The sequence below is a fragment of the Anolis sagrei genome, chromosome 12 (genome assembly GCF_037176765.1).
Source record: "Anolis sagrei isolate rAnoSag1 chromosome 12, rAnoSag1.mat, whole genome shotgun sequence".
Lineage (NCBI taxonomy): Eukaryota > Metazoa > Chordata > Lepidosauria > Squamata > Dactyloidae > Anolis > Anolis sagrei.
Genome location: NC_090032.1, coordinates 17103736 through 17222832, shown reverse-complemented (window position 1 = coordinate 17222832; position 119097 = coordinate 17103736). Strand labels below are relative to the sequence as shown.

Here is a 119097-nt window from a genome sequence, read left to right as displayed (position 1 = left end):
TAGAGCTTTGGAAAGCTTCTGTTCTACCATCTCAAAGCTCCCTGCGTGAGCGGTGATGGCACGATCATCAGCATAGATGAAACTCTCTGTCCCTCTCTGGCACTAATATTAGTGCTTTTATTGTTGTTTTGGTCCCTTTCCCTTCAAAGTCCATGATGTATTCTTATTCTTAGTTATTAATATGTATTAAAATATATTTATTGCTAATCGTTTTTATATGTATTATTATTCTTATTATTATTGCTTATCATGGGGTGCAGAGTGCTCTTTCATTGCAGGTGAACTATAAATCCCAGTACCTACAACTGACAAATGTCAAAACCAATTCCACCCCGAACCTACCAGTATTCAAATTTGGGCATATTGGGTATGCGTGCCGAATTTGGTGTAGCTCCATCGTTGTTTGCGTTCACAGTGCTCTCTGGGTGTAGGTGAACTATAATTCCTATAAATCAAGGTGAATTTCTCCCAAAGCCTTCTTGCATTTTTTGTTGGTCATGGGGGATCTGTGTTCTAAGTGAGATCCAGAGCCATGGTTGGTAGGGTCTAGAGTGCTCTTGGATTGCAGGTGAACTATAAATCCCTGTAGCTACGTCAAGGTGAAAAACCCCCAAACCTCTCCCGGATCTTCCTTTGGTTATGGGGGATCTGTGTTCTAAGTGAGATCCAGAGCCATGGTTGGTAGGGTCTAGAGTGCTCTTGGATTGCAGGTGAACTATAAATCCCTGTAGCTACGTCAAGGTGAAAAAACCCCAAACCTCTCCCGTATCTTCCTTTGGTTATGGGGGATCTGTGTTCTAAGTGAGATCCAGAGCCATGGTTGGTAGGGTCTAGAGTGCTCTTGGATTGCAGGTGAACTATAAATCCCTGTAGCTACATCAAGGTGAAAAACTCCCAAACCTCTCCCGTATCTTCCTTTGGTTATGGGGGATCTGTGTTCTAAGTGGGGTCCAGAGCCATGGTTGGTAGGGTCTAGAGTGCTCTTGGATTGCAGGTGAACTATAAATCCCTGTAGCTACATCAAGGTGAAAAAACCCCAAAACCTCTCCAGTATCTACTTTGGTTATGGGGGTTCTGTGTGCCAAATGTGGTCCAGGTCCATCGTCAGTGGGGATCACAGTGCTCTGACTAGATGCAGGGTGAACTACAACTTCCATCATGTGAACTCAATCCCCCAAACTCCTCCAGTATGTTTAATTGTTGATGAGTTCAGCTCTGTTTGTTGATAAGAGTAAGAAAGACCTAAGGGAGAGGCAGTGGGCGGGGTCATGCAAATTCCACACCAATGTAGAGAATCAGAAACACTGGGATGTCTGTGGTGGAGGAAGCACTGTGGAGTAGAAGTGAACACCCCAGCTACATACACACATACATATTTACATATTTTCACTTTTATTATGTGTATATAAATAAATAATCTAATACAGTATTACTATCTCATTTGCACCCATTTTTGATATATCATAGATCACATATTACTTAAAGATATATTTTTGTAAATAAGTTAACAGGAGAAGGAGAAAATATTAAACCTTGATATTTAAGTAAAGGGGAAAAGTACAGCACGAGAGATGGGCAAACTCTGGAATATCTCCCCACTTGGCCTAAAGTGGAGCAAAGTTGGTTTAAAGCCAAAAAGTTGGGATATTAAGCAGAAAACATGGTACATCATAATGTCCATACATCAATATTTTGGCCCTAAGTGTGGTAAATGAAGTGTAGAATCTCCACAACTCCATAGAGAATTATACTATGTAACCCAATGTTTGTTTCTGGCACAATTGCAAACCATGCCAACAAAGAGAAAAAGTAGGACAAGTGCAAAGAAGCCAGAATGGATGTCCAAAGAACTTCTAACTGTGCTAAGACACAAAAGAGACATGCACAAGAAGTGGAAAAAGGGAGAAGTCACCAAAGAAGAATTCAAACAAATAGCCAACACCTGTAGGGAAAAGGTCCGCAAGGCTAAAGCACAAAACGAGCTCAGGCTTGCCAGGGACATTAAAAACAATAAAAAGGGCTTCTTTTCTTATGTCAGTAGAAAAAAGGAAGCACAAGGAGGCGATTGGGCCTCTTCGAGGAGAAGATGGGGCAATGCTGACAGGGAAAAGGCAGAACTACTTAATGCCTTCTTTGCCTCGGTCTTCTCACAAAAGGAAAGTCAAGGTCAAGCCAGTCACTTCAAGGATACTCTCCATCCATCTTGTCCTTGACCAGCCCCTCTTCCTTTTTCCTTCGATCCCTGACTGCCATCACCACCCCCAGCTCCTTCAAGGTCAAGCCAGTCACTTCAAGGATACTCTCCATCCATCTTGTCCTTGGCCAGCCCCTCTTCCTTTTTCCTTCCATCCCTGACTGCCATGGCCACCCCCAGCTCCTTCAAGGTCAATCCAGTCACTTCAAGGATACTCTCCATCCATCTTGTCCTTGGTCATCCCTTCTTCCTTTTTCCTTCCATCCCTGACTGCCATGGCCACCCCCAGCTCCTTCAAGGTCAATCCAGGCACTTCAAGGATACTCTCCATCCATGTTGTCCTTGGTCATCCCCTCTTCCTTTTTCCTTCCATCCCTGACTGCCATGGCCACCCCCAGCTCCTTCAAGGTCAAGCTAGTCACTTCAAGGATACTCTTAATCCATCTTGTCCTTGGTCAGCCCCTCTTCCTTTTTCCTTCCATCCCTGACTGCCATGGCCACCCCCAGCTCCTTCAAGGTCAATCCAGTCACTTCAAGGATACTCTCCATCCATCTTGCCCTTGGCCAGCCCCTCTTCCTTTTTCCTTCCATCCCTGACTGCCATGGCCACCCCCAGCTCCTTCAAGGTCAAGCCAGTCACTTCAAGGATACTCTCCATCCATCTTGTCCTTGGTCAGCCCCTCTTCCTTTTTCCTTCCATCCCTGACTGCCATGGCCACCCCCAGCTCCTTCAAGGTCAATCCAGTCCCTTCAAGGATGCTCTCCATCCATCATGTCCTTGGTCAGCCCCTCTTCCTTTTTCCTTCCATCCCTGTCTGCCATGGCCACCCCCAGCTCCTTCAAGGTCAAGCCAGTCCCTTCAAGGGTGCTCTCCATCCATCTTGCCCTTGGTCGGCCCCTCTTCCTTTTTCCTTCCATTTCCCCCAGCATCATTGTCTTCTCTAAGCTTTCCTATCTTCTCATAATGTGACCAAAGGACTTCATCTTGGCCTCTACCATCCTTCCCTCCAATGAGAAGTCAAGCTTTATTTCCTGAAGGATGGACTGGTTGGATCTTCTGGCGGTCCAAGGTCAAATTAACTACTCCCCAATTAAATAGGAAATGACATTTCCAAACCAGGAACAGACATTGTTCCAAATTTTGTTGCATAGTGTTATGTGGTAATGGATTCCCATTAAAAAAAAGTCAGAAGAGCATGGCCCTAGCACCAATTATTATCGTTATTATTATTATTATTATTATTCTACAGATTAAACCCAAAAGCTATAAAGAGAGTTATGTTGTCGAAGGCTTTCGTGGCCACAATCATTGGGCTGCTGTGAGTTTTTCAGGCTGCCACATCTATGGCAGCCATGTTCCAGAAGCATTCTCTTCTGACGTTTCACCCACATCTATGGCAGCCATCCTCAGAGGTTGTGAGGTCTGTTGGAAACTAAACAAGTTGGGGTTTATTCCCCAACGTGGTGGTTGTGAGAGTGGTCCAGCATTTCTGTGTTCTCAAATAGTATGCTGCATCCAGGTTGGTTCATCAGGTGCTCTGCTATGGCTGACTTCTCTGATTGAATTAGTTTGCAGTGCCTTTCATGTTCCTTGAATCGTGTCTGGGTAATTCTTCTGCCTTTGGTGGTCCCTATCTAGACTTGTCCACAGCTGCATAGTATATGGTAGACTCCCACAGAGGTGTGAGGATCCCTCTTGTCCTTTCCTGAACACAGCTAACACCTTCCAACAAAGGATTCCCCCAGGCAGGATGCAGCAAGGCTTTGAAGCTGTAAGGCTATTCAATGCTGATCAAGCTGGCCAATGGCAGTATCAAACAGACAAGACAAACCTTAAAAACTGGCATAGACACCGAGAACTGGGAAGCCCTGGCCCTTGGTCACTCTAACTGGAGGTCAGTTGTGACCAGCAGTGCTGCAGAATTCAAAAAGGCACGAAAAAGGCGAAAGGGAGAAACGTGCCAAAAGGAAGGTGCACCAAGCCAACCCTGACCAGGACTGCCTTCCACCCTGAAACCAATGACCACACTGTGGGAGAACATGTGGGTCAAGAATAGGGCTCAACAGCCACTTATGGATACTGCACTTGGAGGATCATCATCCTCGGGCTACGAGAGATCGCCTAACTGAACTAATAAACAGATATTAGTAGATTAATAACAGATATTATTCCGCAGATCTATAAACCCCACTTGCCTAGTTTCCAACAGACCTCACAACCTCTGAGGATGCCTGCCATAGATGTGGGCGAAACGTCAGGAGAGAATGCTTCTGGAACATGGCCAGACAGTCCGGAAAACTCACAGCAACCTAGTGATTCCGGTGATGAAGGCCTTCGACAACACATATAAAGAGAATTTCTGAGGCCACTTATATGTCTGAAGGGGTGATCAGACGTCCATATCTTCATGGAAGCTCTGATTGTCTTTGTGCGGAGTCTGTGAGTCAATAGAAGGTTGACACAACAGAACACGGTTGCCTGGACAGAAAGATAAGAGATGATTGGACTCTCGTTTTCAAGTGGATACCATGTTGGATAGTGGGTTGTGAAAGGAGATGTCCACAACACTGCTGTGGGTCATCGCTCTGAAGTGTAAACATCCGAACCATGCTTGGACCAAGCCAGCTGAAGGGACGACGTCTCCAAGATGCCTCAGAGCTGTTTGCTGAGCTTGCGGACCTGTCTTTCCCGCGCCTCGAAGGCGATCTTGGCGTCCATGAGTTCGTTCAGGGCCTTACGTACGGCCTCCATTTCCTCTTCCGCCAGCGCATAATTCTGGGCCAGCTCTCGGTTCTCCCGCTGCAGCTCCCCCAGGATCAGCTGGACCTCCTCGTTCTGCCGCCGGCAGCGATTCTTGAGCTGTTCCGCCTCCACCAGGAGCGTCTCCACCGTCTTGACCATAGTCTCCATCTGGTCCCGGGACATGGCTGAAAAAACACGTCAACTATTAGCTAGGACAAGACCAAGAACCATCTAGCCTAGACCTGGGCCAGGTTTGGTGGCCCTCCAGTAGGCTCTTGACCATAGTCTCCATCTGGTCCCAGGACATGGCTGCAAAAGCACGTCAATTATTAAGCTAGGATAAGACCAAGAACCATCTAGCCCAGACCTGGGCCAACCTTGGCCCTCCGGTAGGCTCTTGACCATAGTCTTCATCTGGTCCCGGGACATGTCTGCAAAAGCACGTCAACTATTAGCTAGGACAAGACCAAGAACCATCTAGGCCATACCTGGGCCAACTTTGGCCCTCCAGTAGGCTCTTGACCATAGTCTCCATCTGGTCCCGGGACATGGCTGCAAAAGCATGTCAACTATTAAGCTAGGGCAAGACCAAGAACCGTCTAGCCTAGACCTGGGCCAACTTTGGCCCTCCAGTAGGCTCTTGACCATAGTCTCCATCTGGTCCTGGGACATGGCTGCAAAAGCACATCAATTATTAAGCTAGGACAAGACCAAGAACCATCTAGCCTAGACCTGGGCCAGCTTTGGTGGCCCTCCAGTAGGCTCTTGACCATAGTCTCCATCTGGTCCCGGGACATGGCTGAAAAAGCACATCAACTATTAGCTAGGACAAGATCAAGAACCATCTAGCCTAGACCTGGGCCAGCTTTGGTGGCCCTCCAGTAGGCTCTTGACCATAGTCTCCATCTGGTCCCAGGACATGGCTGCAAAAGCACGTTAACTATTAGCTAGGACAAGATCAAGAACCATCTAGCCCAGACCTGGGCCAACTTTGGCCCTCCAGTAGGCTCTTAGGAATTGAAGTCCAAAACACCTGGAGGGCCAAAGTTGGCTCATGCCTGGTAAGTTGTTTTGTTCTAGAAGTCCCATCAGTGGAGGGTGATGAGAGATGTCAATAATAATAATAATAATAATAATAATAATAATAATAATAATAGACGAGATCTCTCAGGATACATCTACACCAGCATTTCTCAACCTGGAGTTCAGGACCCCTTAGGGGTTGCGAGGAGAGTCACCAAAGACCATCAGAAAACACTTAGGAACACAGTCTTAGGCACTCTCTGGAGGTAGGTGAACTACATCTCCCATAAATCACTATCAATTCCTCCCAAATCCCTCTAGTATTTTCTGTTGGTCATGGGGGTTCTGTGTGGGAAGTTTGGCCCAGTTCTATCATTGGTAGGGTTCAAGGGGCTCTTTGATTGTAGGCGAACTATAAATCCCAGCAACTACAAATCCCAAATCTCAAGGTCTATTTTCCCCAACCACCACCAGTATTCACATTTGGGCATATTGAGTATTCGTGCCACGTTTTGTCCTGATCTATCATTGTTTGAGTCCATAGTGCTCTCTGGACGTAGGGGAACTACAACTCCAAAACTCTCTCACCAAACCCTTTATAGTATTTTCTGTTCCTCATGGGAGTTCTGTGTGCCAAGATTGGTTCAATTCCATTGTTGGTGGAGTTCAGAATGCTCTTTGATTGTAGATGAACTATAAATCTCAGCAACTACAACTCCCAAATGACAAAATCTGCCCCAATCTCACCAGTATTCAAATTTGAGCGTACCGGGTATTTGTGCTTTTCCAGTGAATGATAATACATCCTGCGTATCAGATATTTACATGACGATGGATCTGGACCAAACTATACACAAATACTCAATATGCCCAAATATGAACTCTGGTAGAGTTTGGGGGAAATAGAATCTTGACATTTGGGAGTTGTAGTTGCCGGGATTTATAGTTCACCTACAACCACAGAGCATTCTGAACCCCAGTAATGATAGAATTGGGCCAAACCTCCACGTGGGCCACAGCAACGCGTGGCAGGGGACGGCTAGTAAACAATAATTTTAGATAGTGATACAGGACATTTTCCTATAGTGTCGGTGCATCACCAAGCGACAACTCCCACAGCGTTGAGCCATGATGGTTCAAAGTTGTGTCAAACTGCATCCATTCTGCAGTGTGACTACAATCTCTGCTCTGAATAGCCAGGAACTCAGGCAAAAGGGAGACTTTCCATAAATCTGTGGACCTGATCCTTTCAACCAGATCTCCTGAGCATTGAACCCAGGACCTGACATGCAAAATAGGAGCTGTGACTCATCTCTGATACGTCAACAATGTCCTTTGCATTGAAACGCCACCTAAAGCCAAAGTAAACCTTTGAAGACCTTTTAAGAAGTGGGATTATACAATCGACGCAGAAATCTCTCGCGTCCAAATGGGCCATTGCGTTCTACCTACCATACAATCCACCAAACTTGAAGGTGGTTACACAGAAGGGACATTTATATCTCTGAAGTCACCTTGGAGCCACCCCAATTCCTTGTCTCTCCGTAAAAAGCCACCCACTCACCAGCAGGGCTGCAGGCAGGCCAGAGGTAACTGTAGGATGGGAAAAGTCCTTCCAGCTTTCCTGCGTTTGGGCAAAGACGAAGGGTCCGGGGTCCACCGTCCACGGTGTCAGCTCAAGACCCTCGGCGTGGGGTTCCTCGCTTCTTTCTTCTCTTGACGCTTGTGGACCTCAAGGCACAAGAGACACAAGAGAGCTCAGCAGGAGGATTAATGCAAGCTAAATCCAGCCACTCATCAGAGGGGGATTTACTGCCGGGCAAGCCGTAGCCTGAACTTTCACATCCAGGTGAGAGGAATGCCACTCAGGGAGTCTTTAGCCAAAATGCTTGGGGACAGAAGAACTTCAGGATTTGGACTACAGGCCACCCCCAACATCCGACTTACATACGTCTCATGGTTACAAATGAAGTCGAACATGACCCCCCCCCCCCAAGAGATAGTGGTCCACGCTCTTGTCACATCCCGAATAGACTACTGCAACGCGCTCTACGTGGGGTTGCCCTTGAAGACTGTTCGGAAACTTCAATTAGTCCAACGAGCGGCAGCCAGATTACTCACCGGAGCGACATACAGGGAGTATACCAGCCCCCTGTTATGTCAGCTCCACTGGCTGCCGGTTCAGTTCTGAGCACAATTCAAGGTGCTGGTTTTGACCTACAAAACCCTTTACAGTTCCGGTCCAGTGTATCTGTCCGAACGTATCTCCCTCTACGTCCCACCCCAAAATCTAAGATCATCTGGGGAGGCCCTGCTCTCGACCCCACTGCTCTCCCAAGTGAGGCTGGTGGGGACGAGGAGCAGGGCTTTCTCAGTGGTGGCCCCTCACCTGTGGAACTCACTCCCAGGGGAAATCAGGGCATCATCATCCCTCCTCTCCTTCAGGAGGAGGGTGAAGACGTGGTTATGGGACCAGGCCTTTGGGCAATCTGGCAATTAAATAAGACAATCAGGCGAATAAGACCAACAGGATTGATGAAGTGGAACGGAAAACTAGAACTATGAGTTATGAACTATGAGAACTATGAACTATGAGTTATGAACTCATAACTTATGAACTATGAGAACTATGAACTATGAGTTATGAACTATGAGAACTATGAACTATGAGTTATGAGAACTATGAGCTGACCATGTAAGAGAGGAATTGGGTTTGTATTGGTTTTATTGATTTTATTGATTTTATTGATATAATACATGAACTAGTGTGATGTAATTGTGTAATTTTTGTGTCTTGATTGTTTTGTACTGCTGGCATCGAATTGTGCCTTGCTTCTGTAAGCCGCCCTGAGTCCCCCAAATAAATAAATAATAAATAGTAACTTATAGTTTTGCTAAGGGCAAGGACACCAGACTGGATAATAAGGGTTAAGCCTTGGTCAATTTGCCAAGACACTAACAACAACAAGGACCCTTCCCATGTTGGATAGTGTGCATCATTTAATCAAGGCTTTATGCCCCATTTTCATATGTTTATAGCAGAAGGTGATATCGAGCCCGGTAGAAGAGACTCCTAGGACCGCACCAAAGAGAGTCCCTTGTCCTTGGCGAGCCGTCAGAAGAAGCCTGATTCCAGCAATTTTATTGATATTAATAATTCAAATGAGACTCTTGCCAAGGCAAAGAAGTGGCACCGAGGTTTATTAGCGATTCAGCTGAAGCGGATGCAATTGCAGTGATCATTCACATGCAAGCATGCCATATACATCGATCAGAGGCATATTTATAGCAAAATACAGGTTTGAAAGTTTCAAAACTCCCTCCCTCTTTGGCTCCTTAGCAAATCAGGGAGAGGGAGGCAGTGTTGCAATCCAGAGCAGGGAACGAGGCCCTAAGATAACGATCCACCACGCTTGACTGTGAAAAAACAATCCTTTTTTATTGAAGAAAAATGGTTGCAAAATAAAGGAAAAATGCAAGTCAAAAGCCACAGCAAAATCAGCAAACATGAATTTAAATGAACAAGAACAAAACCCAAAGCCACACTGTAAAATACTGGAACCTGTTTAGTGATTCACTAACCGTACTTGATATCCTAGAAATCTTTCAAAACTATGGCCAGGGAACCGGGAGAACTGCCAAGGTCTTCATCAATTCTGAAACGATGCCTGAACTGAGAAAGTCAGCCCAGCGGAAGGCATTTCAAGCCAAAGAATTGGTTCCGTGAACCGCCCCTCTGCTTTGAAGCCATTGTTTGTAATTCTCTTAATCGGGAAGACCGACGCAAGCTGAGTGATTTACTTCTGTCTTGCCAGATCTGGCCCCTTCTATTCTCATTAGAGTTACCAGGTGCAAAAGGGAGTGAAAGTTCATGGCTTCCCTCTGAAACATTTTCATGAACACTGGTACGTTCATTTCCCAAATCTACAGAAGTTTTTTCCTCACTAATTTCAGGAGCATTGGCATTTTCCAAATCTACAGAAGCTTCTTCCTCACTAATTTCAGGAGCATTGGCATCAAGAGGTACATTTCCATTAGCATTAGGAAGTACATTTTCATTAGCATCAGTAAATATATTTTCATTAGCATCAGGAGGAACAAACAGAGAATCAGGTTCAAGTTCAAACTCAGGCTGAACCCCAACACGCAGGACGGAAGAGGGGCATTGTGTCCAGAGACGATGAAACCAGTTTTTTTTGTTCTTGTGATGGATCAGTGATTAGGGATAATCATTTGATTCAGGTTTTCCCCTTCCAGGATCAGATAAGATGTGTTGGTTTTGATGGGTTTTTGGATGAAACAAACAGAGCCGGGCAAGAAGAGCCCTGGGGCCAGTCTCGCCCCTTTGTGATTAAATTAAAATGTGACCAGAGAAATTCCCTGTTTACCAGGCCAACTCAGAAAAATAAACAAAGAATTTTCAGTGCTATTGTCCATGCAAATGTCTGTGATAAGGTTGGTTTCGAGGGAACAACAGCCCCCCTCGGGCACTGAGTGGTTTTTCCTTGTTGCCTTTTTTTGGGGCAAAGGACAAGGGTAAAGGGGGCAAAAGATATTTCATAGCAAGATACATACATTCAAATCATAAGAATTTCATAGCAACAAAACCCCATCTTTGTCCCACATCCCAAGTATATTTAATAAGATGTTTAATTGTCATGAAGAAGCCTGAAGTCCAATGTTTTAAAAGGACTTTGAGGAAAGTTCATGAGGGAGATAGTATGTACTGAAGTCCAAGACATGCAGGCAGGGAGTCCATGATCATTGGGAAGGCTGGCAGATGAAACCCCAGCTGTGCTGCAACTGGTTCACACTTTGGTCCTTGGGAAACTACAACTCTCACGAAGGGCAGAAGTCCCAAGATCCAGCCGTTTCCCAAAAGCCTCGTGGGGTCCTTGTTGTTGTCAGTGCCTTGGCAATGTGACCAAGACTTAACCCCCTACTGTGCAGTCTGGTGCCCTTGCCCTTTGCAGGGCTACAAGTCACAATCCCCCATTCTGGGGGGGGGGGGGTTGCTCGGCTTTAAAGGTAACCAATTTATTACTGAAAATCATGCCACAGAAGTATTTGACTTTTTCCATCTGAGACACACCTGGGCTCCTGATGGTCCCCCAGCTCACAAACTCATGGATATATTTCCCTTTATGGGCCTTCCTATGAATAATATGAACTATGGACACTAGGGAAGGGTAGTTGGGTTTACTCTCTGTATTATGATTTCTATATTTTCATATTTTCTCCTGTGTATGTAACCTTTATTTTATTTATTTATTTATTTATTTATTGACCATATTTATATACCACCCCTCTCAACGCGGAGGCAACTCGAGGCGGTTTACAGTCGGCAGTTAATGCCCCAAAACAACATAAATACAGTTAAAAACATTACATATAATATAAACCATATAAAAGCAATAAAACAATAAAGAAGTGATCAGGCTTCAGAGAACTGGCAGCCATTTCCTTCCTGGCTATTTCCAGTCAGCGCTCTCTTCACTCTCTGAGGTGAATCATAGAATCACAGAGTTGGAAGAGACCTCGTGGGCCAAGAAGCAGGAAAATCGCCTTCAAAGCATACCCATCAGATGGCCATTCAGCCTCTGTTTAAAAGCCTCCATAGAAGGAGCCTCCACCGCACTTCAGGGTACACAAGTCCTCAGCATCTCATCACTATTTACAAAACCTCTTGGAGTCCAAAGACATTTGACAATGTCAAATGATTTATGTATTTTTGAATGTATTATTTTAAATGAGAATATACTATTTTCCAGTAAACCCAAGGAGGGGTGTGAGGATTTGTACAAAAGCACTATGATGTCAGGGTTTGACTGGAGAAGTCAGCAGCTGATTGGTTGAACATGCCAGGAGCCAGGGTTCTGATTGGCTACTGTCTCTGGCTTGCTGCTGAGACAAACGGTTTTAACTGCCACTGAACATTAGGAAGAACTTCCTGACTGTGAGAGCTGTTCATTAGTGGAACTCTCTACCCCGAAGTATTGTGTCCAATTCTGGGCACCACAATTCAAGAGAGATATTGACAAGCTGGAATGTGTCCAGAGGAGGGCGACTAAAATGATCAAGGGTCTGGAGAACAAGCCCTATGAGGAGCGGCTTAGGGAACTGGGCATGTTTAGCCTGAAGAAGAGAAGGCTGAGAGGAGATATGATAGCCATGTATAAATATGTGAGAGGAAGCCACAGGGAGGAGGGAGCAAGCTTGTTTTCTGCTTCCTTGGAGACTAGGACGCAATGGAACAATGGCTTCAAACTACAAGAGAGGAGATTCCATCTGAACATTAGGAAGAACTTCCTGACTGTGAGAGCCGTTCAGCAGTGGAACTCTCTGCCCCGGAGTGTGGTGGAGGCTCCTTCTTTGGAAGCTTTTAAGCAGAGGCTGGATGGCCATTTGTCAGGGGTGATTTGAATGCAATATTCCTGCTTCTTGGCAGGGGGTTGGACTGGATGGCCCATGAGGTCTCTTCCAACTCTTTGATTCTATGATTCTATGATTCTATGAAGTGTGGTGGAGGCTCCTTCTATGGAGGCTTTTAAACAGAGGCTGAATGGGTGTGCTTTGAAGGCGATTTTCCTGCTTCTTGGCAAGGGGTTGGACTGGATGGCCCACGAGGTCTCTTCCAACTCTGTGATTCTATTATTCACCTCAGAGAGTGAAGAGAGCGCTGACTGGAAACAGCCAGGAAGGAAATGGCTGCCAATTCTCTGAAGCCTGATCACTTCTAAGCCATGAAGCATATTTTAAAGACTATTTAAAAGGACTGTTTATTCCCTCTGTCCTCTGTAAGAAATAAGAGACTGCTGTATATATTGTTGCTCTGTTTGACCTTTTCAACTAAAGTAAAGGTACTGCTACTCGTTACACAAATCTGAGTAACACATTATTATACTGTAGGCTTGGGCGATCCAGTTCGTTAATTTCGTTATTGATTCGTATTTAAATTAGCTTACGATCCAATATCGAACCATGCAGGAATAGTGTGAGGAGTAATTAAGAATCGAAACAATTTTTTCCAATTTTCGTAATTATTTCGTAATTATTTCGTAATTATTTTCATATGTCTGGTGCATTGTATTGTATATTATATTATATTATATTATATTATTATATATTATATTACTATATTATTATTATATTATAATTGTATATTATAATATAATATATATATAATATATTATAATATAATATATTATAATATAATATAATAATATATAATATAATATATAATAATAATATAATATAATATATAATAATATAATATAATAATAGTATAATACAATATACAACAATATAATAATATAATATAATATAATATAATATAATATAATATAATATAATATAATATAATATAATATAATATAATATAAGATCGTTGTTGTTTGTTTTATCACAGAGGGAGAGGGAAGCTTCAGAAGTTCCCCCTGTCCCATTTGGAGGTTTTTTTAGCATATTGCGCAATCGTGTCCGCCATTAACTGATCGATTCGTAATTTACGAAATTTCGGAATTTTCGAAATTTTCGAAATTTTGAAATCTTAAATTTCGGAAGTCCTCAGAATTTCGAAACGCTAGCGCACCCTAGAAACAAAACGAGTTTAGAACCAATTTTTTTCTTGATCACCCACGCCTATTATACTGCAGGGTATATTTTGGTTCGGAAACTGTGGTAAAGCTTCTGTTTATTTACATTTACAACCTCCAACACAATTGCACTGTGTTTCCTGGGGATTTCTGTTCATTTCTTTCATCTACACTCCCCCCCCCCCCCCCCCACCTCGCGCCTTTTTATCTGCCGCATCCTTTGGTAATCTTCCTAGTCTAACTTGGTTGCTGGCGTCTTCATAATCTCTTGATCCCTGGTCATAAAAAGAGAAGGCAGAGAGAGCGCTTTGTGAGCTGGGGAAGGACCTCTCTGGTCATTTCCTCCCTTCTTTGGCCAATCAGGCATGGGCCAACTTGGGCCCTCCAGGTGTTTTGAACTGCAACTCCCACAATTCTTAACAGCCAGTAGGTTGCTCCTTGTGCTGTTGCGCGCTGGGCCTATGACAATGTCTGTTTATAGGATGTGCTTTCTGTATACCCAACGGGATGCCAGGGTGCCTCAGCTAAAGGGTCCCATAGGTTTCCCAACACAAAGTTCTGTAGAGGCTCAAAATGGGTTCAACAAAGTTCTTTATTAAGGCTTAAATCTTCGAACAAATGAATGAAATGCTTTATAATCTTGCTTAAACTAGTAGCTTTCTCGATCTGCCAACAAGGGACAGGCAACTGCTTGATAAACTGTTCCTTTCCTCTTTAGGGAAACCTTCTGACCCCTCCTTGGGCAATCTTTCTTAACCCTGCTTGCGTGAGGCCCCAACTCCCGGCTCCAAGCTGCGTTATGGATAGCCCGAGTGGTCCCTTACCAGGCAATGGTTGCTGTAGATCTGCCAAGCTGGTGTCCTTTAGTTTCTCCATGAAGGCTGTAGGAACTATTTCTTTTGCCCCAGCAAAGGCTGGCTGTATTCCTCCAGCAAAGCTGCAGAGGTTTTCCTTTCCCCCCCAGCAAAAGCTATGGAACCTTTCCTATTTTTTGCCAGCAAAGCTGTAGAGGTGAAGCTTTTTGCAGGCGGGGCAGAGAAAAGCCCACACGTCCTGCTGTAAGGCTCCAAACTGTGAGACTGAACTAAAAGTCCCCTTTTCCCTCCAAACCTGGGGAAAGGGGTGGATGTAAAGGCTCTAATGTTGATTTATAGGTTGTTGGCCCTATGGTTGCAACCTGGGGAAAGCTACCCAATTGCAAAATGCATGGCCCAGATGAAATTCAAACAAACTAAGAGTGCAAGAAAAAGAATCAAATCTCCTGGCACAGCCATGCCGGCACACTCTTTTATATACAGTGGTATAGTAAAATTGTTGGAAATTCCATAACCTGTTGGAATTAACTGCACCATAACCTTACTGAAAAGGTAAAAACGATGTCACATCCGTTAATATTTTAACTATTTATAATTATTGGTTTTGATATGGATTCTATTGTGTTATCGTAGGCATCAAATATGTGCCATCTGGAAGTTGCTCTGAGCCCCCCCCCCCCCCCAGGGGGTTGAGAAGGGCGGTGTAGAAGTCAACTCTTTGTGTGCTGTCACGCCCTAGGCCAGTGTTTCTCAACCTGGGGGTCGGGACCCCTGGGGGGGTCGCGAGGGGGTCTCAGAGGGGTCGCCAAAGACCATCAGAAGACACAGTATTTTCTATTGGTCATGGAGATTCTGTGTATGAAGTTTAGCCCAATTCTCCCGTTGGAGTTCAGAAAGCTCTTTGATTGTAGCTGAACTATAAATCCCAGCAACTACAACTCCCAAATGTCAAGGTCTATTATCTCTAACCTCCTCCAGTATTCACATATGGGCATGTTGAGTATTCGTGCCAAGTTTGGTTCAGATCCATCATTGTTTAAATCCACAGTGCTCTCTGGATGTAGGTGAACTACAACTCCCAAACTCAAGGTCAATGCCTATCCAACCCTTCCAGTATTTACTCACAGGAGTTCTGTGTGCCAAGACTGGTTCAATTCAGTCATTGGTGGAGTTCAGAATGCTCATTGATTGTTTGTGAACTATAAATCTCAGCACCTACAACTCCCAAATGACAGCATCAATCTCCCCTTCAACTCCACTAGAATTCAAATTTGGGCATATCAGGCATTTGTGCCGAATTTGGTCCAGTGAATGAAAATACATCCTGCATATCATGACAATTCATAGCAAAATTACAGTTGTGATGTAGCAAGAAAAATAATGTTATGGTTGGGGGTCACCACAACATGAGAGAACTGTATTAAGGGGTCATGGCATTAGGAAGGTTGAGAAACACTGCAGGCCTATAGCAGTTGGCTTTTGAACAGGACGCCCAGCGGGAAGCCGGGGTGCCTCGAGTGAGAGGCCCTAAGGATTTTCCTATACAGAGTCTTTAGAAGCCTGAAAGGTTTAACAAAGTCCTTTATTATTGCTTAAGTCTTCAACAAACAATCAAATACTTCTTAGATCTTCAACACATTAAACAAATGCTTCAAGGCTTTGAATCAACTGTTGGCTTACTTAATCTTGTCCACAAAGGACAGGCAACTATCTTCGTGAACTGTTTCTTTTCTTTAAGAGCAGTGGTTCTCAACCTTCCGAATGCCGCGACCCCTTAATACAGTTCCTCATGTTGTGGTGACCCCCAACCATAACCCTAACATTATGAATCGCCATGTAAATAATGATCTTCAGGATGTATTTTCATTCACTGGAGCAAATTTGGCACAAATACCCAGTATGCCCAAATTTGAATACTGGTGGGGTTGGCGGGGGGATTGATTTTGCCATTTGGGAGTTGTAGTTGCTGGGATTTATAGTTAACATGTAAACAAAGAGCATTCTGAACCCCACCAACAATGGAATTGAACCAAAGTTGGCACAGAGAACTCCCATGACCAACAGAAAATACTGGAAGGGTTTGGTGGGCATTGACCTTGAGTTTGGGAGTGGTAGTTCGCCTACATCCAGAGAGCACTGTGGGCTCAAACAATGATCGATCTGGATCAGACTTGGCACAGATACCCAATATGCCCAAATGTGAACACTGACGGGGTTTGGGGAAAATAGACTTTGACATTTGGGAGTTGTAGTTGCTGGGATTTATAGTTAACATGTAAACAAAGAGCATTCTGAACACCACCAACAATGGAATTGAACCAAAGTTCGCACAGAAAACTCCCATGACCAACAGAAAATACTGGAAGGGTTTGGTTGGCATTGACCTTGAGTTTGGGAGTTGTAGTTCGCCTACATCCAGAGAGCACTGTGGGCTCAAACAATGATCAATCTGGATCAAACTTGGCACGGATACCCAATATGCCCAAACATGAACACTGACGGGGTTTGGGGAAAATAGACTTTGACATTTGGGAGTTGTAGTTGCTGGGATTTATAGTTCACCTACAACCAAGGAGCGTTCTGAACCCCACCAATGATAGAATTGGGCCAAACTTCCCACACAGAACCCCTATGACCAACAGAAAATACTGTGTTTTCTGATGGTCTTTGGCGACCCCTCTGACACCCCATCGCAACCCCCCCAGGGGTCCCGACCCCCAGGTTGAGAAACACTGTTTAAGAGCAAAACCCTTTTTAACCCCTCCTTGGGCAATCTACTTTCTAAACTTTGCTGGTGTGGGCTCTACTCCTGGATCCAAACTGCTTCTTGGTTCCAGAGTAGACCTACCAGTCAAGGCTTTGTAGATTCTCCAGTTGGAGTCCTTTGGAACTATTTTCCCCAGAATTTCCCCCGGATGCTGTGAGAAACAAAGCTTCTCTACAGGTGGAGCTAATCCACGTCCTGTAGCTAAGCTTTCCAATGCAAGACTGACCTAAAATGGCTCCCTCTCCTCCCAGAGCCCTGGGGAAAGGGGCGGAACCAAAACTTAACAATGATTGATGGGTCATTGGCCCTATAATTGCAAACCAAGGGAAGCCACCTTATTGCAAAATGCATGGAACCTTGGAATGCATGCAAACACTCAAAGAAAGAAAAGGAAGTTGGAGCTTTTGTTACAGCCGTACCAGCACACTTTGAAGAAGTGATATTCACAAGCACTCATGTAATGGCACACATGTAACTCAGCTGTTAAACTGAAGAACCATGTCTTTAAACTGCCAAGGATAAAGACATGCCACTACAAATATATATATATTGGGTTAGCAGAGGAGGATTGTTTCTTTGAAGTAGAATATGCAGTTGCAATTGCCCCAAAGATATACACTCCCTTGAAACCTATTACAGTAGTTAAAATATGCACTCAGAGATAAAGACGAAGTCGTCTTTGAAAAATAACATATCTTGTTTACTTGTAAACAACTATTAAATCACCATACAGGCACATTTCTTATTCGAGTTCAGTACAGTCAAGCTGGCAAACCAGAATGTACATGCACTATAGATTAACAATTATACACATTTGCAAACAGTTAGTGAAGGCTTAGAAGGTTGCTATTTCCAACAAAAATGGGGTCCCTGGTATAAATAGCAAAACAACAACTGGCACCACATGTCTAAGTAAGTTCTGAAGAGAGTTTTATTGGCTCCAAGCACGGCGTGGGTGGATGGCTTCTGTCATGAAATCTGATTTAATTTTTTTTGGTTTGGTGTTCTGAAAACAATTCTGGCAAATAAAGGACACTAGGCAGTCAAAACACCCCCAGAGCTGGTTGCGATCCGTCCCCACAAAACTATTCGTAACGATGCTTGCGCCTCTTGGCCGCGGAGCGGATCATGGCGGCCGCTACACCCATCATGCCAATTGTCCCCACCGCAATGGCCTCCGTGACCTGTGGGAAGAAGAGGGAGAAAAGCATCATCAAAGCACTACCAGCAGATGGCCATGGTTTACAAGCCTCCAAGGAAGAAGCTTCCACCTTTTGGAAAATGCTAATTTCCGTAATTTTTTGGAGATTTTAGGATCTTTGGAAAGGGATGACCTTGTTAGAAGTCACAACCTTTTGAAAAAAAAAATGATGCCATAACCTCTTGGTAAAAAGCATGACCTGTTAGACCAGCGGTTCTCAACCTGGGGGTCGCGGCCCCCCGAGGGGTCGCCTGGCCATTTCAGAGGGGTCGCGAGGTTGCCTTCTTTGGCCCCGCCCCCTCCAACTCGCGAAATAGCGGCCAGGCACCAGGACCACCCTCTTCTCGCCTCCTTCAAGGCCTCCGCTGCTGGTGGAAGCCTCCAAAAGGGTGAGAGGAACGTGGGGCAGAAGGAGCAGCGAGGCTTGCACTCACCCTTCTCCTCTGGGCTCTTCCTCCTCCTCCTCTTCGTTTGGGGACCTCCAAACGGAGAGGAGGAGGGGGAAGACCCTGGAAGAGAGCTGTAGTTTTATAGTTTATTGAGGGAAAAAAAATCCAAGTCAAAATAAAGAATAAGCATTGCAAAGTTCCAAAGAGTAAGGTTAAAAGCAGAATATAGTTTCAAAGATCTTCAGGTAAAAACAAGAAACACAATCCTATTGGCAAAGTTCAAACCAGAGTCCCAGGTACAAGCAATGAAACAATTGCCCCATGAATCACAATGCAAGACATCCCAAGCGTACTGCTTTCCAGGCTAAGGTTATTCCATGAAGCTTTCAGGCTAGTAAGCTACGTTGAACTGACGCTTTCTCAGGGTTTGCAATAGGCATAAATACCTTTCTAACATGAAAACATTAGGCTCTCATCATCATAAAAGCATTGCGATGACCTTTTACTGAGCTGGTTTCTCGACTGCTGATCCGGAGATCAAGACAACCTTGCCGGGTCAAGTCACTATCTACACTTTCGGTATCAGTGTGGGAAGGCACCTGCTCACTATTTCCTTTGTTAAAATTTCTTTCTGTTGGGAATGGCTGTGTTGACACTGCACTGTCTGTGGGAGCCTCAGAAGCAGGCCCAGAGATTTGAGGCACAGAGAAAGAGCCAGGAAGCTGAATCCCATCATCATCCTCATCATCAGAAAATAGCTCAGCCACAACATCTCTAAGCATACAGTTTCTACGTTGAAGTCTAAACTGTACTGATCTCAAATGGAATCTGAGTCCTGAACAAGCCCAGTTCTGATCACATAGTCTGCAGCCCCTCCCACAACAAAGAGATTAAAGAAAACTGCAAACCAATACACACATATACAATACAGTAAGCAATGTGAATTATCTACATAGCAAATAACTAGTGGAAGCTTGAGAAGTTTGCTATTTCCAACACCACCAGACTCTGAGGCAGAGAGTTCCACTGTTGAACAGCTCTGACAGTCAGAAAGTTCAGGTGGAATCTCCTTTTCTGCCTCCATCCAATGCTAGATTTTCACGTCCTCACCTGGTCACTCATGGCGACTCCGTACCGCAGGTCCATCACAAAGTGTTCACAGTTATGGCTGGTCAGGTTGTATGGCATCTCCTGCCCCACCAGCTCCTCTGCCCGCTGGAGGATCTTGGTGAGGGGCAACTGGGGGTGCGTGTAGTCATGTTTGTTGTTCACCCGGTACTGGTCCTTCCGCACCACCGTCTCCAGCCAGTCTTTCTTGACGTACGCCCGGTCAGACAAAACCGCCAGGACACTGGCTGCACCATTCGCTAGGCGGTCACCTTGGGGCAGGAAACAAGGATTGGGGATCAACCTTCAGTGGATACCCATTTTCCCCAGGATAGTTACTCTTCCAGGAGCAAATTTCCATTCTGAGGAGTGGATTTCTCTCACTGAAGTCAAACATGACCCCCCCATAAGAGATGGTAACTTATAGTTTTGCTAAGGGCAAGGACACCAGAATCGCACCTGGGCTCCTGATGGTCCCCCATCTCACCACAAAGGGACTCTCTTTCCCCCTCAGGGATATATTTCCCTTTATGGACCTTCCTATGAATAATATGGACACTGGGGGAAGATAGTTGGGTTTACTCTCTGTATTATGATTTCTATATTTTCATATTTGGTCCTGTATTTCTATATTTCCCTTCATGAAACTGACCTTGCCCTGACCCTTTTGCCCCCTTCCCATTTCCTTGAGAAAAATGTATAAGAAAGTTGTCCTGCCTCTGGTAATGTAATTAGTGATTGTGAAAATCCTTATCTTGGAACATTTCTTGCATGGAAAATAACAAAGGAATATCTTTCTTGACTTCGGAGTCGGCCCATCAAGAGGATAATCATTTGGCAGACTTTTTAATCATATAACAATGGGGGGAAAGATGAGCTTCGGAAAGTCCTTTTTCCTCCCAACCCGTTTTCTTTCAACCCTTTTCCATTAAAGACATTCACCCAAGATCTCCCCCTTTGTGCCTCTGCCTGACCGCAAGAGGAAATCTCGGATTAAGTGGTATCAATGCTTCTCTCAGATCAACTATGACACAATAGACAGGTTTCTCCTGAAGGCCATTTAGGACTCACTGAGCCACAGGGACATTTCCTGAGTTCCATAATCCATTCAAGAATGCATTGTATTCCCTTGTCCCACCTCCCTCCCTCCTGATTCGTTGATGCGCCAAGGCAGCAGAAGCCCTGTGATTGGCCCAAGCGTTCGAGGGGCAGACAAGCCTCCTCCCAGTTGTTGAGACACCAGCCAATCACCTTCAAGCCAGGTCCGGGGACGGGGGCAGGGGTGGGAGATTCAAACCCCACACTCTGTTTTTTCTATAAAAAGGGCATTTATTTCTGTACATGTATGCTTAGCTTGGCGAATGATTGCCGCTTTGCATCCTTTTCAGCTGAATCGCTAATAAATCATCTCGGTAGCGCTTTCTTCAACTTTGGTGAGATTCTTTTTGGGAACTTAGGGAAAATAAATTGCTTAAAATTAGGCTTCTCTTTGCTCACCAATGTAGCGATCCCTCTTTGGTGGGGCTGCAGGGTCTCTCCTCCTGGGGTAGATTGTTCTAAAGTTCCTATCGACTTCATCACTTCCTGTGATCTCACCTCTGTTTTTAACTATGAGTCATTTGTTTGTAACTCGGGGTCTGCCTGTACCGTATATCACAGGCATGGGCAAACTTGGGCCCTCCAGGGGTTTTGGACTACAACTCCCACAATTCCTAATAGACTCAGGCCCATTCCTTTCCCCTCCTCTACACATGCGCGCACACACACACACACCTCTATGGCAACTTACATTCGGGGGCTAAGTGGACCACTTTGCCCTCTCCAACATAGATAGCCCAGTGCTGATAACAGGAGCGGAAGATCTCAATCAAGTCCCCGGGTTTTATTTCGTCCTGAGAAAAACAGAGGGGAGAGTATCCTTATTCTTCTAAATAGATCCTTTCCCCCCCAAAATCTCCAGTAAGCTTCAGATTTTGAAAAAGAAATGTTTATTCATCTCCTACCCACCACAATTTGGACAACAAGACCTATCACCCACAACAGTACAGAGGTTTGGATTCATATAGAAGTTTTCAGACCCAACCCAGCTGTCCAGACTCCCCACAAAGTTGTTGTTGTTGTTGTTGTTGTTATTATTATTATTATTATTATTATTATTAAACTTTATTTGTACCCCGCTAGCATCTCCCGAAGGACTCAATGCGGCTTACAAAGGCCAAGGCCTCAATAATACAACAGCATAACAATACAAAACCTAAAGCAAATTTAAAACAATTAAAACAATATTAAACAACAAGCAATAAACAATACACCAAGACACAATAAAACTGGGCCGGGCCAGAGTAATGGGTACAGAATTAAAAGTGCTGATGTGACAGGTGATATGTAAGGATTATAGGGCAAGTGCAGTGTGTGATGTGCAGCAATCTTAATTCTAATAAAGTGCTTCTGGGACTTGTTATTGGAGTTTTCCTATTCTGGAAAGGCACATCGGAACAGCCAGGTCTTCAAGTTCTTTCTAAAGACTGCCAATGTAAGGGCCTGTCTAAGATCTTTGGGGAGGGTGTTCCAGAGTCAGGGGGCCACCACAGAAAAGGCCCTGTCTTGCGTCCCCACCAAGTGCGCCTGCGATGCAAGCGGAATCACGAGCAGGGCCTCTCCGGATGAACGAAGTGAGCGCGTGGGTTCATAAATGGAGATGCGGTCACGCAGGTAGGGTGGTCCCAAACCGTTCAGGGCTTTGTAGGTAAGCACCTGCACCTTAAATTGGGCTCGGAAAATAAACGGCAGCCAGTGGAGCTCCTTGAACAGGAGGGTTAACCTCTCTCTGTAAGGGGCCCCAGTTAACATCCTGGCCGCTGCCCGTTGGACCAGTTGGAATTTCCGAGCCGTTTTCAAGGGCAGCGCCACATAGAGCGCATTACAGTAGTCCAATCTAGAGGTGACCAAGGCATGGACCACCCCGGCCAGATCAGCCTTTGCGAGGTACGGTCGCAGCTGGCGCACGAGTCTCAATTGTGCGAAAGTCCTCCCAGACACCGCCAACGCCTGAACCTCAAGCGTAAGTGATGAATCCAAGAGGACTCCCATACTGCAGACCTGTGGCTTCAGGGGGAGTGTAATCCCGTCCAGCACAGGTTGCCACCCTATACCCCGGTCAGGTTTACGATCGACCAGGAGGACCTCTGTCTTGTCGGGATTGATCTTCAGCTTGTTCCTCCTCATCCAGATAGACACAGCGGCCAGGCACTCATCCAGCACTGGAGGGGCCTCCTTGGAGTTGGGTGGAAAGGAGTAGTAGAGTTGTGTGTCATCTGCATAGAGATGGCACCTAACTCCAAAACTCCGGATGACCTCTCCCGCCGACGCCTGAGTCTCAAGCGTAAGCGATGAATCCAAGAGGACTCCCAAACTGCGGACCTGTGACTTCAGGGGGAGTGTAACTCCGTCCAACACAGGTTGCCACCCTATACCTCGATCCGGTTTACGATCGACCAGGAGGACCTCTGTCTTGTCGGGATTGATCTTCAGCTTATTCCTCCTCATCCAGATAAACACAGCGGCCAGGCACTCGTCCTGCACCCGAGAGGCCTCCTTGGAATTAGGTGGAAAAGAGTAGTAGAGTTGTGCGTCATCTGCGTAGAGATGGCACCCAACTCCAAAACTCCGGATGACCTCTCCCAGCGGTTTCATGTAGATGTTAAAGAGCATGGGAGACAAGATAGAGCCTTGCGGGACCCCACGGTCAAAGGCCAGGGGTCCGAGCAGGCGTCTCCCAGCTTCACCATCTGGGATCGACCCTCCAGGAAGGACCGGAGGCATGACAGAACCGTGCCCCCGAGACCCATCCCAGAGAGTCAACCCAGAAGGATACCATGATCGATGGTATCGAAAGCCGCTGAGATGTCCAAGAGAACCAACAGAGATCTTGATTGAACCAATTGAGATCTTGATTGAAAAACGATTGCAAAATATGCTGCAGGGTGTCCCACAAAAACAAAAACAAAACTTTCCCCATGTTTTTTATGATTGAATCAATTAGGAAATGGTATTTATAACCCAGGAAGAAAAACCGTGTTACAGTCTCCTTGACTCTAACCACTACAATTGCACTGTCAGAGACACAAACCTTCCACCTGCCTTTGAATGTGACTTTCACGGCAGCTTTGCCTACCTGCTCATTCATTTCAGGTCCATAACGTAGCTCCATAACAAAATGTTCACTGTTCTGACTGGTCAAACTATAGGGCATCTCTTTGCCCACCAGTTCCTCTGACTGCCAAAGGATCTTGGCCAGAGGGAGAGGCTGGTGCGTCTCATCATGTTTATTGTTCACTCGGTACCGGTCTTTCCGCACAACGTCTTCCAGCCAGTCCTTCCTGACATAAGCCTGATCGGATAAGATTGCCAAGGTGTCGGGGTTTCCATCTCCAAGATGCTCACCTTGGAAAGAGAGAAAGGAAGGATGAGAACAGAGCCATCCACACTACTGATAGAATAGGAACCCAGATGGGGAAAGTGTCCAGAATTCCAGTTTGCAAGATCTACTCTGAGGTTTTGTTTTGGAAGAGCTCAAAGACCAAAATGGAAAACAGGTGCAAAGCAATGTCTTGGACATTGTTTCTCAACCTGGGGGTCGTAAGGGTTTCAGAGGGGTGAAGGCTTTCATACAGGGACAATTCCATCCTAGATTTTATATGTCTCCTCCACCACAGACACCTCAGTGTTTATAACTCTCTCCATTGGTGTGGAATTTTCATGACCCCGCTCACTGCCTCTCCCTTCACCCTTTTTCTTTTCTATGGCACACAGCAAACAGGAATTGATCAGCAATTGAACCTACTAGAGAGGTTTGGGGAGAATTCACCATGATTTATAGGAGTTGTGGGTACTGGGATGTATGTGGGTTCTAACCATGCTAATCTAGGGGATTCTGGGAGCCTTAGTGCAAGCAGCAACTTTTCCAAAGTAAGCACCAATGTATACATAGCCAAAATGGCACCACTTCCCCAAAGTAAAAGGTACTGGTACAATATAAGGTTTAAAATACCTCCAAGATGGGGCACATAGGGAGCAACCAAGAGTATGTTACTGCACTTACAATCAGTTGCCAAGTGGACAACCTTTCGATCCCCAATATACATTGCCCAGTGTTGACAAGAAGAACGGAAGATCTCAATGAGGTCTCCAGGTTTCAATTCATCCTACGAAAAACAAGAGTTTGATTATCACCACCCCAAACTTGACTGATAGCCAGCATCACCATACTATGCACTCCTGGGAGTTATAGCTTCCCATGGTCCACACCCTTCTCTGGGGGCATCACAGAGGAAGGGAGGGAAGGAGAGCGCATCACTGCTCTCTTGCTTCTGGAATAGAAGACACAGAAGAGCTAACATTTCAAAGAGAGTAGGAGTTTTCCCCCACAAAGAATATGGGGGAGGGATGGTGGTCGGTGCCTAGCGATTAAAGTGTGATGGCAAATCTACCGAAAGAATGCTGAGTACTGACGTCGAGCATGCACACCCCCCCCCTAACAAGGGATGGTGACTTATAGTTCTGCAAAGGACAAAGGTACCAGACTACACAACAAGGGTTAAGTCTTGGTCACATTGCCAAGGCATTGACAACAACAAGGACCCCACGAGGCTTTTGGGAAATGGCTGGATCTTGGGACTTCTGCCCTTCGTGAGAGTTGTAGTTTCCCAAGGACCAAAGTGTGAATCAGTTGCAGCTAACTGGTCTAATCATTCAACATTTGCATGGACAATAACAAGTTGGGATTTCCTCTGCCTGCTCTCTGAGTTTATCTGGCGCGCAAGGAAGTTTCTTTGGACACTTTGACTGAATTACAAAGGGAGAAGGATGACCCCCGGGGGTCCCCTCGCCCCAGCTCTGTTTGTTTCCTCCACAAGGCTCATCAAGGACACTCCTTATCAGATCGGGGACAGGAAAACCTTTCTTAATCCCATCACCTCCCATTCTGAACTTTGCCTATAAAAATGCTTGTAAAACTTTATGTTGGCATGCCTGTGGTGGAACTATCCCTACAATGCATCCGATCTCAGCTGAATCGCTCATTAAACCTCGATGCCCCTTCTTCGCTTTGGCAAGAGTCTCCTTTCAATTATTAATATTAAATAAAATTTCTGGAATCAGGCTTCTCTGAAGGCTTGCCAAGGTAGCGTTCCCTCTTTGGTGGGAACTAAGGGTCATCTCTCCTTGGAGTTGACCCCCCTAAAGTCTAGTTCGACTTCAGTACCACTGAGTATTACTGATACATTTAACAGTGTGATAAAGATAGGGAAATCATCCATTTCATTTCGAAACTGAGTCAGACTGAGCTCTACTCTACCAAACACTTCCCTGCTTCAGTGCCCCATCTACCCTGCCATGCAAAATCTAGGTTATCTGCTTTGGACTGGAATATACAGCAACATAGACCCAATCTGGATCTACACTGCGATATAATCCAGATGATATCAAAATAGAGAAGACACATTGGCCTTTGGCTACTTACCCGCTCAGCAGGGTTCTTCACCCTGATGAAGAAGGAGGAGTGGTTCTGCTCCTCGTCGTTCATCTTTACTAGGCTCAGCGTGTTGTTCTCAGTGTCGACTTCCTATGGGCATCGCTGCAAGAGGAGGCAATGAACAGGTTGGGACTCTATGACAGTGTTTCTCAATCTTGCTAATGCCACGACCCCTTAATACCGTTCCTCATGTTGTGGTGACCCCCAACCATAAAATTATTTTAGTTACTACTTTAATAACTGTAATACTGTTATGAATCGTGATGTAAGTATCTGATATGCAGGATGTATTTTCATTCTCTGGACTAAATTTATTTATTTATTATTTATTATTTATTTATTTATTTATTAGATGCACTTATTGACCGCCATTCTCAGCCCTTACGGGCGACTCATGGCGGTGTACAGTACACATAAAAAGACAGTTACAGAGGCCAGTATCAACAACATATGACTATACAACAAATACAAACTACATAAAAATCCGCTTCGTCTCTTAGTAGAATCATAGCCAGTCTCATTTTCCTTATACCATTCCAGTTCTCATTACCGTAATGTTGTTGCTTAGCACTTAATTAAATGCCCTCTCGAACAGCCAGGTCTTAAGGCTTTTTCGAAAGGACATGAGGGAGGGCGCCTGTCTGATGTGTGCCGGGAGAGTGTTCCACAGCCGGGGGGCCACCACCGAGAAGGCCCTCTCCCTCGTCCCCGCCAGCCATGCCTGTGATGCAGGCGGGATCGAGAGAAGGGCCTCCCCAGACGATCTCAAGGTCCTCGTGGGCTCGTAGGCCAAGATGCGGTCAGAAAGGTATTTTGGGCCGGAACCGTTTAGGGCTTTGTAGGCCAAGACCAGCACCTTGAATTGGGTCCGGTAGCAAATCGGCAGCCAGTGAAGCTGGGACAACAAGGGCGTTGTGTGCTCCCTGCTACCCGCTCCAGTTAGTAACATGGCTGCCGCACGCTGGACCAGCTGAAGCTTCCGGGCCGTCTTCAAGGGCAGCCCCACGTAGAGAGCGTTGCAGTAATCCAGGCGGGATGTGACAAGAGCGTGTACCACCGTGGCCAAGTCAGACTTCCCGAGATACGGGCGCAGCTGGCGCACGAGCCTAAGCTGTGCAAATGCTCCCCTGGTCACCGCTGAAACCTGGGGATCCAGGCTCAACGATGAGTCCAGGGTCACACCCAAGCTGCGAACCTGCGCCTTCAAGGGGAGTGCGACCCCGTCCAGCACAGGCTGTAACCCTATATCCCGTTCGGCCTTGCGACTGACCAGGAGTACCTCTGTCTTGTCTGGATTTAGTTTCAGTTTGTTCGCCCTCATCCAGACCGTTACAGCGGCCAGGCACCGGTTCAGGACCTCGACAGCCTCCTTAGTAGCAGGTGGGAAGGAGTGACACAAATACCCAATACGCTCAAATTTGAATAATGGTAGGGTGGGGTGGGTGGTTGATTTTGTCATTTGGAAGTTGTAGTTGCTGGGATTAATGGTTCACCGGCAATCAAAGAGCATTCTGAACTCCACCAACAATGGAATTGAACCAATCTTGGCACACAGAACTCCCAAATACCAACAGAAAATACTGGAAGGGTTTGGTGTGCATTGATCTTGAGTTTTGGAGTTGTAGTTCTCCTATATCCAGAGAAGGTACTAAAGGCAGCCATGGAGGCAAGGTGACCAGGAGGTGTCTTCAGACAACAGACTCCTCAGCTTGGAAATGGAACAAGAGCACATCCCCATGGCCTGAGTTGAGCACTGCCTTCAGAAGCAGGAGGTGAAAAAGGGAAACGTTTACTTTTGTTCTGTGTATTTGTGTGTCATTGTCATTTCCCTGTATTAAAGGCTTTGACCATTTGCCTATCTGTGTTTGTTGTAATCCACTCGGAGTCCCCTTGGGAGATAAATAAAATATAAATATATTATTATTATTATTATTATTATTATTATTACTGTTCAACAGTGGGACTCACTGCCTCAGAGTCCAGTGAGTGCTCCTTCTTTGGAGGCTTTGAAGCAGAGGCTGGATGGCCTTCTGTCAGGGGTGCTTTTCCTGCATGGCAGAAAGGGGTCAGACTAGATGACCTTTGGAGGAATGCCCTTGAATTGTGAACACAGGCCGTCTCTGTAGATGTTCTAAAGTTTTATTTGGTTAACTAAAATCTGCATAAAATCATATGTGTAGTACAATTGGGATAGTCAACCAGGACCAATGAACAACGGAGCCCTGTTTTCCCAACCACAAAACTCACAGTTGTGAGTAATATATTTTATTTATATTCCGCTCTATATCCCCAAAAGGACTCAGAATGGATTACACTACACATATACATATGGCAAACATTCAGTGCCGTTGTACAATTAACAACAAAGGCAGACAGTACGTAAATACTTTTCCACCTCTTTTCCATCTCTGCTCTGTGCGTAATATATATATGCTCTGTGCGTAATGAGTACCTTAAAAAACAAAGAACCAATTAACGCAATCACTGTGTAAGCACTGTGGACCTAAACAATGATGGATCTGGACCAAACTTGGCACGAATACTCAATATGCCCAAATATGAACACAGATGGAGTTTGGGGGAAATAGACCTTGACACTTGGGAGTTGTAGTTAACGCAATTAACGCAATATATATATTCTCTGTGCGTAATGAGTACCTTAAAAACCAAAAAACCAATTAACGCAATCACACCAAATTTGGCAACAAAATGTCTCACAACACAAGGAGTGACCATCACTCAAAAAATTATGATTTTGTCATTTGGGAGTTGTAGTCGCTGGGATTTATAGTTCACCTATAATCGAAGAGCATTTTGAACTCCACCAATGATGGAATTGAACCAAACTTGGCACACAGGACTCCCCTGACCAATAGAAAACACTACAAGGGTTTGATGGGCATTGACCTTGAGTTTTGGAGTTGTAGTTCACCTACATCCAGAGAGCACTGTGGACTTAAACAATGATGGATCTGGACCAAACTTGGCACGAATACTCAATATGCTCAAATATGAACACAGATGGAGTTTGGGGGAAATAGACCTTGACATTTGAGATATATATATATATATATATATATATTATTACCCCTAATAATATATATATATATATATATATATATATATATATATATATATATATGAGGCTTGGGCAATCCAAGGTTCTAAATGGTTCTAAAGTACTTACAAAACTAAAGTTCTGGTGGTGAAAATTTCAGAACTCTAACAAAACTTTCAAAATTTAATTATTATTTCATTATTGGTGATTTTAATGACAGAACCAATTAGGAACTGCCATTTATTATGAAATTTTGAGAGTTTTGTTAGAGTTCTGAAATTTTCACCACCAGAACTTTAGTTTTGTAAGTGCTTTAGAACCATTTAGAACCATGGATTGCCCAAGCCTAATACACACACACAGACACATATATATATATTAGGGGGCCCCCGGTGTCGCGTGGGTTAAAGCACTGAGCTGCTGAACTTGTTGACCAAAAGGTCGCAGGTTCGATTCCAGGGAGCGGCGTGAGCTTCTGCTGTCAGCCCTAGCTTCTGCCAACCTAGCAGTTCGAAAACATGCAAATGTGAGTAGATCAATAGGTACCGCTCTGGCGGGAAAGTAACGGCGCTCCATGCGGTCATGCTGGCCGCATGACCTTGGAGGTGTCTACGGACAACGCTGGCTTTTTGGCTTAGAAATGGAAATGAGCACCACACCCCAGAGTCAGACATGACTGGACTTAATGCCAGGGGACAACCTTTACCTTTACCTATAGATTATTATGTTTGTTTATACCCTAACGAAAGGTAGGTCCATCTCTGGCCATTCCTGGGAACCAAATCTGGCCGGATCCAGCCCCACTAATAAGCACAGGTGGGATATCTTTGGATCAAGTAGAGAAACCCAAGGGCAATCCCGGCTTCCAACCGCACTCCCAGCCCCTCCGTACCTGCAGTGGCCTGTCGCTTTTTTCCTATGGCAAATGAATTAACCTCCCATTTTCTACCTGGTGCTTGGAGTGACTTCATAGGGAAAGTGCTACCTCACCTGTTACCGAGTAACAGGTGGAAAGAGATGGGGAGGCCGGTGCAAGGATGGCTGTCACTGGCTCCATCAAGGATGATCCAAGTCGCTCTGCTCTATGTCCTCAACCTGTGCTTGATGTCCCTCAACCTGTTCCCATCTGCAGCGATGGAGCGTAGGCATTGTACCGTATGAAACAGGTAACACTATGTAACACAATTTTTCCTCCTGTGTTATAAACAAATTCAAGTCTCCAGAGCCGGATCAACTCCATCCACGAATATCGAAGGAACTACCTGAAGTCATTTCGGAACTAATCTTCCAGAGTTCTTGGAGAACAGGACAAATCCCAGCAGATTGGAGGAGGACAAAGGAGGCGATAGGGGCTCTTCGAGGAGAAGATGGGGCAATTCTGACAAGGGGATGATAGGGAAAAGGCAGAACTACTTAATACCTTCTTTGCCTCGGTCTTCTCACAAAAAGAAAGTCATCTTCAACCTCAGCAAGATGGAGTAGATGAGGGATTAGAGGACATCCAAAACCAAATTGGGAAACAAGTCGTCCAGGAATACCAGTTCAAGTCCCCAGGGCCAGATACACCCAAGAGTATTGAAGGAACGAGCGGAAGTCATTTCTGAACCATTGGCAATCATCTTTGAGAGTTCTTGGAGAACGGGAGAAGTTCCAGCAGATTGGAGGAGGGCCAATGTGGTCCCAATCTTCAAGAAGGGAAAAAAGGACGACCCAAACAACTACCGTCCGGTCAGCCTCACGTCGATACCGGGCAAGATTCTGGAAAAGATTGTTAAGGAAGTGGTCTGCAAACACTTAGAAACAAATGTGGTCATCGCTAATAGTCAACACGGATTTATCAAAAAGATACCATGCCAAACTAATCCAATCTCTTTTTTTGATAGAGGAACAAGCTGGGTAGTTGCAGGGAATGTCATGGATGGAGCATATCTGGGTTTCAGGAAGGCCTTCCTTCGACAAGGTCCCTGTGCTGTCATGCGCTGGGCCTGTGAAAAGGTCTGTAGTCAGGACGTGCTCTGTATGCCCAATGAGACGCCGGGGATGCCTCAGATTAGAAGCCCTATAGATTTCATAGAATCATAGAATCATAGAATCAAAGAATCAAAGAGTTGGAAGAGACCTCATGGGCCATCCAGTCTAACCCCATTCTGCCAAGAAGCAGGAATATTGAATTCAAATCACCCCTGACAAATGGCCATCCAGCCTCTGCTTAAAGGCTTCCAAAGAAGGAGCCTCCACCACACTCCGGGGCAGAGAGTTCCACTGCTGAACGGCTCTCACAGTCAGGAAGTTCTTCCTGATGTTCAGATGGAATCTCCTCTCTTGTAGTTTGAAGCCATTGTTCCGCGCCCTAGTCTCCAAGGAAGCAGAAAACAAGCTTGCTCCCTCCTCCCTGTGGCTTCCTCTCACATATTTATACATGGCTCCTCATATCTCCTCTCAGCCTTCTTCAGGCTAAACATGCCCAGCTCCTTAAGCCGCTCCTCATAGGGCTTGTTCTCCAGACCCTTGATCATTTTAGTCGCCCTCCTCTGGACACATTCCAGCTTGTCAATATCCCTCTTGAATTGTGGTGCCCAGAATTGGACACAATATTCCAGGTGTGGTCTAACCAAAGCAGAATAGAGGGGTAGCATGACTTCCCTAGATCTAGACACTATGCTCCTATTGATGCAGGCCAAAATCCCATTGGCTTTTTTTGCCGCCACATCACATTCCTGGCTCATGTTTAACTCCAAGATCTTTTTCACACGTACTGCTCTTGAGCCAGGCATTGTCCCCCATTTTGTATCTTTGCATTTCGTTTTTCCTGCCAAAGTGGAGTATCTTGCATTTGTCCCCGTTGAACTTCATTTTGTTAGTTTTGGCCCATCTCTCTAATCTGTCAAGATCGTTTCGAATCCTGCTCCTGTCCTCTGGAGTCTTGGTTCTTCCTCCCAATTTGGTGTCGTCTGCAAACTTAATGATCCTGCCTTCTAGCCCTTCATCTAAGTCATTAATAAAGATGTTGAACAGGACCGGGCCCAGGACGGAACCCTGCGGCACTCCACTCGTCACTTCTTTCCAAGATGAAGAGGAAGTATTGTGTCTTCATTGTGTCTGCTTGTGACCCCCATGTTGTCCCAGTCAGCTTTCTATTGATATTATTTCTAGCACCCACTTTTTGCTTCTATGAAGTCAGAGCACAGTACACAAATGATCAGCCACTGACAGAAGAGACAGAGAGTGTGCTGTCAGACGCTGGGCCTGTAATAATTGTCTTTTGAACAGGACGTGCACTTTGTGCCCAGCGGGAAGCCAGGGTGCCTTGATAGAGAGGCCCTAAGGATTTTCCATTGGAAGAGTCTTTAGAGGCTTGAAGGGTTTAACAAAGTCCTTTATTACTGAACAAATTAAACAAATACTTCTTCAATCTTCAAATACAATCATACAAATGACTGGTGGCTTTCTTTATCTTGTCCACAAGTAGAGGCGGCCCTAGGTAATTTTCAACGGTAAGCAAACAGTATTTTGGCGCCCCCCCCCCCCCAACCAATCATTGATATATATTTTCTGTTTGTCGTGGGAGTTCTGTGTGCCATATTTGGTTCAATTCCATCATTTGTGGAGTTCAGAATGCTCTTTGATTGTAGGTGAACTATACATCCCAGTAACTACACTTGCCGCACTTGGTCCCTTGCCTGGCCCGCTTTGGGTCCGGAGGCGTGCACCAAAAGTCACCTCTTCTCCTGACTTTCTTCTCAGTCATTGGGACCAAGAGAGAGAGAGAGAGAGAGGTGGAGATGCCCAACTTTCCCGAAGGTAGGCGCAAAAACAAAGGAGGGAGCAGAGGTGGGAGATTCCTCCAACCGGAGGGGCTCTCTCTCTCTCTCTCTTGGTCCCAATGGCTGAAGAGAAAGTCAGGAGAAGAGGCGACTTTTGGTGCATACACTGGGGTCTTCAGACATGCCTCCAGACCCGAAGCGGGCCAGGTGCGGCAGCTCCGCCCCTTGGCCCACCCGCGGATTGGGGAGAGGAGAGGAGGTGAGTGGAGCGTCGGGGATTGGGAAAGGGGAAAGGGTCATAGGGAAGGGATCGAACATGGAGAACAATTGAGCGCCGGCTCTGCTCGCGCACCCGGTGGCCGGGTGGAGCAGGAACGAGAAGGGCTAGGCGAGGCTCAAGGGCCCGGCCCCTTTGGGAAGAGGATTGCCCGGCAGCAAGGCAAGAAAGCCGAGGCTCCCCCCGGACTGCTAGGGGCGCTCCTCAAGTGGCAGTCGAGGGGCATTTACAGAGGCGCCTCTGCGCCCCTGGCAAAAAAAAAGTGTTCTGCGACCGCTTACTTCGCGTAATGGACAAGCCGCCCCTGTCCACAAGGGACAGGCAACTGGCTTTGGGAACTGTTTCTTTTCTTTTGAAAGGAAAACCCTTTTTTAACCTCTCCCAGACAATCTACTATCTAGGCTTTGCTGATGTGGGTCCTACTACCGGTTCCAAACTACTACTTGGGTCCCGAGTAGACCTACCAGTCAAGGCTTTGTAGATTCTCCAGCTGGAGTTCTTTGGGTCTGTAAAACTGTTTCCCCCAAATGCTGTAAGGCTGAGAGGCTGTAAGCTCCCAGCCAGAGCTTTGGGACTATTAATGACGTCGAGCATGCCCCCCCCCCAACAAGGGATGGTGACTTATAGTTCTGCAAAGGACAAAGGCACCAGACTGTGCAATAGAGGTTAAGTCTTGGTCACATTGCCAAGGCACTGACAACAACAAGGACCCCATGAGGCTTTTGGGAAACGGCTGGATCTTGGGACTTCTGCCCTTTGTGAGAGTTGTAGTTTCCCAAGGACCAAAGTGTGAATCAGTTGCAGAACAGCTGGGGTTTCATCTGCCAGCCTTCCCAATGATCATGGACTCTCTGCCTGCATGTCTTGGACTTCAGTACATACTATCTCCCTCATGAACTTTCCTCAAGGACCTTTTAAAACATTGCACTTCAGGCTTCTTCATGAAAATTAATCCTCTTATTAAATATACTTGGGATGTGGGACAAAGATGGGGTTTTGTTGCCATGAAATGCTTATGATTTGAATGTATGTATCTTGCTATGAAATATCTTTTGCCCCCTTTACCCTTGCCCTTTGCCCCAAAAAGGCGACCAGGAAAAACCACTCAGTGCCCGAGGGGGCTGTTGTTCCCTCGAAACCAACCTTATCACAGACATTTGCATGGACAATAGCAACTGGAAATTCTTTCTTTATTTTTCTGAGTTGGCCTGGTAAACAGGGAATTTCTCTGGTCACATTTTAATTTAATTACAAAGGAATTGCTGGAATCAGGCTTCTCTGACGGCTCGCCAAGGTCATGGATCCTCTTTGGTGCGGTCCTAGGGGTCTCTCTTACTGGAGAGACCCTCCTAAAGTCCGTATTGACTTCAAGAACAATAAATATGAATATATAACAAAAATTAATTAAAACTTTTTTTATTAACGAAGTGGGAGGACAGTAAGTAAGAACAGCAAGCAGTAGAATGTTAAGTAAAGCTTGGCTCAAAGAGGTGCAAAAGAACATGATGTCTCCAGACACGTGATAATAACTCTTTCAGAAGTAAATTTCCCTTCTGATTTCTCTCGCTTCCTTTTGTCGCAGCCCTAGTCTTAACTAGGAGTCGTTTGTAAATTGGATGTGTGTAACCTGGGGACAGCTTGTATTTCAGTTCTCCAAACTATACCCAAAAAACCCGAAATGTGTATATTTTGCAGCCAGGTATTATGTGACAAGTTGTTGGAGGTACAAAATAAGTGTTTTCATCTGTAATCTCTACTTCAGTGCTTTTCCCACCTCTGGCAGGGTCACAAAACAAAGACCCAGTATGACATTGCATTGTTAATTGCTCACATTGGAAATATAGGAAAGAGTTCGAGTCAGAGAAGGCTTCTGAAAATGGGGGAAACCCCAGTCTGAGATGGGAATCTAACACAACTATTTCTTTGTTTGATTCTTGGGCGACAACATACTGCCTATCAGGCCTGCCAAAACAACCATCGCCCCGACACCGACCAGTCCAACGGTGCCAACAATCACAGCATCTCTCACCTAGAAAAAAAACAAGAAAGGTGACGTTAATGGGCCAAAACTAACAAAATGAAGTTCAACAGTGACAAATGCAAGATACTCCACTTTGGCAGGAAAAACGAAATGCAAAGATACAGAATGGGGGACAATGCCTGGCTCGAGAGCAGTACGTGTGAAAAGATCTTGGAGTCCTCGTGGACAACAAGTTAAACATGAGCCAACAATGTGATGTGGCAGCAAAAAAAAGCCAATGGGATTTTGGCCTGTATCAAGAGGAGTCGAGTGTCTAGATCCAGGGAAGTAATGCTACCCCTCTAGAACACACCTGAATATTGTGTCCAATTCAGGGCACCACAATTCAAGAGAGATATTGACAAGCTGGAGTGTGTCCAGAGGAGGGCGACTAAAATGATCAAGGGTCTGGAGAACAAGCCCTATGAGGAGCGGCTTAAGGAGCTGGACATGTTTAGCCTGAAGAAGAGAAGGCTGAGAGGAGACATGATAGCCATGTATAAATCTGTGAGAGGAAGCCACAGGGAGGAGGGAGCAAGCTTGTTTTCTGCTTCCCTGGAGACTAGGACGCAATGGAGCAATGGCTCCAAAGTACAAGAAAGGAGATTCCATCTGAACATGAGGAAGAACTTCCTGACTGTGAGAGCCGTTCAGCAGTGGAACTCTCTGCCCCGGAGTGTGGTGGAGGCTCCTTCTTTGGAAGCTTTTAAGCAGAGGCTGGATGGCCATCTGTCAGGGGTGATTTGAATGCAATATTCCTGCTTCTTGGCAGAATGGGGTTGGACTGGATGGCCCATGAGGTCTCTTCCAACTCTTTGATTCTATGATTCTATGATTAATCACAAAAACATTATGTTTGGGGCAGTATGGACAAGAGATGATGGCATTTGCAGTACCTTCGACCAATTCAGCTCTGACATCCAGAGCATGGTGAAAGCGCGAGGCGGGCAAGGGGGCTTTGTGTGAGGCCAGATCCCACGCCGAGGACCTCGCCCGCCTCGAACCCTCGCCGGATGGTGAAAGCGCGAGGCGGTTGAAGGGGCTTTGTGCCAGGCCAGGCCTCGCGCCGAGGACCCCTCACCTGCCTCGCACCCTCGCTGGATGGTGAAAGCGCAAGGCAGGCGAGGGGGCTTTGCGCCAGGCCTCGCGCCGAGGACCCCTCGCCCGCCTCGCACCCTCGCCGGATGGTAGAAGCGCGAGGCGAGCGAAGGGGTTTTGTGCCAGGCCAGGCCTCACGCCGAGGACCCCTCGCCCGCCTCGAACCCTCGCTTGATGGTGAAAGCGCGAAGCGGGCAAGGGGGCTTTGCGTGAGGCTAGATCTCACGCCGAGGACCCCTCGACCGCCTCGAACCCTCGCTGGATGGTGAAAGCGCGAGGCGGGCAAGGGGGCTTTGCGTGTGGCAAGATCTCACGCCGAGGACCCCTCGCCCGCCTCGAACCCTCTCCGGATGGTGAAAGCGCGAGGCGGGCAAGGGGGCTTTGCGTGAGGCCAGATCTCACGCCGAGCACCCCTCGCCCGCCTCGAACCCTCGCCGGATGGTGAATGCACGAGGCGGGTGAAGGGGCTTTGTGCCAGGCCAGGCCTCCCACCGAGGACCCCTCACCTGCCTCGCGCCCTCGCTGGATGGTGAAAGCGTGAGGCAGACGAGGGGGCTTTGCGCCAGGCCTCGTACCGAGGACCCCTCGCCCGCCTCGCACCCTCGCCAGATGGTGAGAGTGCGCGGCAGGCGAGGCAGGCTTTGCACAAAGGAGCCCTCACCTGGCCCACGCCCTTGGCCTTGCGACCCCTCCTAAAAGGCCAGGCGACCCCCCTGGGGGTCGCAACCCCCAGGTTGAGAACCGCTGAGCTAGAGTAATTTGCAATAACTGAAATGCTGTAAATCGGTGGTTCTCAACTTCTGGGTCCCCAGATGTTTTGGCCTTCATAACAACAAAGTATTCCATAACAACGGCATCTCCAAGCGTGAGGTTTTCCCATCTCACCTGGTCGCTCCTAGCCGTGCCATAGCGGAGCCTAGTGACAAAGTGTTCGCAGTTATTGCTGGTCACACTATAGTGCATTTCCTTTCCCAAGAGCGCTTCCGCCTCCTGGACAATTTTGTTGGCGGGAAGCGGGTTGCATTTCTCATCGTATTTGTTGTTGATGCAATAGTTGTCGCCCCGAATGATGTCCCTGAGCCGTTCCTTCTTCACCATGGCTTTTTCCGTCATGACAGACAGGAGGCTGTTTGTGCTGGCTTCTTTGAAGTCGCCTTGGAAAGACAGGAAAGCACATGCATAGGCAAGATAAGCTTTTGTACTACAACTCCCAGCAGCAGAGGCGGCCCTAGCTAGTTTTCAAAGGTAAGCAAACAATATTTTGGTGCCCCCCCCCCCCCCCAACCAATCATTGATATATATTTTCTGTTCGTCGTGGGAGTTCTGTGTGCCATATTTGGTTCAATTCCATCATTGGTGGAGTTCAGAATGCTCCTTGATTGTAGGTGAACTATACATCCCAGTAACTACACTTGCCGCACTTGCTCCCTTGCCTGGCCCGCTTTGGGTCCAGAGGTGTGCCTGAAGACCCCAGTGTGTGCACCAAAAGTCACCTCTTCTCCTGACTTTCTCCTCAGCTATTGGGACCGAGAGAGAAGAGAGAGAGAGAGGTGGAGATGCCCACCTTTCCTGAAGGAAGGCGCAAAAACAAAGGAGGGAGCGGAGGTGGGAGATACCTCCAACCAGAGGGGCTCTCTCTCTCTCTCTCTCTCTCTGTCTCTTGGTCCGAATGGCTGAAGAGAAAGTCAGGAGAAGAGGCGACTTTTGGTGCGCACGCTGGGGTCTTCAGACACGCCTCCGGATCCGAAGCGGGTCAGACGCGGCGGCTCCGCCCCTTGGTCCACCCGCGGATTGGGGAGAGGAGAGGAGGTGGGTGGAGTGCCGGGGGATCGGGAAAGGGAGACGGTCATGGGGAAGGGATTGAACACGGAGAACGATCGAGCGCCAGCTCTGCTCGCACACCCGGTGGTCAGGTGGAGCAGGAATGAGAGGGGCTAGGCGAGGCTCAAGGGCCCGGCCCCTTTGGGAAGAGGGTCGCCCGGCAGCAAGGCAAGAAAGCCGAGGCTCCCCCTGGACTGCTAGGGCTGTTTTGAGTTCTCGGGGCGCTCCTCAAGTGGCGGTCGAGGGGCATTTACAGAGGCGCCTCTGCGCCCCTGGCAAAAAAAGTGTTCTGCGACCGCTTACTTTGCGTAATGGACGAGCCGCCCCTGCCCAGCAGTCACATGAGTTGAAAGAAGCTCAGACTAGCATACCGAGGGATGCTTCTCTGTCCTACTCAAGGTATGTTAGCTATAAGGATGGGGAAGTCAGGCAATCTTGCTTCTTCTCTGCATCCCAATTTTGTGGGAGTTGTGTGCCAAATCCTTTGCACCTCAAATATGAAGAAATCTGCAATCTGTATTTTTAAAAAATGATGTGAAATTGAATATTCACATATCTTCACAAAAGAAATGTCATGCTGTTATGTTTGCTGGCAAAATGGCCCTACCTAAAAGAATCCCATACCTTACGTGACTGTGGAGCAGAACAGACAACTCTGCATCTGTATGCTTGTCCATTGTGCCCTGCCTCATGTACAGAGGAGGAATTGCTGGCGTGTGACGGCGCGTCAGGCCCCACCTGTATGTGAATGTACAGTTGAATTGTTTGGCTATCTACTGCTTTCTATCAAGGTTGTTTACATCTGTTGAATTGCCTTCCTTGCTTAATTGTTGGCTCCTCCCCTTCCTGGGCAAGAGGGCAGAGCTTTCTTTTCATTCTACCATCAGACAGCTTTATAGACGGACGGGAAAAAGATTTGGCTCTAAAGCAGGGGTCCTCAAACTTTTTAAACCAGGGGGCAGTTTACTGTCCCTCAGGCCGATGGAGGGCCGGACTATAGTTTTTTAAAAAAAAAATCAATAAAAAAATTCCTTTGTACATTGCACATATCTTATTTTGCTGTGTGGAAAGGGCCCTTAGAGGGGGTTCTTTCTAGCCCTCTTTAGGCAGTAATTCCAGGAGCAGAGAATGGGAAATCTTCCTATTTCTAGTCTGAACAAAATCTAAAATGATAACTGTAAATAAAGAACAACACTCAAACACAGGGGAGCTCCAGACAAGAAACAATCAGGGCCAGCTAACCACCTCTCAACAAAGGATTCTCCCTAAAAACTGTCAGGCTAGGAAATGGCAATCAAGGTGGCCAATTGAAACATTCATACCTACCTCCAACAGATAAGAGTTCTTTCTCCCACCGTGGATCTTCCACAATTTTCCTGGTTAAAGGTTTTCCTCTGACATGAAGTCCAGTCGTGTCTGGCTCTGGGGTGTGGTGCTCATCTGCATTTCTAAGTCGAAGAGCCGGCGTTGTCCGTAGACACCTCCAAGGTCATGTGGCCAGCATGACTGCATGGAGCGCCGGGGGCAGCCTCCCTTGGCTGGCTCACGCTGTCCATCGGGCCTGACGGATAGCGTGAGCCAGCCAAGGGGGAAGCAGCCCTGCGCGGCCTACTTGCGAGTAAAGCACCTCGCGAGGTGCGTTACGCAATAGTAGACCACGCGGAGCAGCTGCCCTTGGTTGGCTCACGCTGTCCATCGAGCCTGATGGATAGCATGAGCCAGCCAAGGGGAAAGCAGCCCTGCACGGCCTACTTGCGAGTAAAGCACCTCGCGTGGTGCGTTACGCAATAGTAGACCACACGGAGCAGCTACCCTTGGCTGGCTCACGCTGCCCATCAGGCCCGACGGATAGCGTGAGCCTACCAAGGGGGAAGCAGCCCTGCGCGGCCTACTTGCGAGTAAAGCACCTTGCAAGGTGTTTACGCGCTAGTAGACCACGCTGAGCAGCTGCCCTTGGTTGGCTCACACTGTCCATCGAGCCTGACGGATAGCGTGAGCCAGCCAACTGAGGGGCACTGTGTGGGGGGGCACTCCTCCTCTGCGGGCCGGGTAAGAGCCCTTGGTGGGCCGGAAGTGGCCCGCGGGCCGTAGTTTGGGGACCCCTGCTCTAAAGCCCTTGTTTAAGCTATCTCTCATCACCAATTCTCAGGTTTTTACCCTTGAGATTCACACTTCATGCCCAGATCTTCCTGGACGGCGTTGAGGAGTCTCAAGCGCCTTCAAACCAGTCCTTTGGCACCAGAGGAAGACTTTGTGCCTTCAAATATAGGCCATTTGGACCGGGGTTGTGGATTGCTCAGGCATTCACAGCCATTGAGAAAAGAGGGAACTTGGAAAGCTTCTCAGCTGCAAAACTCCTTGGACCCAAGACTTCAGAGACCGTAACATATATTTTCTTTATCCCTGTTGAAACATCAAGTTTATGCCTAAGAAAGATAACTCGCTGTGAACAATGAAGACCATTTCGAGTTATCTGTTGTGTCTTGGTCCTTGGGAGTTCCAGTTTCCTAAAGGAGGGCAAGAAGCAATTCCCTGGGGAGAGATGTCACGTCCATGTTTCTTTCACTAAGATCTATAGACCCCAGGCGCGACGGCACATGGAGGCTACAGACAATGCCATTGCTGTTGCCCATTTTTGGTCAAAAGATATTTAGCTTCCTGCACGCCTTCAATTTTTATCAGTTTTCTACTAATTTATGCAATGATTTTGATATGAAATAGTCATCATCATCATTATCATCATCATCATCATCATTTTTGCAGGTGTGTCCTCAACCAATTCCAAGTCATTTGAATGGTGATCATTGCAGCAGAGAGTAATGCCGTGTTATATGTCCTGAGCAAGACGTTCAGATAAGCTCTGATTCCCCGTCGGTTGCCATGGCAACTACCACAGGGAGCTTGAGCGCATCACAAGGACCGGCATCAGCTGTTTGGACCCAAATGTAATAAGATGTGGCTGCTCAGCTTCCAAAATTACTTAAACATGTGTATTGATTCAATAGTGTAGGGGTAGATTTATCTCAATTCCCGTGGTTGTTTTGCTTGCTTGTTTGCATGCTGCAAGTCGATGCTGGTTGCTTCTGGAGTGAGAGAGTCAGCCGTCTACGAAGACGCTGCCCAGGGGACACCTGGATGTCTTGCAATCCTCCGAGTAGGCTTCTCTCGTGTCCCCTGGAGCTGATGAACAACTGCACTGCATCCTGTCAGATCCCCAAAATCTGGAGGAAAGCAAGAGTCATCCCTGTTCTATAGAGTCCCTGGTGGCGCAGTGAGTTAAACCCCTGTGCCGGCAGGACTGAAGACCGACAGGTCATAGGTTCAAATCCAGGGAGAGCGTGGATGGGCTCTGTGCTGGTATGTCCAACTGTGCAGGAGCTCCAACTTTATTTTCTTTCTATTAAGTGTTTGCATGCAAGGATTCTGCAAAAAGGTGGCGTCCTTTGGTTTGCAGTCATAGGGCAAGCCACTTGTCTATCATTGTTAAGTTTGGATCCGCCCCTTCTCCTAGGGAGATGGGAAGGGAAGAGGGAGCCATTTTTAGTTAGTCTTAGTGAGGAAAGCTAAGTTAGAGGACGTGGACAAGCTTCGCCTGCACAAAAGCTTCATTTCGTAAGACCATCCAGGGAAACTGAAGTCCAGGAAATTCCAGGGACATTCTGGAGGGAAAACAGCTTTACAGACCCAGAGAACTCCAGCTGGAGAATCTGCAAGCCTTTACTGGTAGGGTGAAGGTGACGGGGTGGAGGAGCTGACCATTGCTCCATTGCCATGGACCGATCACCATCTGATCAGGTTTAGACTCACCGCACCTCCTAACCTCCGCAGGGGTGGTGGACCCAATAGAATGGTCCGCCCCAGGAGGCTTATGGAGCCAAACGGCTTCCTGACGGCTCTTGGGGAATTTTCCACCTTCTTGGCTGGCGACTCTGTCGATGTCTTGGTCTCTCGGTGGGACAGGGAGATGGCCAGGGCAATCGACACAATCGCTCCGGAACGCCGCCTCTCGAGTAACCGAGCTAAACCTGATCCTTGGTTTACCGAGGAGCTGGCAGCGATGAAGCGAAAGAAGAGGAGGCTAGAGTGCGTGTGGCGTCAGAACCCCACCAATCCAGCCCAAACACATCTGAATACCTTTCTAAGGGCCTACGGTGTGGCAATAGCGGCGGCACAGAAAACATTTCTTGTTGCCAACATTGCATCTGCGAAGAACCGTCCAGCTGAGCTTTTCCGAGTTGTCAGGGGTCTGTTAAATCCGCCGAAAAGCGAGGTCCCTGATAACACGGTAGCTCGCTGTGAAGCATTTGCTCGATTCTTCGCGGATAAAATTGCACGGATTCGGTCGGGTTTTGACGCCATATTAATGGCAGTCTCTGGGGATGTAACGAGAGCATCTGCTTGTCCGGTTTTGTTGGATTCATTTCAATTGGTTCAGCTTGAGGATGTGGACAGGATCCTTGGAGAGGTGCGACCTACCACATGCATCCTAGACCCCTGCCCATCCTGGCTGATAAAGGAAGCCAGAGGGGGTTTGGCAGAGTGGGTGAAGGTGGTGGTTAACGCCTCCTTACAGGAAGGAAAATTTCCAGCGAGCTTAAAACAAGCTATCATAAAACCGCTGTTGAAGAAACCATCACTGGATCCCACTCAATTAGACAACTATCGGCCAGTTTCCAATCTCCCCTATTTGGGCAAAGTCATGGAACGTATGGTGGCAACACAGCTCCAGGGATTTCTCTCCCCGGGGAGATTAGATCAGCAACATCCCTCCTTTCCTTCAGAAAGAAATTAAAAACATGGATGTGGGACCAGGCGTTTGGGCAATCTGGCAGATGAATAAGGGACTGTGACGATGGATAGGAACTGGACAATGGTGGAACGAAATATGAACTCTGAGTTGGCTATTGATTGTGTGATATATTGTTGTTTTAATTGTTTTAATTGTTGACCATTTAATTGCTGGTTTTATATGTTATTGTGTTTGTGCAGGCACCAAGACGTGCCTTTTTGTAAGCCGCCCTGAGTCCCCCCTCGGGAGCTGAGAAGGGCGGGGTAGAAGTATACGAAATAATAAAATAAATACTTGGTGCTCAAGACGCAGTTTGAATCCAGTAGTAGGACCCACATCAGTAAGGATTAGATTATAGTCAGCCTGGAAGAGGTTAAGAAAGGGTTTTCCTCTAAAGGAACAGTTAATGAAGACAGTTGCCTGTCCCTCGTGGACAAGATTAAGGAAGACACCAGTTAATTCAAAGCCTTGAAGCATTTGTTTGACCCACTGAAGATTTGAGAAATATCTGTTGGAAGGACTTTGTTACATCATTAAAAACTCTAAAGACTATCTCTACAGGAAAATCCTTAAAGGCCTCTTTCGAGGCACCCCTGGCTTCCCGCTGGGCACAAGGTGCACATCCTATTTCAAAAGTCAATTATTACAGGCCCAGCGCGTGACAGAACAGGCTCCCTCTATCAGCTCCAGCTCCTCTTTTGGGGACATGAGAGAAGCCTCCCACAAGGATAATAAAGCATCAAAACATCCAGACGTCCCCTGGGCAACGTCTTTGCACACCAGAAGCGACTTGTAGTTTCTCACGACCAAAATCCCCGTTCTTAACTAGGAGTCGTATGTCTGTAACTCAGGAACGGCTTATATATGTCTGATAACAATGGGTTAAACCTTTGTGCTGCTTAACTGCTATCTTGAAGGTTGGCAGTTCAAATCCGTGGGTCTGGGTGAGCTCCCACTGTTAGCCCCAGCTCCTGCCAGCCTAATAGTTCGAAAACATGCAAATGTGGCGGGAAGGAAAACAGGTGCTCCAAGCAATCATGCCAACCACACGACTAAGAAGTGTCTATGGACAACGTAGGCTCCTTGGCTTGGAAGTGGAGATGCTCCCCCAGAGTCAGAGTTGAGTACTGCCTCCAAAAGCCGGAGATGAAAGGGGAAGCCCTTGCCTTTGTCTGTTAAGTTCTGTCTCGTTGTATCAAGGCATTGAATGTTTGCCTGTGTTTGTGTTTGTATACATGCTGTACTCCACTCTGAGTCCCCTCGGGGAGATAGGACGGAATATTAATAAAGTATTATTATTATTATTATTATTATTATTATTACCTGAGGAAGCCAAGTGGATCACGTAACCAGATCCCACATAGACAGCCCAGTGTTGGTATCCCAAACGGGAAATTTCAATCAGGTCCCCGGGCTTGGGCACAACCTATGGAGACAGAATCAAACAAAAATCCAGAAGGGACATATGAGGATAAGAGAATCAAGGAGTGGGAATCAGGGTGGACTGGGATATCGGCAAAGGGCCAAGTGCATCTGTCTTCAAAGATATTATTATTATTGTTATTGTTGTTGTTGTTGTTGATGATGATGTTGATTTATACCCCACATGCTGCCATAAACAACCCAAAAGGCAACTGGATGAGGCATCCTCATTTCTGTTCATCCCAAAAGGCAGCCATGATCACATATCATAGCCCTCCAGAGTATTTATGTTTTGTTTACATGCTATATGATATTAACTTTTCAAAATGTTTTCATGCAGGAAGCAAAATTTATGTACTTGGAAGCCTCAGGAGGCACAGGTGTCATTCTCTCAGCCCCATTTACAAATAACACTGTTCAACGGAGAAAAAGTTTCGGGCCTGAAAATAGCTGTTCTTTTATGATTTTGGGGTGCTGAAAACGAAAATGACATTTAAAAATGTATATTGGCTCTAGTTTTTATGATATAAGCAATCACGTGATCACGTATGGTTGAAAAAATGCATGTTGCGACTTACACTATGGAAGATTCTAGAATATTCTAGAAAGTTTGAAGACGTAGTATGAGTGCCGTGTGCAAAAGCCAGAAAGCCCTATATAAGGCCAGACTTTTGAACGGTGAGGGTCAGTCAGTTGAAGACTGAGACAGTCTCGTTAAACATCATTTTACATTGTTCTTTTGACTGTAGTGATGCCTCGCACGTGAGTAAATAAAGCACTATGGAAAAAAGAGATCAAGGCCAATGGACTCCGTCAATGCTGTCAGACTCCTGCTGGAGCATTGGAAGAGGGAATCCTTTCCTTGAATACAAAAGAAAAGTCAAGAGAAGCAAACAGGATATAAACTAAAGTCACGATTAAAGCCACATTTACACTTTCAGACTTTTCAATTGCATTAGGCTTACGAATAGAGTTTCTTGCTGCACAAACATAAACAATAGACTAATTCAATAAATATTTCTCATGTATAAACAATTGGCAATATAATTTGACTAAAATTTAGTAAATATTCATGGTTTATATACATGCAGTAAGGTTAGGCACATTATCAGAATATTAATGAATTACCTATTGTGGAGGAAATTGAAATAGCTGTTGCATAAAAACCAGAGCCAATTAACACATTTAATTATTATATTTGAATTCAGCATGTTAAATTTATTAAGAAACGGCACATTTGGTTTCCGAAACTGAGAAAAACTGAAAATTTGTAGAAGCGGCCGCGATTAAAGCTAATAACCGCTGACCGGAAGGTTAACAGTTTGAAGCCGTGAGTTGGGATGAGCTCCTGACTGTCAGTCCTAGCTCCTGCTAACCTAGCAGTTCGAAAGCATGCAATGCAAGATGTAGCTTGTTTTGGAAACAAGGTTTGGGGATAAATCTTTAGTGGAGGCACTTTTCCTCCATGATAACTATTACAGGTGTGGATTTCCTTTCTGAGAGGTAGATTTCTCTTTCTTCCTGTTGTCTCCGCCCCGTTCTTAACTAGGAGTCGTTTGTGAGTCGGATGTTTGTAGCTCAGGGACGGCCTGTGTCTGCCTGTAAGCTTTCTGAGGCTCTGTCAATGAACCTGGAGGTTACAGGAGGTCAAGCTGAAGCAGCCTAATCTGGGAAGCTATATTTATCTCCAAAAGCGCTTTAGAATCCAGTCTGGAGAAGTTCTCCGTCAGCTGTGGGTCGATCCAGCAATACAATAGCAAAAAAAATGGCACAGAAACAAAAGCAGGAGTGTCACAGAAATCCTTACCCAGTGCCCTGACCTGTTGTCCATGCAGTAGACTTCAGACATGTTGGAAACCTTTGCCACCGGACCTTCCGCCTTTCCCAAAGCAGAGCAGCCAATGCAATGGCTGGTGACTTTGACAGCTCTGGGCAGCTGCTGTGCAAACACTGCAAATCGCCTTTGCGCGACAGGAAGCCCAGTTTAGTTGTGCTGAAATGGATTGGGAGGGAGGAATCCGGGAATTTCCAAAGCCCATAAATAGACGGCGGGAGGGCAGGAAGGGGGGAAAGGAGCACTGTATTTGTTTGCCAATGAACATGGTCCCTTAGACATGCAAAGCCCAAATGGAATGTTTGCTGAATCGGTCCAGATTGCAAAGTGCAAAAATGCACACATAGAAATGTAGAAACTGCCTTCAAACCAGAATGGACTTTCGTCCGGATTATATACTCCTAACATCACCAAAAGTGATGTTAAAAAAAAAAAAGACAACGAGCCAAATAAAAATGTCATGGCAAACAAAAGCCGCGTTGAATTGATGCCGAAACAATGCACTGCATTGCGGCTGTTGTGGGATCGGATGCAATTTTGCACGGAGCATTCTCTTCTGTCATTTCAGAATTTAAAAAATTACAATATTCTAACACTATGTGATACGTATATCACTTTTCACTTATACGTATTTTATACTTTTACATCCAGATCCTACAAATTCTGGGTTGCATTATACATCCAAGGCTTAAGTCCCGGATTGGCCCCTTCTCACTTGACACATGCCGCAATAACCCCCAACCCTGAGTTCCCAAAGAATAACACAGAGAAAAAAACTCTGAGCATCCCAGTATGTTTTATTCATAGATATATTTATGTTATTTATAAAACACCTGTTAAAAGAGAGGCTAGAAAAAAGGATATTTACAGGAAAAGGCATCATCCTTGTAGTTTGGTAACTGGAAGGCCCCAATGGGCCTTTTAAAAATATCTTGTTTTTAGCATTATCTGCTATTGTGGTGGCTTTTTATTGCCACGTAAGAAAAATGGCGGCTAGTGTGATGGCGCGAGTGGCGCCACCTATAAGTATAACTGTTAGTTGCAAGATTTGAACTGTTGTATCATGCTTAATCCTGCCTTTTTACCCTGCCTATGTATAGTTGGATTGATTGGTTATTTATAGCTGTCAATCAATGTTGTTTGCACCAGTTGAATTGCTTTCTCAGCTCAATTGTTTGGCTCCACCTCTTCCTGGAGGAGGGGAGTGCTTCCCTTTTTCATTCCACCATCAGATTTTCTACTTCCCTTTTTCATTCCACCATCAGATTTTCTACCAGATGGACGTGAGTAAGAGACTTGACTCTAAAAGCCCCTGATTAAGTTACGTCTCAGCACCAATTCTGAGGTTCTTACCCTTGAGACATATGCTTCATGTTCAGATCAACCTGAACGACATAAGGAAGTCTCAAGCGCCTTCAAACCAGTTCTTTTGACACCAGAGGAAGACTTTGTGTCTTCAAACATAGACCATTTGGACTGGGGTTGTGGATTGCTCCGGCATTTGCAGCCATTGAGAAAGAGGGACCTGGAAAAGCTTCTCAGCTGCAAAACGCCTTGGACCCAAGACAACCAGAGACTGTAATGCATACTTTCCTTTACCCCTTTGAAACTTCCAGCTTATTGCTTTAAAGAGATAACTCTTTGTGAACAATAAAACCTATTTTGAGTTATCTATAGTGTTTGGGTCTTTGAGAGTTCCAGTTTCCTTAAAGGAGGGCAAGACGCAATCCCCTGGGGAAAGACGTCACGTCCATGCCTCTTTCACTAAGAGTTATAGCCCCCAGGTGCGACGGCACATCTAGAAGTACCTGGAATGTTTCCCTTCTGCTTTGAAGTAAAGGTTGTCCCCTGATATTAAATCTAGTTGTGTCCGACTCTGAGGTGGTGGTGCTCATCCACATTTCTAAGTCGAAGAGCCGGCATTGTCCGCAGACACCTCAAAGGTCATGTGGCCGGCATGACTGCATGGAGTGCCGTTACCTTCCCACCGAAGCGGTACCTATTGATCTACTCACACTTGCATCTTTTTGAAGTGCTAGGTTGGCAGAAGCTGGGAGTAACAGCGAGAGCTCACCCCGGATTCAAACTGCCGCCCTTTTGGTCAGCAAGTTCAGCAGCTCAGCACTTTAATCTGTGGCGCCACTGGGAGCTCTGAATGAGTGGTTGCCAAACTCAAAAAAGGGAGGGAAGGAAGACGGAGGGAAGGAAAGAAGGAAAAATAGAAGGAAGAAAAGAGAGACAGCAGAAGAGAAAGAAAAAGGGGGAAGGAAGGAAAGAGAGAGAGAAGGAAGAAGAGAAGGAAAGATGGGAAGGAAGGAAGGAAAGAGGGAGTGAAGGAAGGAGGGAAAGAAGGAGAGAAAGAGGGAAGGTTGGCCACAGCAACGCATGGCGGGTACAGCTAGTCGAATAATAATAATACATTAATAAAATATAATAATATAATAATAATGCTTTTTATTTGTTTTATTTTTTCCTGAATTTTTTGTCATCATTTTATAGAGAGGTGGAGTTTAGAATGGTTCAAATAATAATAATAATAATAATAATAATCATCATCATCATCATCATCATCATCAGGTTAACCGCCAGCTGCAGTAAATCTTGCCAGTCAAAAGGTTGGCAGTTCGGAGCCCAGGTCAGGGTGAGCTCCTGGCTTTTAACCCAGCTTTTGCCTGCTTAGCAGTTCAAAAGCAAAAATGTGAGTAGATTAATAGATACTGCTTTTTTTAAAGCGGGAAGGTATTTTAAAGGCACCCGGAAAAAATGCTGGCGGTTCATCAAAAAGGAAGGCGCCCCCAGTGGTGGCAGGACTGAAGACTGACAGGTCGCAGGTTCCAATCTGGGGAGAGCGTGGGTGAGCTCCTTCTGTCAGCTCCAGCTCCCCATGCGGGGACATGAGAGAAGCCTCCCACATGAGAGAAGCCTCCCACAAGGATGGTAAAACATCAAAACATCCGGGCGTCCCCTGGGCAACGTCCTTGCAAATAGCCAATTCTCTCACACCAGAAGCGACTTGCAGTTCCTCAAGTCGCTTCTGACACACACAAAAAAAAACAGAGGGAGTTTCCGAACAAAGCTGTTTAGTAGGGAGATGGAACGACAGCACCCCCTGTGGCTGGAACTGAGCACAAGCCTCCAAGATTCCAAAGATGGCAAAAAGCCTATATATACCTCTGTTCTATGTACAATTGTCTGTCTTCTCTGTATAAATGGCATTGAATGTTTGCTGCATATGTATATTCTGTGATCCACTCTGAGACCTCTTAGGGGTGAGGGGGGATATAAATACTGTATTTAAATAGATACATAAATAAATACATATCCCCCCCCCCAAATGAAGTGCAGCTGTATTTGAATCAGATTAGCCGTATTTACCATGTACAGTAGAGTCCCGCTTATCCGACATGAACAGGCTGGCAGGACATCAGCTAAAAGAAAATGTTGGATAATACGGAGTCTCCTGTTACCTGTCCGACGCAGCTCTAGACACAGCAAACCTGTAAAGACGAAGCTTTCTGCAGGCGGAACTGATTCACGTCCTGTATGAAAGGCTTCTTTGTGTGAACTGAACTAGAGGTCCCCTTTTCCCCTCCTTAAACTAGAAAAAGGGGCAGAACTAAGGAACATAATGATAATTGATGGGTCAATGGCCCTATGATTGCAAACCAAGGGAAGCCACCTTATTGCAAAATGCATGGAACTTTGGAATACATGCAAACACTCAATAGAAAGGAAAAGAAGTTGGAGCTCCTGGTACAGCTGTACCAGCACACTACCAGCTGTTAGGAAATGTGGGAGTTGAAATCCAAAACACTTGGAGGGCTGAAGTTTGTCCATGCTTGGTCCATATTGCCATATAATCCAGTTCAAAGCAGATAATCTGGATTTAACATGGCTGTGTAGATGAGGCCCCAGGCAACTCTTGGTCGTACCTTTCGATGTGAAAAATGTAAACGGACTGAAATGTGCAGGGACTGTATTTTGAATTCACATCTGACCGGAACATCGTTTCAATACAGAAAGCTTCAAAAACATACACATTGAGGGGGGAAAAATTGACATTGCAAGCAAAAGCTTCTAGGAATGTCAGAGAAGGAGGGAAGGAAGCGGGAGAGGGAAGGAAGGACTGAAAGGAGGGGAAGAGGTGTAAATAGCAAGGAAGGAAGGAAGGAAGGAAGGAAGGAAGGAAGGAAAGAAGAAAAGTGGGAAGGGGAAGGGAAGGTGTAGGAAGGAAGGAAGGAAGGAGAAGTTGAGAAGGTATATGAAAGAAGAAAGGAAAGAAAGAAAGAAGAAAGGGAGAGGAGGATGGGAAAGAACGGAGAAAGGAAGGAAGGAAGGAAGGAAGGAAGGAAGGAAGGAAAGGTGTATGAAGGAAGGAAGGAGAAGTTGAGAAGGTATATGAAACAAGAAAGGAAGGACAGAAAGAAGAAAGGGAGAGAAGGAGGATGGGAAAGAAGGGGGAAAGGAAGGAAGGAAGGAAGGAAGACGAAAGGAGGGTAGGGAAGGTGTATGAAGGAAGTAAGGAAGGAGAAGTTGAGAAGGTATATGAAAGAAGAAAGGAAAGAAAGAAAGAAGAAAGGGAGAGGAGGATGGGAAAGAATGGAGAAAGGAAGGAAGGAAGGAAGGAAGGAAGGAAGGAAGGAAGGAAGGGTGTATGAAGGAAGGAAGGAGAAGTTGAGAAGGTATATGAAAGAAGAAAGAAAGGAAAGAAAGAATACAGAGAGAGAAGGAGGATGGGAAAGAAGGGAGAAAGGAAGGAAGGAGGAAAGGAAAGAAGAAGGGGAAGGGAAGGTGTCAAAAGGAAGGAAGGAAGAATGGAAAGGGAATTTGGGAAGTGGAAGAGAGGGGAAAAAGCGAAGGAAGAAGAGAAAGGGAGGGAAGAAAAGAAAGAAAGGAAAGGAAGTGTGGAAGTGAAGAGCGAAGGACGGAAGGAAAGAGATAGAGAGGGAAGAAAGGAGAGAAAGAGGAAGGAAAATAAAAAGGGAGGAGGAAGGAAAGAGGAAGAGAAGGAAGGAGGAGAGAAGGAAAGAAAAAAGGGAAGGGAGGAAAGACGGAGCAAAGGAAGAAGAGAGAGAAGGAGAGAAAGTGGGAGGGAAGGAAAGAAATAAAGAGAAGGAAGGATGGGAGCAAACAGCTAAGGAAGGAAGTAAACAGGTAGAGAAGGAAGAAAGGAAAGAACAAAAGGAAATGAAGGAAGGAGTGAAAGTAGGAGAGAACGAGGGAGAGAAGGTTGGCCACAGGAAAAATCTCAGCTATGAATCAGGAAGGCGGCTCAGATCTGACCTTGGCCACCTTCAGGTTCTTCTCCCAGCTTCCGTCCCTTAATCTATAGCGATCTTGGTAAACAATCTTGGTACTAGTGAGACCTAGTTCACGGGGAACGAGCCGCTCTCCCATCCACTTCATGGAGACTTTGACCAAATCAACAAGGGAAATAGTTCACCCTCAAACTAGAGAGCTAGTGGTCAGTAAATAAGAAGCTTTGGATCGTGGCCCCAAATAGAAGCCAAGTCATATCTCCAAAACAAAAGAAAAAAACTCAGAGGAGTCCAATTTCTCGGAGTCTCTGTTATTGGTTCTGTTGGTTCTTCTTCTTCTTCGCCATGGCTACACCAAGGAGTCCCAGGGCAGCAAACCCTAGACCTGCGACACCAACTCCTACCAGGGCATCCCGGACCTGTAACAGGAAGAAAGGAACAAAAACAGATGCACATGAAGGGATTTCTTTTGCATCTTTATGTAGGAACTTATCTGGTCACCATCGTCGTGATCTCCTTTCCTGGTGTTTGGGAGTCACTCTGGACCGTGCTCTGACCTACAAGAAGCACTGCCTGAACATCAAGCAAAAAGTGGGTGCTAGAAACAATATCATAGGAAAGCTGGCACAACCTGGGGATCACAACCAGACACAGTGAAGACATCTGCCCTTGTGCTATGCTACTCTGCTGTTGAGTATGCATGCCCAGTGGAACACATCTCACCACGCTAAAACAGTGGATGTGGCTTTTAATGAGACCTCTCTTTATCTCTTTTCCTGAAACCTTCTCCCTGCCCTTTCAATTTAACATTCCAGCTTTTTGATGAGGGCATTTTGGCCACCAGGGGAGCTGTCGCTTCGCCGTCCATTTGTGACACTGATGAAGTACTTCCTCATTCTTTGCATGCTTGCTGGAGATTTTTATGGCATTGTAAATTAGTTAAATCAGCCTCCCCGCATACGCGGTACCTAAATTTCCTAGTTGACAGCTGCAACTGTCTTTCGGGCTGCAAAGGTCGACAGCAAGCTACACAAATTGGTCGGAAGCTCACTCCAATGCGGGCTGGCTTCGAACTCATGACCTTTTGGTCAGTAGTGACCTTAATGCAGCTGACTCCCAGCAAGCTTTGGATAGCATAGAGAAGGGTTAACACCCCTGTGATGTTTGTATGCTGTTTGTGTCTCTGTTCAGAAGATTTCACCTCACTTTCTGTCCCTGTGATAATTGATTTTGAAAAATGCAGTTTGTTGTGTAAACAATGACTGGGGATAAAGCTTCATTGGAGACCCCTTTTCCCCATGGTAATAACTCTTTCAGGGGTGCCTTTCCTTTCCGAGGGGTAGATTTCTCTCACTCTCTGTTGTCTCAGCTCTGTTCTTAACTATGAGCCCTCTGTAAGTCGGGTGTTTGTAACTTGGGGATGGCTTGTACATATAATCCATACCACTTACTTGGTCACTCCTGGCCACCCCGTAGCGCAGCTCGTTGACAAAGTGCTCGCAGTTTTCGCTGGTGACTTTGTACTCGAGCTCCTGGCCGACCCTCTCCTCGGCCCTCTGGACGATCTTGTTGGCCGGCAGCGGGTCGTACTTGCCGTCGTGCTTGTTGTTGACCCGGTATTGGTTGTTCCCAACCACATCCCGCAGCAGCTCCTTCTTCACCCAGGCCTTATCAGTGAGGGTGGACATCAGGCTGGCACAACCCGCTCCAGCATATTCACCTTCGGGGGAGAGAAGAAGAAGAGAGCATGAGACAACAAGACTGACCAACACAGAGTGGGACACAAATGCCCTGGGAAGGGGAAACACAATATAAACAATTGCTGGGAGAGGCTGTGCTGTCATGCGTTGGGCCTATAGCAATTGGCTTTTGAACAGGACGTGCTCTTTGTGCCCAGCGGGAAGCCAGGGTGCCTCGAGTGAGAGGCCCTAAGGATTTTCCTATACAGAGTCTTTAAAAGCTTGAACGTCAAAAAAACCAAGATTATGGCAACAAGAATGATTGACAACTGGAAAATAGAGGGAGAAAATGTGGAGGCCGTGACAGACTTTGTATTTCTAGGTGCAAAGATGACTGCAGATGCAGACTGTGGCCAGGAAATCAGGAGATGCTTCCTTCTTGGGAGGAGAGCAATGTCCAGTCTCGATAAAATAGTAAAGAGTAGAGACATCAGACTGGCAACAAAGATCCATTGCCTAGTCAAAGCCATGGTATTCCCTGTAGTCACCTACGGATGTGAGAGCTGGACCTTAGGGAAGGCTGAGCGAAGGAAGAGAGATGCTTTTGAGCTGTGGTGTTGGAGGAAAGTGCTGAGAGTGCCTTGGACTGCGAGAAGATCCAACCAGTCCATCCTCCAGGAAATAAAGCCCGGCTGCTCACTGGAGGGAAGGATACTTGAGACAAAGTTGAAGTCCTTTGGCCACATCATGAGGAGACAGCAAAGCCTAGAGAAGACAATGATGCTGGGGAAAGTGGAAGGCAAAAGGAAGAGGGGCCGACCAAGGGCAAGATGGATGGATGGCATCCTTGAAGTAACTGGACTGACCTTGAGGGAGCTGGGGGTGGTAACGGCTAACAGGGAGCTCTGGCGTGGGCTGGTCCATGAGGTCACGAAGAGTTGGAGACGACTGAACGAATGAACAACAACAACAAAAAGCTTGAAAAGTTGAACAAAGTCCTTTATTATTGCTTAGGTCTTCAACAAAACAATCAAATGCTTCTCAGATCTTCAACAAGTCAAACAAATGCTTCAAGGCTTTGAATCCACTGGTGGCTTTCTTAATCTTGTCCACAAGGGACTGGCAACTGGCTTCGTGAACTTTCTTTTCTTTAAGAGGAAAACCCTTTTTTACCCCTCTTTGGGCGATCTACTTTCTAAACTTTGCTGGTGTGGGCTCTACTCCCGGCTCCAAACTGCTTCTTGGGTCCCGAGTAGACCTACCAGTCAAGGCTTTGTAGATTCTCCAGCTGGAGTCCTTTGGAACTGTTTCCCCCCTGGAATTTCATAAGAAACAAAGCTTCTCTACAGGTGGAGCTGATTCACGTCCCGTAGCTAAGATTTCAACCGTAAGACTGAGCTAAAATGGCTCCCTCTCCTCCCAGAGCCCTAAGGAAAGGGGCGGAACCAGGCCCGTAGCGAGGGGGGGGGGTTAGGGGTTCAACCCCCCCCCCCCCGAAATGTTTCAGATATTTTTTAAAAACCTGGTTTACTCATGAATTTTAACTAGTTAACCCAATCCCCATGCTAAGTCTTAGAGATGCAAAAAATCAAGAGTCCCTCCAGAACTGCAAGCACTATCTCAAGCAAATATTAGCAATTTATTCACACTGTCATTACTTGCAGCAATAGCCAATGTAGTTGTTCTGGTACAGCTCTACCAGGAGCTCCGACTTTATTTGCTTTGTATTAAATGTTTGCTTGCAGTCCTAGGTTTCAGGGATTCTGCAGATAGGTGGCTTCTTTGGTTGCAGTCATAGGGCAAGTCACCTGTCCATCATTGTTAAGTTTTGGTCCCGCCCCTTGCTCAGGGCAATTGGGAAGGGAAGGGAGCCTAGCTTATGTATAGGATATGTGCAAGCTTCCCCTGTACAAAAGCTTCAACCCTTAAGACCTTCCGGGGGAGAAAGGTCTTAAGAGTCTCCAAAGAATTTCTAGGAAAACAGCCCTAAAGACCAAAGAAATCCAGTTGGAGAACATCTACTGCCTTGCTGGTAGGTCCACTCGGCGTTTGAGATGCAGTTCGACCTGGTAGCGGAGCCCACATCAGTAAGGGTTAGATTACAGTCAACCTGGGAGAAGTTAAAACGGGGATTTTTCTTTAAAGAAGAAGTTATTGAAGACAGTTGCCTGTCCTTCGTGGGCAAGATTAGGAATTCACCAGTTGCCTAAAAGCTTGGAATCATTTGCTTAACTTTACTGAAGACAAGAGAAGTTTCTGTTTGATTGTTCATTAATAAAAGACTTTGTTGTACTTCTCAAGCCATCTAAAGCAGCGGTTCTCAACCTTCCTAATGCCGCAACCCCTTAGTACAGTTCTTCATGTTGTGGTGACCCCCAACCATAACTTTATTTTCGTTGCTACTTCATAACTGTAATTTGGCTCCTGTTATGAATTGTAATGTAAATATCTGATATGCAGGATGTATTTTCAGTCACTGGACCAAATTTGGCACAAATACCCGATACGCCCAAAATTTGAATACTAGTGGAGTTGGGGGTGATTGATTTTGTCATTTGGTAATGCTGGAGTTGCTGGGATTTGTAGTTCACCTTAAATCAAAGAGCCTTCTGAACTCCACCAATGATGAAATTGAATCAAACTTGGCACACAGAATTCCCATGACCAAGAGAAAATGCTGGGAAGGTCTGGTGGACATTGACCTTGAGTTTTTGGAGTTGTAGTTCACTTACATCCAGAGAACACTGTGGACTCAAGCAATGATGGATCTGGATCAAACTTGGCAAAAATACTCAATATGCCCAAATGTGAACACTGGTAGAGTTTGGAGAAAATAGAACTTGCCATTTGGGAGTTGTAGTTGCTGGGATTTATAGTTCACCCACAATGAAATAGCATTCTGAACCCCACCAACGATAGAATTGGGCCAAACTTTCCACACAGAACCCCCATGACCAACAGAAAATACTATGTTTTCTGGTGGTCTTTGGCGACCCCTCTGACACCCCCTTGCGACCCCCACAGGGGTCCCGACCCCCAGGTTGAGAAACGCTGATCTAAAGACTGTTTGTGGTGGAAACCTCTGAGAACTTCTCTTTAGGCCCCCTGGCTTCCTGCTGGGCAAAGGTTGCACATCCTGTTCTAAAGACAATTATTTACAGGCCCAGCACGCAACAGAATAGTAGTGAAGCAACCAAGTTGGGGGGGGGGATGTTGAATGCTCTCATTAAGGAGGCCAGACTTGGTGGAGGTGGTTGACAGGGGTGGAGCTGCAGGCTATTGAAGGCTGTTCTGCCTCCTGCTGTGCTCTTTGCTTCAGTGTGAGCTAGGAGGCAGGTTTCAACCCCCCCTGCGAAATTTTCAACCCCCCCCCCCCCCAAAATTTCAACCCCTCCCGAATTTTTTTTCTGGCTACAGCCCTGCCTAAGATCATCAGAAATATATGTTTTGTGATGGTCTTTGGTGACCCCTCTAGCACCCACGTACGACCCACCCCCCAGGTTGAGAAATGCTTTCCTCCCCCCCCCAAAAAAATTTTTTGCTGTTTAGATAGGAATTGTAGAGGCTTCTTACTTGGCGGGGCCAAATGAACCACATAGCCGTTTCCCACGTAGATGGCCCAGTGCTGGTACCCGAAGCGGAAAACCTCAATCAAGTCTCCAGGCTTAAGATCCGCCTGCAAAAGAGAGAAAACACAAGAGCATTTTCCATCTGCGTCCTTTGACTATGCAAACAGGAAAGGAAAGAAATAACACTCCAGGCCTGCACACTGTAACATCATACACAACTCTCAAAAACAAAACTGAAAGGTAGCAAACCCAGGGAGAAGGCAGACCATGGATTTCCTGAAGATCTACAACAGGGGTCCTCAAACTGTTGGAGGGCCCGATTATAATTTGAAAAAAAAAACATGAATGAATTCCTATGCACACTGCACATATATTATACACAACTAGCCGTCCCCTGCCGCTCGTTGCTGTGACCCAGTCTGGTGATCTGGAAAATAATGAGAAAGTGTTGGTTTCTAATATATGTAATTTCTTTCTGCTTGTGGGTAAACAGTATTTCTTGTTTCTTTGTCAGTGTTGACGTGGAGATTGTCTGATTTGCCTACTCTGGAACATGCAACATATTATTGTCCTTCTTTAGGGGTCCCTTTCAAATCTATGATACTATATCTCTGTGTGTGTGAATCATATCTATGGCTGGATGGCTCTTTGTCAGGAGGGCTTTGATGATGTTTTCTTGCCCTAGTGAAGGGAGTTGAACTAGGTGGCCTTAAGTATTTTCTGTTGGTCATGGGGGTTCTGTGTAGGAAGTTTGCCCCAATTCCGTCATTGGTGGGGTTCAAGGGGATCTTTGATTGTAGGTGAACTATAAATCCCAGTAACTACAACTCCCAAATGTCAATGTCTATTTCCCCCAAACTCAATCTGTGTTCATATTTGGGCAGATGGAATATCCGTACCAAGTTTGGTCCAGATCCATCATTGTTTGAGTCCAGTGCTCTCTAGATGTAGGTGAACTACAACTCCCAAACTCATGGTCAGTGCCCACCAAACCCTTCTAGTGTTTTCTGTTGGTCAGGGGAGTCCTGTGTGCCAAGTTTGGTTCAATTCCATAGTTGGTAGAGTTTAGAATGCTCTTTGATTGTAGGTGAACTATAAATCCCAGCAACTACAACTCCCAAATGACAAAATCATAATGTTTTGAGTGATGGTCACTCCTTGTGTTGTGAGATTTTTTTTTTATTTTTTTTTTTGCGCATATGGTGTGATTTTGTTCATTGGTTCTTTTTTCTTTAGGGTACTCATTATGCACAGAGCATTTATATATATATATACAATATAATACAATAATTAAAATGAAGAACAATGTTAACAAATATAAACTTATTAGTATTTCAATGGGAAGTGTGGGCCTGCTTTTGGCTGATGAGATAGGATTGTTGTTGTTGCTGTTGTTGTTGTTGTGTGCTTTCAAGTTGTTTCAGACTTAGGTTGACCCTGAGCGAGGGCCGGGTAAATGACCTTGGAGGGCCGTATCTGGCCCGCGGGCCGTAGTTTGAGGATCCCTGATCTACAATAACAACAGCCTTTGAAAAGAAAGAGCAGATTGTTTCTGGAACGGGGGGCAGTGAGCTGGAATCCTTTTGTTTCCAATTCTGCGTATAATCCTTTAAAAAAACAACAAATCTGTCTTGTGTTCATGCCTGTGTGGTTTGGCTTATTATTGTAACCATTGCTAAGTACTGCTGTTGTGTTTCGGAGAACCGGTTAATTCATTTAATAACCAAAAACACTGATAGTCAACATGGAAATGGTGAATGTATCAATGTATTGTCGAAGGCTTTCATGGCTGGAATCACTAGGTTCTTGTGGGTTTTTTTCAGGCTATAGAGCCATGTTCTAGAGGCATTTCTCCTGACGTTTCGCCTGCATCTATGGCTCCAGGCAATATGTGGAGGTTGTTCTCACCACAATTATCCTCACAATAACCCTCCAAGGTAGGTTAGACTGGCCAGTGGTCACACAATGCATTCTTTTCCAGAACGACCAGTTCCACTGTATTGTCGAAGGCTTTCATGGACAGAATCACTGGGTTGTTGTAGGTTTTTTCGGGCTATATGGCCATGTTCTAGAGGCATTTTCTCCTGACGTTTCGCCTGCATCTGTGGCAAGCATCCTCAGAGGTAGTGAGGTCTGTTGGAATTAGGACAATGGGTTTATATATCTGTGGAATGGCTGGGGTGGGGCAAGGAGCTCTTCCCTGCTGCAGTTAGGTGTGAATGTTTAGCTGATCACCTTCATTAGCATTTGAAGGCCTGCCTGAGCCTGGGAAAATCTGTTGCTGGGAGGTGTTAATCTGTGCCTGGTTTTTTCCTCTCTGTTGTTTAGCTGTTATAATTTTAGAGTTTTTTAATACTGGTAACCAGATTTTGTTCATTTTCATGGTCTCTTCCTTTCTGTTGAAATTGTCCACATGCTTGTGGATTTCAATGGCTTCTCTGTGTAGTCTGACATGGTGGTTGTTGGAGTGGTCCAGCATTTCTGTGTTCTCAAATAATATGCTGTGTCCAGGCTGGTTCATCAGGTGCTCTGCTATGGCTGACTTCTCTGGTTGAAGTAGTCTGCAGTGCCTTTCATGTTCCTTGATTCGTGTCTGGGCCACGCTGCGTTTGGTGGTCCCTATGTAAACTTGTCCACAGCTGCATGGTATACGGTAGACTCCTGCAGAAGTGAGAGGATCCCTCTTGTCCTTTGCTGAATGTAGCATTTATTGGATTTTCTTGGTGAGAGGAAAAAACCAGGCACAGATTAACACCTCCCAGCAACAGATTTTCCAAGGCTCAGGCAGGCCTTCAAATGCTAATGAAGGTGATCAGCTAAACATTCACACCTAACTGCAGCAGGGAAGAGCTCCTTGCCCCACCCCAGCCATTCCACAGATATATAAACCCATTGTCCTAATTCCAACAGACCTCACTACCTCTGAGGATGCTTGCCATAGATGCAGGCGAAACGTCAGGAGAAATGCCTCTAGAACATGGCTCTATAGCCCGAAAAAACCCACAAGAACCTGGTGAATGTATCTTTTGCATTCCAATTCTGTTTACATAGTAGAAAAGTGGAAAGAATATTGCATTATTGAAAGGGGGAAATGCGGGACATTGTATCAGGACTCTTAAGAGAGCCGTTCAGCAGTGGAACTCTCTGCCCCAGGGTGTGGTGGAGGCTCCTTCTTTGGAAGTTTTTAAACAGAGGCTGGATGGCCATCTGTCGGGGGTGATTTGAATGCAATATTCCTGCTTCTTGGCAGGGGATTAGACTGGATGGCCCATGAGGTCTCTTCCAACTCTTTGATTCTATGATTCAATTATTAAGCCTTATGACCGATGGAGTCTCCTTCTCTGGAGGCTTTCAAGCAGCGGCTGGATGGTCATCTGTTGGGAGAGCTTTGATTGTGTTTTTCCAAAAGTCAGAATGGAGTTGGACTGGATGCCCCTTCCAACTCTAGGGTTCTATAGTATTATTAACAACAACAACAACAATTTTATATAGTTAAAAATGTAATGTTTGTTTGTGGGAGAAACATAACGACTGGATGGATTGACATGAAATTTTGACACAAGACACCTAGTAGTCCAATGCGTGTCCATCACCCCTAAAGACACACAAAAAAACCCCAGCAGAATGGATTAGATGTGGCTAGCAGTATTAAAAACTCAAAAATTACAACAGCAAAACAACAGAGAGTAAACAATCAGGCACATCTAATCACCTCTCAACAAAAGATTGCCACAGGCACTGCCAGGCCATCAAATTTGATTCTATGATTCTATGAAATCCACTTGATGCACATGGACAATTGCAACAGAAGGGAGGAAACCATGAAAATGAACACAATTCGGTGGACAGCATTAAAGAACTCTAAAATCAGGACAGTAGATAAAGAGCTAAACTCAAAATACAGGGGAATTCCTGACATGAAACAATCAGGGCCAGCTAACACCTCTCAACAAAGGACACCCTGGGCAGGAAGCAGCCAGGCTTTGCAGCTGCAAGGCTATTCAATGCTATTCAAAGTGGATAGTGGAAACATTGCAGCCCCCAGTGGAGCAGTGGATTAAACCCCTGTGCCGGCAGGATTGAAGACTGACAGGTCGCAGGTTCGAATCCAGGGAGAGGCGGATGAGCTCCCTCTATCAGCTCCAGCTCCTCATACGGGGACATGAGAGAAGCCTCCCACAAGGGTGATAAAAACATCAAATCATCTGGGCGTCCTCTGGGCAACGTCCTTGCAGACAGCCAATTCTCTCACACCAGAAGCGACTTGTAGTTTCTCAAGTCGCTCCTGACACGACAAAAAAAATCACCTCTCAACAAAAGATTCCCACAGGCACTGCCAGGCCATCAATCAAGGTGGTCACTTGAAATATTCACACCTAGCTCCAACAGACAAGAGTTCTTTCTCCCACCCTGGTCATTCCACAGGTATATAAATCCCACTCAGATCTCACAACCTCTGAGGATGCTTGCTATAGATGTGGGTGAAACGTCAGGAGAGAATGCTTCTGGAACATAACCAGACAGTCTGAAAAACTGACAGCAACCCAAACTCTATCCTTTCCCCGCAATTCACAGCATTCACTTACTCCGCAGAATCCTGGCCCATGGATGCACTTTGCCATGATGGATGCACCTCAGTTCTCAGATACCCCAAAAACTAAAGGTCCAACGTCAAAGCTCTCTTTGTCCCAACGGAGAAGCAAATCGCCAAAAAGCAGGATGAAAAATGAAAGGGAAAGCCACTTCTTTGTCGCCTGTGATGTGGGTTGTGCAGCCTTTTAAGGGACTGTCTCCAAATTCCTAATTGCTTTCACAAACTGAAAGAAAACATCTAAATATGATTGCGCTCCTGTTCCAGAACAACTGGGACAAACTATAAAATAAGAGCAAAAATCCCTGGATTGAGCTAAAAGTGGGATATAAATCTCCCTCCCAACTTGTTCACAAGGAACAGTGGAACTGGTCTTGTTACAACAGCAAAACAACAGAGAGTAAACAATCAGGCACCTCTAATCACCTCTCAACAAAGGATTCCCCCAGGCACTGCCAGGCCATCAAATGCTAATCAAGGTGGTCAGTTGAAACATTCACACCTAGCTCCAACAGACAAGAGCCCCTTGTCCCACCCTGGTCATTCCACAGATATATAAACCCATTTTCCTGCTTCCAACAGACCTCACTACCTCTGAGGATGCTTGCCACAGATGCAGGCGAAACGTCAGGAGAAAATGCCTCTAGAACATGGCCATATAGCCCGAAAAAAACCTACAACAACCCAGTGATTCTGGCCATGAAAGCCTTCGACAATACAGTGGAACTGGTCGTTCTGGAAAAGAATGCATTGTGTGACCACTGGCCAGTCTAACCTACCTTGGAGGGTTATTGTGAGGATAATTGTGGTGAGAACAACCTCCACATATTGCCTGGAGCCCCATTTGAAGCAAGGCAGGAAATGAGGGCATTAAAAACTTGTAATACATGAAAACGCGCAACTAAACTTACCAGATCAGATAACTCCGAGATGGCAAATGTATGGCTGCTCTTTTTCCTGATCTCCATGCTTCCATGCGCAACAGCTGGAGCGTTACCTGAAACGAAACCAACATTTACTGTTAACCATTGCAGTGTCCGCTAAGGTCCCATGAAATCATTTTGGACTTTAGGAGAGCTGATTTCCGAAAAATGAAGGAAACACTGAGCAGCATTCTGTGGACACAGATACTAAAATACAAGGAAGTTACGGATGGATGGGAATTTCTCAAGAATGAAATACTCAAGGCGCAATTCCAAACCGTGCCAACATAGAGAAAAAATAGGACAAGTGCAAAGAAGCCAGAATGGATGTCCAAAGAACTTCTAACTGTGCTAAGAGACAAAAGAGACATGCACAAGAAGTGGAAAAAGGGAGAAATCACCAAAGAAGAATTCAAACAAATATCCAACACCTGTCATCTTCAACCTCAGCAAGATGGAGTGGGTGAGTGATTAGAGGACATCCAACCCCAAATTGGGAAACAAGTCATCCAGAAATACCTGGATTTTGAAAAATGTGGCTTGTTGTGGAAGCAAGGATTAGGGTTAAAGCTTAACTGGAGACCCCTTTTCCCCATGATGACAACTCTTCCAGGAATGGATTCCTCTCCTGAGAAGTAGATTTTCCTCACTTCCTGTTGTCTCAGCCCCGTTTATAACTGGGAGTTGTTTGTAAGTTGGATGTTTATATGTATATGAGAAACATGCTAATTTTAGTGGGTTGTAGGTTTTTTGGGCTATATGGCCATGTTCTAGAGGCATTCTCTCCTGACGTTTCGCCTGCATCTATGGCAAGCATCCTCAGAGGTTGTGAGGTTTGTTAGAAACTAAAGTGAAGTTGGATTGTTGTAGGGTTTTTTTGGGCCATGTTCTAGAGGCATTCTCTCCTGACGTTTCGCCTGCATCTATGGGAAGCATCCTCAGAGGTAGTGAGGTCCGTTGGAACTAGAAAAGTGGGTTTATATATCTGTGGAATGACCAGGTTGGGACAAAGGACTCTTGTCTGTTGAGCTAGGTGTGAATGTTTCAAGTGACCACCTTGATTAGCATATAATGGCCTGGCAGTGCCTGGAGCAATCTTTTGTTGAGAGGTGATTAGATGTCCTTGTTTGTTTTCTCTCTGTTGTTTTTAGGCTAATTTTAGTTTTGTATTAAACTGCTAGAGCAGGTCTGGGCAAACTTCGTCCCTCCAGGTGTTTTGGACTTCAACTCCCACAATTCCTAACAGCCTATCGGCTGTTAGGAATTGTGGGAGTTGAAGTCCAAAACACCTGGAGGGACGAAGTTCGCCCATGCCTGAAGCTACATATTTCCAAACTATTTAAGCAATACCCTCAAGCCCCATCTACACTACCATATGCAATCCAGATGATCTGCTTTGAACTGAATTATATGTATTTATTTATTTATTTGCTTTATTTGTATACTGCAGTTTCTCAGCCCGTAGGCGACTCAACGCGGTTAACAACAGGAGCAAAAGTTCAATGCTAACAACATACAAACTATTTAAAACAATTAACACCATAATATACTAAGTAATTACACGTCAATAAACAACTCATTGGGATCTCGTAACTAGAATCATGATCCAACTCGTCATCCGTAATTCCGTTTTCCTATATTCATTGCACTGCTTATCCAAACGGCTGTTCAAATAGCCAGGTTTTCAGTTTTCTTCGAAATATCATTAATGAGGGGGCCGATCTAATGTCCCTGGGAAGGGCGTTCCACAGCCGAGGGGCCACCACCGAGAAGGCCCTGTCCCTCATCCCCGCCAAACGTGCCTGTGATGCAGGCGGGATCGAGAGCAGGGCCTCCCCAGAAGATCTTAGAGTCCTGGTGGGTTCGTAGGCGGAGATACGTTCGGATAGGTAGCTTGGGCCAGAACCGTTTAGGGCTTTATAGGCCAACGCCAGCACTTTGAATTGAGCCCGGTAGCAAATTGGTAGCCAGTGGAGCTGGCGCAGCAGAGGAGTTGTATACTCCCTGAATGCCGCTCCTGTTAGTATCATGGCTGCCGAACGTTGAACCAATTTAAGCTTCCGAGCAGTCTTCAAAGGCGCAGGTTCGAATCCGGGGAGAGGCGGATGAGCTCCCTCTATCAGCTCCAGCTCCTCATGTGGGGACATGAGAGAAGCCTCCCACAAGGATGATAAAAACATCAAATCATCCAGGCGTCCTTGCAGACGGCCTTGCAGACGGCCAATTCTCTCACACCAGAAGCGACTTGCTCCTGACACGACAAAAAAAAAAAAAAAAACCCACGTAGAGAGCGTTGCAGTAGTCTAAACGGGATGTAACCAGAGCGTGGACTACCGTGGCCAAGTCAGACTTCCCAATGTATGAGTGCAGCTGGCGCACAAGCTTAAGCTGTGCAAATGCTCCCCTGGTCACCGCCGAAACCTGGGGTTCCAGGCTCAGCGATGAGTCCAGGATCACACCCAAGCAGCGAACCTGCGTCTTCAGGGGGAGTGCGACCCCGTCCAACACAGGCTGTAACCCTATGCCCTGTTCGGCCTTGCGACTGACCAGGAGGACCTCTGTCTTGTCTGGATTCAATTTCAATTTGTTCGCCCTCATCCAGACCGTCACAGCGGCCAAGCACCGGTTCAGGACCTCGACAACCTCCTTAGTAGCAGGTGGGAAGGAGTGACAGAGTTGGACATCATCCGCGTACAGATGAGTCTACATTGCCATATAATCCTATTCAAAGCAGATCATCTGGATTTTATATGACAGTGTAGAAAGGGGACCTGAGACAAGCCTTTGCCCCCCATCCTTACCTTTGGAGGAGGTCTGGCGAAGGGCCTTCTTGGTCCTTTTTGGCACCATAGTGCCCATCCTATGCTGGGCATTGGGGTGCAATGGGGCCCCTTTTTCCGAGGAGGGGCCCTTAGCCTTGTCTTGGTCGCCCTCCACTTGGGGGAACTTGGGGGCTGCAACATCTCCTTTGGCTTTGGCATTGCTTGCCTGGAGGAGACCTCCCAACCCGCCCGCCTTCAAGGTGCTGGTGGTCCTCCCCAGTTTTTTATCCGGTTGTGGGGCCCGGCCCCCAAAGCCCTTGAGAGTGCGCCCAAAAGAGCGGGACACCCCTTTCTCTTCCAAGGGGGCCGCTCGCCCCATTTTGGCCGACTCCCTACAGCAGCCCCTCTTCCAGACGGCGCTAAACCCCTTCTTCGGGGGTCCAGGCTCCTTCAGGGTCTCTGCCGACGGGTCTTTGAGGCTCGTCCGCCCAAGCTTCTTCCTTTCCGCGGATACCGGGACATCCTTTTTGCTCGGGGAGGCTGAGGTGGAAGCCTGGGCCTCAATTAAGCCCCTCTCCGGAGGGTCCGGCAAGGTCTTGGGGTGCTTGGAAGCCTTGTAGCGGGAGCCCTTCTCGTAGAACCACCAAAAAATGTCCGACATTGCGTTAGCCGGACTGGTTTGTTCCCCTTCCCTGGCTGGAGAGCAACTGGAGAGGCCTTGGAGGCAGGGAGCCCAAGAATTATGACAGCCTGGGCACCATGGCGACGGGCCTAGTATGTCCAGCCAGGCCTTGGCCTCAGGAGGGGACCATTACACCCAGTAACAAGACTGGGGAAAGGTTTCTGTTCCTGGTTTATATTCTGCCCTTCTCACCCCGAAGGAGACTCAGAGCGGATCACAGGACACATACACGGCAAACATTCAATGCCGTTAAACAGACAGGAAACACAACAGATAGAGATATGTCAGCATTTTCCCCCAACTTCAGCGTCCTGGAGGTTGTGCTTGATTCTGGCCACAGGGGGGTGCTGTCGCTCCATCCTCTATGATGAAGAGCCCTTGATCACAGACTTCCTCCTTCCTTTGATCACCAGCATTTTCTGGTATTTCTTCTATGGTGCCATAAAATACCTCCCCGCTTAAGCTGTTTTTGAACTGTTTAGGTGGGCAGTGAGCTGGGCTGAAGGTCGGGTGCTCACCCTGACCTGGGCTTCGAACTGCTAACCTTTCGATTGGTAAGATCTATATGACTGTGAGAGCTGTTCAGCAGTGGAACTCTCTGCCTCGGAGTGTGGTGGAGGCTCCTTCTTTGGAAGCTTTTAAACAGGGGCTGGATGGCCATCTGTCAGGGTGATTTGAATGCAATATTCCTGCTTCTTGGCAGGGGGTTGGACTGGATGACCCATGAGGTCTCTTCCAACTCTTTGATTCTATGATTCTATTGACGCTGGTGATTTACCAGCTGTGCTATTTCCTGTTTAATGGTGCCGATGCCTAATTCCTCTACTCACAGCTGTTTTTGAACTGCTTAGGTGGGTAGTGAGCTGGGCTGATGGTCGGGTGCTCACCCCGGCCTGGGCTTTGAACTGCCAACCTTTCGATTGGTAAGATCTATTGATGCTTGTGATTAACCAGCTGTACTATTTCTTGTTTAATGGTGCTGATGCCTAATTTCTCTACTCACCACTGTTTTCGAACTGCTTAGGTGGGCAGTGAGCTGGGCTGAACGTTGGGTGCTCACCTCGACCTGGGCTTCTAACAGCTAACCTTTCAATAGGTAAGATCTATTGATGTTGGTGATTAACCAGCTGTGCTATTTCCTGTTTAATGGTGCTGATACCTAATTCCTCTACTCAGCTGTTTTCAAACTGCTTAGACGGGCAGTGAGCTGGGCTGAAGGTTGGGTGCTCACCCCGGCCTGGGCTTTGAACTACCAACCTTTCAATTGATAAGATCTATTGATGCTGGTGATTAACCAGCTGCACTATTTCCTGTTTAATGGTGCTGATGCCTAATTTCTCTACTCACCACTGTTTTCGAACTGCTTAGGTGGACAGTGAGCTGGGCTGAAGGTTGGGTGCTTACCCTGACCTGGGCTTCGAACTGCTAACATTTCGATTGGTAAGATCAATTGATGCTGGTGATTAACCAGCTGGGCTGAAGGTCGGATGCTCACCCCGACCCGGACTTTGAACTGCCAACCTTTCGATAGGTGAGATTTATTGATGCTGGTGATTAACCATCTGTGCTATTTCCTGTTTAATGGTGCAGTACTTACTTTGAAAATACTGTAGTTGTTCTACTCCAGAACTTTGTTGTTTTTGTGGCTGGTACAAACTGTTGGAAATAGCAACCTTCTTCAAGCCTCCACTAGTGATTTGTTTGTATATAATTCAGATTGTTGATTGTATTGTATGTGTGTATTGGTACGCGATTTTCCTTAACTCTATGTTGTGGGAGGAGCTGCACACCATGTGATCAGATCTGGGACTATTCAGGACTCAGACTCCATTTTAGTATGCTTTCAGAAGTCAGTAGAAACAGAATGCTTTAGAGCAGTGTTTTGTCAACCTTCCTAATGCCGTGACCCCTTAATACAGTTCCTCATGTTGTGGTGACCCCCAACCATAAAATTATTATCATTGCTACTTCATAACTGTCATTTTGCTACTGTTATGAATCGTCATGTAAATATCTGATATGGAGGATGGATTTTCATTCACTGAGCCAAATTTGCCACATATACCCAATATGCCCAAATTTGTATACTGGTGGGATTCGGGGGGTGGGATTGATTTTGTCATTTGGGAGTTGTAGTTGCTGGGATTTACATCACCTACAATCAAAGAGCATTATGAACTCCACCAATGATGGAATTGAACCAAACTTGGCACACAGAACTCCCATGACCAACAGAAAATACTGGAAGGGTTTGGTGGGCATTGACTTTGAATTTCGGAGTTGCGGTTCACCTACATCCAGAGAGCACTGTGGACTCAGACAATGATGGGTCTGTACCAAACATGGCACGAACCCTCAATATGCCCAAATGTGAACTCTGGTGGAGTTTGGGGAAAATAGAAACTTGACATTTGAGATTTGCACATCTCACCACACTAAAACAGTAGATGTGGCTCTTAATGAGACATGCCGCATTATCACAGGGTGTTTGCGCCCCACACCACTGGAGAAATTACACTGCTTAGCCGGTATTGCACCACCTGACATCCGCCGGGAAGTTGCAGCCAATAGTGAAAGGACCAAGGCAGAGACATCTCCAGCTCATCCCCTGTTTGGGTATCAGCCAGCACGTCAACGACTTAAATCAAGACATCGTTTTCTTAGATCTACAGAAACACTCGCTGGAACACCTCAGCAAGCGAGAGCCCAAAAGTGGCAGGCCCAAACCCAGAACCTCAATCCATGGGTGATACCAGATGAGAGACTCCCCGCTGGGCACACAGAAGACGGAGCGACTTGGAAGGCGCTGAACAGACTGCGCTCTGACACCACGAGATGCGGAAATGGGGCCACAAAGTGAAATCCACGACGTGCGAGTGCGGAGAAGAACAAACCACTGACCACCATTCTGCAATGCACCCTGAGCCCTGCCACATGCACCATGGAGGACCTTCTTGCAGCAACACCAGAGACACTCCAAGTGGCCAGATACTGGTCAAAGGACATTTAACCAACTACCAAGTTTGCAAAATCTGTGTTTTGTTTTGTTTTTAATCTGTGTGTTTGTTTTGTTCTGTTAGAAATGTAATACAATGGTATGGTTGCTGATGACACGATAAATAAATAGTTCAAAGAGCATTCAATCAAAGAGCATTCTGAACCCCAGCAACGATGGAATTGAACCAAAGTACAGGCGGAGAGGTGCATATCAATCCAGTTACAGATAAGATTTGAAGTAGTAGATAACACAGGACAACTTTCTTATAATCAGCAGTCCAAAGTCTAAAGCATCGCTCTGTTCTAAGAGAGTCTAATGGAGTCTCTACATTTTGAAATGGAGTCTGGGATTTGAATAGTCCCAGATCTGATCACATGGTCTGCAGCCCCTCACACAACATAGAGTTATGGAAAACTCATCAATCTGAATTGTATACATAACAAATAACTAGTATAGGAGGCTTGAAGAAGGTTGCTCTTTCCAACAATATAGGCAGACCACAAGTTACAAACATCCGATTTAGCTGGAGTTACACTTTAAAAATTTACCAGTCCTGACTTACTTAGAATCATAGAATCAAAGAATTGGAAGAGACCTCCTGGGTCATCCAGTCCAACCCCATTCTGCCAAGAAGCAGGAATATTGCATTCAAATCACCCCTGACAGATGGCCACCCAGCCTCTGTTTAAAAGCTTCCAAAGAAGGAGCCTCCACCACACTCCGGGGCAGAGAGTTCCACTGCTGAACGGCTCTCACAGTCAGGAAGTTCTTCCTCATGTTTAGATGGAATCTCCTCTCTTGTAGTTTGAAGCCATTGTTCCGCGTCCTAGTCTCCAAGGAAGCAGAAAACAAGCTTGCTCCCTCCTCCCTGTGGCTTCCTCTCACATATTTATACATGGTTATCATATCTCCTCTCAGCCTTCTCTTCTTCAGGCTAAACATGCCCAGCTCCTTAAGCCGCTCCTCATAGGGCTTGTTCTCCAGAGCCTTGATCATTTTAGTCACCCTCCTCTGGACACATTCCAGCTTGTCAACATCTACCTTCAATTGTGGTTCCCAGAATTGGACACAATATTCCAGGTGTGGTCTAACCAAGGCAGAATAGAGCATGGGGAGCATGACTTCCCTAGATCTAGACACTATGCTCCTCTTGATGCAGGCCAAAATCCTATTGGCTTTTTTTGCCGCCACATCACATTGTTGGCTCATGTTTAACTTGTTGTCCACGAGGACTCCAAGATCTTTTTCACACGTCCTGCTCTCGAGCCAGGCATTGTCCCCCATTCTGTATCTTTGCATTTCGTTTTTCCTTATTATTATTATTATTATTATTATTATTATTATTATTATCTTGGAGCTCCTTAAACAGGAGGATTGACCTCTCTCTGTAATGGGCCCCAGTTAACATCCTGGCTGCTGCCCGTTGGACCAGTTGGAATTTCCGAGCCATTTTCAAGGGCAGCCCCACGTAGAGCGCATTACAGTAGTCCAATCTGGACATGACCAAGGCATGGACCACTCCGGCCAGGTCAAATTCAACTTAAGTACAACCCTATAAAACAAATATAGTTTGTAACTTGAGGCCAGCCTGTAATATAGAATGTGTTATATTTGGCATGACAACAGCATAAGTTGCTTTATCCCCTTGCGGAGAGAGAAAGCGGGGTGTAAATAAACATAATAATAACAGTGAAAAAGATCTAGGAGTATCAATAGACGCCAAGCTGAACATGAGCCGACGGTGTGATGCAGCAGCTCCAAAAGCCAATGCAATATTTGGCTGCATCAATGAGAGTCGAGCATGGGGTGTTGTTTAACACCTTTTGCAATGACTTCGAAGGCTGCCCTTGCTTTCTCCCTCTCAACCTTCCTTTGTAAAGAATTTAATTCAATTCAATGAGAACTAAAAGCAAAACATTGCTGGATTCAAGCATTTCAAGGAAGGGATTTTTGATGTGGAATAACAAAGCCAGAAACTTTTCGTTAGCAAATGCCCAATGCAAGCTGATGCAATTCTCAGGGCCTCTAACTAAACCTAAGGGTTCCCTTCCCTTTTGAAGAAAATAGACCAGCAAAGCCAGCAATATTGTTGTCAAAGGGGTTCAGTAAAGGAAGAAAAGTAAACCCACCTTTTGACAGCTCGGTGCGCCTTCTAGAGACCAAATACTACAGCAAACCTGGGTTTTTTCTGGCCGCAGCTGATCTGTAAACAGCTGACCGGTTAGATCATGCAAACTCCTCCTCCTCTTGCATGTGTCATTCAGGAGAAAGAGGAGAGCGGAGAAAGTAAAGGGGTTTCTAAAACTGGATTTCCTGCCCTCTGCCGGTGAAGCTTTGCTGTTCCTTCCACTGCTTTGTTCTTCTGTTTTGCCATTTCAGAGGTATCCAAAGTCTTCAGAAAGGCCAAGACTCCTTCCTAGGGAGGCAAACTGCATTTCTTGCAACACCCAGATGACATTTTGCAGGGCATCTACGCTGTAGAGTGAGCAATTTGAACTGCTATGGGAAAATGGTAGAATTAATGTGGCTTGATCTCTGGTTGCTTCTGGATCAAGCCACATAGAAGATGGCTTTGAAAAGCAGCAGATCACAGGAGCTGTCTTCATAGACCTGTCAGCGGCCTATGATACTGTGAACCACCACCTCCTCCTGAGAAAAATGTAGAATATCACAAAGGATGACCACCTCACCCGCCTCATAGGAAACCTGCTACAAAACAGGAGTTTTTTTGTTGAGTTCCAGGGCCAGAGAAGCAGATGGCGGAAACAGAAGAACGGCCTGCCTCGGGGGAGCGTGCTTGCTCCATCCATGTTCAACATCTACACAAATGACCAGCCACTGCCAGAAGGGACAGAGAGTTTCATCTATGCTGATGATCGTGCCATTACTGCTCAAGCAGAGAGCTTTGAGATGGTTGAACAGAAGCTCTCCGAAGCTCTAGGTGCTCTTACTGCCTATTACAGGGAAAACCAACTGATCCCTAATCCATCTAAAACACAGACATGTGCCTTTCACCTTAAGAACAGACAAGCATCCCGAGTTCTGAGGATGACCTGGGAAGGAATCCCACTGGAGCATTGCAGCGCACCCAAATACCTGGGAGTCACTCTGGACCGTGCTCTGACCTACAAGAAGCACTGCCTGAACATCAAACAAAAAGTGGGTGCTAGAAACAATATCATACGAAAGCTGACTGGCACAACCTGGGGATCACAACCAGACACAGTGAAGACATCTGCCCTTGCGCTATGCTACTCTGCTGCTGAGTACGCATGCCCAGTGTGGAACACATCTCACCACACTAAAACAGTGGATGTGGCTCTTAATGAGACATGCCGCATTATCACGGGGTGTCTGCGCCTTACACCACTGGAGAGATTACACTGCTTAGCCAGTATTGCACCACCTGACATCCGCCGGGAAGTGGCAGCCAAGAGTGAAAGGACCAAGGCAGAGACATCTCCAGGTATCAGCTAGCACATCAACAACTTAAATCAAGAAATTGTTTTCTTAGATCTACAGAGACACTCACTGGAACACCTCAGCAAGCGAGAGTCCCAAAGTGGCAGGCTCAAACCCAGCACCTCAATCCGTGGGTGATACCAGATGAGAGACTCCCCCTGGGCACTCAGAAGACTGGGCGACTTGGAAGGCGCTGAACAGACTGCGCTCTGGCACTACGAGATGCAGAGCCAACCTTCAGAAATGGGGCCACAAAGTTGAATCCTCGACATGCGAGTGCGGAGAAGAGCAAACCACTGACCACCTGCTGCAATGCAACCTGAGCCCTGCCACATGCACAATGGAGGACCTTCTTGCGGCAACACCAGAGTCACTCCAAGTGGCCAGATACTGGTCAAAGGACATTTAATCAGCTACCAAGTTTGCAAAATTTGTGTGGTGTTTTTTTATCTGTGTATTTGTTTTGTTCTGTTAGAAATGTAATACAATGTTCTGGTTGCGGATGACACGATAAATAAATAAATGTGGCTCGATATCACTTTCATTGCCATGGCTGGCCAGTCACAGTCTCGCGATTCCTGAATTGGAATTATATCTTGTTTCCAAAAGTAACTTCCAGTGTAATTGTTTTTTTCCTCTCCCGTTGGTGAACAAGCAAGGCAATATCCAAGAAAATAAACAACACAGTTTCAGTATCTTAAGGATTTATTTTTGTAGCTGCAAAAGTGGAAAGATTTGTCGTGTTTTGTCGCTCTTTGCATTTTATAAATACAGTTTGGCGCCTATAACCCCCCCCCCCCCCCCCCCTTAGCGTCAGTTCCCAGCAGAAACATTGAAAAAAACACAACTTAAGAAAATAGTGGAGATTTTTTTTAAACAGCAGAGAGAGAGAAGGAAGACAGGCTCCAAACAGCAAGAAAAGTGTCAGGATCACTTCCTTGTATAAGCAGATACACAGTTCCCATTTTCCTTCTCCTTTTAGCTGTCACAGTTATTCCTTGGAAAGGAAATTTACCTGGCATCCAGTCTGAGTTGAATGATCCCTATCCTCTTTGGAGAAAGTGTTGAACCTTCCAAAAAAATAATAATTCAAGTTTCAAACTCATTGAAAGTTATACGGAAATGCAGAGAAGGCATTTCTTCGTAATGTAATGGAAGAAACCTTGAAACGGGGAATGACGCCACACTTGATCGGATGCGGGAAATACAGGAAGGAATGGAAGTGACCATTGATGCCAGCTTATACAAATAGTAAACAGATATAGAGTAACAGGGCACCTCAAAGAGAAGACTGAGCAAACAATTCATACATTTTGCATCAGATGGGTGAGACTACAACAGTAAACTACCTGGACAGTACCAGGTTAGAGAAGACACACAACAAGTGCAGAGAGCTGCTTGGAAGAAGTCCCTAAAGCAGTGGTTCTCAACCTTTCTAATGCGGTGACCCCTAAATAAAGTTTCTCGTGTTGTGGTGACCCCCAACCATATTTTCGTTGCTACTTCATAAATAATTTTGCCTGCCAGGAGTGCCATTTGGCTGGCTCAGGGGGTCGGCAGCCCTTTTGGAGGGGGCGGGGCTGGGCAAGACAGTTTCGCGACCCCCCAAAAATGGCCAAACGACCCCCCCAGGGGGCGCGACCCCCAGGTTGAGAACCGCTGCCCTAAAGCATGAGGAAAGTTACCCAAAATCCCATTAAAAGGTGGGATTTAGTTTCCCAGAAAACGGTGTAAGAGGAGCGAAGTTCGCACAGTGCAGCGGCGGTCCATAGGAACATGACATGAAAGCAGAAACGCCACAGAAGAAACGAAGGAAGCGCATGGCAGTTAGAGAAGTCACACAAGGGCAAAGAGCTGCTTGGAAGAAGTCCCTAAAGCATGAGGAATGTTACCCAAAATCCCATTCAAAGGTGGGATTTAGTTTCCCAGAAAACGGCGTAAGAGGAGCGAAGTTCGCACAGTGCAGTGGCGGTCCATAGGAACTTGACATGAAAGAAACGCCACAGAACAAAAGAAGGAAGCGCATGGCAGGTAGAGAAGTCACACAACAAGGGCAAAGAGCTGCTTGGAAGGAGTCCCTAAAGCATGAGGAATGTTACCCAAAATCCTATTAAAAGGTGGGATTTAGTTTCCCAAAAAACGGCATAAGAGGAGCGAAGTTCGCACAGTGCAGCGGCGGTCCATAGGAACTTGACATGAAAGCAGAAACGCCACAGAACAAACGAAGGAAGCGCATGGCAGTTGGAGAAGTTACACAAGGGCAAAGAGCTGCTTGGAAGAAGTCCCTAAAGCATGAGGAATGTTACTCAAAATCCCATTAAAAGGTGGGATTCAGTTTCCCAGAAAACTGCATAAGAGGGGCAAAATTCGCACAGTGCAGCGGCGGTCCATAGGAACTTGGAATGGACAGTCATTCAGCTGGAAAGGAGAGGGAAACAGAAGGAAAAGGAAGATCAAGGAGGTGGAAACTCAGGATAAAAAGAAGCCGAGGCACTAAGGGCAGTAAATAGAATATTTGGGGGTCTTTTTGGTACAAGAAGCATGGAGTAAGGAAGAGCAAGAGGAAGCACTAGAACCAAACACTCTTTGACCTGACATTCCAAGCAGCCATGCAAAACTTTACTACCAGTTTGGCCGTTTACAACTGATTTAATTAGATTATTTATGTTATATTATACAGTATGTTGTTGTGGTTTTTCTTGTGAACACATCATACAGACGAGTGGGATCTGAACCTTTCCAGTGGTTGCTGGCTTCTCATTTGAAAGATACCTACAACGTATATCCTTGCCCATTCTGCATAATTGATGCTTTATACGTGTCAGTTTAATGAAGAAAGGTCTTTGAGGAGCTGCACTAGGGAACTCACTACATACAGTAGAGTCTCGCTTATCTGACATATACAGATTGGCAGAACGTCGGATAAACAAAAAGTTGGGTAATATGGAGTCTTGTCGAAGGCTTTCATGGCCGGAACCACTGGGTTGTTGCAGGTTTTTTCGGGCTATACGGCTATGTTCTAGAGGCATTCTCTCCTGACGTTTCACCTGCATCTATGGCAAGCATCCTCAGAGGTAGTGAGGTCTGAGGATGCTTGCCATACCTCTGAGGATGCCTGCCATAGATGCAGGCGAAATGTCAGGAGAGAATGCCTCTAGAACATGGCCATATAGCCTGAAAAAACCTACAACAACCCAATACGGAGACTCCCACTGGTACCCATCCGTTGTGGAGCTAGACATCTAGAATACTAACAAGAGGGACTCGAACAGTTAAGGCAAGGCAATGCCTCGGGGCTAGAGTGGCTCAACAGGAAGTGCCTGGATGTGGAAATCAGAGGGAAGGATTGAGGACGCTTCCGCTTCCAGTCCTGCCTCTTTCTCCCCTTCCTTCCTTCCTCTTCCTCCTCCTCCTTGTCTTGCCTTTTTCACTTATTGGGAATGTAGAGAGAGTTGGGGTGCTCTCCTTTAATTGAAAAGAAAATGCTGGAGGAAAAGGGGGTGTCGGATAAGAGCGCTGGATGAGACAGGATTTCGGATAAGCGAAGGTCGGATAAACGAGACTCTACTGTATAGGCTTATTTTGCCCAACCGTAGAAGTAGGGCAGACAGAAGACGAAGCAGGAGTGGACAAGGTTCTCTTTCAGCCAGAATAGGAAAGTCTAGTTTCACCCCCAAAATGCACATGCACTGGAATGCTAATCCAGACAGGTGGGATTCCCACTCCTACGGTTGTTCCCATTGGTGCTGCAAAAATGGTGGCCCGTGTGGGCCCTACTGAATGGTGTTCACTGTTATTTCCAATCTCAGAACGGAGATAACGGTGACATTCTTTATGCATGGACCTCCATGGCCATCTTTGCAGGAAGACCAAATAAATTTGGGGTGCTAACGTGGGAAAGGGACCATAATATTGCCCCGTCGACCCGAATAGTCTGGGGAATTTTAATCCGGCGCTCATTTCCTTGAACCCAATCTACACACAGCATAATCGGAGAATGTGATGTCAGGATTAATTTAGTTATGTATGTGTTTTAAATGTGCTTCTATGTATTGCCAAGATGGATGCTACTGTGACTTAGAAATGCTGTGCAGAATGTTTACACCATGAGGTTGTGATTAAGTGAACTTGAGAAAAGTAAGATAAGGTTTGCTCTTGCTGGGAACAGAAGGGAGTAGCCAGTCTCAGCCAGAAGAGATAAGCAGATGTGAAGAGGCTTTCGTTTTGACTAGTTCCTGATTTGTAGCTCGCTGTAGTAAGACGTGTCTGATGAATGTGCTTAGTAAACTTAGTTTCTTTTGTAACTCGAACTCTGCAGAGTCCTTATTGTGCAACTCAAGTGTCTGCTGATCTAGCATTCCTTCCGCTGGGCATCGTCTGAACTCTGACATGTGGGGACCTTCTTGGATCCCAACTCCCATTAGCCCCAGCTGGGGAATTGAATCCGGCGCTCACTTCCTTGAACCCAATCTACACACAGCGTAATCACAGAATGTGAGACCCTTCAAGATGCTCTTGGATCCCAACTCTCATTAGCCCCAGCTGGGGAATTTAATCCGGCGCCCACTTCCTTGCACCCAATCTACACACATTGCAAGGTTTCCATCTTATCAAAGTGGAAGTAGAGAATGTGAGGCCCTGCAAGTTGTTCTTGCATCCCAACTCCCATCAGTCCCAGCTGATGAGGGCGATAGGAAGTGCAATCCAACAACACCTGCAACAAAGCCACGTTTTTCCACATTCTTTGAGAAGTATATTCGCCTGCCTCCCACACTGCTCACTTCCTGTCCCGAAAGACATGGACAACCATCAATGCAGGATTTTGGGGATGGAGCGCTCACAGTCTTGAGACAGCATATGTATTGACATGCCAAACACAAAAAGACACCAAGAATGGGAACAATCCAAGGAATGTATATCGACAACTGCAAAGAAAGAAGGGTTAACCGTTCCGCAACACAAACCTACTGGGTTTGGTTTCTAAGGTCATAATGGTTCTCTGTCCAGCCAGAGGCACAAAGGTTCACAAAAGGCACAAAAAGGTACACAAAGGAACATGGCGGAGACAAGGTCGGGATCTTCCATGCTAGGCAACATTTCCCCCAAAGAAAGAAGGCATAAACATCGCAATCGGCAAGGATCCCGAGGCAGGTGAAGTCGAAAGGACAAGGAATGGGACGCGTGGGTCATCGATTCTCTTGCTTTTTTGAGAAAGGCACTAACTGGTACACAGAAAGAACTTAAAGCTGTGTGTTTCTTCTTCTTCTTTTTTTTTGTTAAAGTGCAAAAAAGTTTTTTTTTTTCAAAAAGAAAGCGATACAAATGTGGGAACGGTGGTCGTTAAAAAAATACAGGAATCATAAAAAGAAAGGTTAACTGGAAGCAAAGGGATCTCCAGAGCTCTGCAAGCGATTCTTGGGATTCCCAGGCTGTAGCGAGGCATTCGTTTCAGCGGCAGTTTGGACTTTTGGGACCGAGCCCTCACTTGTTCTTCTTGTCCTCCGTAGCCCTTCCTGCCGACCCAGCTTGGATAGTATTATTTGTGCGGTTGGTGGCCTGAGAAGAGAGAGAAAGGGGAAAAGCAGCTCAGTAAAACAAAACAGACAAAAAATTATTTCCTTATTTACTTCATTTGTATACTACTTTTCTCACCCGAGTGGGTGGGGGGCACTCAAAGGAGTTCTCAACATATCCATGACAAAATTTAATGCCTTATTTATTTATCGTGTCAGGGGCAACCAGACCATTGTATTACATTTCTAACAGAACAAAACAAACAGACAAAACACAAAGTTTGCAAGCTTGGTAGTTGATTGGTAGTTGATTGACCAGTATATTATTATATTATTATTATAACTTTATTTGTACCCCGCTAGCATCTCCCGAAGGATTCAATGCGGCTTACAACAGGCCGAAGCCCACACAATACAACAATACAATACATAGCAAATAAAAAACAGTTAAGCAGAGAAACAAATACAGTAGCAATACAACAAGACATTATTAAAAACTGAGCCGGCCAGAGTAGGGGTACAGGATTAAAAGTGCTGATGTGTCGGAGGGATATGGGATTATAATATAAGTGCGTTGTGCAGTGTGCGGTGGTCTTGGTTCTGACTAAAGTGCTTCTGGGATTTGGAACTGGGGTTTCTAGTCAGAGAAGGCACATTTGAACAGCCAGGTTTTCAAATTCTTTCTGAAGACTGCCAGTGTAGGGGCTTGTCTGAGGTCTTTCGGGAGGGCGTTCCAGAGGCGGGGGGCCACCACGGAGAAGGCCCTGTCCCGTGTCCCCACCAAACGCGCTTGTGACACGGGCGGGATCACGAGCAGGGCCTCTCCAGATGATCGGAGTGAGCGTGTGGGTTCGTAGACAGCAATGCGGTCACGCAGGTAGGGTGGTCCCAAACCGTTTAGGGCTTTGTAGGTAAGCACCTGCACCTTAAATTGGGCTCGGAAAATAAACAGCAGCCAGTGGAGCTCCTTAAACAGGAGGGTTGACCTCTCTCCGTAATGGGCCCCAGTTAACATTCTGGCTGCTGCTCGCTGGACCAATTGGAGTTTCCGAGCCGTTTTCAAGGGCAGCCCCACGTAGAGCGCGTTGCAGTAATCCAGTCTAGAGGTGACTAAGGCATGGACCACCCCGGCCAGATCAGCCTTAGCGAGGTACGGTCGCAGCTGGCGCACAAGTCTCAGTTGTGCAAAAGCCCTCCCGGCCACCGCCGAAGCCTGAGCCTCAAGCGTAAGCGATGAGTCCAGGAGAACTCCCAAGCTACGGACCTGTGGCTTCAGGGGGAGTGTAACCCCGTCCAGCACAGGTTGCCACCCTATACCCCGGTCTAGTTTACGATCGACCAGGAGGACCTCTGTCTTGTTGGGATTGATCTTCAGCTTGTTCCTCCTCATCCAGATAGACACAGCGACCAGGCACTCGTCCAGGACCCGAGAGGCCTCCTTGGAATTAGGTGGAAAAGAGTAGTAGAGTTGTGTGTCATCTGCATAGAGATGGCACCCAACTCCAAAACTCCAGATGACCTCTCCCAGCGGTTTCATGTAGATGTTGAAAAGCATGGGAGACAGAATAGAGCCTTGCGGGACCCCACAGGTTAAAGGCCAGGGGTCCGAGCAGGCATCTCCCAGCTTCACCATCTGGGTTCGACCCTCCAGGAAGGACCAGAGCCACGACAGAACCGTGCCCCCGAGACCCATCCCAGAGAGGCGAACCAGAAGGATACCATGAAAGCCGCTGAGATGTCCAAGAGAACCAGCAGGGTTCTGGCCACTTGGAGTGCCTCTGGTGTTGCCAAAGAAGGTCCTACCTTGTGCATGTGGCAGGGCTCAGGTTGCATTGCAGCAGGTGGTCAGTGGTCTGCTCTTCTCCCCACTCGCATGTCATGGATTCCACTATGTGGCTCCTTTTCTTAAGGTTGGCTGTGTATCTCGTGGTGCCAGAGCGCAGTCTGTTCAGCGCCTTCTAAGTCGCCCAGTCTTCTGTGTGCCCAGGGGGGAGTCTCTCATTGGGTATCAGCCATTGATTGAGGTTCTGGGTTTGAGCCTGCCACTTTTGGACTCTCGCTTGCTGAGGTGTTCCAGCGAGTATCTCTGTAGATTTAAGGCATTGATGTGCTGGTTGATACCCAAACAGGGGATGAGCTGGAAATGTCTCTGCCTTGGTCCTTTCACTATTGGCTGCTACTTCCCGGCGGATGTCAGGTGGTGCAATACCGGCTAAGCAGTGTAATTTCTCCAGTGGTGTAGGGCACAGACACTCCATGATAATGCGGCATGTCTCATTAAGAGCCACATCCACTGTTTTAGCGTGGTGAGATGTGTTCCACACTGGGCATGCATACTCAGCAGCAGAGTAGCATAGCACAAGGGCAGATGTCTTCACTATGTCTGGTTGTGATCCCCAGGTTGTGCCAGTCAGCTTTCGTATGATATTGTTTCTAGCACCCATTTTTTGCTTGATGTTCAGGCAGTGCTTCTTGTAGGTCAGAGCACGGTCCAGAGTGACTCCCGGGTATTTGGGTGCGCTGCAATGCTCCAGTGGGATTCCTTCCCAGGTCATCCTCAGAGCTCAGGATGCTCGGTGAAAGGCACATGTCTGTGTTTTAGATGGATTAGGGATCAGCTGGTTTTCCCTGCAGGAGGCGGTAAGGGTAGCTAGAGCTTCGGAGAGCTTCTGTTCTACCATCTCAAAGCTCCCTGCTTGAGCATTAATGGCACGATCATCAGCATAGATGAAACTCTCTGTCCCTTCTGGCAGTGGCTGGTCATTTGTGTAGATGTTGAACATGGATGGAGCAAGCACGCTCCCCTAAGGCAGGCCATTCTTCTGTTTCCGCCATCTGCTTCTCTGGCCCTGGAACTCAACAAAGAAGCTCCTGTTTTGTAGCAGGTTTCCTATGAGGCGGGTGAGGTGGTCATCCTTTGTGATATTATACATTTTTCTCAGGAGGAGGCGGTGGTTTATAGTATTTAATGCCTTGAAACAGTGGTTCTCAACCTGGGGTCCCCATATGTTTTTGGCCTACAACTCCCAGAAATCCTAACAGCTGGTAAACTGGCTGGGATTTCTGGGAGTTGTAGGCCAAAACACCTGGGGACCCACAGGTTGAGAACCATTGCCTTAAAAGCATATGAAAACCTAACAACAATAACATATAACTATCAATTAAATCATAAAACGTAACAACATTTCAACAGTAAAACGTAGAGTTAAAACATATTAATATAAATATCAAAATCACATAATCCAAAAGACATAGTCCAAGGCCATTCCAATATCAAATATCAATTGCACATAATCTCTGTTTGTTCCTTGCATTGCTTACTGCTCAAATACTTGGTCCCACAGCCATGTTTTTGCTTTTTTTCTGAAGGCTAGGAGGGAGGGCAGTGATCTAATTTCACTGGGGGGGGGGGGGGGGAGTTCAATAGTCAGAAAGCCACCACTGTAATTTTTTAACTTGCAGTTATGTATAATTATAGATAGATGTTGTAAAGGGTAAGTATTTAAAGTTACATAACTAAGGGGGATGGTAGCCAGCTCAGCTCATGTTGAGTTGGGTTACCATGGGAAAAGGGGCGGAGCCAACTGCCACTTGGCAGGGCAGCCATTTTAAAACAGTTAGTCTGTAGTCAGCGAACTACAGGAGAGGCTGGTTCTAGTGGATGTTGAGAACCAGTGGGTTAGTCTACAGTCTGTGAACTGTAGGAAAGGCTGATTCTATAGTAGTGAGAATCAGGAAGGTTTTGGCTTTGAGCCTGAGTAGTTTAAATAACCAGTTCAACCAGAGAAGTCAGCCATAGCAGAGCACCTGATGAACCAACCTGGACACAGCATATTATTTGAGAACACAGAAATGCTGGAACACTCTCACAACCACCATGTCAGACGACACAGAGAAGCCATTGAAATCCACAAGCATGTGGACAATTTCAACAGAAAGGAGGAAACCATGAAAATGAACAAAATCTGGCTACCAGTATTAAAAAAACCTCTAAAATTACAACAGCAAAACAGAGAGGAAACAAACAAGGACATCTAATCACCTCTCAACAAAAGTTTGCTCTAGGCACTGTCAGGCCATTATATGCTAATCAAGGTGGTCAGTTGAAACATTCACACCTAGCTCCAGCAGACAAGAGTCCTTTGTCCCACCCTGGTCATTCCAGAGATATATAAACCCTGTTTCCTAGTTCCAACAGACCTCACAACCTCTGAGGATGCTTGCCATAGATGCAGGCAAAACGTCAGGAGAGAATGCCTCTAGACCATGGCCATATAGCCCGAAAAAACCTACAACAACTTTGTAAGTCAGATGTTTGTAGCTCAGATATTACCAGTACTGCATATAAAAATCTTGAAAACCTTGACTAAGAGCCAGCTCTCTTGAATCCCTATTCAGCTGCTGGGATGCACTCACCCTTTCCAACAGAAACTCAGCAGTGGTGTCAATGACAACTCCCAGTTCACGGTACTGGCCGGAATAGCGGATGTAGCCCCAGGCCGTGAGGGAGAGGAGCAGCAGCCCCATGAGTAAGTTGCAGAGCTGGGCCACAAGCTCAAGCCCGAGGTAATCCGTGAGGCCGGAGCTCAGGTAAAGCGAGACAATGAGGCTGAAGATGACGCCCGGTGTCCGGAAGCTGCTGAAGATATTCTTGCTGTTGTTGTGCTTGACCAGGTCCTCGAAGAGCTCGTTCAGCCCCTTCACCAGCTCCTCCTCATAGCGCTGGCTGAACTCCTTGCCGCCCATCTTCTTGATGCGCTGGAAGTGCTGCACGGCCAAAGCGCTCTGCACGCGGTGCTTCTCCTCCAGCAACTCGGGTGCCACGTAAGGCTTGTCCCCACCACAGAGCTATAGAGAGGGAAAGAAAGCATAATCAGGTTGTGAAAAAGTCCCCTTCGGGGTGGGAAGGGCGGCATATAAATGTCATCTATCTGTCTATGTATATAATAAAAGTCAGTGTTTGTATGCAGAGGACGGGAGGTGTATGTGGCAGCGTTCTGATTGGCTGCCACTGTGGTACAATTTGCATATGGTCTCTGATTGGCAACCCTCAACATTCCGAGGTAGCAGAGGGAAAAGTAAAGGGGCCTGAGGCTGTCAGGAATGGTTGGAGTTGAAGTCCAAAACACCTTGTGGCCCCCATCAATAACACAACAAGACCAAACCTGGCACACAGACCCCCCCCCCCCCCCCAAAAAAAAGACCCATTCAACATCTTGGTGCAGTTTGAGGCAGGATGGACCATAGATGATAGGACTTGCAGTACTTTAACTCACTTCCTTAGAGCACTGTGGCCCACACAAAGGACGGATCAGGACCAAACTTGGCACACACAGGCCCAATGGCCCACTTTAAAACCTGGTGCGGTTTAGGGCAGGATGGGCCAGGAATGATGGGATTTGCAGTACCTTCACCTGATTGACTTGCCACAGAACACTGTAGCCCCTACAAATCACAGACCAGGCCCCAACTTGGCGCACAGAGTACTCATGTCCCACTCTACATCCTGATGCAGTTCTAAGGAGACAGACCATGGATGATGGGACTTGCAGTACCTTTACTCACTTACTGAAACCACTGCGACCCTCATCCAATGACTGATCAAGACCAAATTGGCACAAAGGGCCCCCATGACCCACTCTACATCTTGCTGCAGTTTGGAAGAGGGTGGATCATGGATGATGGGACTTCAAGTACCTTCATTCACTTCCTGGAAACAATGCAATTGTCATCCAATGACCAATAAAGACCAAACTTGGCATACAGAACCTCCATTTCCCACTAATAACCTGGGCAGCGCCGGGTCCCCAAGCTAGTAAATCTATATAAATAAAAATGTAATGTTCATTTGTGGGATTAACAAAACTCAAAAACCACTGGACGAATTGACGCCAAATTTGGACAGCATACACCTAACATCCCAATGTATGTCCTTCACTAAAAAAAATAAATGATTTTGTCATTTGGGAGTTGTAGTTGCTGGGATTTATAGTTCACCTACAATCAAAGAGCACTCTGAACACCACCAATGATGGAATTGGTGAGAAGTAAGAATTCAGGGGAAAAGAATGCCCCAAATAAGATTAATATTTTGAATGAAGTCCTATACTAGTGTACAGGAAATTCAAGAGGAGATTGAAAACAGTCCAGGTTTCATCCCATGCATATTTTCTCCTCTTATTCCCTGCTCCTCTCCATATTGTCTGTCTTACCATCTCCATGTTGTTGTAATACATGTCCTTTGCTGATGCAACGGCAGCCAGGTTATTAGCTTCAGCGGTGGCCTGAGAGGAAATATCAACACAAACAAAACAAAAAATCAGGTGAATAGTAAATCCCATCTTTTCTCTGGAGGTGAATTTTCCACTTGTGCAGTCAATTCTAAATTGGAATCAAACCTGGGACCTATTCACAGCTCAGGAGATGAGACCTGTTAAGGCACTCCATTGACAAAAGTATATTATTATTATTATTATTATTATTATTATTATTATTATTATTATTTATACCCCAATTTTTCTTTCACAAGGAGTCTCACTTGCATAGGTAGCCCCTAGTGGTGCAGCAGATTAAAGTGCTGAGCTGCGGAACTTGCTGACTGAAAGGTTGGCAATTCGAATCCAGGGAGTGGGGTGAACTCCCGCTGTTAGCTTCAGCTTCTGCCAACCTAGCAGTTCCAAAACATGCAAATGTGAATAATTCAATAGGTACTGCTTCAGCCGAAAGGTAACAGCGCTCCATGCAGTCATGCTGGCCACATGACCTTGGAGGCCTTTACGGACAACACTGCCTCTTGTGCTTAGAAATGGAGATGAGCACCAATCCCCAGAGTCAGACACAACTAGACAATGTCAAGGGGAAACCTTTATCTTTAACCCAAGGAAAGCTCACCATTAACATGGACTTGGGATGGGGAAGGTCTTCTCCCTGGTAGATCTTGATGTAAGCCTGGAAGGGAAGAAAAGTGACAGGTGAGTGGCGCCTGTCAACAGAACAGCTTTTGGTTTAAAGCAGGTATGGGCAAACCCAGGCCTGGGGGTCGGATTTGGCCCTTTGGGCTCTTTTCTCAGGTCCTCCTCTCTCTCACCTTCCTATCAGCATGAGGACGTGGCAGCCCACCCACGTCTTCACGCTGAGAGGAGACCAGGAAAATCACCCGTGGCTACAGCACCAGCCTCAGCTTCAGGCAGAGCATTTTCCTGGCCTGCTTCTTGGCCTCCACCTCTACAAGGCTCCTCACTGGCACACGTGGAGCTAGTGCGTACCCCTTCGTCCAGACCTCTGCCCCTGGCAATGAGGGGGGGGGCTCCTTTTCCACCTCCTCTGCCACGCCCCACCTTCCTCAAGAGCAAGTTCCCCCTCAGAAAGAAGAACAATGTTCTACACCACAGCAGGAAAACCTCTGACCTTAAACACCACACCAGCTTGGTAAAATCAGCAAGCAGTTTATTGAAGAATACTTGGTAAAATCAGCAAGCAGTTTATTGAAGAATATAAGTAGGCAAAGCAGTAAAATTACCAAAAAAGGTCAAGTTCCAAAACAAAGATTAGTCTATGAGCTTCAAGGCAAAACAAGATCCATAGGTATAAAAATCCATGAAGCACGCACAAGAATCCATGAAAGAAGGCAGCATGAAAAATCCAATACACAAATCAGGAGCTTGGCAAAAACTTGATACATGGAACTACGAACACTTGAAAGCAAGATTGTGATGAAATTTCAGCGTCAACCCAACTGAGGCAACTCTTTTCCCATATATCAATATAAAGCTTTTCCAGATCCCAAAACCGAAAGCATTTCTCTTGACCTTACCACCGGATAAAGGTTTCTTATCTCTCTTTTCCTGTAAACAAACTAATCTTCTTTGCACCTGAGCACTCTGTCTCTGTTTACAAAAGACTTGCTTTCTAACCACACTCTCATTTACTTGACTCTCATTAACTTTTGCACCTGACAAATCATCTTCAGACAGTTGTTCTGAGAAAGACTACAAAGGGCCTCTCCCCCAGGTTGAGAAACACTGCAATAGCACAACAAACATTTAAAAACCTATGGCTGGGCCAAACGTAATAATTAAAATCTAAAAAATAATGCTGGGTATGAACAGATAAAATATAACTGGGATAGGGTTTTCAGAGAGGTATAAGGGCGTGCAGGCAAACCTAAGTCAGTAATAAAGTGCACTTGGAGGACATATTGCCGAGAGTTTCCTTATTCTGGGAAGGCACACTGGAACAACCACGTTTTCAAGCTCCTCCTAAAGACTGCCAGAGTTGGGGTATGCCTGATGTCCTTGGGAAGTGAATTCTAGAGTCGAGGGGCCACCACTGAGAAGGTCCTCTCCCTCGTCCCTACCAATCGCGCCTGCGATGAAGGTGGGAGCGTGAGCATCATCCCCATTTCCATCATGAACATCAGACACCATCACAGGCTGAACACGCTGACATACAACACGAACAGGAGGGAAGGGAAGGACAGCGCTAGACAACGGCGTGCCCAGGTGGCATTGGTGGAGGAGGAGGAAGAAGAGGAAGGACTGCCCTTTTTGTCAGTGGGGGCAGAGGCTAGTCACATAGCAGGCTAGGAAGAGGCTATACCTAGGGCTGATGCTGATGGTCACAATGTCCTGGGCGTGACCGTGGACCAGGCAAGCTACCATTAGTGTGAAACCCTCCCCACTTCCACCAACAACCCTGGCCTCCCCCTCTCCTTACCCGGCCCATCCACCTCATTCCGGCCTGCCATGTGGCCCACAAGTTCCAACGTTTGCCCATGCTTGGTTGAAAGCAAGGACGGGAAACATGCATCCCTCTCCAGAAGCAGTCAGGCCAAAAGAAAGGAGGCACAAGCGTACCTTGAAGTACTCCAGCAAGCCTCGGCAGGTCACTTTGGAGCCATTGATCTCCTTTTCCAAGAGCTGGCCTGGATCCAACACGAAGGGCACCAACTGCATCAGCTGCTCCTTGAACTCATCTGCAATGTCTGCGCAGAACAGTGGGGAGAAAGTGAACACAGAGGAATGGGGTCGACGCCAATGGGTGATGGACAGTATAACACCATTTTACCACCCCATAGGAAAATCCCATATGGTAAAGGATTGGACTGCACGGTCCTTGCGTCTCTTCCAATGCTATCATTCCATTACTTGGGATTATTTACTTAAGCGATCTCTCATTGTCTGAGTAGGATAGTCTTCCAAGATCAGTGTACTGGTGGGTCCGTAGGTGACTGTGGAGTCCTATTCTTGACCTGCATCTTCTCCCGCAGTGAGGGCATCGGTTTCCAGATGGAAGGCGGTCTTGGTAACGCCTTCCTCTTGGCACGTTTTTCTCTTTCACCCTCCATTCATGCGTCTTCAAATTCTACAGCACTGCTAGTCACAGCTGACCTCCAGCTGGAGCACTCAAGGGCCAGGGCTTCCCAGTTCTCTGAGTCTATGCCAAAGTTTTAAAGGTTGTCTTTAAGCCCATCTTTAAATCTCTTTTCCTGTCCTCCAGCATCCCGTTTTCCGTTCTTGAGTTCGGAGTAGAGCAACAGCTTTGGGAGACGGTGGTTGGGCATCCGGACAACATGGCTGGTCTAGCGGAGTTGATGACAGAGAACCATCGCTTCAGTGCTGGTGGTCTTTGCGTCTTCCAGCACGCCAACATTTGTCCGCTTGTCTTCCCAAGAGATTTGCAGGATTTTCCAGAGGCAGTGCTGATGGAATCGTTCCAGGAGTTGCATGTGACGTCTGTAGACAGTCCACGTCTCGCAGGCGTATAGCAGGGTTGGGAGGACAATAGCTTTATAAACAAGCACCTTGGTATCCCTACGGAAGTCCTGGTCCTCAAACACTCTGCTTCATTCGGGAAAAAGCTGCACTCGCTGAGCTCAGGCGGTGTTGTATTTCGATGTCGATGTTGACTTTGGTGGAGGGGTGGCTGCCAAGGGAGCAGAATGATCAACATTTTCTAATGTTGCACCATTAAGCTGTATTTCTGTCATTGGAGAGGGGTTTGCTGGTGACTGCTGGAAGAGCACTTTGGTTTTCTCTATGTTCAATGACAGGCCGAGCTTCTCGTATGCTTCTGTGAAGGTGTTTAGAGTGGCTTATAGGTCTTCTTCTTCACTATGATACTTCATCTTATTGATGGGAAGCTTCCCACCGGAGTGGAAATCATCTATCAGACAGATGGCAAGCTGTTTAACCTCAGCAGACAGAAAGCCAAAACCAAGGTTACAATGACATCTGTTATAGAACTCGAATATGCTGATGGCAATGTCGTCTGTGCGCATTCAGAAGAAGACTTGAGATACAATACTAGGCACAGACGATCCAATCAGATGAATTCACATAGGTTTTGATTCAGCAGCTGTTCCAACTGCGAGCAATTAGAATTATAATAGAGTCTTGCTTATTCAACATAAATGGGCGGGCAAAACGTCAGATAAACAAAAATGTCAAATAATACGGAATTTCCTACTGCTACTTGTCCGATAGGGTGCTAGACACCTAGAATACTAACAACAGGGACTCAAAGAGTTAAAGTAAGGTGTAACCACCTATATTGAGGTGAGGGAGAGAGACTATTTCCTCTTTAAAAACTTCTTTGCTGCTTTATACTGATTCAGTTTCTTCTTTTATATTGGCTGGGACTTTCTGTGTGCTGTTAAACTTTTGTACTTTATATCGCAGGCAATGAAACACTCTTGTGTATAACCAAGTAACACAGTTTATTTATAACTTCTGGCTCCAATGCTTGTGGTTACATTTGTGTTTTGTTGCAATCTTGAGGCTTACAGTCAGTATCATTTACTTGGTTAACTTTTCTGAATAAACTATCAATGTTTCACATTCACAAACATGTTACTTGCCTTACACACTCTTGCCTGAATTATATTCTGAACTAATGCAACACTAGCCTTCTTTATGTTCCTTAAAACTCAAGCTCTATTTAACTAACTGCTTCTCTATATCAGAAGTCTTTAACACATCTTCATAACTGCTTGTTTCTATCAGGCACTCAAAAACCAACTCTCCTCTTCACACACAGATTCCTAATTGTCATTTTCAAACTCCCTCACTCTAACTGCCTCTTTCAAAACCTTGGCTCCGCCCCTTTAGAATGTTCAGCTTTGCACTCCCCAACTGTCATTTTGGCCTAGCGGCCTTTTCAAATCCTGGGCCTACACCGATCTGCACATGACCAATCGGCTTCATATATGCAAATGAATCCTATCTCTGCTGTTGCTACCCTGTCTGTGCCTATTCTTTCCCATCTGCCATATGTAAACATAGAGTTATACACCAAAACTTTAACAAAGAGTATCAATTTCACTACATAAGGCAACGCTTCGGGGTTAGAGTGGCCCAGCAGGAAGTGTCCGAATGCGGAGCATGAAAATCACAGAGAGAAGGAGAGAAGATGGCTTCTGCTTGCGGCCCTGCCTCCTTTCCCCATTTCAGAGCCAAATGGGTGACTGAAGTAGATATCTCAAAAGTGATTCCTCACCCTTCCACCTTCCACATACTTCAACAATATATATATACACAGGTGAGGCAGTCGGCACAAAAATCCCCCAAAAAACCAAAGTAAAACCCCCTCCTAGAATTTCAATAAGTTATTTTCCTTACCATCCAGACGTCCATCAAAATTTGGGCTGGTGGCCACTTTGAGGCCTGGATGGGGCAGAAGGAAACAGTTGACCTTCGTGAAGCACGAATGGATGTGCGTCCGGACATTTTGGATCTCCTCGTGCTGATGCGATTTCACCTGATGGCATAGGAAAGCGGGATCATCACACACTTTAAAAAATAAAACAACACCAAAACAGAAGGATCTGCAAAGCCTCTAAAGCAGTGTTTCTCAACCTGGGGGTCGGGACCCCTGTGGGGGTTGCGAGGGGGTGTCAGAGGGGTCGCCAAAGACCATCAGAAAACATACTATTTTCTATTGGTCATGGGGGTTCTGTGTGAAAAGTTTTGTCCAATTCTATCATTGGTGGGGTTCAGAGTGCTATTTCATTGTGGGTGAACTATAAATCCCAACAACTACAACTCCCAAATGGCAAGGTCTATTTTCTCCAAACTCTACCAGTGTTCACCTTTGGGCATATTGAGTATTTGTGCCAAGTTTGATCCAGATCCATCATTGCTTGAGTCCATAGTATGGATATAGGTGAACTACAACTCTAAAAACTCAAGGTCAATGTTCACCAGACCTTCCCAATATTTTCTCTTGGTCATGGGAATTTTGTGTGCCATGTTTGATTCAATTCCATCATTGATGGAGTTCAGAAGGCTCTTTGATTTAAGGTGAACTACAAATCCCAGCAACTCCAGCATTACCAAATGACAAAATCAATCACCCCCAACCCCACCAGTATTCAAATTTTGGGCATATCTGGTATTTGTGCCAAATTTGGTCCAGTGACAGAAAATACATCCTGAATATCAGATATTTTCATTACAATTCATAACAGTAGCAAACTTACAGTTACGAAGTAGCAATGAAAATAATGTTATGGTTGGGGGTCACCACAACATGAGGACCTGTACTAAGGGGTCGCGGCATTAGGAAGGTTGAGAACCACTTCTCTAAAGTAAGGTTTCTCAACCTTCCTAATGCCGTGACCCCTTAATACAGTTACTCATTTCCCAGCAACTACAACTCCCAAATGACAAAATCATTTTTTTGAGTGAAGGACATACATTGGGTTGTTCGATGCCTTGTGTCCAAATTTGGTGTCAATTCGTCCAGGGGTTTTGAGTACTGTTAATCCCACAAACGAACATTACCTTTTTATTTATATAGATATGGATTTTAACTGAATTTTAAAGTACTATTTGGTTGTACTTTACCTCCAACCGTTTCTCCAGGAACTTCATGCCGCCTTGCAGACCGTAATGATACTCGTACGGGAAGCTCCAGTCACGGACCAAGAACATTAGGGTCTGCGCAGAAGGTAGAAGAGGCAATCAGGTGGCAGCAACAATAACAGCAACAACAACAACAACAAGAAAACAACAACACCCTGCTAAATTAGAGCAGAGAGAACCAAGCAAGTTGCATCTAACAGTGGCTAGCATGATATCCCAAATGTAGGGCACAAAGTCTGCTATTTATTTATTTATGTATTTATTTATTTACAGTATTTACATTCCGCCCTTCTCACCCCGCAGGGGACTCAGGGTGGATTAAAATGTACGTATACATGGCAAATATTCAATGCCATAGACACACAACATATATAGACTGACACACAGAGGCTATTTAACATTCCAGCTTTTTCATGAGGGTATTCTGGCCACCAGGGGAGCTGCCGCTTCACTGTCCATTTGTGACACAGATGAAGTACTTCCTCATTCTTTGCATGCTTGCTGGAGATTTTTATGGCATCGTAAATTAGCCTCCCCTAAATTTCCTACTTGACAGATACAACTATCTTTCGGGCTGTAAAGGACAACAGCAAGCTACACAAATTGGTCGGAAGCTCACTCCAACCCGGGCTGGCTTCGAACTCATGACCTTTCGGTCAGTAGTGATCTTAATGCAGCTGACTCTCAGCCAGCTGTGCCACAGTCCCGGTGATATACACAACAACAACTGCCTGGAAGCCATCTCCAGGCCCACAGTTCTTCCTCTCCTATCAATTTCACATTTGTTCCATCTACAGATGGAACAAATCAAGAACTTTGGTCCAAAAGCAAGGCGCTGGCTGCTGGAGCTGATGAACAACTGCACTGCATCCTGTCAGATCCCCAAAATCTGGAGGAAAGCAAGAGTCATCGTCATCTTGAAGCCAGGCAAAGACCGTAATGACCCAAAAAGCTACAGACCAATCTCCCTGTTGTGCCACCTCTTCTAAGTTCTGGAGAGACTTGTTTTGCATAGAATTACGGAAAAAATAGACCCCTGTCTGATCCCACAGCAACCGGCTTCAGGAAAGACAAAAGCTGCACATCGCAAGTGCTGAATTTATTTATTTTTATTTATTTGCTTTATTTCTATACCGCATTTTTCATCCCAATCAGGCGACTCAATGCGGTTTACACAATACAGGTTATCACAACAATGTCATAAGCAATTAAAAACACATCATACACAACAGACAAATCAAAGCAATTATTATCATATCATAACGCCTCAATGAAAATCAGAATCCGTTCTCATAATCCTTGTGCCATTCCTATGTTCGATTTTGCCGTCTTCCTGTGTTCAATTGCACTGCTTAGCCAAACGCTTGTTCATAGAGCCAAGTCTTAACCTTCCTCCGGAACGCCAACAGCGAAGGGGCCTGTCTGATGTCTACAGGTAAGGCATTCTATAGCCGAGGGGCCACCACCAAGAAGGCCCTGTCCCTCGTCCCCGCCAAACGCGCCTGTGACGCAGGCAGGACCGAGAGCAGGGCCTCCCCAGATAATCTTAATGTCCTAGTCGGTTCATAGGTGGAGATGCGTTCGGAGAGGTAAGTAGGGCCAGAACCGTTTAGGGCTTTATAGGCTAACGCCAGCACCTTAAATTGTGCCCGGTAGCAGATTGGTAGCCAGTGGAGCTGGCTCAACAGAGGAGTGGTATGCTCCCTGAGTGCCGCTCCCGTTAGCAACCTGGCTGCCGAACGCTGGACCATCTGAAGCTTCCGGGCAGTCTTCAAGGGCAACCCCACGTAGAGTGCGTTGCAGTAATCTATACGGGAAGTAACCAGAGCGTGGACTACCATGGCCAAGTCAGACTTCCCAAGGTACGGGAACCTGACTCAGCAAATCGAAGATGGCTTTGAAAGGCAACAGATCACAGTAGCTGTCTTCATAGACCTGTCAGCAGCCTATGATACTGTGAACCACCGCCTCCTCCTGAGAAAAATGTATAATATCACAAAGGACGACCACCTCACCCGCCTCATAGGAAACCTGTTACAAAACAGGAGCTTCTTTGTTGAGTTCCAGGGCCAGAGAAGCAGATGGCGGAAACAGAAGAACGGCCTGCCTCAGGGGAGCGTGCTTGCTCCATCCATGTTCTCACATCCATAGGTGACTGTAGGGAATACCATTGCTTTGACTATGCGGATCTTCGTTGCCTGTGTGATGTCTCTACTCTCCACTATTTGATCAAGATTGGTCCTTGCTCTCCTCCCAAGAAGGAAACATCTACTGATTTCCTGGCTGCAGTCTGCGTCGGCAGTCATCTTCGCACCTAGAAGTCTGCCGCTGCCACGTTTTCTCCCTCTATTTACCAGTTATCAATCCGTCTGGTTACCATAATCTTGTTTTTTACAATGTTTAACTGCAACCCAGCTTTTACACTTTCTTTCACCTTGGTTAGAAGGCTCCTCAGCTCCTCCTCGCTTTCAGCCATCAAAGCGGTATCATCTGCATATCTAAGGTTGCTAATGTTTATTAATCCAAAATGTTCGGGGTGAAAAGGGCGGCATGTAAACGTCATAAATAATAAATAACTAAATAATAAGTGGTATCATCTGCATATTTAAGGTTGCTAATGTTCCATCCAGCAATTTTAACTCCAGACTTGGATTTGTCAGCAACTGATTCGTCTGCAATTTTAACTCCAGCCTGGGGACTCTATACATAATATAATGTATAGTCTATTACTATATTTTAAAGCTGAGGCTTCCAGAAGCGAGGCTGCACTATGTGAGAAAGGTAGTAGGGTAGGCACTCCATTTTCACAGGTGTATAGGAACCTTGCAAAATTGGGAAATAAAAAAGTGATATTTTTCTTACCCAAAATAAGGGAAAAAATCCTATAAAGCAGCGTTTCTCAACCTGTGGGTCGGGGCCCCTGAGGAGGTAGCGAGGGGGTGTCAGAGGGGTCACCAAAGACCATCAGAAAATACAGTATTGGGGATTCTGTGTGGGAAGTTTGGCCCAATTCTATCGTTGGTGAGGTTCAGAATGCTCTTGGATTGCAGGTGAACTACAAATCCCAGCAACTACAACTCCCAAATGTCAAGATTCTATTTTCCCCAAATTCCACCAGTGTTCACATCTGGGTATATTGAGTATTTGTGTAGAGTTTGGTCCAGATCCATCATTGTTTGAGTGCACAGTGATCTCTGGATGTAGGTGTACTACAACTCCAAAACCAAAGGACACTGCCCACCAAACCCATCCAGTATTTTCTGTTGGTCATGGGAGAACTGTGTGTCAAGCTTGGTTCAATTTCATCGTTGGTGGGATTCAGAATGCTCTTTGATTGTAGGTGAACTATAAATCCCAGCAATTACAACTCCCAAATGTCAAGGTCTATTTCCTCCCAATTCCACCAGTGTTCACATTGGAGCATATTTAGTATCCGTGCCAAGTTTGGTTCAGATTCATCCATAGTTCTGTCTGGATGCAGGTGAACTACAACTCTAAAACTCAAGGCCAATGCCCACCAAACCCTTCTAGTATTTTCTGTTGGTCATGGGAGTTCTGTGTGCCAAATTTGGTTCAATTCCATTGTTGGTGGAATTCAAAATGCTCTGATTGTAGGTGAACTATAAATCTCAAGAACTAAAACTCCCAAATGACAAAATCAACCCCTCCCCCCAACCCCACCAGTATTCAAATTTGGGCGTATTGGGTATTTGTGCCACATCCTGCCTATCAGATATTTCCATGACGATTCATAACAGGAGCAAAATGACAGTTATGAAGTAGCAACGAAAATAATGTTATGGTTGGGGGTCAACACAACATGAGGAACTGTATTAAGGGGTCGCGGCATCAGGAGGGTTGAGAAACACTGCTCTAAAGTCAATCAATGAACTGAAACTTCAATTCGCCAAATGCCCCATCTGTTCACCAAAATGTCATACCGTTTTTACAAAAATCAGAGATATGAAGTATGGGGTGTCTGAAACTTCCCCTGTTATGGAAGGCCTACCTGGAATGGCTTGAGGAATATCTCATCCATGGCCAAGCGCCCGTATTCAGTGAAGAGCTACAAAAGGAGATGTTTCAAAATGTTAACAACAGAGGAAAAGTGTTCTTGCCAGACATCAAGGGAACCACTGACCGCATTGGGAAGCTGATGAGGAAACACAACATAAAAACTATCTACAGACCAACCAAGAAAATCCAACAAATGCTCCGTTCAGCAAAGGACAAGAGGAATCCTCTCACTTCTGGCGGAGTCTACCATGTACCATGCAGCTGTGGACAAGTCTACAGAGGGACCACCAAACACAGCATTGCCCAGACACGCATCAAGGAACATGAAAGGCACTGCAGACTAATTCAACCAGAGAAGTCAGCCATAGCAGAGCACCTGAGGAACCAGCCTGGACACAGCATATTATTTGAGAACACAGAAATGCTGGACCACACCAACAACCACCATGTCAGACTGCACAGAGAAGCCATTGAAATCCACAAGCATGTGGACAATTTCAACAGAAAGGAAGAGACCATGAAAATGAACAAAATCTGGCTACCAGTATTAAAAAACTCTAAAATTACAACAGCACAACAACAGAGAGGAAACAAACAATGCCTAGCTCGAGAGCAGTACGTGTGAAAAAGATCTTGGGAGTCCTCGTGGACAACAAGTTAAACATGAGCCAACAATGTGATGTGGCGGGGAAAAAAGCCAATGGGATTTTGGCCTGCATTAATAGGAGCATAGTGTCTAGATCTAGGGAAGTCATGCTCCCCATGCTCTATTCTGCTTTGGTTAGACCACATCTGGAATATTGTGTCCAATTCTGGGCACCACAATTCAAGAGATATATTGACAAGCTGGAATGTGTCCAGAGGAGGGCGACTAAAATGATCAAGGGTCTGGAGAACAAGCCCTATGAGGAGCGGCTTAAGGAGCTGGGCATGTTTAGCCTGAAGAAAAGAAGGATGAGAGGAGATATGATAGCCATGTATAAGTATGTGAGAGGAAGCCACAGGGAGGAGGGAGCAAGCTTGTTTTCTACTTCCCTGGAGACTAGGACGCAATGGAACAATGGCTTCAAACTACAAGAGAGGAGATTCCATCTGAACACGAGGAAGAACTTCCTGACTGTGAGAGCCGTTCAGCAGTGGAACTCTCTGCCCCGCAGTGTGGTGGAGGCTCCTTCTTTGGAAGCTTTTAAACAGGGGCTGGATGGCCATCTGTCAGGGGTGATTTGAATGCAATATTCCTGCTTCTTGGCAGAATGGGGTTGGACTGGATGGCCCAGGAGGTCTCTTCCTACTCTTTGATTCTATGAAACAAGGACATCTAATCACCTCTCAACAAAAGTTTGCTCCAGGCACTGTCAGGCCATTATATGCTAATCAAGGTGATCAGTTGAAACATTCACACCTAGCTCCAGCAGACAAGAGTCCTTTGTCCCACCCTCAGCGGCAACCCTAGGTAATTTTCAATGGTAAGCAAACAGTATTTTGGCGCCACCCCCCCCCCCCCCCGCCCAAACCATTCACTGATATATATTTTCTGTTCGTCATGGAAGTTCTGTGTGCCATATTTGGTTCAATTCCATCATTGGTGGAGTTCAGAATGCTCTTTAATTTTAAGCGAACTATACATCCCAGGAACTACAACTTGCCTATGTCAAGGTCTATTTTCCCCCAAGAGCGGGGAAAATATGCTTACTTTGCATAATGGTTGAGCCACCCCTGCCCACCCTGGTCATTCCACAGATATATAAACCCCCTTTCCTAGTTCCAACAGACCTCACTACCTCTGAGGATGCTTGCTATAGATGCAGGCAAAACGTCAGGAGAGAATTTCTCTAGAACATGGCCATATAGCCCGAAAAAACCTACAACAACCCAACGTTAACAACTGTTTGGAAAGTCAAAAGGCTGTGACCAAACACTACACCAATACCACTATGTAACAAAATTTGAAAGAAAAGGTGTGTTCCTGGTTTGAAAGTATTATTTTCTGTTTCACAGTGTAAGCGCTAAAGCTCATAAACTCTCATCGCCTCCTCATTTCACAGACTTCATTTTCCGCTTAACTCCAATTCATAAAAAAAAAAACCACTATTCACCATTACATATGGCTTGGATACCTAAGGTTTAGTGTGAGGCAGGTTTGCTCGCCTATACAAGCCCAGGGCTTTATTAAATAAATAGGAGAATAAACATTTGCTGCTCACGCATGCAGGAGACAGGAGCTAAAATAGTGTGTGCTTTCTCAGTGTTATGTGCAGTGTCACAATTATTGCAAGACCTTTGTGGTACCAGACTATAAAGAATGCCGCGGTCCAGAAATGAAATTTTGCACCTACTGCAACAAGTTAACACAATATATGCAGTATCATTCCTACAGACACAAGAACTTATCCAGTCCAAGTCTTGCATGCCTCAGAGCATACTGATACGTCACCTGTAGCTGCTGCAAATCGTCTTCCTGGATGTTCTGGGACAGGTTGTATATCTAGAAGGAAAAGAAGACAATTAGAGGCAGTCCCCAAGTTATGAACAAGAAAGGATCTGTAGGTTTGTCCTTAAGTTTAATTTGTATGCAAGTCGGAACAGGGATATTTTGCAAGTGTAACTCCCGCCAAATCAGTCTCAGTCTGAATAGTCCCAGGTCTAGTCGCATAGACTATAGTCCCTCCCAAAACGTCAAACAACATAGAGTTAAGGGAAAGCTGCATATCAAAATGTACATCCAATACAATAAGCAATTTGAATTATATATAACAAATAACTAGTATAGGAGGTTTGTAGAAGGTTGTTATTTCCAACAAGGTTTGACACATAAAGCCATCCCAGGAGGACTCACTTGAACAGAACTCGTCATGGTGCTGAGTGCGAAAATGGTGGCGCAGTCCTTGACCGTCGACTGGCTGTCAAAGGCTCCCTGAGTGTCCATCAGCACAACCGCCACCTGGAAGATGGGCCAAGATGTGAAGGCCAAAGAAGGCTTTTACTGCCCGTCCTTCTAGAAAGATTGACGTTCCAAAACGATGCCGCAGATGCCATCACTTTCCCTACCTTCTTCCCATTGGGTTTCTCCACGATGAAGACTTCGCTCCAGATCTGGATGCCGGTCGTGTCGGGCTCGGAGCCACCACGCCAAGAGAAGCCTGTCAAGGGTTCGTCCTTGCTGCCCAGCCACTCGGTGCTGCCTCCTGCTTTCTACAGAATGGTGGGAAGCAATGCATCAGGGAAACACCTTCTACATCAGTGGTTCTCAACCTTCGTAATGCCGCGACCCCTTAATACAGTGCCTCACGTTGTGGTGACCCCCAACCATAAAATTATTATTATTGCTACTTCCTAATTATAATTGTGTTACTGTTATGAATCATAATGTAAAAATCTGAAATGCAGGATGTATTTTCATTCACTGGACCAAATTTGGCACAAATACCCAACAACAGAACTCCATGCCGTCATGTCAGCCACATAACCTTAGAGGTGTCTATGAACAACACCGGCTCTTTGGCCTAGAAATTGAGCACCTACTCCCAGAGTTGGACACGACTGGACTTAATGTCATGGGAAAACTTTTACCTTACGTTATCCAATATGCCCAAATTTGAATACTGGTGGGGCTGGAGGGAAAATTGATTATGTCATTTGGGAGTTGTAGTTGCTGGGATTTATAGTTCACCTACAATTAAAGAGCATTTTGAACTCCACTAATGATGGAATTGGACCAAACTTGGCACACGGAACTCCCACAACCAACGAAAAATACTGGAAGTGTCTGGTGAGCACTGACCTTGAGAGTTGTAGTTCACCTGCATCCAGAGAGCATTGCAGACTCACACAATGATGGATCTGGACCACACTTGGCACAGATACTCAATATGCCCCAATGTGAACACTGGTGGAGCTTGGGGAAAATAGACCTTGACATTTGGGAGATGCAGTTGCTGGGATTTATAGTTCACCTGCAATGAAGAGCCCCCGCCTGCTCCGCACTCCTGCCGGCCGGCGGGAGAGCAGAGCAGGCGAAGGCGCCTGGCGCAAGGCCTTGCCCCAAAGGCCCCCGCCTGCTCCGCACCCCTGCCTGCCGGCGGGAGAGCAAAGCAGGCGAGGGGCGCCCAAGGAGCCACTCGTCCATCCCTCACCTCCTTCTGCCATCAGAAGGAAGCGTGGGACAGGCAGATGGCTTCGCGCATGGCCTAGCCACCCGCGGAGCCGCTCACCCGTCTCTCGCCTCCTTCTGCCATCAGAAGGAGATGAGGGACAGGCGGATGGCTTTGCGCGCGGAATGCCAGTGGCGCAGGGGGTCGGCCGCCATTTTGGAGGGGGTGTGGCCAGCCAATGCGGCTTCGCGACCCCCAGAAAATGGCCAAATGACCCCCTGAGGGGTCGCGACCCCCAGGTTGAGAACCGCTGTTCTACATCCTAGGATACAGAAACTTCGGCCCTCTAAGTCAGTGGTTCTCAAACTTTTTAAACAGAGGGCCAGGTCACAATCCCTCAAACTGTTGGAGGGCCGGATTATAATTTGGAAAAAAAAGAATGAATTCCTATGCACACTGCACATATCTTATTTGTAGTGCAAAAAACACTTTAAAACAATGCAATAATTAAAATGAAGAACAATTTCAACAAATATAATCTTATCAGTATTTCAATGGGAAGAGTGGGCCTGCTTTTGGCTGATGAGATAGGATTTATTGTTGTTGGGACTGTAATTAAAAGTTGCTAATGAGAACTGAAAAATAAAGTGTGATAAGAACTGTGACCGTGATAAGATTAATGTTTATATCTGTTTCCATCTGTCAACATTTGTGACCAGAAACTAAATTAACTCTAAAGGAAAGGATCTGTTTACATTAGTCAAAGACAATGTTCTTTCAAATCAAACCCAGAACACAATGGTGTCCTTATATGTCTAATCTATGTCAGGAGGAGAAGACTCAAGATAATTTCAAACAGGACAATTATTTACGACATCAGCCATAGGTTTTAACTGTCGTTGTGTTATTGTTAATGGTCCAGTGATGAGTCCTTCTCTCCCTAGTTGCCACTTAGGCACACCTACTTCTCTCATCTTTTTAAGAAACTGTAAACACCTTGCTTACAGAAGTTGACAGTTTGCTCCAAAAGCCAAGTTGTGACTTCAGAAATCAGAATTTCATCGCCTGAGAAATGCTAGTAACTTACAAGCAACCTCAGACTACATTTATCCGATTTTCTACCAATACCCATGGATGATTAAGTATTAGCAAGTCCCAAGATAGGGATCATGTATGTCACCTGCATGGTGGCAGTCTCACCTGCATGTAAAGGTAACGTAGTAGGAAGTCCAGGAGGAATGATTTGCCCTTCCGGAAGGCGCCAGCCACTGAAACCACCACCACGTCGAGGTCCCGGATGTCATCCTGCAGCAGGACACGGCTCAGGGCCTTCTCGTCGAGCTCGAAGGAGTGCTGCGCCTTGTGCACAAGCACGATTTGCACGGGGCCTGGCTTGGCACGGAACATGGCATCTCCCCCTGTGCCGACCAAGGGAAGAAATAGGACAACATGTATGAAGATCAAGAATCCTGCTAGCAAATTAGTAATAACCTACAAGAACCTGAAACCCTGTGATCGATGGGGATGATGGCAAAACCATTGTATGCCATCCAATTATCCCATCATCCACACATTTGAGTTTCTGGGAAGAAGTCCGCCAGACAGAAGGAGGAAAGATGGTTGCCGCCTTCAAAGTGGCTTTCCCAGTTAGTCTGGTGCTCATGTTTGGCCTCATTAACAGAGCATTAACTTATAATAGTGAATTAATACCACGTCGAGGCAAAATCGGACACGTTTGGAGTTGCTATCGATGTTCCCACATGATGCATGCATATGCAATATTTGTACGTGCCTCGCTCTTAGGATGCAATGGATGGGCATATTAAATTTTAAAGAAGCATCTTTAGAGTACCGCGAGTGCCCTGCCTTAAAATATTTATTATCCTTTCAATACAACCAATTCCCCTATAAGGCTTTTATCGGGCATCACACTTCAGCCATGTTAGCTGGACTTCACTTATTTCTTGTCCTCTGAAACACAGCCTACGGCACCTGATAGCCATTGCCAATCTCCCACTCAAAAATGAACCAGAGCTGACCCTGCTTAGCTTCCAATTTCTTAGCTGGACTATGTCAACAGAAAGGAGGAAACCATGAAAATGAACAAAATCTGGCTACCAGTATTTTAAAAAACTCTAAAAGCACAACAGCACAACAACAGAGAGGAAACAAACAAGGACATCTAATCACCTCTCAACAAAAGTTTGCTCCAGGCACTGTCAGGCAATCAAATGCTAATCAAGGTGGTCAGGTGAAACATTCACACCTAGCTCCAACAGACAAGCATCCTTTGTCCCACCCTGGTCATTCCACAGATATATAAACCCTTTTTCCTAGTTCCAACAGACCTCACAACCTCTGAGGATGTTTGCCATAGATGCAGGCGAAACGTCAGGAGAGAATGCCTCTAGACCATGGCCATATAGCCCGAAAAAACCTACAACAACCCAAAAGATTTACAGTTATGAAGTAGCAATGAAAATAATCTTATGGTTGGAGGTGACCATGATGACATGAACTGTATTAAGGTCTTGCGGCATTAAGAAGGTTGAGAAGCAATGTTTTAGAGTAGGTTCTTGTGGGGTTTTTTCGGGCTATAGAGCCATGTTCTAGAGGCATTTCTCCTGACGTTTCACCTGCATCTATGGCAAGCATCCTCAGAGGTAGTGAGGTCTGTTGGAATTAGGACAATGGGTTTATATATCTGTGGAATGGCTGGGGTGGGGCAAAGAGCTCTTCCCTGCTGCAGCTAGGTGTGAATGTTTCAACTGATCACCTTCATTAGCATTTGAAGGCCTGGCTGAGCCTGGGAAAATCTCTTGCTGGGAGGTGTTAACCTGTGCCTGGTTGTTTCCTCTCTGTTGTTTTGCTGTTGTAATTTTAGAGTTTTTTAATACTGGTAGCCAGATTTTGTTCATTTTCATGGTCTCTTCCTTTCTGTTGAAATTGTCCACATGCTTGTGGATTTCAATGGCTTCTCTGTGTAGTCTGACATGGTGGTTGTTGGTGTGGTCCAGCATTTCTGTGTTCTCAAATAATCTGCTGTGTCCAGGCTGGTTCATCAGGTGCTCTGCTATGGCTGACTTCTCTGGTTGAAGTAGTCTGCAGTGCCTTCCATGTTCCTTGATGCGCGTCTGGGCCATGCTGCGTTTGATGGTCCCTATGTAGACTTGTCCACAGCTGCATGGTATACATTGGTAGACTCTTGCAGAGGTGAGAGGATCCCTCTTGTCCTTTGCTGAACGGAGCATTTGTTGGATTTTCTTGGTGGGTTTGTAGATTGTTTGTATGTTGTGTTTCCTCATCAGCTTCCCTCTGCGGTCAGTGATTCCCTTGATGTATGGCAGGAGCACTTTTCCTCTGGGTGGATCTTCATCTTGACTCTCGTGGCTTCTTCTCGGTTGTCTTGCTGCTCTCCTGATGTCTGAGGTGGAGTCTCCATTGGCCTGGAGAGCCCAGTTGAGGTGGTTCAGTCCATCTTGGAGAAGGTGGGGTTCGCAGATTCTTTTTGCACGGTCTGCCAAGGCTTTAATGGTGCTTCTTTTTGGACTTGGGTGATGGTTGGAGTTTTTATGTAGATATCTATCTGTGTGTGTGGGTTTTCTGTAGACGGTGTGACCCAATTGTTGATCTGGTTTGCGGATGACTAGGACATCTAGAAAAGGCAGTCTTCCTTCCTTTTCTTTCTCCTGGACTGTTTTAGAGTACTTTGACAATTCAGGTTCTACATTTAGGCAGAGAGAAAAAAAATGCAACGTATACAGATCACATTTAACTGGACAGCAAAATGCGTCAGAAGGATCTAAGCCATCTTGGTAAACCACAAGCCTAAACATGAGTCAACAGAATGATGTGGCAGCCAGACAAAAACTCAGTTACTCCATTTCTAGCGTGCAATGATAGGGAGATAGAGTATCTGAATCAAAAGAAATAATAGTTGCTTTGAGTCTCCTTGCGAAGAGAAAAAGAAGGGTATAAATAAACATCATGATGATGATAATAATAATAGTACTACCAATTCTGGGCATCATAGTTTAGGAAGGATATTGACAAGCTGGGAGACAAACCAGAGAAAAGCAATGTAAATGGTTTGAAAGCAATGAAGAACAATGGAGAGAGCTGGGAATGTTTAGCCTGGAGAAGACAAATCAGAGGTGTTTCGGCAGCAATCTTTGAAGCTGTTATATAGAAGATAAAATGTACTGGTTTTCTGCACAAACAAAAGAGATCAAATAACAATGGAGAAGAGTGTCATGATGATAAGAACCATTTGACATTAGCAGAAGTCGGAGACCTATCTCTCAGGGAAGCTTCATCCATTGGTTTAGATAACCCTGGAGGTTTCTTCCGACTGCAATTCCACAAATTCTTACCATTTTAATTTACTAGGGAGGAAAAACCTTTGTAAGGAGTGGCAGAGTTTCAAGCATTAGCAGAGAGGAATGTGTCCTGGGGCAAAAAGGGAGTCAAGACAGCACAGCAGACTGACTAAGGTGGCCAACTAAGACAGGGAAAGAGATCTGCAGGAGAAGAGAACCCAATGGAATATTAAGGGTAGATGGTAAGAAATGCCAGACAGTATGGTGGAATCTGTGAGACGCTGGATGGTCGCTCTTAATGAGTTCAAGTCCCCAGGGCCAGATCAACTACACCCCAGAGTATTGAAGGAACTAGCGGAAGTCATTTTGGAACCATTGGCAACCATCTTTGAGAGTTCTTGGAGAACGGGAGAAGTTCCAGCAGATTGGAGGAGGGCCAATGTGGTCCCAATCTTCAAGAAGGGAAAAAAGGACGACACAAACAACTACCGTCCGGTCAGCCTCACGTCAATACCGGGCAAGATTCTGGAAAAGATTGTTAAGGAAGCGGTCTGCAAACACTTAGAAACAAATGCAGTCATCGCTAATAGTCAACATGGATTTATCAAAAACAAGTCATGCCAGACTCATCTGATCTCTTTCTTCGATAGAGCTACAAGCTGGGTAGATGCAGGGAATGCCGTGGATGTAGTGTACCTGGATTTCAGGAAGGCCTTCGACAAGGTCCCCCATGACCTTCTGGCAAGGAAACTAGTCCAATGTGGGCGAGGCAAAACTACGGTGAGGTGGATCAGGAATTGGTTAAATGGACGAACACAGAGAGTGCTCACTAATGCTTCCTCTTCATCTTGGAAAGAAGTGACGAGTGGAGTGCCGCAGGGTTCCATCCTGGGCCCGGTCCTGTTCAACATCTTTATTAATGACTTAGATGAAGGGCTAGAAGGCAGGATCATCAAGTTTGCAGACGACACCAAATTGGGAGGGATAGCCAAGACTCCAGAGGACAGGAGCAGAATTCAAAACGATCTTGACAGATTAGAGATGATTGGCCAAAACTACCAAAATGAAGTTCAACAGTGACAAATGCAAGATACTCCACTTTGGCAGAAAAAATGAAATGCAAAGATACAGAATGGGGGACAATGCCTGGCTCGAGAGCAGTACGTGTGAAAAAGATCTTGGAGTCCTTGTGGACAACAAGTTAAACATGAGCCAACAATGTGATGTGGCGGCAAAAAAAGCCAAAGGGGTTTCGGCCTGCATCAATAGGAGCATAGTGTCTAGATCTAAGGAAGTCATGCTCCCCATGCTCTATTCTGCTTTGGTGAGACCACACCTGGAATATTGTGTCCAATTCTGGGCACCACAATTCAAGAGAGATATTGACAAGCTGGAATGTGTCCAGAGGAGGGTGACTAAAATGATCAAGGGTCTGGAGAACAAGCCCTATGAGGAGCGGCTTAAGGAGCTGGGGCATGTTTAGCCTGAAGAAGAGAAGGCTGAGAGGAGATATGATAGCCATGTATAAATATGTGAGAGGAAGCCACAGGGAGGAGGGAGCAAGCTTGTTTTCTGCTTCTCTAGAGACTAGGACATGGAACAATGGCTTCAAACTACAAGAGAGGAGATTCCATCTGAACATGAGGAAGAATTTCCTGACTGTGAGAGCTGTTCAGCAGTGGAACTCTCTGCCCCGGAGTGTGGTGGAGGCTCCTTCTTTGGAAGCTTTTAAGCAGAGGCTGGATGGCCATTTGTCAGGGGTGATTTGAATGCAATATTCCTGCTTCTTGGCAGAATGGGGTTGGACTGGATGGCCCATGAGGTCTCTTCCAACTCTTTGATTCTATGATTCTATGATTCTATACTAACGGGACATTATGTGTATATTTCTGCTCTCACTTAGATATTGTGCTTTGCACACGCATACATACACATTGGAAAGACATTGCTGGACACACTTTTCCTCCTTCCTAATCATCGATGAACCATACTAGACGTTTCCATGTGACTTTGAACGAGGAACTGGGTGAGAAAGAGATTTTTCCTAAAGACCTGGCTCTCGTAAAGCGGTTTTTAGCAAGGTACACAGTTTGGGAGAAGGTTTGCTTCTTCCCTGAAAGGGAAAAAAAGGCAGTGCAGCACACACCCAGGCAAAGAAAATAACATAAAAAACCCCCAAGATCCTTTCGCATACCATCCACCGTGCCAGCCAGTGAGTCAGAAAGCAAAACCGCTCCCTGCTTTCTCAAAAGCTGAGCCGCTTTTTTGCACAAAGCCATGGAAGGAGTTGCCTTTGCTTTTTGTCTTAACGCAGGCCTTTCCACCATCTCCCGTTTCCAGTTTCCCTGCTGCTTTGAGTCTTGTTTAAGAAAGGAAAGCAGGTTAATCATACACATAATAAAAGTGAAAATATGTTTGTGTGTGGTTGGGATGTCCACTGACACAGACAAGCTCCTGCCTCTACAAACAGCTATAGCTCCACGTATTGTCGAAGGCTTTCATGGCCGGAATCACTGGGTTGGTGTAGGTTTTTTCAGGCTATATTTATTTATTTACTAGCTTATTAGAGAAAGTGGATAATGGCTGTTTGCCAAGTTTAGTCTTTATTGGTCATTGGATAACGGCTGCATTCAGGAAGTGAGTGAAGGTACTTGAAGTCCCATCATCCATGGTCCACCCTCCTCCAAACAGCAGCAGGATATAGAGTGGGTCATGGGGGCTCTGTATGCCAAGTTTGGTCTTGATCAGTCATTGGCGAGGGTCTCAGTGGTCTCAGGAAGTGAATGAAGTGACTGCAAGTCCCATCATCCATTGTCAAATTCTTCCAAACCGCACCAGGATGTAGAGTGGGTCATGCGGGCTCTCTGTGTTAATTGTGGCCCTGATCCATCATTGTTGGCAGTTGTAATGGTCTTAGGAAGGGAGTGCAGGTATTGCAAGTCCCATCGTCCATGGTACATCCTTCTCCAAACTGCACCAGGATGTAGAGTGCGTCACAGAGACTCCGTGTGCCAAGTTTAGTCTTTATCGGTAATTGGATGTGGGTTGCAGTGGTGTCAGGAATTGAGCAAAGGTACTGCAAGTCCCATAATACATGGTCCATCCCCAGCCAAACCACACCAGGGTGTAAAGTGGGTCATGAGAGGTCTATGTGCCAAGTTTGGTCTAGATCAGTCATTGGATGAGGTCAACAGCAGTCTCAGTTTGGAGGAGGATGGTCCATCCTCCTCCAAACTGCAGTAGGCTGTAGAGTGGGTCATGGGGGCTCTGTGTGCCAAGTTTGGTCTGTATTGGTTATTTTCTGACACAGCATCTGGCCTTTTCCTTTCATCTCTTTGTCATCTCAGAATCTTGGAATTGAGGCTGGCCAATCAGAGACCATATGCAAATTTCCCTCTGTCATGTCCCCGTTTCTCTCATTAACTGTCTTCGCCACCACGGAGTCCTGTTGAGGTTGGCCAATCAGAGACCATATGCAAATAGCACCACAGTGGCAGCCAATCAGAAAGCTGCAACAAACATGTCCGCCCTACATCCTACCTACCTCTGTCCTACGTCGCATACAAACGTTGACTTTTATTATATGTATAGATAGATAGATTTACTTACTTACTTACAGCTTTTATATTCCACCCTTCTCACCCCACAGGGGATTCAGGGCAGATTACAGTGTACACATATATGGCAAACATTCATTGGTTGCGAGAGTGGTCCAGCATTTCTGTGTTCTCAAATAAAATGCTGTGTTCAGGAAACAAACAAGGACATCTAATCACCTCTCAACAAAAGTTTGCTGTAGGCACTGTCAGGTCATTGTATGCTAATCAAAGTGGTCACTTGAAACATTCACACCTAGCTCCAGCAGACAAGAGTCCTTTGTCCCACCCTGGTCATTCCACAGATATATAAGCCCCTTTTCCTACGTTCCAACAGACCTCACTACCTCTGAGGATGCTTGCCATAGATGCAGGCAAAACGTCAGGAGAGAATGCCTCTAGACCATAGCCATATAGCCCGAAAAATCCTACAACAACCCAACCTGATTAATTTAGTACAATTAAAACATTGACCAGGTACCCAAGCTATTATATGAATATTATCAGCATCGTAGTGTCCCAGACCTTGGACACCCCCAAACCTTCCCTCACAAAACAGTAGTGTTTCATTGCAATGACCTGTCTACGGCGAACCATTCTGCAAGTTTGGCCTGGAAAACAATGGGATTTATGCTCTACTATCCAATTCTACTCGCTTCATAGAAAACCTGCTACAAAACAGGAGCTTTTTTGTTGAGTTCCAGGGCCAGAGAAGCAGATGGCGGAAACAGAAGAACGGCCTGCCTCAGGGGAGCGTGTTTGCTCCATCCATGTTCAACATCTACACAAATACCAGCTACTGCCAGAAGGGACAGAGAGCTTCATCTATGCTGATGATCGTGCCATCACTGCTCAAGCAGGGAGCTTTGAGATGGTAAACAGAAGCTTTCCAAAGCTCTAGGTGCCCTTACTGCCTATTACAGGGAAAACCAGCTGATCCCTAATCCATCTAAAACACAGACATGCGCCTTTCACCTTAAGAACAGACAAGCATCCCGAGCTCTGAGGATTACCTGGGAAAGAATCCCACTGGAGCATTGCAGCACAACCAAATACCTGGGAGTCACTCTGGACCATGCTCTGACCTACAAGAAGCACTGCCTGAACATCAAGCAAAAAGTGGGTGCTAGAAAAAATACGAAAGCTGATTGGCACAACCTGGGGATCACAACCAGACACAGTGACGACATCTGTCCTTGAGCTGTGCTACTCTGCTGCTGAGTACGCATGCCCAGTGTGGAACACATCTCACCACACTAAAACAGTGGATGTGGCTCTTAATGAGACATGACGTATTATCATGGGGTGTCTGCGCCCCACACCACTGGAGAAATTACACTGCTTAGCCGGTATTGCACCACCTGACATCTGCCGGGAAGTAGCAGCCAATAGTGAAAGGACCAAGGCAGAGACATCTCCCGCTCATCCCCCAGCACGTCAACGACTTAAATCAAAAAATAGTTTTCTAAGATCTACAGGGACACTCTCTGGAACACCCCAGCAAGCGAGAGTCCAAAAGTGGCAGGCTCAAACCCAGAACATCAATCAATGGCTGATACCCAATTGGAGACTCCCTCCTGTTAGAAATGTAATACAATGGTATGGTTACTGATGACACGATAAATAAATCCAATTCTACTGTACCTCTCAAATTCCTGTATTATTTTATTGATGTATCGAGAAAGTCTCCCCCATACTTTATCTCAACAACAACCCTGTGAGGTGGGTCAGATGAAAGAGTGAGCTTACTGTTCCAAGCGAATTTAGGACAGGCTTCGTTCCCACACTGGCCAAGCAAACGCGCCACCGGTAAGACACATCTCAGCACAAAAGCACATTCATATTTCCCAGCCACCGGGATTTGCAACATTACAGCCTCAAGTACTGACAGTAATACATATAACCCTTGTGACTCCAAAATCTCCAGTCTTATGACAGCCTTTATCCTCCACGAATCTAACCTTACAATACACAGAAGAATATTAAGCGCGTCCAAACATGTTTAGGCATATATTGAAAATATTGTCTCTCTCTCGTTTGTGGGTTTCAGAATGCTCTTTACTTGTAGTGAACTATAAATCCCAGTAACTACAAATCCCAAATGTCAAGGTCTATTTCCCTTTGACTCCATCTGTGTTCATATTTGGGCATATGGAATATTCGTGCCAAGTTTGGTCCAGATCCATCATTGTTTGAGTCCACAGTGGTCTCTGGATGTAGATGAACCACAACTCCCAAACTCAAGGTCAATGCCCACCAAAGCCTTCCACTGTGTTCTGTTGGTCATGGAAGTCCTGTATGCCATGTTTGGTTCAATTCCATCATTGGTGGAGTTCAGAATCCTCTTTGATTGTAGGTGAACTATAAATCCCAGCAACTACAACTCCCAAATGTCAAGGTCTATTTCCCTTTGACTCCATCTGTGTTCATATTTGGGCATATGGAACATTCGTGCCAAGTTTGGTCCAGATCCTTCACTGTGCAAGTCCATAGTGCTCTCTGGATGTAGGTGAACTACAACTCCCAAACTCAAGGTCAATGCCCACCAAACCCTTCCAGTGTGTTCTGTTGGTCATGGAAGTCCTGTATGCCATGTTTGGTTCAATTCCATCATTGGTGGAGTTCAGAATCCTCTTTGATTGTAGGTGAACTATAAATCCCAGCAACTACAACTCCCAAATGTCAAGGTCTATTTCCCTTTGACTCCATCTGTGTTCATATTTGGGCATATGGAATATTCATGCCAAGTTTGGTCCAGATCCTTCACTGTGCAAGTCCATAGTGCTCTCTGGATGTAGGTGAACTACAACTCCCAAACTCAAGGTCAATGTCCACCAAACCCTTCCAGTTTTTTCTGTTGGTCAATGGGAGCCCTGTGTGCTAAGTTTGGCCCAATTCCATCATTGGTGGAGTTCAGAATGTGAGGGGAAGTCAGAAGGAGCAGGCTTGTTTTCTGCTGCCCAGGAGACTAGGATGTAATGGAGGAAAGGAAGGAGATTCCATCTGAACATTAGGAAGACTGTGAGAGCTGTTCAGCAGTGGAACTCTCTGCCGCGGAGTGTGTTGGAGGCTCCTTCTTTGGAGGATTTTGAAGCAGAGGCTGGATGGCCATCTGTCAGGGGTGCTTTGAATGCACGTTTCCTGCCTCTTGGCAGAACGGGGTTGGGTTGGATGGCCCACGAGGTCTCTTCCAACTCTAGGATTCTATGAATGAAATAAGATCTTCTTCCCGATCAGCAGAAAAGCTGATCTTTTGATCTCTTACGCCACAGTGAGCAAGAGGTAGATCTTTCAATGACTGGAGTCGGGTGCCAAGGGTTTGACTCCTTCTTGTCTAACTCGTTTGACAGATAGATGAGAAAGAGAAAGCAAATGGGAAGAAAGCCCTATGTGAATGTATATGTGAATGTATATGTTTACCTTAGAAGTTGCGGATTCCTAGGATGGGCGAATGGCCAGAGGCCTCTCGCTCTTAGCAATCAACTAATCAGTATTTTACAACCAATGGCAAATATTGAAACCTAGGCTTCACACATACACATACGCATGTGTGTGTATAGCCTATATATTATAAATAATGTTTGTATGTGGGTTTGTGGCAGCTTTCTGTTTGGCTCCCACTTCCACGGACCACTGCGACCCCCACAAATGACAGACCTGGGCCAAACCTGGCACACATAACCCCCATGACCCACTTTACGTCCTGCTACGGTTTGGTGGAGGATGGACCACAGATGATGGGATTTGCAGTACTTTCAGTTGCTTCAGCTTCCGCAGACCACTGCAATCCCAATGACAAATCAGGACCAAACTTGGCACACAGAGCCCTCATGGCCTACTCTACATCCTGATGCGGTTTGAAGTAGGATGGACCATGGATGGTCGGACTTGCACTACCTTCACTCCCTTCCTGAGACCACTGTGAACCCCACCAAGGACAAATCAGGACCAAACTTGGAACACAGAGCCCTCATGACCTACTCTACATACTGATGCAGTTTGAAGGAGGATGGACCATGGATGGTGGGACTTGCAGTACCTTCACTCACTTCCTGAGACCACTGTGACCCCCACCAATGACGGATCAGGACTAAACTTGGAACACAGAGCCCCCATGACCTACTCTACATCCTGATGTGGTTTGAAGGAGGATGGACCATGGATGGTGGGACTTACAGTACCTTCACTCACTTCCTCAGACCACTGTGACCCCCACCAATGAAGGATCAGGACTAAACTTGGAACACAGAGCCCCCATGACCTACTCTACATCCTGATGCGGTCTGAAGGAGAATGGACCATGGATGGTGGGACTTGCAGTACCTTCACTCACTTCCTAAGACCACTGTGACCCCCACCAATGACGGATCAGGACTAAACTTGGAACACAGAGCCCCCATGACCTACTCTACATCCTCATGCGGTTTTAAGGAGAATGGACCATGGATGGTGGGACTTGCAGTACCTTCACTCACGTCCTGAGACCACTGTGACCCCCACCAATGACGGATCAGGACTAAACTTGGAACACAGAGCCCCCATGACCTACTCTACATCCTCATGCGGTTTTAAGGAGAATGGACCATGGATGGTGGGACTTGCAGTACCTTCACTCACTTCCTCAGACCACTGTGACCCCCACCAATGACGAATCAAGACCAAACTTGAAACACAGAACCCCCATGGTCCACTATATACCCTGATGCGGCTTGGAGGATGTACCATGGACGATGGGACTTCTGTCCATCCTATCAATTATCTATCTATCTATCTATCTATCTATCTATCTATCTATCTATCCCTGCTATCTATATTCATCCATTCTATCTATAGCTATGCTTATATCCTATCTATCTAGAGCAGTGGTTCTCAACCTCCCAAGCACCACGACCCCCTTAATAGAGTTCCTCATGTGGAGGTGACCCCCAACCATAACATTATTTTCATTGCTACTTCACAACTGTAATTTTGCTACTGTTATGCAGGATGTATTTTCATTCACTGGACCAAATTTGGCACAAAGACCCGATACGCCCAAATTCGAATATTGGTGGGATTGGGGGGGGGGGGGGGGATTGATTCCATCATTTGGGAGTTGTAGTTGCTGGAATTTATAGTACATCTGCAATCAAAGAGCATTCTGAACTCCACCAATGATAGAATTGAACCAAACGTGGCACACAGAACTCCCACGACCAACAGAAAATACTCGAAAGGTTTGGTGGGCATTGACCTTGAGTTTTGAAGTTGTAGTTCACCTAAATCCTAAGAGTACTGTGGACTCAAAACAATGATGGATCTGGACCAAACTTGGCATGGAAGCCTATATGTCCAAATGTGAACTTTGGTGGAGTGTAGGGAAAATAGACTTGGCATTTGGGAGTTGTAGTTGGTGGGATTTATTGTTCACCTACAATCAAAGAACATTCTGAACCTCACCAAGGTTAGAATTGGGCCAAAGTTCCACACAAAACCCCCATGAGCAACAGAAAATACTGTTTTCGGATGGTCTTTGGTGACCCCTTTGACACCCCCTCACAACCCCTCTAGGGGTCCCGACCCCCAGGTTGAGAAACGCTGATCTAGAGCTATACTACCTATCTACTATCTATCTGGACGGATAGATAGATATCCATCCATCCTATCTATCCATCAAGTCTATTTATCTATCGCTATGCTTAATCCACCTATCTATAATCTTCCTGTCCATCCATCCATCCTTCCTATCTATCTATCCATTCTGTTTATCTCTATCCATCCATCTATGCTTCTACAATTCTATTTTGCTCTCTTCCCACCCCACTCCCACCCTCCTGGGGTGTGACTGGATGATCTCTGGGGCCCCCTGATGATTCTATCCAAGAGGCCAACCTTGTTGTTGTTGACATGCAGACGCTGTGCAAGAAGGGCTTCAATGGGTGCGACTCCCCAGAGTCGAACTTACATATGGGAGTTGTGGAGCCTCCGGTGGTGCAGTGGGTTAAACCCCTGTGCCGGCAGGACTGAAGACTGACAGGTTGCAGGTTCGAATCCGGGGAGACCGCGGATGAGCTCCCTCTATCAGCTCCAGCTCCTCAAGCGGGGACATGAGAGAAGCCTCCCACAAGGATGGTAAAACATCAAGACATCCGGGCGTCCCCTGGGCAACGTCTTTGCAGACGGCCAATTCTCTCACACCAGCAGCGACTTGCAGTTTCTCAAGTCGCTCCTGACACAACAACATGGGAGTTGTAATTCAGCTGCACCCACTGAACCCAGCTGACTTTGGATCTAGACTAAACTTAGGGATTTTGGCCTGCATCAATAGGAGCATAGTGTCTAGATCTAGGGAAGTCATGCTCCCCATGCTCTATTCCGCTTTGGTTAGACCACACCTGGAATATTGTGTCCAATTCTGGGCACCACAATTCAAGAGAGATATTGACAAGCTGGAATGTGTCCAGAGGAGGCCAGCTCAAATGATCAAGGGTCTGGAGAACAAGCCCTATGAGGAGTGGCTTAAAGAGCTGGGCATGTTTAGCCTGAAGAAGAGAAGGCTGAGAGGAGATATGATAGCCATGTATAAATACGTGAGAGGAGGTCATAGGTAGGAGGGAGCAAAGATGTTTTCTGCTTCCTTGGAGACTAGGATGTAATGCAGTGTTTCTCAACCTGGGGGTTGGGACCCCCGAGGGGGTCGTGAGGGGGTGTCAGAGGGGTCACCAAAGACCATCAGAAAACATAGTATTTTCTGTTGGTCATGGGGGTTCTGTGTGGAAAGTTTGGTCCAATTCTATTGGTGGGGTTCAGAATGCTATTTCATTGTGGGTGAACTATAAATCCCAACAATTACAACTCCCAAATGGCAAGGCCTATTTTCTCTAAACTCTATCAGTGTTCACATTTGGGCATATTGAGTATTTGTGCCAAGTTTGATCCAGATCCACCACTGCTTGAGTCCACAGTGTTTTCTGGATGTAGGTGAACTACAACTCCAAAAAACTCAAGGTCAATGTCCACCAGACCTTCCCAGTATTTTCTCTTGGTCATGGGAATTCTGTGTCCCAAGTTTGATTCAATTCCATCATTGGTGGAGTCCAGAAGGCTCTTTGATTTTAGGTGAACTATAAATCCCAGCAACTCCAGCAACTCAATCACCCCCAACCTCACCAGTATTCAAATTTGGGCGTATTGGTTATTTGTGCCAAATTTGGTCCAGTGCCTGAAAATACACCCTGCATATCAGATATTTAGATTACGAATCATAACAGGAGCAAAATTACAGTTGTGAAGTAGCAAGGAAAATAACATTATGGTTGGGGGTCACCACAACATGAGGACCTGTACTAAGGGGTCACGGCATTAGGAAGGTTGAGAACCACTGATGTAATGGAACCATCACTTCAAACTACAAGAAAGGAGATTCCACCTGAACATGAGGAAGAACTTCCTGACTGTGAGAGCCGTTCAGCAGTGGAACTCTCTGCCCTGAAGTGTGGTGGAGGCTCCTTTTTTGGAGGCTTTGAAACTGAGGCTGGATGGCCATCTGTTTGGGGGTGATTTGAATGCTATTTTCCTGCTCCTTGGCAGAATGGGGTTGGATTGGATGGCCTATGAGGTCTCTTCCAACTCTATGATTCTATGATTTCAGGTTACAGCGAGCGCCATGAACATGTATGTTCTCCCCAAACACCGCACTGCCCACCACCCAAGGAATGAGGTAATGAGACCCAGGATGATAACATCAGCCTGGGAGCGACTGGGAAATATGCTGAAATACTAGTCAAGGCATCTATTTCGAGAACGCCGTTTCACCTATGCAAATCAATTCGGTTTGACGCCATGGCTCAATTTGTAATATTATAATGTAATGCACTATAATACTAATAACAATAATATGATATTATATTTATATATTTATATTACATGTAATATTACTAATAATATTACAATATAATGGGATAGTACAATATAATAATATATAATACTGATATTGCACTATGCTAATAATATAGTATATTGAATATTGTAATTTGGGAGTTGCCGTTCTTGGGATTTATAGTTCACCTACAATCAAAGAGTATTCTGAACCCCACCAACGATGGAATTGAACCAAACTTGGCATACAGTTCTCCCATGACCAACAGAAAATACTGGAAGGATTTGGTGGGCAGTGTCCTTTGGTTTTGGAGTTGTAGTTCACCTACATCCAGAGATCACTGTGGACTCAAACAATGATGGATCTGGACCAAACTCTACACGAATACTCAATATGCCCAGATGTGAACACTGGTGGAGTTTGGGGGAAATAGAATCTTGACATTTGGGAGTTGTAGTTGCTGGGATTTATAGTTCACCTACAATCAAGGAGCATTTTGAACCTCACCAATGATGGAACTGAACCAAACTTGGCACACAGTTCTCCCATGCTCAACAGAAAATACTGGAAGGGTTTGGTGGGCAGTGTCCTTTGGTTTTGGAGTTGTAGTTCACCTACTTTCAGAAATCACTCTGGACTCAAACAATGATGGATCTGGATCAAACTCTACACAAATACCCAATATGCCCAGATGTGAACACTGGTGGAGTTTGGGGGAAATAGAATTTTGACATTTGGGAATTGTAGTTGCTGGGATTTATAGTTCACCTACAATCAAAAAGCATTCTGAACCTCACCAATGATGGAATTAAACCAAAGGTGACACACAGTTCTTCCATGACCAACAGAAATGACTAGAAGGGTTTGGTGGGCATTGACCTTGAGTTTGGGAGTTGTAGTTCACCTACATCCAGAGACCACTGTGGACTCAAACAATGATGGATCTGGACCAAACTCTACACGGATATTCAATATGCCCAAATGTGAACACTGGTGGAGTTTGGGGAAAATAGAATCTTGACATTTGGGAGTTGTAGTTGCTGGGATTTATAGTTCACCTACAATCAAGGAGCATTCTGAACCCCACCAACGATAGAATTGGGGTAAACCTCCCACACAGAACCTCCATGTAGTAAACCTCTCCCAAAGAATGGCTAGTAAATAATAAATAAATAAATGCTATGGAATCCTTGGAAGAAAAGCTATAGACCTTGTAAAACTACATTGTATTAATGTATTATCGAAGGCTTTCATGGCCGGAATCACTGGGTTGTTGTATTTTTTTCCGGGCTATATGGCCATGTTCTAGAGGCATTCTCTCCTGACGTTTCACCTGCATCTATGGCAAGCATCCTCACTACCTCTGAGGATGCTTGGCATAGATGCAGGCGAAACGTCAGGAGAGAATGCCTCTAGACCATGGCCATATAGCCCGGAAAAACCTTCAACAACCCACTACATTGTATTGAGCCATGGCTGTTAAAGTGCAGTCAAACTGCATTAATTCTGCTCTGTAGATCAGGCATGGGGAAACTTCAGCTGTTAGGAATTGTGGGAGTTGAAGTCCCAAACATCACACAACTTATTTTGGAGCAAGCTTGTTTAGCATCGGCCTCTTAAACTACAGCATTAATAATAATAATAATAATAATAATAATAATAATAATAATAATAATGATTATGATGATGACGACGCAAGGTCTCTAAAAGATATATTATTTTGGTGAGGCACTAGTCTTCTTGGGCAGAGAAGTCTAAATACCTTCAAAAACTACAACTCCCAGGATAATATAGCACCCCAGAAAGTCATGGGAGTTGTCGTTTCCCAAGACTTTTAGCCCTTTCTTCCAAAGTGTTTTGGTGGCCAGAAAGGGGTTAGAGACCTTGGGAAACGACTTCTGAATTTAAATGCTATGGGATCCTGGGAGTTGTAGTTTCCCAAGGCCTTTCACTCTCTCCGACAAAGGGTTTCGATGGCAAGAAAGGGGTTTGAAACCTTGGGAACCGACAACTTTGATGGCTTATAATTTTAAATCCTATGGGACCCTGGGGGTTGTAGTTTCCCAAGGCCTTTAGCCCTTTCTGCCAAAGGGTTTTGGTGGCAAGAAAGGGGTTTGAGACCTTGGGAAACTACAACTTCGATGGCTTATAATTTTATACGCTATGGGACCCTGGGAGTTGTAGTTTCCCAAGGCCTTTCACTCTCTCCGACAAAGGGTTTTGATGGCAAGAAAGGGGTTTGAAACCTTGGGAACCTACAACTTTAATGGTTGATGATGTTGTAGTTTCCCAAGGCCTTTAGCCCTTTCTGCCAAAGGGTTTCGGTGGCAAGAAAGGTGTTTGAGACCTTGGGAAACTACAACTTCGATGGCTTATACTTTTTTACGCAGTGGAATCCTGGGAGTTGTAGTTTCCCAAGGCCTTTCGCCCTTTCTGCAATGGGTTTTGGTGGCAAGAAAGGGGTTTGAGACCTTGGGAAACTACAACTTCAATGGCTTATACTTTTTTACGCAGTGGAATCCTGGGAGTTGTAGTTTCCCAAGGCCTTTACCCCTTTCTGCCAAAGGGTTTTGGTGGCAAGAAGGGGATTAGAGACCTTGGGAACCTACAACTTCAATGGCTGATGATGTTTTCCAAGGCCTTTACCCCTCTCTGCCAATGGGTTTTGGTGGGAAGAATGGGGTAAGAGACCTTGGGAAACTACAATTTTGATGGCTTATAATTTTATGGGATCCTGGGAGTTGTAGTTTCCCAAGGCCTTTAGACCTTTCTGCCAATGGGTTTTGGTGGCAAGAAAGGGGTTTGAGACCTTGGGAAACTACAACTTCGATAGCTTATAACTTTATATGCTATGGGATCCTGGGAGTTGTAGTTTCCCAAGGCCTTTCCCAAGGGTTTTGGTGCTTTGCCAAACTACAGCTCCCAGATTCCCCCTGAAATCATAGAACTCGTGGGAATTGTAGTTTCCCAAGGCTTCCAAAGGGGTTTGGTGCTTTGCCAAACTACAGCTCCCAGATTCCCCCTGAAATCGTTGAACTCGTGGGAATTGTAGTTTCCCAAGGCCTTTCCAAAGGGGTTTGGTGCTTTGCCAAACTACAGCTCCCAGATTCCCCCTGAAATCATAGAACTCGTGGGAATTGTAGTTTCCCAAGGCCTTTCCAAAGGGGTTTGATGCTTTGCCAAACTACAGCTCCCAGATTCCCCCTGAAATCATACAACTCGTGGGAATTGTAGTTTCCCAAGGCCTTTCCAAAGGGGTTTGGTGCCTTTCCAAACTACAGCTCCCAGATTCCCCCTGAAATCATACAACTCGTGGGAATTGTAGTTTCCCAAGGCCTTTCCAAAGGGGTTTGGTGCTTTGCCAAACTACAGCTCCCAGATTCCCCCTGAAATCACAGAACTCGTGGGAATTGTAGTTTCCCAAGGCCTTTCCAAAGGGTTTTGGTGCCTTGCCAAACTACAGCTCCCAGATTCCCCCTGAAATCACAGAACTCGTGGGAATTGTAGTTTCCCAAGGTCCTCAGCCCATTTTGCCAAAGTTTTGCAAGGTTTTAGTGCATACACCCACCCCCCACAGGACCAGGATCCCATAGCATTGAATCCTGGAAGTTAAAGCGGTGTTAAACCGCATCAACTCTACAGTGCAGATGCAATCACGTGGTGGAGACCTCCCAGGCTTACCGGCCGCCTCCAGCTTGAAGTCTTTCTCAGCTGCAGCCGACGGAGAAGTGACCCGCCTGCTTCCCGCCTCGCTCCCATCCCATCAAAGCCGAAGGAGCGAAGGGAGGGCCCTTGGGTGCCAAGGCATGCCGGGAAATGTAGTCCCAGTGGCGCCTCCCCTCGCCCGAGGAGCCTGTTCCCAGCGAGGCCTGCGAACTACGACTCCCGGCAACCTTTGCGGCCACTCAGAACAGGCGGATGGCAAGGAGAGACCGTTGCAACGGCTGCTTGGAGCGAGGCTGGCGAAGGGCATTCTGGGAGATGTAGTCCTCCCTGCTTGTTTACCTTTTCACAACTTATCAGTGCTCCTTTCTCTTCATGATTTAAGTCCTTCTCATCATTCAGGCTTATTATCATTATCATTAATATCACAAAGGACGACCACCTCACCCACCTCATAGGAAACCTGCTACAAAACAGGAGCTTTTTTGTTGAGTTGACAAGCTGGAATGTGTCCAGAGGAGGGCGACTAAGATGATCAAGGGTCTGGAGAACAAGCCCTATGAGGAGCGGCTTAAGGAGCTGGGCATGTTTAGCCTGAAGAAGAGAAGGCTGAGAGGCGATATGATAGCCATGTATAAATATGTGAGAGTTGACAAGCTGGAATGTGTCCAGAGGAGGGTGATTAAAATGATCAAGGGTCTGGAAAACAAGCCCTGTGAGGAGCGGCTTAAGGAACTGGGCATGTTTAGCCTGAAGAAGAGAAGGCTGAGAGGAGATATGATAGCCATGTATAAATATGTGAGA

At 46.0% G+C, this 119097-nt stretch overlaps 4 protein-coding genes across 6 annotated transcripts; all 4 read right to left on the bottom strand.

Annotated features, from left to right (window-relative positions):
* Positions 1-17895: 17895 nt before the first annotated feature.
* LOC132764519 (phospholipase A and acyltransferase 3-like) lies at positions 17896-26496 on the bottom strand. The gene is made up of 6 exons (XM_060758550.2): positions 26355-26496; positions 24936-25038; positions 24009-24277; positions 21624-21726; positions 19838-20106; positions 17896-18321 (listed from the first exon to the last, which is right to left on the bottom strand). Exons 1-6 carry the CDS (start codon positions 26415-26417, stop codon positions 18223-18225), a joined length of 906 nt encoding a protein of 301 aa, XP_060614533.1. The 5' UTR covers positions 26418-26496; the 3' UTR covers positions 17896-18222.
* An 8369-nt stretch (positions 26497-34865) lies between these two features.
* On the bottom strand, positions 34866-46599 carry LOC132764394 (phospholipase A and acyltransferase 3-like). Its single transcript, XM_060758395.2, has 4 exons — positions 46423-46599; positions 44517-44619; positions 37469-37737; positions 34866-35494 (listed from the first exon to the last, which is right to left on the bottom strand). The coding sequence occupies exons 1-4, from the start codon at positions 46462-46464 to the stop codon at positions 35381-35383; spliced, it is 528 nt and encodes a 175-aa protein (XP_060614378.2). The 5' UTR covers positions 46465-46599; the 3' UTR covers positions 34866-35380.
* Positions 46600-50408: 3809 nt separating this feature from the next.
* On the bottom strand, positions 50409-71170 carry LOC132764395 (phospholipase A and acyltransferase 3-like). 3 transcript variants are annotated; one of them, XM_060758397.2, is made up of 5 exons: positions 71041-71170; positions 62458-62543; positions 56960-57062; positions 53159-53427; positions 50409-52126 (listed from the first exon to the last, which is right to left on the bottom strand). In XM_060758397.2, the coding sequence occupies exons 2-5, from the start codon at positions 62512-62514 to the stop codon at positions 52019-52021; spliced, it is 537 nt and encodes a 178-aa protein (XP_060614380.2). In that variant the 5' UTR covers positions 62515-62543; positions 71041-71170; the 3' UTR covers positions 50409-52018. The 3 variants fall into 3 exon arrangements, with proteins under 3 accessions (XP_060614380.2, XP_067328594.1, XP_060614381.1); XM_067472493.1 differs by lacking the exon at positions 71041-71170 and adding an exon at positions 65271-65892; XM_060758398.2 differs by lacking the exons at positions 62458-62543; positions 71041-71170 and adding an exon at positions 61542-61662.
* A 6101-nt stretch (positions 71171-77271) lies between these two features.
* On the bottom strand, positions 77272-118411 carry ATL3 (atlastin GTPase 3). Its single transcript, XM_067472492.1, has 13 exons — positions 118312-118411; positions 100058-100275; positions 97815-97958; positions 97603-97707; positions 97201-97251; positions 94759-94815; positions 90732-90824; positions 89505-89643; positions 86742-86869; positions 84778-84834; positions 84099-84170; positions 82303-82734; positions 77272-77929 (listed from the first exon to the last, which is right to left on the bottom strand). The coding sequence occupies exons 2-13, from the start codon at positions 100262-100264 to the stop codon at positions 77855-77857; spliced, it is 1560 nt and encodes a 519-aa protein (XP_067328593.1). The 5' UTR covers positions 100265-100275; positions 118312-118411; the 3' UTR covers positions 77272-77854.
* Positions 118412-119097: the final 686 nt, after the last annotated feature.

Excerpts from the sequence above, each read along its gene's own strand:
- ATL3 (XM_067472492.1), bottom strand. The coding sequence starts at position 100,264 with ATGTTCCGTGCCAAGCCAGGCCCCGTGCAAATCGTGCTTGTGCACAAG. Across the intron at positions 97,708-97,814 it reads AGAAACCCAATGGGAAGAAG|GTGGCGGTTGTGCTGATGGA; the intron begins GTAGGGAAAGTG and ends CCCATCTTCCAG. Across the intron at positions 84,835-86,741 it reads GCTTGCTGGAGTACTTCAAG|GCTTACATCAAGATCTACCA; the intron begins GTACGCTTGTGC and ends CTTCCCTTCCAG.
- LOC132764395 (XM_067472493.1), bottom strand. The coding sequence starts at position 65,892 with ATGTCGGACATTTTTTGGTGGTTCTACGAGAAGGGCTCCCGCTACAAG. Across the intron at positions 62,544-65,270 it reads TCGCCAGACCTCCTCCAAAG|GTAACGCTCCAGCTGTTGCG; the intron begins GTAAGGATGGGG and ends GTTTCGTTTCAG. Across the intron at positions 53,428-56,959 it reads GGTTCATTTGGCCCCGCCAA|GTGAATATGCTGGAGCGGGT; the intron begins GTAAGAAGCCTC and ends TCTCCCCCGAAG.
- LOC132764394 (XM_060758395.2), bottom strand. The coding sequence starts at position 46,464 with ATGTCTGAAGTCTACTGCATGGACAACAGGTCAGGGCACTGG. Across the intron at positions 37,738-44,516 it reads GATCCACTTGGCTTCCTCAG|GCGACTTCAAAGAAGCCAGC; the intron begins GTAATAATAATA and ends TGTCTTTCCAAG. Across the intron at positions 35,495-37,468 it reads GCACGGCTAGGAGCGACCAG|GTGAGAGATGCTGTGATTGT; the intron begins GTGAGATGGGAA and ends TTTTTTTTCTAG.
- LOC132764519 (XM_060758550.2), bottom strand. The coding sequence starts at position 26,417 with ATGAACGACGAGGAGCAGAACCACTCCTCCTTCTTCATCAGGGTGAAG. Across the intron at positions 20,107-21,623 it reads GGTCCACTTAGCCCCCGAAT|GTGACCGCCTAGCGAATGGT; the intron begins GTAAGTTGCCAT and ends TCCTGCCCCAAG. Across the intron at positions 18,322-19,837 it reads GAGTCGCCATGAGTGACCAG|GTCACGGAGGCCATTGCGGT; the intron begins GTGAGGACGTGA and ends TTCTTCCCACAG.